The following is a 135,592-nucleotide window of genomic DNA, read 5'->3' on the forward strand; positions in this document are numbered from 1 at the left end:
AGGCTTTCTCAACAGCACTATTTTTCACTGTATAAAAATTGCTTACTTACCCAATAAACTGTGACCCCCATAAAGCTCCGGTGAGGTGTAGACCAGATGTCAGCGGTCGTCGCGACATAATCTTGGTCAGACAGTTACAGGCGTACGTCGCCCAACATTTTTTCCCATTCTTCATCAATTCTTCGTACAAGCGTTCGTCGCGAAATCACGGTGCTTCCCGGGCGCAAACCTACGAGTAAGGAACAAAATTTTCTTGATAACTATCAAATCTCGATATTTAGAGGGGAGAGCGTACCTGTTATGAGCGCTACGAAACCTGGCTCCTCAACCGTCGATAGCGAATGGAGACCGTCCACCACAAACCTAACAATTAGGTTATCCACTTCGGGTACGGACCGTTTACTCCTGGTAGAACAAAATAGTTTTGTTCGGAGCATTTTCTCGTTGGCGGTGTCAGCTTTCCTCTTTGTGGTTGTTTTTTTCCAGCCTTCTTTGTACACTTCGAAACTTTGCAGCTCTAGGGGATGTACACGCCGAAATGAAACGATACCTCTTATTACTTGCTTGCTCGCAAAGGGCATATTGTCGAAAGGTCAACAGAAAACAGGTATATCTCATCCCAAAGAAACATTGTATCATTGAGAGGCACGAGAAAACACTGACATACTTAAACACGTATAATTTTATCTACGAATTGGAACGCTGCCTACAGATAGAAGACGGATAGGAGATAATGGTGGCTGGTCAGCAAGGGCGTATAAGATATTGGAGCAGTACCCCAAAACTCACAGCTGCGCCTTATCCAATAGACACCGTCGTATTATGCCCTGGGCGTCCTTGCTTAGTTAGTTTGGAACTGTGATCCCGTGCCAGGCTTGTTTACGGAATAGTCAGCTTTGATTAAAGTGCAACTCGTACTTAACTGCCAGCAAGTTGTATCTGCATGAAAAGAATAGCGAGCTCATGAGGCTAAAACAAAATTTCAAACAACGTAATCTGACGTAATTTTATCGTTTCTTTTTTCGCTTAGCCGAAATGTCCAGCGCCTATTTTCATCCCGTAAGTGACAGTTAAAATCTCAAATATTAAGGCGTTAAAAACAATAAAGCTATGAAAGTTTACGTACCTTCAGGTGAAGCTTGAAATTCGAAGTCGAGGAGTAGGCACCGCTGATTGCTGTTTTACAGAATGAGCACTTGGCCTTGACTTTGTCCTCATCAGATGACGTGACAGTGAAATATTTTCCATCCAAGATGGCACACCGAAGTTCGTGAGCCATAGCTGCTGCTTATCCGCGCGTAACGCGGCGAGGGCTACTGGCGTATACCGCAAACCAGGAACACGTGCGAGAAGTCGCACTGAAATGGGACGGCGGACAGTCGGACGGCGCAGAAGCGCCGATCCAGAAGTGGTAGCTTGGGAGTTGGCTAAAAAGCAGCGAAGGTGCTGCCGCCCGTCTTGTTCTACCGCCAGAGCGAGAGCTTTTACAGCTTTTTTTATTTTTTTGATGCGAAAAGCTTCACTCGGTTCGTCAACACCGAGTCTGGCGTGCGCCGTGATCAATTTTAGCCACAGCTGCGCATGCGCGAAACCGAGCGTGGTCACGCGGAGCGCAGCTGGCCGCTGCTGCCGCAGCCGTCGTCGCCGCCGCGCGCTGACTCCGTCGCGTCTGAGCGTCGCCGCTTCTCCTTCTCGCGACCGTTTTACCCTTCGCCGCTGCCGCGCTATCGCCGCCGCCGTCCCAGGTTCTTTCGCAAGGCGCTGCGAGAACGCGTGAGCGGCGGCGGCGGCGAAGACGCACCAGTCGGACGGCGCAGAAACACCGATCCAGAAGTGGTAGCTTATGAGTTGGCTTAACCTTGTCTAAGCCACAGCCAATTTTTTGTATCGAGTATCGTAAAATACACTATACACTAAAAATGTATTTTCGATACCGATACGCCGATACTCTAGTTTTCAGCACGCGATACCTAATACCGATACACAAAATGTATCGAAAGATAGTATCGAAGATTACATGTATCTTCGATACTGCCCATGACTGAGTGGGAGGGACTGTTGCTGGTCGGTCCAAAGAGGACTAGTGCAGCACGCATGCGAGGTGGCACGGCTCAGTGGGGCCCTGGAACAAGGGAACCAACCACCGGATCAACCGGGACTTCAGCCCAAGGGATGAAGACATCCGGAAGCCGCTAACACCTCTGCTTAATGGAGCAATAAATGTTTTTTCCTCCTCCTCCTCCTCCTGGCAGCGGTGAAACCTTGTTTCTCGTACACACAGACTCCAGCGTCCTTTAGTTCATAGCCGACTGCCAGGCGAAAACCTCAGAATCGAAAGAGTTAATCTCCTCTTGTCTATACGGTCGTTTAGTAGTGGCTGGACTCTCCTTCTCTGCATGCATGCCAAGCGTTGCCATACAGACGCCCACTACATTTCCGCCTTTTATACGCAATCCTGCGCATGCGACGCGGGGTTTGGGGGATATAGCGGCGTGCGGCGAGGCGGCGGCGAAGAACGCCGCGCAGCTGTGGGGTCTCTCTGGTATCAGCGCATGCGCACAACTGCTCATCCGCGTGACGTCACGCTCGGCTTTGACGGTGGAGCGGGCGCGCGGCAGCGGCGACCGTGAAGTGCACGCCGCACTTTGCTTTTTTCGGTTGCATGGCAACGGCGCATGCGCACAACTTACCTCTCTCATGTACCGCGAAATGCCCGACTGTTAGCCCAGCGTAGCTCTTGCTACAAAACACTTGCGAAGAAGAGCGCACGAAGACAAGCACACTCAAGCAGACACAAGCACAATAGAAAGTTTCGAAGAATCTGGGGTGTCACCGCGCAAAATACGGCTTCATGCGTATAATATGGACGATCTCTGGATGCGGTAGTCGACGCCTTGTCTGCTGTGGAAGTGCGGCGTCCGGGAGTACCTCGTAATTAACGTCACTTATGCGTCGAAAGACTTTATAAGGACCGAAATAACGACCAATTAGTTTTTCGGACAAGCCTCGCCATCGAACACGTATCCACAGCCAAACCTGGTCGCCGCGATTGTAGAAGACTTGTCCGGGCTGGAGTTGATATCGGCGCGAGTCTTTATCTTGTTGCTGTGAGATGTGAATTCATGCTACCTGACCAGCTTGCTCGGCTTCTTTGGCAAACTGATCAGCATCAGCAGAAATTTGGTCATCGGTTGCGCAAGAGAGTGTTGCGTCGACCATCTTCTGAACCTCCCTGCAGTAGATGAAGCGGAACGGTGGGAAACAGGTCGTCTCTTGAACTGCTGTGCTAGAGGCGAATGTCACGTAAGGTATGATCATGTACCAAGTCCTGTGTTGGACATCGACGCACATCGCGAGCATGTCCGCCATGGTGTTATTAAACCGTTCTCTCAGCCCGTTTGCCTGCGGGTGGTAAGCAGTAGTTTTACGGTTGGTGACACCGCTGAGAAAAAAAAATTCGGCCATCATCTGGGAAGTAAAGGCGGCCATCTACCGGTAACGACGTAGGTCGGGGCGCTGTGCCGAAGTACGATCTGATTCATGAAGAAATCCGCAACCTCGGACGCTGTGCAACGCAGTAAGGCTTTGGCCTCGGAACATCGAGTGAGGTAGTCTGGCAATGATGATGCAGCGGTTGCCACCCAAACGACAATGGGAAAAGGCAGAGAAGATTCATGCGGACCTGATCGAACGGGGCACGTGGTGGTGCTATAGGTTGGAGGAGCCCTGGAGTATTGGTGGCCGGAGCCTTACGGCGCTGACATTGCTGACAGTTCAGCACCTAGCGTTTAACGGTGGCGAGTGTTGGCCAGCGGAACAGCTGGTGCATTCGGGAAAGCGTGCGAGAATATCCCCAATGGCCAGAGATTGGTTTGTCGTGGCACGCAGAAAATATTTTCTCTCGAAGAGTTGTGGGGACGACGAGGAGGTAAGATCGCGAACTGGAACAGGGGTTCAACGTAATAGCACGGCTCGTTTTAGGGAAAACGATGGCAGGTGTCGAGAAAGACGTTTAGGAATGGCGGTTCGTTGACGTTCTACTTAAACGATGAGGGGTCGCAAAACTGGATCGGCGCGCTGCTGGGTTTACTAATTAGAAGAATGGATAGCCCCTAGGGAACTGATGCCGTCGTCCTTGTCAGGGTTTGCGAGTTCGACATGCGCACGAGAGAGGGTGTCGGCGTCTTCGAGCTTATGTCCGGACTTATAGATGATGGTGAGGTCAAACTCCTGCAGGCGAAGGCTCCATGGCGCCAGGTGCCCAGACGGGTCACGCAAGTTGGCCAACCAACACAAGGGGTGGTGGTCAGTGACCACTTTCAATGGGCGACCATAAAGATAAGGGCGAAATTTTGCAGCTGCCAAAGTAATTGCGAGGCATTCTTTTTCTGTCGCGGAATAGTTAATATCTGCGCGCGACTGAGTCTGGCTTGCATAAGCGCTGACTCATTCAGCACCATCCTGGCGTTGCACGAGAACCACGCCGAGGCCGATGTTGCTGGAGTCGATGTGCATATCAGTGTCACCCCGCTCATCAAAATGGACATGAACCGGCGGCGTTTGCAGACGCAGGCGGAGTTAGGCTAAAGCCACGTCTCACCCGTGGGTCCAAACAAAAGGTGTGGCGTCGCCTGTGAGGCGATTCAGCGGTTCTGCGAGGTCAGCGAAATTTTCTATAAAACGCCGATATTAACTGCAGAGCCCTGGAAAGCGGTGAAAAATTTCCTTGTCATGTTTGGGTGGAAACTCCGCACCCGCTGCAAGGTTGTCGGGTTGTCGGGCTCGGGCTTCACGCCAGTGGCGCTAAACACATGCCCGAGAAATATGAGCTCCTGGTAACCGAAGCTGCATTTTTGGGGCTTCAATGTCAGGTTATCTGAGCAAAGGGATTCGAGAACCGTCCGCAGGCTTTCAAGGTGTTGACTAAACATTTGAGTCGGCGAAAACCCCCACGTCATCGAGATAGACTAGGCAACACTGCCATTTAGAACAGTGTCCATCATCCTCTGAAATGTGGCAAGCGCGGAACGAAGGCCAAAAGCTAGAACTTTAAATTCATAAAGGCCGTCGGGAGTGAAAAAGCCGTCTTCTCAAGGTCCAGTTCATCGACCTCTATTTGCCAGTGGCGGCATCTTGCGTGGCCGATAAGTATACATCGAAAGCGCCGCCCCGCACCTGCCAGAAATATTTCTTCTTACGGATCTATTAGATGTTTTCTGAGTGCACTGACAGGTCGGCTGTCCGGCGATTGTTATCTGCTGAGAACGCAAGCGCTCCGAAATAAGGTAGAGAAGCGACTATGGGGATTTGCTTGAAGGTGGCATTCAGTATCATGTGCTCAGTTTCTATGCGAGATTGTTGTCATGAAGTGCAGCCATTCTAAATAACTAAAGTCTAGCGGCACTTGCCTGGCGTGCTTAGATGTCAAATTTGTTGCGAAAGCCAGTGGCACCTTAAGTTTAACTAGTGATTACTGTATTTAAAGTGTACTGGCAACAGGATTAGACGTCTTAAGATAGACAGTGCTTGGATACTACGTCCTTGCTCTTTGCTGAAGTGCACATAAGCCCTAAAGCACAAGAACCGTAGACACTTCCAATGTGCTCGGAGAGGATTACCGAAACGTTTAGGAACTGAAAGATCGCTTGGCGTGCTCATCCACGTATAAAACCTTCGAGCTCCTGCGTCGGCGAGTGCGACTTATGATCAGCTTGCAAGGTTGAGAAATTTTGATGGAACGAAACGCCCCGGTGCCTTTCAAACTTGCTTTCTTTAAAACCGCTCAGCTCACTCACATTCTTTGTCTTGAATAGCATCTTGTGGCATTCAGAAGAAGACAACCTTGACAAATTTAGAGCTCAGTTTTTAGACGCCCGTTCGTGGGTTGAGCCGCATCGCCGCCGTCAATGTAACCGATCCAAATCATAAAAAAATAATAAAATCTGCTGCGACTAGGATTCGAACACTTGGCACCTCGAACGATAAGCTTCGCTAGCCATTACAGGATGGCTGTAGGCTATTGTGCCAGTTATTTTTTTATTAATGAACGGAAGCAAACCCCGTTAGGCTACCAAGTGTTTTATGTACACGCGCGCAATTCGGCAACGCAGATATACATTTTCACATCTTCTTACACTGCACTCCGCCAGCACATCGAAATTGAGGGAGATATACGAATAAGTCAAGACGCGGCAACCATTCAGGCGGCCTGTCCCGTGAAGCATATACCTCCGCAACAAGGCGCAACGTTCAGTGAACAGAGCCTTAGGTGAACGACGTCGTTTGGAGTGGATGTGTGTGTAAACAGTGTAGAAATCTTAATGCGAGCATTCGATTCCCTGCTCATCTTACAGGAAGCGCACTGTGCCGTCGAAAGGAAGCATATAGTGAATACCGTTCTTACGAAGCGGACCGCACAGCGTGGACGAAACAGGGTGGTCTGTTTGGTTAGGTGGGAAGTAAGGATGTACAAACACATTATGGCGAGCTAGCAGGTCTCAGCACATATTCGTCTATATGCTGAAATGCTCACACTTACTGACATCCTCATAGCCCAGATTTTTACATCAGCGGAGAAGAAATTACATGAACGATTACGATTCTCCCATATGCGAAATTTGAGCGCAACTAAGCCGGTGCCTCAGGCTCGGTAGGCTGATTGTTTAGCTTTGCCGAATCGTCAGCACGTCAGGCGACTCTTTTAGTTCGATGGCAGTACTAGTTGAAGAAGAGGAGGATTTGCAACCCACACCGAGCGAGAAGGTGTATATTAATTACTTCAACAGCAATATTACTAGAAGAAGGCGACGATGTTGGATGCACAGCGCGAGACTGCGTTGCAGGTCAACGCGAGGCTTTATTTATGGTTTGGCTTGCTTACACCGAAGGTGGAGATGTTGCTTAATACACGAGTGGAGACTTATTAGTTGCGCCCCTAAAAATGCTCCAGAAACCACTACGCTGATTTTCAAAGAAGTTCGAGAGCATCCGGCATGATACTCGCGACGACGTCTGTTAGTCTCAATACGATGACGCATTTTCTTGAGTTTCAGATTTCTTTATTCATTTACGCGGGTAAATGAAGCAGTTACTTCGACCAAGTTCGGGTGTCTTCTCTTTCCCAAAACTTCACCTGCAGGTTCAGCAAAGCACGAAGGTACTCATATGTTCTATTGGGAACGCACTTGAGAGCATCTCGTGGCGTCCGTCTAGCACACGCATGACGTGTGGGATGAACCACAGTCTATCACACACGTTTCTCGACACTCCAAGCCCGTCTTGCATTAAGTGTTTTGCAAAGTAGGCATCAGCACCGGGAAGTAGGCGGTTGTTCTTGCACATGACGTCGTCTCGCGTCCTGTTGCAAGGCCGGTTCGCGGGCGTGGCTTTTGCCGCAGGGTCCAAAAAAATAACATTTTGAACAAACGCAATTTTCGATGAAAAATTTTTTAACGCGATTTTTTATATATCGTAAGATTGCACTGAATAAATCTATAATTGCATACATATTCTCACGGCAGGCTTTAATAGTTTTACTATTAATAACATTACTCTTGTCAAAAAGGTATTGATATTATGTGGCGAACTTTCGCAGAAAAATTTCGGAATGCATTGGAAGAATGGTTCATTAGCTTCAGGATTTTCGTAACAGTACTTTACAGCACTCCATAGTTGCCCCCACTTAAAATTGCTCTCCAAGAGTCTGGACTTGCACGCATCCTTGTCGCTGCGTTTTGGCGGCCGGCTGCATATCGTCCTTTTCTTTGATTGAGCTCATTTCCGTGGATGGGTGCCACTTGCGAGGCCCCATCTTGTCTTTTTCTTCCTAGGACTCCGATTTGGCGGACAAAGGTGTTTCTTTTTGTCCAGTTGAGGCGCAGCCACCTCCTTCTCGCTCGGTGGAGCTGCGGTTGGAAGGCGAATGTATAGCGACCTCAATGTAAAGTAGAAAAATAATTAATAAAAAAAGATGTGCACAAGCGCTCATGTTACAGTTCTATAGTCTTAGCAGGTAACGAGGCACTAATGATAGAGATAGCGCCGGCAATAGGCAAATAAGATGTGAAGTCAAATTTTTATAAGCTAATGGCAGGGTTAGCCCTGTGATTTTTCGGCCAGCAATAGCTCTATCCTAGCCACATTTAGTTACTGATTGCACGTTTGATCGTAGTCTGTCACTTGTCTATAGCATAGCGAAAGTTCCGTGAAAGTTTCTTAGACAGGAAATACCATACATTTAAGAAATAATGCCTCTTTCTTGTGTTTTGGAACCGCTTCCTCAGAAGGTCACACAAGACAATCCAACTGGTACCTGTTCCGTGGGCTCAGAAAGTCGCCTCCTCCTGTGGGCCACACCAAACCCACCTGCCCGAAATCCCGACATTGGATGGCAATATAGTAGGTTGCCTCTCTCTCTGCTGCCAGCAGGACAGAATATCCACTGAGCCAGCGCGGAAAGTCACGCCAGCTTTTACTCCACAGGTGACCGCACTTTAGAAGTAAAGGAAGAATGAAAATGTGACTATGCCGATCAGTTGTATTTTTTCCCGCCCACAGAGATGCTCTGGGGAGCATCTCACTAGGGTGGGCGTGTGGTAAGATTTCGCACACTAAAAATTACTTCGTGCAAACACAAATTCATTGCTTTCTTTTGGTTTCATTGGATTTAAAAACCCAAAGAGACGCAGGACATCAGGGAAGGACTCGGAATTGTTTCGACCACCTGGGGTTATTTAACGCGCACTAACACCATTGGGTACGCTGGCCTCTTGCATTTCGCCTCCACCGAAATGTGACAGCCGCGGTCGAGATTGAACTCTCTTCTTTGCGGTGAGCAGCCAAACACAGTAATCACGGAACCACCATGGTGGCTGAAGGAATTCGTGCGTTCTGCGTATTTACTTCCCTTATAGATAACAGAATGTGGTCCACAACCCCGCCGTAGAGGGCCTGCTGTTAATTTTTACTGCAGAAGTGCATACTTGGGGTACACTCCGCGCATTCGGTGCACGCGTCTGGCCAGCTCCACAGCTGAAAGAATCGTGGCTGCTCACTTCAGCCGCTAAAACTATATGTTCATTATGATATAAAAAATAGACGCGCGTCACAGCAACCACGTCCGCCGAAGCGATGACGCCGGCTGCTGCTGCAACAGATACCATCGGTACACTCCTGTCACCTGGCATGCATGTCTTAGAAGTGTCTTTATGGTGTCCTGCTCATGTAAAAATGTCCTTGCAATCAGTGCGATACGAAAAATGACAACATTGCTAATTGCTAGTGGTAATGTCATCTGCAGCGCAGCACAAGCCGGATATAAAATATACATGAGAGAAAAATTTTGCCTCCGTATGAGTGCACAATACTTTGACGAGATGTCTCAAACCGAGTGGAATCCTCATTAGGTGAGGGAGTATGAGCGTATGAAAGTTTCTGAAGAGGAGGGCACGGGAGGCAAGATAGTGCGAGGTAGGGTGGAAGGGGAGAGGATATGATGAGGTGACGATGAGGGAGGATGTCCGCTGGAAAATTTGTGAGGACAAGGGTAAGGGAAGAAAGACATGGTGACGGTGGGGGGGGGGGGGGGGGGGCGAGGGAGAGAATATGTGATGAGGAGAGGGTGAGGATAGGCAAGATCACTCCTCTCTCATTCTCAGTTAACCAAGTGAAATCATCATGAGGTGAGGGTGAGGGAGCATGAACGCATGAAAATTCTTCAGGACGAGGGTAAGGAAAGAAAGACATGGTGAGGTTGTAGTTGTGTTGTTGTTGCTAATGGAGAAAACCTGAAATTAAAGTGCACGGGCCTACCCAATGGTTCGAGCTAAGCCACAATTGCTGCCGCGTGCAGACAGTAGGAGAGTTAAAATAGATGTGAGCCGGTGTTCCCTGGTGCGAACCCGACCTCGGCGGCGGCGTTTCGATGGAGGCGAAACGCAAAGGCGCCCGTGTGCTGTGGGATGTCTGTGCACGTTAAAGATCGCCAGGTGGTCGAAATTATTCCGGAGCCCTCCACTATGGCACCTCCTCCTTCCTTTCTTCTCTGAGTCCCACCTTTTTCTCTTTCCTTACGGCGCGGTTCAGGTGTCCTCCGATATGTGAAAGATACTGCGCCATTTCTTTCTCCCAAAAGCAATTTTCATGTTCTTGCGAGAGGGCAGATTAAAAGAAAGGACGCGCATCGCAACAACCGCGTCATCAGAAACGGCCACGACGGGTAAGCAACAGAGACACCCGGTGACAAGGAGCCCTCGCCACACTTGAGAGAGCTCCTAGATCCCAGCCCCGTAGGGCCAGGAAGCCACTCATGCCACCCTGGTGAGGTGAGGGTGAAGAAGGAAAGATATAATGAAGTGACTGCAAGGGAGGGCAAGATCATTTTTTCGTCGCCCTCACCTCACTGAGTGAAACCCTCATGAGGTGAGGGTGAGGGAGGAGGAGCATATGAATATTAGCAAGGACGAAGGCAAGGGAGGAAAGAGATAGGGAGGTCAGGGTGGTGAAGGGACGATATGACGAGGTGACGGTGAGGACGTCGTCAGGAGGGCTTGGTCCCGTGAGGATGCCCACCCCTGGGTCTGGTTGCCGCAGGGTGTTTTAACGTGACACGACTAGAGTGCGTTGCATGACGCTGTGCTGACAACTTCAAGATGTGAATAACCAGGCCTTTAGCTTTTAAAAGCGTTAGCTCTTACTCATCAAGTTTCAAGATTTCGTGGGGTCTGCAACCACCCTTGATCACAGTGCCATCTGTGGCAGCAACTACTCATCACGTTTCGATATTTAGTGAAGTCTCCTACCACCCTGAGATCAAAGCGCCGTCTGTGGCTGCAACTATAAAACAGCGCACCTCGCATTGAGACTTGTAGCGCCATCTACAAAAGCATTGTAGATCCAACCACCTGCAGTGTGCAAATAATGACGTCACGATCTAATATGGTGAATAGGGGTGGAATTATGTGAGTATGCCGCCAGGGGACGACATGGCGGCCAATAAAATTGGGTTTTTTTTTCTTTATTGCCTGGCTTTGACCCATAACATTTACACAAAAAAAACACTCAACAAAAAACACACAAAATGCTATGTACGTACGACACTGTCGTGGTCAGCCATCATGAGTCTGGCTTCGTCATACTAAAATTCACGAAGCATACAGAGCGGCTCTAGCCTCCCGATCCACAGTATATGGCGCTCCAGAATGGCAGGCTATTATTGTGACAAAGACGCACGACCTGCCCGAATTTATTTTCGGGAAAGAATGGACTGCTTTCTGGCCATCCAGAAAGCAGCTGCGGAGCCGGCCAATAGAATTGGTTGTGCCCTGTTATTCCTTTCTCCTCCTCACCAAAAAAATATCCGAACACCGGTAACAAAACTGTCCCGTTCGGGGGCTCCTATGCATGTATACATTGGTTCCGCTATATATACTCAGGCTACAACGAACACCCATCCGGGGACAGTTGTATACAGAATTTTGTAGGCAAATAAAACCCTATGGGTTGTTGTATAGAAATAAACCCACAATTTAATAATAGGTAAACATTGTATGCGTGCAATTACTAATTGAATCGTTGCCATATCGCACCGCAAGCTGAATTCTACGCGTACCTTGACCCCCCAAACGAAGCAAATTCCGTTTGGGACGTATCCTGAGGGGGTGCAACTCGGCAATGGGTAGACGTGCATAGTAATTTCTCTGATAGATGGTGCTAGGCGGCGATCGTTCCGCTAGGTGGCGTACGTGCACTCGTAGCCATGCATGGTGGCAATCCACTCCGTTTCAAAGGGTATTACGTTCTGCTTCTCGACACGAGCGGCGTGTTCTTCTTCGCTTTCTTCATCTAGTAAACCTAACCACTAACACTCGTTACTTCAACGTCCTCCAGACGGTGGCGGCCTTTTTTTATTAGCCTCCCCTTCTGTATTTAAGTAGAATTTCCGATGTGCTAGGGGTCGCTTTTTCATGGAGGCGAAATGTTGGACATCCCTGTGGTCTAGGTTGGCATGTTACGATAAATACCTCGAAGTGCAAGAAATTAATCTGCAGTCCTCCGTTACTGTAGCTACTCCACCTTTCTTTTTCTCAATGCTAATTTTTATTTAATTTGCGGCCTAAAGTTTTCAGAAATTCAATTCCTATGTGCGTCGCTACAATGACCACAGTCGTAAAGGGAACACGTGATTGTTTTGATCAAGATCATACTGTTTGCGAAAAGGCAACTGTTACACACAGCAGCGTGTCGGAAGTTGGATTTCGCCATCACGAAATGTAGGTTTAAAACGCGTTTTAAATCACTTCTACTCCAAAAAAAGCCGAGATTTCATCCATTGCAAAGCTTGAACCGATTAAAACAGTTTGGTATCAGGCAGCTCTAGCTACTCAACTCTGCAAATGAGGCGAAGGCTCATTACGCCACCCAGGCGGTGCACGTTGTTATGAAATAGTACTGCTGACTCTAAAATGGTTCGGATTTTTAATACCGGGTCGCAGCAAGACGCGATACACGATCCGTTACCGTGACCTGTTTCAGCTGGGTGGCACAGCCTAAGCTCAGACCGCTTTGAAGGCGCCAGATTGCGCCATGTGTCTGGCCAGGTGCGCACACGCCATCCGCGTCAGGACCAATCAGCGCGTGTCCACTGCCGACTATTGTAAATGTATACTCTGTAGCTGTTGGGAGCAGAGCGAATTCGCGTCCTTTACTTACCGATGTGGGCTGTACTCAATCTACAGTTGCATGCAGCAGCGCATATTCTAAATAGATGCTATTTGTTTTTTTTTAAGTGCCCATTCATTTAGATTTACCAAACGAAGCATTCTGCCTTTTCTTCCAGGTATTAGGAACCTCACCACACTTTTCTTGCCTGCTAAACTATACCTTAGGAAGCTACTAAAACCATGCAGAGACAGCCCATATTCGGCGGAACGCATTTAAAGCAATTAGAAAAATTACTACGCCTTTCAACACAGCAGGAGTAACCAGCGGTGGCGGAATGAAAAATAATTACCACAAAGATCACGCCACGTATGTATGCCAGTGCCACAAAACAAATCTGTCACTGGCACTGGCACTGAATGCATCAACAGATAAAAGAAAACTAGCCTGAGTAGCCTATGAATAAATGGGCACATTTTTTAATAAGGAGAAGTTTACTCTGCAACATGGGTGAATGTACGGCATCTGTTACGAACGCAGTTGGACACGTTCGTATTCATTGTAGGTAGCGGAACAGATAGCATGCTGTTCTTGCGAGCCGGTAAATGAATAATTTGAAACAGAGACAAGCCTACAACACCCGGATGCTTATGCTAGGAGTAAATTTACTGTAGGTACTTTCTCTTCACAGATGCATCAAAGAGATGCCGGACTAAAGTAGCTGCGTGTCGTCATGTGTACAGGTGTGTTTGAGTACACTCCCTGAATTTCGAGCTGTTTAAAAAGGCCCAACATGAACCAATTAGCCCAAAAAAGAACCTTAATTACTTTAGTAGGTCTTGGAGCGGGGCTCGGGATTCATGCTGTTTAATCAGGCAGGCCAAACGCCTCCATAAATCGTGATAGATGTGGAGAGCATGCAGAAATTTTTCTCATAATGAAAAACAGCACGTCCACATGAAATGATTCATGCAGGACTTTGGCTCCGGCCTTTTTGTGGCTTTGTGCCGGGAAAGGTAAGGTTCACTCGACGACCCGTCTTCACGCCTGCTCCAAGTGAAATTCGAGCTTATCTCGTGTGAAGATTGTGTTTCAGATTACGCAGTGTTTTAACTTGGCCTTTATTATTGTTGGAAGATTGGAAATTGACAGCGAGCTTTGCTCGTGCTTTTCTGAGGGTTATGCTCGAGCACAATCCAATGCATTGCTGCAGGTATAAGATTCGTTTCTTGTAAACAAAGTGCAAAAAAGGCAACAGAGAACAGACCGTTCTCTTTTGCGCTATCTTTCGAAAAACTTTAGACCAACTAGCCCAGACAAAGGTGTTGCTGCAAGTTGTTTTTTGTTCACCGTTTCTGCGTACCAAACGTGGTTGAAGCGTCTAGCAGGTTGGGAGAAGGTAACTAATCGGCATCACACTTTATTGCTAAGAATGATGACGACCTTGGGGGTTTCTGCTAAGCTATCTCCAGCGTCTTTCAGGTTTAAAGAAGACAATTGAGCTTAAATGGTGAAAGTGTTTTCAGATAACTATTGAGCAGCTTTGAGTAATGTTGTCAGTATTAAAAAAACTGCGCTTCTCCAATCAGTACATGCGTGAGAAATCTACCACTTAGTGCAGGGTAACATCAGTGGAGCTTAACCTATTCATTAGCGGTGGATATATTCCTAATACATATTGCCAATGCTTGCAAATTTCTATGTAGTAGATCTTTAGGTTCGAAGAATTTCGAAAGGTACTGTGAAACAAATCAAAAGAACAGCGCTGCACCACTGCTCATGACGCGCATAATTTGTAACACGAATTCTTTTGAAATACTGATTTAGTCCTTGCTCAAAGAATACGCCTCTTTAAAATTTATTGCTTGGCTCTAGAATTGGTCTACTTTCATGCTAACGAATTTGGCAGAGAAAAAAAACTAAAACTAATTCTCCATGGCTGCAACAACTTCAGATTACTTGACTAAATAAGCAACGTTTCTGTGGGCTATAAGTACACAATTATATTAACTCATTCACGCAGTGATCAAGAACAGTATGTCTTGCCTTCACTTTTGATGGACAGTATCTAATAAACACTCGCATGTATGCATCTTCACCATCTCATCCTAAGCATCGTACTGGCAACGATACGTTGAGCTCCACCATTAAGCATAATTTTTTTGTTTAGCCCAAGTTTATGCGCCGTTCACGACTAGATACCACTGCAACCTCCGCCTTATGCTGCCCTGAGAATAAAGCAAAAAAAAAGTGCGCATGCCATCAAAATGTTGCTTCCATAATCCATCAAGCTCGCTCCTTCCTAAAATAAACGTCGTCCAGTAAGAGATCTGTTAACTTAATTGTTGAGGACCTACATTATTTCTCGCATGGGATTCGGAGAAGCAGAAAGAGCCGCACAATTCGCCTCCTGGTATAGTTACATACCCAGTGCTCCTGATAATATACGCATATGTCATAGTCACGGAAATAACTTATATATCGCTTTGACAACGAAGAAAACTTCAAGTGCCGATTCTCCTAATAAGACGGTGTGTCAGCCACCTTACACGGAATGCGCGGAGTTTACCCAAAGTAGGCATTTCAGCATTAAAAATCAACGGCAGACCCTCTTCGGTCTGGTTGTGGCTGATATTCTGTGGTCTATAAGGGAAGTTAATCCAAAGAGCGCATGAGTTTGTTCACCCACCGTGGTGGCTCAGTGCTTATGGTGTTTCGCTGCTGAACGCAAAGAAAAGAGTTCAATCTCGACCGCAGCGGTCACATTTCGGTGGAGGCGAAATGCAAAAGGCCAGGGTACCCAACGATGCCAGTGCGCATTAAACAACCCCATGTGGTTGAAGCAGTTAGGAGCCATTGACAACGGCTTTCCTGATAGCCTGCGTCTTTTTGAGATTTTAAACCCAATGAAACTAAAAGAAAGCAATGCATTTGTGTTTGCGCCGAATTATTTTCACTGTGCAGAGTCTTACTGCACGCCCACCCCACCAAGATGCTCCCCAGACCAACTCATCGGCTTAATCACATTTTCTTCCTTTCTTTACTTCTAAAGTGCGGTCACCTGTAGAGTAAAACCTTGCTTGATGTTTATTTTAACTGGCGTGACTTCTCGCGCTGGCTCAGTGGATTTCTGTCCCGCTGGCAGCAAAGAGAGAGAGAGAGAAAAACATTTTTGCCATCCAATGTCGGGATTTAGGGCAGGTGGTCTTGGTGTGGCTTCCAGGAGGAGGCAACTTCCTGAGCCCACGAAACAGGTACCAGTTGGATGGTCTTGTCAGACCTTCAAAGGAGTTAGTTCCACCCTTCTCGAAGGGAGCAGGCAGTAAGCCTCATTGGGGCCGGTTTCCCGCGCAACCCCATAGTATGTGCGCCTGGGTGGCGATTTCTTCCTGGTTACAATTTTTCAGGCAGAGTCGTATTCTCCGTCTGTGATGAGTGATAGTCTAGAATGGCTAAGGATCGAGTGTGTCTGCAACCTGCAAAGCATAGTGGCTTGCGCTCGATTTACGTCGTGGTGCGGAGGCGGGAATTGGCGTCTCGTCTCTCTTTAGACGTTGGTGATTTCGGCAAAGGTCTGGGGAGCCTCAGCAACAGCGTCTGGATCCATGGGGCCCTGCGCCCGTTTGGTTACAGGAACCTGTGAACAGCATTGTACGTTCAGCATACAAAGCGGAACTGGGGCTGCCCCAGTACGTCAGCACACGGCATCTCATCCAACTCGGCATCTACAACACGCTCGCAGAACTCATAGAGGCATACAAATCAGCTCAAATCGAACGCTTGTCCCACACCAAAAAAGGCCGGCTCATGCTTGACCGTCTCAAGATCAACCCCATAGGTGACGTCCACCCCACGCCTCCCCCCTTCACCTTCCGATGAGGGTTTATAGCCGCCTTGTCGTCATACCAATCCCCAAAACATGCTACCTGGCCACCATGACACCAGCCGCAAGATCAAAGAACAAGCACTGGATGCAACATACCTTGCCGACGAGCACGCAATTTACGTGGACCCTGCGCGGCAAAATGCAACCACATACGTGGCTTCTGCAACCCGCCACAATCCACTCTCGTCACCACAGCCATAGTGCGAGTCCACTCCCCCACAGCGGCGGAAAAACCAGCCATGGCGCTCGCCATCGCTGAACATGTACGCGCATAGTAGTAAGCGACTCTAAAATAGCATAGGGATATGCTACACGGAACCGGCCGCCTGAATGGTTGTCGCTTCTTGACTCATTTATTTGTCTCCCGCAGTTTTGATGTGCTGGCGGAGTGATGTGTAAGAAGACGTGAAAATGTGTATCTGAGTTGTGGAATTGCGTGTGTCCCAATAAATCACTTTGTATCCTAGAGGCTTTTGTTTCCAGTCAGTAAAGAGGAAATGAGAAGAAGTAAGAAGAAGTAAAAACAAATAACTTATCTCGTGCAATGGCTAGCGAAGCTTATTGTTCGAGGCATCAAGTGTTCGAATCCCAGCCGCATCAGATTTTGTTTTTTGTTTATTTATGATTTGGCTCGGTCACATTGACGGCGGCGACGCGGCTCAAACCACGAAGCGGCGTGTAAAAGCTGCGCTCTAAAATTGTCAAGGTTGTCTTCTGAATGCCTCAAGATGCTGTTCAAGACAAAGAAAGTGAGCCAGCTGAGTGGTTTTAAAGAAAGGTAGTTTGAAAGGAACCGGGCGTTTCGTTACATCAAGACTTCTCAACCCTGCACGCTGATCATAAGTCCTACTCGCCCACGCAGCAGTTTGAAGGTTTTATACATAGATGAGCACCCCATACGATCTTTCAGTTCCTAAACGTTCCGAGAATCCGCTCCGAGCACATTGAAAATGTCTGCGGCTCTTCTGGTTTAGGGGTTAGGTGCACTTCAGCAAAAAGCAAGGACGTAATATCCAGGCACTGTATCTTAAGACGTCTAATCCTGTTGGCAGTACACTTTAAATACAATAATCACTAATTAAATTTAAGGTACTGTTGGTTTTTGCAACAAATTAGGCATCTAAGCACGCGTGGCAAGTGCGCCCAGACTTTAGTTATTTAGGATGGCTGACTGCATGACCGCAATCTGGCATAGAAAGTAAGAACATGGCACTAAAGGACAGATTCAAGCACACCGCAGAATCGCTTCGCCACCTTATTTCAGGGCGCTTGCGTTTTCAGCAGATAGCCAACGCCGGACAGCCAACCTGTCTGCGCACTAAAAAAAAATTCAGGGGGTCACTTTGTTGACCTAAAGTGCAACGAGGCGTAACCCTTTAGCGCGATGTTGCTGATTGTGTCACTGATGTGTTCAAGATGTTATAGCCGCCTTGTCATCTTACCAATCCCCAAAACATCCAGGTTCCAGGTGCATAGTGAAATGTGTAGATGCGATGAAAAGGTGTGGGGGTGGGAAAAAGAGCAACCGTTGCCTGAAGCCTTTGGTAGATTTTTTGACATCCAGTGAGCAGCGGGTAGTTGTGTCCGATAAAGAGGGGTACTTCGTTGTGTTACCCGAACACTTGTTTAAGAAAAAGGCTTATTCGGCAATGGAAGCACAGTTTAGACCTGTTAAAGTCAAAGCTACAAAGGTCAAGGAAAATGCTCTTTAACTCTTGTCGCGTTTAAACCTAGAGAATTTGCGCTCTAGCGTTAAAAAGGCTGAAGGCCTAAGGCTCGAAGTCTTCTTTTCGGCCAAAACGCATAAGGACGACATACCCTTCCGTGCTATTGTCACTGAGCGGTCGACTTGGCAACATGTCGTGTCATGCTTCCTGCAAAAGCACCTAAAAGGTCTTACCTTAGCGGACCCATATCAGACGCCTATCAGACTACCTTAAGAATCATAATCCTAAAGGAGCGTCTGAATTTAGTATTGATGTTAAGGACCTTTTCTACTCGCTGCCACATGACACACTGATGAAACTTGTTAGTGATAGCATTACCGAGGATAATGATGAACAATGCTTTGTCAATGCCTGTGCTATTTCCGTTCCTTCATTTTTAGAAGTGCTGTCGTTTTATCTGGCTTCTACTTTTGTTGACTGGAATGGGCATTTGTTTATTCAAAAGACCGGTGTTTGTATCGGATCCAAATTAGCGCCCATCCTCAGTGATATCTTCCTGTCTCGAGTTGACTCTTATATTGAAAAGAAACAGAGTGGCCTTGCAAAAAATATTTTCAGGTATGTCGATGATTATCTGGTGTTTGTTGACCGACATGAATTTACAAGGAGGGCGGTGCACATTATTAAGATTTTTAAAGAATATGGGTGTGGATTACAGTTCACCTTTGAAACTCCAACAAACGATTGCCTGCAGTTCTTTGACAGAAAACTTCACTTCAAGCAGGATCATGTGTGCTGGAGGTATTCTCCGAGGTCTCATAAATCACTCTTAAATTATAAATCAAGTCACTCAAAAATTGTGAAGTGCGGCATTGCTGTCTCCTGCCTAGGATCGTCTTTGCTCAAGTCGTGCCCTCAGGAAATGAAGGAAAGTTTCTGCGAGCAAGTGAACAGAGTAAGATTGGCTGGATTTCCAGAGGACGTGTTGCTTCTAGCTTCTAACAAGGTGCTCAAAAAAGTAAAAGAGTTCAATAGGTCACTTCTTAAGGGTTCTGAGGAGAAAAAGAAAAATATTGCAGTCATACGTTATGTTCATCGGTTTTCTCATCAACAAAAAAACGTGGGTAACAAATATGGTGTTAATGTTCTCTTCTCTGCCCCTCAGAAAGTTAGTAGTGTTTGTGCGAAGGTTGCTGCGCGCTCTAGCAGCGGTGTATGTGATAAAAGAAAGCGGTGCACTGTGAATCACGGGAACCGCTATGTGAGATGTTCAAAAGGAGTGGTGTATCACATTCCCTTTTCATGTGGCTGCACCTATATCGGTCAAACGGGCCGCTGCCTTAATGTGCGCTTGCAAGAGCATTTTTTGTCATTGAATAAGTCGCCTTCATCTAATCTCGCTAAGCACTGTTCGAAATGCCGCGGCTGCAAGCGTTTGCTTGACCAAACAAAAATCTTGTTCCGGCACCCTAATCAGCTAACCAGAGAGATTTCAGAGGGCTATCACATCCGTAAGAATCAGCACACGTGTGTTGCCGACCCTATGGTGGTTTTGCATGAAAAAGAGTTTTCTTATCTTGACGCACCTGCATGAGCACTTTTCCTCTTACGCCTGCGCGATGGCTTTTGTTTTGTTTTTGATTGTACTTCCTTTTGTGTGTTTCTCGAATAAACGCCCAGTTACGAGTAAGTGCTTGTGTTGTTTGGTCTCCCTTGTCTGCTGTCCTAAATGCGCTTTATAAATTTTTGAAAATGGAAAACCAACAAGCTCAGATGTCAATTCTGCTTCGTTAATTAAGTACACAATTGTTTGTGAATCTTAAATGCTGCAGACACTTGAGGGCGCTTGGGAGGCATCCGTCTAGTTCGACGCCTTTCTGCAAACACCTTCCACCGTCCTAGACAAGGAAGGACGGTTGTTCGAATCCCGTCATGCAAAAATTTATTTGTTTTCTTATCGTGTAGAAGAGTGTAGCGGGCGGGCGGACACGAGCATGACTCATTAAAGGTTTTCGCCTTAAACACATCTAATGGATCCGTAAGAAGAAATAGTACTAGCAGGTGCAGGGCGCACCTTTATATACCAATCGGCCACCGAAAAAGTTGCTACTGGCAAATTGAGGTCGATGAACGCGACCGTGAGAATACGGCCTTTATCACTCCCGACGGCCTTTATGAATTTAAAGTTTTACCGTTCGGTCTTTGTTCGGCGCCTGCCACATTTCTTTACATGATGGACACTGTCCTAAATGGCAGTGTTGCCTAGTCTGTGGTTGTTGCCGACTTGTTTAGTAAACATATTGAACGCCTGCGGACGGTTCTGGAAGCCCTTCGTTCACCTAACTTTACATTGGAGCCCCAAATGTGTCTGTTCGGTTAGCAGGAGCTGAAATTTCTCGGCAATCTCATTAGCGCCGCCGGCGTGAAGTCCGAGCCCCACAAGCTTGCAGCGGTTGTCGAATTTCGACCCCCACGTGAAAAGGAAGCTTTGCGCCGCTTGCTAGGGCTCTGCAGTTACTGTCGGAGTTTTATCGAAAATTTCTCTGACCTCCCAGAACCGCTAATTTGCCTCACACGCGACACCACTTTTGTTTGGACCCTCGAGCAAGACGTGGCTTTAGCCGAACTCCGCCTGCGTCTTCAAACGCCATCCGTTCTCGTCGATGTTGTTGAGCGGGTGACACTGAAATGCATGCCGACGCTAGCAACATCGGCCTCGGCACAGTTCTCGCGCAACGCCTGGATGGCGTTGAACGAGTCATCGCGTATGCAAGCAGGACTCAGTCGCGCCTAGATATTAACTGTTGCACGACAGAAAAACTGTGCCTCACCATTATTTTGGCCGCTGCGAAATTTCACCCCTATCTTTATGGTCGCCGTTTCAAAGTGGTCACTCACCACCACTCCTTGTGTTGGTTGGCCAACCAGCGTGACCCGTCTGGACACCTGGCGCGATGTAGCCTTCGCCTGCAGGTGTTTGACCTCAATAAGTCCGGGCATAAGCATGAAGACGCCGACACCCTCTCTCGTGCGCCTGTCGAACTCGCAAAACCCACAAGGACGACGACATCAGTTCCTAGGGCCTGTTCATTCTTCTGATTTGTCAACCCAGCAGCGCGCAGATCCAGTGTTGCACCCTCTATAGATTATTTTGAAGGTCAAGGAGCCACCATTCCTAAATGTTTTTCTCGACACCTGTCGTCGTTTTCCCTGAAATGAGGCGTGCTATATAAGAAGGATCCTGGCTCCAGTTCGCGAGCTTAACTCCTCGTCGTCCCCACAACCCTTCGAGAGGAAATACTTTCTACGTTCCACGACGAACTAACCTCTGGCCATTCGGGATATTCTCGCACGCTTTACAGAATATACAAGATGTTCTCCTGACCAAGAAGAAGAAGAAGAAAGGGAATTTTAATGAAAGAAAGACGGAGAGGTCGGCCGGTGGTAACAGGGCCCTGGCCTGCTACTCCACACAGGGGAAAGGGAAGAGGAGGAAAAGGAAAGTGTGAATGAAGGCTGATGATGGCATAATACAATGAGTTTCACGGGTGATGTCTATGCACACGCACACACACACACACACACACACACACAACACTGGCTGGCGCTCGCATCACGGTTACTGGACACACATAAAACTCAAAACTGGTGTCTGCAACACAACACCGACACATGTCAGTAACCATGTAGGTTGTGCACAGGCGGTCACAAACGAGTATCCAGGCCTGTTTCACACAAAAAGTTGAGCAGGGCTTTTGTCACACGCCACCAATCAGAACGTCTCGTCCTTGCGCCCAGAAGAGTTTCCTCAGAGAGAGGGCGAGAGTCCAGGTTTTTCACGGTCGCCTCCAATGTTGTTCTTTCAGAAGTATACTTCGGGCACGCGCAAAGAAGGTGTCCAATAGTCTCTGGTGTGTTGCACTGTGCGCAATTTGGGTTACTTTCGATGCCGATCTTGTGAAGATAGTGTTTGGTGTAGGCAACGCCAAGCCGTAGCCGGTGGAGTAAAGTCCCATGACGTCGCACCACCACAGATGGGAAATGTAATCGTGAGCCAGCGTCAAGCTTACACACGCGGTCCTGTTGATGACTCGGATCATGCCAGTGCGACTGCATTGCCGCCTGCATTAAATGCGCCAACAGGGCTCCAATGTCCGATCTTGAAAAGGCTATCTCAATGAAAGCACCATCACTATGTGCCATCCGAGCCTCGGCGTCAGCACGCTCGTTTCCCGCTATGCCGCAATGGCTCGGTATCCATTGAAACTTTATGATATGGCCGCGGTGGAAAGCCTCGGCTAACAAAAGCACAATCTGTTGAACCAGCTGCTCGCATGCTCTTGGTTTTAGATAAGTTTGTACGACCTGTAATGCCGATCTCGAGTCGCAGAATATAGTCCATTGCTGCGCTGGCTGGTGACCAATATAAAGGACGGCTTCTCGTATGGCTGCCAATTCGGTTGCCGTAGAGGACGTTTTGTGCATGAGCCTGAAACGGTGACATGAGGCATTTCCTGGCACTATCACCGCTGCAGCTGAAGAAGTGGTCGTAACGGATCCGTCCACGAAAACATGCTGGGTGTTAGTATACATAGATGTAATGTATGACAGCGCCAGCTGTTTCAGTCTGACTGTTGGAATGTGCGTTTTCTTTGTTATCCCTGGGATTGTTGTCCGTATAGATGGTTTTGGTACTGCCCAAAGTGGCACCTCCGCAATCTGGTGTGGCGCGTAGTTCGAAGGCAGCGCATTGCGCTGCATCCAAAGGGCTCTGGAAAAGGCTACATCTGGACGCACCGCACTAATGTTAGTCAGGGGGTGATGACGATGCCTGGTCAGATGCCGCAAATGCACACGAAGTGGCTCCTGTTGAAAATAAATTCGTGCTGGGCAGGCGCGGGCCTCATAAAATGTGCCCCATGTAGAAGTTTTACATGGCAAACCCAAGCAGACTCTTAAAGCACGAGCCTGCGCGCTTTCAAGCACACGCAAGCCTGATAGTCTGACCCCCGAGAGAACGGGTGCACTGTATCTGAGAAGGCCGACTACCAGCGCCTGGTACACGTGTAGTAAAGATCGCTCAGAGGGACCCCAACATTTTCCTGCCATACACCGCACAATGCTTGCAAAGCTTTCGAGCTTTTTCTTGAGCACAGAAATGTGCTTCGTCCAGGACAGGTCACGGTCTATCGTAACACCTAAGAATTTGTGATGTGTTACGTATGGAACAATTTGCCCGTCGATTGTGACCGGATACCACGCCATTATCTTGCGTGTGAAAGCCAATGTTACGCTTTTAGTTGGCGAAAGTTCAAGCCCCTGACGGCGCAAGTACGCAGACGTAATGGACACCGAACGCTGCAATCTTGCTTGCACTTGGGGACGCGTGACACTTGATGTCCAGATGCAAATATCGTCTGCGTAGGCGGATATTGAAACAGTCTTCGGTAGTTGTTTGAAAAGGCCAATGAGCACGAGATTGAACAACGTTGGACTGAGCACTCCTCCCTGAGGAACACCACAAGCAACATGATGATCTGCTGTGTCACCTTCAAGAGTCTCCATGTAGACTGTCCGGTTTGTCAAATAGCTTGCAATCCAATTGTGTAGACGTCCGCCTATACCACATTCTTCGAGTGCATTTAGTACTGCATCATGCTGAACATTATCGAATGCGCCCTTTATGTCGAGGAAAAGAGCAGCAGTCAACCTGTGACGGCGTTTGTCATGTTCTACCGTTGACACGAGATCAATTACACTGTCGATGGCAGACCGGCCTTTGCGGAAACCCGTCATTGTGGAAGGGTATAGCCCATGTTTTTCAAGGAACCATTCTAGACGGGTTAGCACCATACGCTCCATCGTCTTGCCAATACAACTTGCCAGAGCTACTGGTCTGTAGGATGTTAATGTGAGTGGCGATTTCCCTGGTTTGAGCAAGGCCACAATGCGGCTTCTTTTCCACTGCTGTGGTACAGTGGCAGAGGCCCAAGAGTGGTTGAACAATGTTAAGAGGGCTTCCATTACCTGTGGGCCTAGATGACGAAGCGCATTGTATGTTATTCCATCAGGTCCTGGGGATGAAGGATGCGTGCAAGCAGAAAGAGCTGCTTTCAGTTGTTGAATTGTGAAGGGGATGTCCAGTCGATCGTCCATCGTGGGGGGAGCACATCGATGCTGCCGAGGTAAAGAAGCGCTTCCGGCAATTCTCGAGCAGAAATCCTCCGCCACCTCTAGTTCTTGCCGTCTATCATGAAGTGCCAATGCACGGAAAGGGTGTTTCTGCTGGGGAAATGTCGGCAGTGCTCGAACAACGTGCCAGATTGTGGAGAGTGGTTTGCGGGGATTCAATCTGCTGCAAAATGACCGCCACCGTTGTTTGCCTAGGTTCTCCAAATAGCGCTGTATTTGCTTCTGGGCACGTCGAGAGGCCCGGAGATCCGAGACATCCTTTGTCCTCCGGTATTTTCTTTCTGCGCGCCGACGTATCGCCCGAAGCTGCGCGTAGATCACATCCACTGGTGCTGTGGAATTTGGCGCTGAGATATTGCGTGTTGCATCGTGCATGGCCGAAATAATACGCTGTTCCACATCTGTTGGATCAGCGAGGTTCCCACAGGTTTTTTCTAGAACAATGCGGAAAGCACTCCAGTCGGTGCAACGTATTTTGGCATTTGGAAGACGGTGAAACCACCGTAGCTGCACATACGTCGGTATGTGTTCACTTCCATAGTTTTCAATATCAGCACACCACGTTGCGAACGATGACAGGCGCCTGGATACAAATGCAAGGTCCAGGCAGCTGCTGTAGGTAGTCCCGCGTAGAAATGTCGGCGTGCCATCATTGAGCAAAACGAGACCTGCATTGTTCATGAACGTGGCGATATCCCGTCCTCGAACGTTCGTAACGGCGCTTCCCCAGCCGTGGTGATGCGCATTGAAATCTCCTACTATTATATGGGGTTCCAAAACGCTGTCAAGTAGCGATTGTAGTCGTAGGGCATCAAATCGACCCCTTGGTGGTATGTAGCCACCTATAATAGAGATTGTGCGCCCATTCAAAGTCACAGTGATTGCTACATACTCGTTGCTACTGCCCCCAGGAATTTGATGCCGAACGTAAGTGAGGTCACGACGGACGCATAGTAGTACCTTGCTCAAATGCCCAGCCGCTTCAGAGAGGAAACTTTCATAACCGGACAGTCGAAAAGGAGATGTCATATTAGGCTCACATATTACAAGCACCGGAAATCGGTATTTGAAGATCCTCTGCCTGAGATCTGCTAGGCGGCCTCGCAGACCTCGAGCATTCCATTGTAATACTGCCGATCGAGAGATTCTCTCCTGCAGTGAGGGTGCTGACGACGGTAGAGCCATAATTTTGACTGCTATTAAAGGGTGGCAAGCACCGGTTCAATAGCGTCTAAAATTTGGACAGCAGCCTTAGCAATTGGCGTGTCCACTCCAGCAATTATCAGCCGTAAGGTGCCTATGAGCTGTTTCAGCATCGCCCTGATTTGATCATCTGTTGTCGACACAGCCAACGGACGCACAGGCGGACGTGTCACAGAGCTTACAGTACGCGATGGTAGAAGTGGCCACTCTGCGGGGTCCTCCTGGGGGGTTGTCAGTCTTGGCTCTTGCGGAGCTGGAGGCAGTGGCTTTTGCGCGGCAGAGCGGTCTCGGTCCTCCTGATGTGTTGACACGTCATTTACTGAGCTCAATTTCTTCTGCCGACTTCGTGTCCTCCTCCTGGAGCGACGTACTGCGATTGCTGCTTCTCGGTGAGTAGAATGGTCTCTCACCATTTTCTTCAAGATCTTCATCTCTGTTTTCACCTTCGGACATTCCCTAGATGTTGCCTCATGAGGACCTTTGCAGTTGGCACAAACTGGAGACTCAATCGTACATGTAGGTCCATCGTGCACGCCACCACAACGCGGACATGTTTTCGTGCTCGTACACGCAGCACTTACATGTCCAATCTTCTGGCATTTTCGGCACTGCACCGGTCGGGGCACATAAGGACGCACTGGGTGCCTCACAAAACCCACTTTCACATGCGATGGTAAAGTAGTACTCGCAAACACTAGTTTGACACACCGTGATTTGCCGAAACGATGGATGTCAGTTATGCGAACAGAACTTGATAGCAGTTGCACCAAGTCCATATCCGTGATCTCTATGTCCACGTCAGAAATCACACCAGCAGTAGTGTTAAGTCCATGAGCGAAGAACGAGCGGACTCGTATGTTGCCAAGGACAGACACGGTCTTCAACTTATCCAGGGTTGCCCGGCTAGAGACATCAACACAGAGGATATTCCTTCTTGCGTTAATACGCACTTCTTTGACTTGGCCCGGAACCAGTCGTTCAAGAAGAAGAGTCAAAGTCTGCCTGTTGATGGAGTTGAGATTCTCTTCCTCAACAGGCATGTATGAAATTGTGTAAGTGAGAGATTGCTCACTTACATTGGCCTCGTTGGTTTGGTGAGGCATCTTCGCTGGCACAATGGACTTGTTAGCCCGCTCCGTACACACACTGGGCCCACACTCAGTCGGGGTTTTGGAAAGTTTCCTCTTCAGGCGCTGACTCACAATCTCGGTGTAGCCTCCGTCGAACTCCATGTCATCCGAGTCAGAGAAACTGGACGATCCCGGGAGCTCTGAGGGGAGATCCATACTGCATCCAGGCTGATCTGTGCAGTTCACACGGCTAGCCACAGAAGGCAGCAGAGGCGGCGGTTCTCCTGACCAAAACTTGCCACTGGTGTTAAACGTCAAGTGCAGGGCTGTAGGGAATGTCAGCACCGCAAAGCCCCGGCCACCAAGCCTCCGGGGCTACTCCAACCTATTGCACTACCACATGCCCCGTTCGGTCAAGTCAACATGGACCTTCTCGGCCTTTTCCCTTTGTCTTCGGGTGACAACCGGTGCATCATCTTTGCCACAAACTAGCTCACTCGATGCGCCGAGACCAAAGCCTTACCTCATGGCGCAGCGTCAAGGTTGCGGATTTCTTCATGAATCAGATCGTACTATGGCACAGCGCCCGCACCAACGACATTACCGACACAGGGAGCGCCTTTACTTCACAGATGATGGCCGAAATTTTTCAACTCAGAGGTACGACCCACAGTACAAGATCTCCTTACCCCCCGCAGGCAAGAGGGACCATGGCGGACATGGTGGCGATGTACGTCGATGTCCAACACAGGACTTGGGATATGATCATACGATACGTGACTTTCCCCTTTAACACAGCAGTTTAAGAAACAACCCGTTTCCCACTGTTCCGCCTCATCTACGGCAGAGAGGTTCAGACGATGCTCGACGCAATGCTCCCTTGCGCACCCGATGATCAACTTTCTGGTAACGCTGAGCAGTTTGCCCAAGAAGCCGAGCAGGCTAGTCAGGTCGCATGAATTCACATCGCACAGCAACAAGATAGACTCGCGCCGATATAACCTCCAGCACGGACACAGAAGTGGTGGTGCCGAACGTTCTTTGTTTGAGCTCTTCCACTTTTCTGCAGTTTTTTGCTTTTGTGCGTTAACTGTGTCCTCGTCATCCTTCGGGATGGCGGGAGTACAACCCCTGCGTCCTCCTGTGGTCGCCGTTGACGGGACTGCGGCTCTACAAGGTGGCAATTCTAGTGCTGATGTGGAGCTTCCAGATTCGTCTGATGAATCCACGGTGACAGCGATGGATTCTGACAGCAGCAGCTTCACGCTTGTTGAGTCGCGCCGCCTGAAAAGGAAGTTGCGCCGGACATCGACAGCGGGTGAGTTGCCTACGAGGAATGTTGACCAGCCAGGTGTCTTCTCAGTGGCCTTCGTTCCTACAACGCAGACGGCTAATCAGAACACCATTAACAGACAGCGGCTAACCCAGTTTTTCGACCGGGGTGTTCCGGGACCAGTCTGTGAAGTCAATTAATGCATGGAAAAATGTCCTGACAGGAGATGTTACATCTCAGGAATCAGTAGACAAGCTGAAAGAAACTAGCGTCCTCGGTGGCATGGCGGTCCGCTCCTACGTTGCTTACGGGAAGCGGACAACCACTGGAGTTATCACTGATGTTGACCCGGAGATAGCTGACAAGGACCTCTGGGCGCTGATTAAATCTACGGCCCGGATTGTTGACATTCATCGTTTCGGTCGCTCCAAGTGTGTCAAACTAGTTTTTGAAACTGACGGTCTGCCATCCCACGTCAAGGTGGGCTATGTGAGGCATCCTGTCCACCTGTATGTTCCCAAACCTGTTCAGTGCCACAAGTGCAACAAGATAGGTCATGTGAGTGCTGTTTGCACGAATGAGGTATCCTGCCGTCGATGCGGCGGGATGCACCAGCATGACACCTGCACGACGGAGACTATAAAGTGCGCCAACTGCTCGGGTGCCCATTAAGCCACAGCTAAGGACTGCCCTGACTCATCTTGAAAAAGATGGTGAAGGACAATTCGACCCACCAAGAAGCGGCGGCGCGTATTCGTCGCCGCAAACATCGTTACCGGCGGCGTCGTCTGGTTCCACACAATTCTAGTCCACCTGCACCACAGTCGCAGGAAGTATCAGCTCAGCCGGCACAGCAGCATGAGCCTAACAACGATAACAAGACGTCTGCGGCCGTGTCCCATGTTACCGCAGTAGCTCAGTCTAATGCGTTTGTGTTACCTTCTTCCTCTGATGCTGAACGGCCTGCTCTGCCATCCAAGGAGATCGCCATGGCAAGACCAAGACCGGTTGCCACTCCAGCTGACGCTGTTCGCAAGCCCGAAGGTCAGGATGGGAGCATAATGTTAAAAAAGCTTGTGTGTTCAATGCGCGTGCTGCTTTCAGGCATTAACACGCCAACAGCAAAGATTGCTGTGCAGTTTTTGGATGCACTTGAGCCGCTCTTGGCGGCGTTGCAGTAATTCATTACGGCACACCCAAAACCCACCTCATCTGTGCCAATGCACGCGCGCCGTAGTGTAGTGGTGCAATGGAATTCCCGAGGCCTACGAGGTCGTCTGAGTGACTTCCGGCAACGCGTCCACAAGTACCGCTTCCCTGTGCTCGTTATATGTGAGCCCAACATGCTTCACCTTTCCGCCTTTCAGGATACGTGCTGCTGTGGTCTCGCACAGAAGACGAAACTAGCAAAATGTTAGTTTGCATACGCCAAGACATTGCGCACGTCCGCCAAGTTCTACAGCCACACAACACAAACCATTACATCTGTTTGACAGTCACGCTAAAAGGACGGGTCTTTTCGATTATCGGTGCCTACATTCCACCTAGAGATGCCATTGATACTTCGTACCTATATTCAGCCATCCAGAGTTGTCCAGCTCCTCATATCATTGTGGGCGATTTTAATGCTCATCACCCTCAGTGGGGCAGTGCTGTTATGAATAAGCGAGGCAGAAACCTGTTTGACTTTATGCACTCCCAGAACTTCATCAATATCGACGATGGTTCACCTACGTTTCTGCGTGGCACGTCGTACAGCAGCTGCTTGGATCTGGCGTTTGTTTCAGCAAGTCTCCACTTTTACGTCAGCTGGTGCAGTGACGTGGAAACACATGGGAGTAACCACATTCCAACGTATGTTTGCGTCAAGTGGTACGCACCTACTACTCCGTCTCGCGTGCGATATACAGACTGGCCTGCCTTTAGGTCGTCCGTGGAGATTTCCTGTGTGGACCTCTCAACACCATCTAAAATAGAAGGCCTGATTACGTCCTCTCTCAGTGAGACCACGCGGTATATATGTGCGCCTAAGCCAGGGTCTACTATTGACGTGGAATTCGAAAGACTACGCGCAGTCCGTCGGCGCGCCGAAAGGAAATACAGAAGAACCAAATCCACGTATGATGTTGCCCTTTGTCGCCAAGCTCAACGACAAATAAACGCCACCTAGCGAGACTAGGGAGACAGCGTTGGAGGCAGTTCTGGACCCTCGCAAACCACTGTCGCGTATTTGGCATGTAGCCAGGAGCTTGCGTTCACCCCCGCAAGAACGCTATCCTTTCCATGCCCTGTCTATTTACCAACGCCGTAATGATGTAGAGGTAGCAGAAGAATTCTGCCGAATGTTTGTGGGCACAACTATGGTGCCATCAACCAGTTTGGGGGCTTTTGTACCACCTTCACCAGATGACCACTACGACATGCTATTCACGATGCCTGAACTAGAAGCTGCTCTTTCCTCGTGTAGGCGTCCATCTGCACCTGGTCCTGACGGGATTTCGTACGCGTCCCTCTCTCACCTTGGCATGGAAGGCCGAACTGTGCTGCTCAGTTACTACAATGATACATGGGCTTCCGGAATCGTTCCAGAACACTGGAAGATCAGCCGCCTGGTTGCACTTTTGAAGCCTGGCAAACCTCCTTATGAGCTTACCTCATACCGGCCAGTTGCACTAGCAAGCTGCGTCGGCAAAGTTATGGAGCGAACGGTGCTGGCGCGGCTCGAATGGTTTTTAGAGCAGAATGCTCTCTATCCGGATACTATGACCGGGTTCCGGAGGGGACGTTCTTCGATTGACAGCGTAATCGACCTCATATCGACGGTGGAACATAAAAAACGTAGTCGCCGAATCGTCGCTGCTGTCTTCTTGGACATCAAAAGGGCCTACGATAATGTACTTCATGACGCCATCCTTGATGCCCTTGACGACATTGGCGTTGGCGGCCGGATGTATTCGTGGATTGGGAGCTACCTCAACGGCCGGTCTGTTTACATGTCTACGCCTGATGGGGAGACTACCCGTCATCAGGTTTGCCGTGGAGTTCCTCAGGGAGGAGTTCGTAGCCTAACCCTATTTAACGTGGCATTGATTGGACTGGTGAATGAACTTCCCACTAACATTCACATCAGTGCTTATGCTGATGATATCTGCATCTGGGCGTCAGGTTCGACACGTGCGCAAATGCGTGCGAGATTACAACGTGCCGTGTCATCTACTTCAAGGTACCTACGGTGTCAGGGTTTGCACTTGGCAGCTGAAAGATGTGCTGTGGTCGCATTCACGCGCAAGTCTGTCTGCCACTACCCGGTAACTCTTCAAGGGGTTGCAATACCATACGTCTCCCACCATAGATTTTTGGGCATTATCATTGACCGCGATCTGTCATGGTCGAGGCATATAAACATGCTAAAGAAAAGACTCACTCTTTTTTGCCATGTGCTTCGCTTTGTGGCAAGGAATAAATGGGGCCCAACGGAGCGCTCCTTGCTTCGACTTTACTATACCCTCTTTATTGGCTACATTCGTTACAGCCTTCCTGTACTCTCTAAAATGAGTATTTTCTGCTTGCGGACATTAGAGAGTGTCCAAGCAAAGGCGCTCAAGATATGTCTCGGATTACCACGTTGTGCCTCGAACAAAAGCACGATTGAGGAATCTCGTGCGTGCCCAATATCGGTCTACCTGTCACACGAACCACTTCGTGTATATTTACGTGCGCTTCACGGCACCGCTGTCACCCGCTGACGAATATTTTTGATGAGCGACCGGACAGCAGTTTTGCACGCGCACTGCGCTTCCATCGCTCCGAATTGCCATCAGACTATGCCCTGCCGCATCATTCCTTGCAGCCTCCATGGGTAATGGCTCAGCCTTCAGTCTGCCCGCATGTCCCTGGCATAATCAAGAAGTCTGCGATGCCGGTTAGCGGACTGAAGCAACTCGCACTTGCCTACATCTGGTCAGAATACCACAAATGTGTGCACGTCTACACGGATGGATCTGCGTCTCCAAATGCATCAACAACAGCTTTCGCAATCCGTGCACAACCGACAACCCGTAGATTCATTTTGGCACACAAGTCTACTTCAACCGCTGCAGAGCTTGTGGGCCTTCGGGAATCGATTCGCCACATCTGCGGAGAACCGCCTCAGGAGTGGTGCATTTTCACCGACTGTAAACCTGCGCTACACATTTTAGGATGCTTCCTACGCCACACAGCCTACCAAGCTCTGGCTCTTGATATCATTAGTCTCGTATCATTTGCTCAGGGAAACGGCCACCGTATAGTGTTTCAGTGGATCCCCGGACACTGAGGACTCGATGGAAATGAGACCGCCGACGCTGAAGCAAGGAGCGCCTTCAGCAGTGGCCTGCGTACAGCTGTACCGTTCTCTATAGTGGACACAACTTGTCTCCTTTAGGAATTGATGAGGAGGGCGACGGCTAGGTACTGGGCCCTGACAGACACCCGCCACATCCGCCTTAAATGGCTAGATCCGACGATGACCTTTTCAGTACCTCGCGGAATACCTCGCCCTATTGCATGCGTTATCCGTAGACTACGTTTAAACGTGGCATTCACGCGCAAATACTTGCACTTAATAGGACAAGCGGACTCCCCGGAATGTACCACATGTGGCGTGCTAGAGACCATAGAACATGTTTTAGTGGCGTGTCCAGCGTATGCACGTGAAAGACTCATACTCGCATCTGCTCTGAAGCCTATGGACACATCGCTCCTGTCTGAGGATTTGATCCCCGGCGCTTGGCCAGATAGTTTTAGAACTGTAAAGGCAATGCGAGCGCTCTCACGCTTTTTGAGCGACACGGACCTTGTCTCGAGTTTGTGATGTCAGAGAGTGTGCCTTGTTTTTTTTTAAGTAGTTTTCATCTGCCTCCTCCCATCATCATCGTCCCCCATCGTGACCTTCTTTAATCTCCTCTTCCCGTCCCCCAGAGCAGAGTAGCAGGCCAGATATTTATTTTTCAGGCCAACCTCTCTGCATTTCCTATCAATAAGACCACTCTCTCTCTCTCTCCAGCACGGACAAGTCTTCTACAATACCGGCAACCAGGTTTGAGTCTGGATACCTGTTTGATGGCGAGGCTTGTCCGAAAAAATTATTTGTCGCTATTCCAGCGACATTAATTAGGAGGTAATCCCGGACGTGGAACTTCCACAGCAAAGAAGACGTCGACTACCCCATCCAGAGATCGTCCATTGTGTACTCATGAAGGAACGTTTTTCGCGGTGACCCCCATTTCCTTCGAACATTTCTAGCGAGCTTGTATGTGCTTGTGTCTGCTTGAGTGTGCTTGTGTTTGTGCGCTCTTCTGCGCGCGTTTTTTTAAAGAGGGGAGGAATGCCAGGTGGTGCTCAGGTGAAAGACGTTGAGGCTGGTGGCACTCGGATTGGAGGACGTTGAAGTTCGCCGCCTCCCCTCCTGAAGGACCCGCTGCAAAGCTACCTGTCTTGTCCCTCAACACCGTGACAATATGCCACTCCCCATTCCTTTCCTGTTACAATTCATTTTCAAGGGTGTAGTCTATGTGTGCGATAAAGCCAATAATTCGGAACATCCGAATTTTATACATCCGGTCTCGACTATGTATAAAAACCACACTGATTACAACCAATTTGCGAAGAAGCACAGGTGATCGGCCCAATATTTGAAATGTATTGGAAAAGGCTTTTCCTTCAAAGGAGCAATGTCTAACCATTCATTCCATTATTGCACCGATTACCTGTGCTGTTTGGGTTGTGACTATTTTCGTGTGGGCACGAAGAGCGTTGGGCTATAGACTAGTGATTCTACTGTTACCGTGTCGTTTTTGCCGCTTTATTTGATGTCTCTTTCGGTCACCAGTCTTCATCCAGCGGCGGAAAATTTATCACATTCTCTCCCACCCCGCACACTTTTTTGTGCACATCGCAGAACACAAGAAGTGAATCGTAGCGTACTTTCTAGTGCACAATACTTGTAATGCTTTGCTCTACGTGCTACCCAACCCCATTAGAGTTAGCTACTGGGCTAGTTGGTAATGTTTTGATTTTGGGTAATGTATCGGTACTGTAGCGTTATGTTTGTGCTTCTTGGAGTCTTTAGCCCTGTGTAGTTGCGCTGAAAAAACATGAACTTAAATTTATGCATCACAGTGGTTGTTTGGGGTGTCTTGGCGTCTCAAAACAACTGCGACTTGCGGATATTCTTATTCTCTCATCTAGCAGCGTCATGTCCAGGACCCTAATTTCGTAGGCTAACTTCAACATAATTCTTGTTATGAATTGAAGGACGAGTTTGTCCACAGAAATACTGAAAAAATAGCGCAGAAGCAATCGGCATTGAGTCAAGAAATAAGTCTACAGAAATCCCACTTGTGGTGTACCTGCAGAAATAAACTCGATATAAACACGTTAACCTTATGTCAATAAATGCGAATTAAAAGCATTGTTTACAATCCGAAATAACATAAATGTTCAAACAGCTCAGCGAGAAGGAAGTGGGCTTGGACAGACAGCTCTTTTGTGGCGGAAGAACGTTAATGTCTCTGTAGGTATTTTGCGTGTTCCTGTAGTTTTAGGGCCCTTCCCATCGTTTCGCGCCGAATGTTGAGAATTAATATGAGGGATCAATGGAACACGGTGGTAGACTCTACATGTAGTTCCGGGGCAGGAACCGGAAGCGGACATCCTTCAGCTTGCGCAGTGGCAGCTCTGGATCGTCGAAGTCATGTTGCAGTGGTTGGTCCAACACCACGTGGTACTTTTGCAGGACAATCGTGATGAGCAGGAAAATCTGCGTGATAGCGAACTTCCCGGCGGGACACGCTCTTCGGCCTGTACAAAATGACAAAAATTAGTACCAGGAGTCGACAGGAATAATGATCACTAATAAGGCACAGGACACGATGCTTTATTACAAACCTCAAGACAACTGGCATATTAAATAGAATAAGCAGGTGAATTGATAATGGTCTCTCCCAGTCATCTATTAGTACCCAAGCTTATTTACATATAATTCTCGTCTCTACTAGCTGGCTGTTCAGAAGCTTACCAGCGACGCTCAAGCAATAATTTTACTGTAATATACAAGCAGCTGAACATGAATTTTTTTCTTGTGGAGTTGGAGCAGAAATGTTAGCGGTACTTACCTATCGAGAAAGGAATGAAGTGCAGAGGTTTTTTGGGTACCATAGATTCATCGTTGTTGAAATATCGACTCGGGTTGAACCGATGCGGCTCTTTCCAGTGTGCTGGATTATTGAGCACGGCCCACAGGTTGAAAAAAATGGCTGTCCCTTTCGGAATAAAGAAGTTGTCTACAATGAGATCCTTGCTGGCTCTGTGAAAAATAAGATAGAAAGGATAACGAAGTTGAAGATTTAATTTCCGAAACTAAAATTAAAAAAATGTGACGAATCTTTTTTGAATGAAACCAGTGTGGCGGATCTAGAATAATGCAAGTGTTCTGAAGTAGAACTTTTTAAAATAGAATCTGACGAAACCAACAAGAAGCCACAAAGCAACAGACCGCTGTACCAAGATCGACATGAGCAGACTTTGCCTTAAGTTAATTTTATTTTTGCAGTCAATACCGTTTTACATACTGGTTAGAAAATGAGTGAGTCTTGAATTTTCCTTCACGCTCTCTGACATAAACTTGGACGTGTCGGTCACAAACAGCTAATTACAGAGCGAAACTTCTTGTAAATTCAATCTCTATATATTGCTGCCAATATTTGTAATGTTTGTTCAATCTTCAATGCTGCCGGCACACCGTTTTATTGCTTTGTTTGCGATGCAAGACGCGACCATATTTACCTCGATTGATCGCATCCAGGCAGAGCTGATTCTGCATTTTTCCAGAATGTTCTAGTAACTTTGCACACTTTCTCCCAAAATTTCGCTGTGAGTTTTAAATTACGCACGGCCGACAGCGGTGGGCATTCTGTTCGACGACCGCCGAGCACGCTTGTTGCTACGCCTCCGCCGAGTGATTCAGTCCATTGTGGACGCAAGTCAGCAAAAATAAAGAGTTTTGTTTAGACAACATTTTCGCAGCCTTTCTACTCTCCGGAATACAGTCACTACTTCGTGACATCTGGTGGAGGTGCGGGGTAACCTTCCATATACCGGACACCTCTTCAATTCGCGACACCAGCACTCTGCGCTTCGCACCGGAGGACGAGCCTGCAGTTAACCGAGTGAGCAGACGCCTTCAGGGAGAGAAGCCTCAATTCGGGACCCCGCTGGACCCCATCCGACAGCAAAACGACGCTGCTACGAGCACCACATCCTCGCCAAAGATGTCGACACCGATCATAATGAAACAGCCGCGGCTGCTGCCAACTTTCAGTGGATCCCCAGTCGAAGATTCCGAAGTATGGTTGGACCAATCGCAGCGCGTGGCATCATTCAACAAGTTGGATGATGCGGTAAATTTGGAGACGTATTTTTCTCACTTGAGGGTTTAGCACGTACGTGTTACGAAAACCATGAGTCGTCCATAACGACCTGGTAACTTTTCAAGAAGGAACTTTTGAAGGTATTTACAGTGTCGTGAGAAAAAAACTCCTCGAGTCCTTCAGAGGACTCCTCCAGAGGACTCCTCGTGTCCAGAATCCAGCTTCCAAACGAGCCCTTCTGTGGTTGCGTTGAAGAGATGAAGCGCCTCTTTCGCCACGCCGACCCCGAGATGACCGAGGAAAAGAAAGTTCAGTTTTTAACGCGCGGTGGAAAAGAACAACCCTTTAGCAGCCTCGTCCGCTAGACGCCAGAAACAGTCAACGAATTTATGCAAGAATCCTCCACAATCGAGGAGACCCTCGACGTCCGACATCGGCAGCAGAATCGACCTTCCTCTGTCTGTGGAATCTGTCCGGAAAAGACGACCACAACAAGCGACAACTTGCGGGAAGTGATCCGTGAAATTGTCCACGAGGAGCTACGCCGATTACTGCCATCCTCTCCAGCATCGGCTGTCATGGACCTGGTACAGGAAGAAGTGCAACAGACTTTGGCACCCTGACGCCCACACAACCTAAGGCCATTACCTACGCCGCAGCTGTACGCACTCCACAGTCCCAACGACGACCCCTATGTCCTCTTTGACATGAATAACCTGCTTCTGAACGCCGCCTCTATGCTGCCGCCCACCCAGCCTATGGGCCACGCTCAAGCCCCAGGAAAGGCGACGCCTGGAGGACTTCCGTCAACCGGCTGTTGTGCTTCCATTGTGAATCACCCGGCCATATCCTTCGCCACTGCCCGTACCGACGCATCGGTCTTCGAGGATTTGTCGGTGATGCCCCACGGCCACGCTTCAGCCAACGTCCGCAGGAAATTGACGAGTACCTGCGTCGAGAGTAGTACACGCCGAACCGACTTTCGCGTTCACTGCCACCGTCAACCTCGCGCTTTGCGTCGCCACAGTGCAGCTACGCAGCCGCTGTACGAGGAAGGCCTCCCAGCGCACGTAGGGAGAACTAAAGACAGCAACCTCTGGAGGCGAGGTTGCTCACGAGCGAAACGCCGAAGAGCCTGCACTGACTACGCTTTTTGAAGACGCTGCACCTGCAATGCCGCATGGAGAGGCTACACTCGCTGCACCGAAGCTGGAAAAAATGAGAACCCCGACCACGACGCGAACTGCCTTCAAAATGACGCAGCTTCGACGACACGCCCGTCCCGCGATTCATATACGCGACAAAGCCGTGACCCGACGCCGAGGGCGACGTGCAATGCAAGAGCCAGAACATGCGACTTAGAAGTGACTCTCCACGGCCGGAAAGTTACTGTTCTACGCGACACAGGAGCCGATTACTCAGCGATGAATGGAACATTCGCTGCGCAGCGGAGTAAAGTCCCGACGTCTTGGAACGGTCCACAAATAGGCATCGCAGGGGACCAACTCATTACGCCATCACTACGATGCACAACGCGAGTGACTGTCAAAAGACATACCTATCCTGCGACTTTCGTTGAGTAAGGCAATGTTCCCGCGAAGTGATCTTAGGCATGGATTTCCTTAATGAGCGTCAGGCGATCATGAACCTGCGATACAAGCTGATCACGCTTTCGACAGACGAGGCTATTCCTTCGATGAGAAGTCTGGAAAACCACGCTGCCCTGAGTGTCCTGGAGGAAGAAGTGAGCGCCCCACTCCGTTCAAGGGTTATCTGGAAGGTAGGCACTACGAAAGCCATTAACACTGAAGCCATCATCGAGGAGAACATGCAGTTGCTTATAGACTGAAGAATCAGTATCGCAAGAGGCATTCCACATTTTCGCAATGGGCAGGTCAAAGTACTGCTGACAAACTTCAGCGAAGAATACCGCCACATTAACAGAGGAATGACAATCGCTTTCTTCGACAAGATATCCGACGTACGAGAGTGCATCGCCCTCTCAGACCCATTCGCAGAAGATTCGCTTTTCCAAGAGAACTCGCCCACTTTGAACGTCAACCGAGCCCTGCCTCGAAACAGGCAAGAACAGATCCGCAATCTGCTTCGAAGCTACAGTGAGTGTTTTTCAACATCGCCGAAGGTCCGACAAACCCAAATTGCCAAGCATCGCATTTTAACGGACAAACACGTCTGACCACTTCATCAAAGCCCCAACCGTGTGTCACCGCGAGAACGACAAGCCATCCGGGACCAACTGGAAGAAATGCTTCGCGACGACGTCATCCAGCCTTCAAACAGCCCATGGGCGGCAGCGGTTGTTCTAGTGAGAAAGAAAGACGGCACACTTCGATTCTGTGTTGATTACCACCGTTTGAACAATATTACAAAGAACGTCGTCTGCCCCCTCCCCCGCATCCACGACACACTGGACTGGCTGTGCAACACCAAGTATTTTTCATCGATGGACCTGAAGAGCGGCTACTGGCAAACTTAAGTCGATGAAAGAGATCGAGAGAAGACGTCATTGATTCCTCCGGATGGTCTCTTATTGTTGAAGGTGATGCCACTTTGTCTTTGTTCCGTGCCAGCGACGTTTTAGCGAGTAACCGATACAGTGCTGGAAAGCATGAAGTGGCAGATTTGTCTGATATATTTAGATTATGTCGTTGTCTTCGCCCCGATCTTTGCAGAGCACCTCAAGAGACTTCGAACAGTAGCAGAGGCCATCAAGTCGCCTGGCATAACCCTGGAAGCAGAGATGCCGCTTTGCCTATGAATAGCTGCTGTTTCTAGGCCACAACATTAGCAAGGAGGGAGTACACCCACACCCGCAGAAGACAGCTGCTATTGAACAGCTTCCACAGCCTGCCGACAAGAAAGCAGTGGCAGCTTCCTCGGACTGTGCTCATATTACCGACGATTTATGAAACACTTTTCGCCCATCGCCGAGCCCATGACCCAACTGACGAAGGCAGACGTTTCATTTAAATGTGTTTGTTGCCTTTGTGACATGACACATAGGGGAAGCGCCGCAAGAAGAAGCCTTCAAAGAAGTTCAGCTTCGTTTACAGTCACCACCGATTCTCGCGCATTTCAATGAAAACGCCGATACTGAAGTTCATACCGACGCAAGCAGTGTGGGTTGTTGTGATCGCGCTTCCTTCCTGCGGTGGAATTCGGCGAAGAGACGTGACTGCAGGACTGCCAGAAGGAAGGACAACAATAGCGTCCTCACGTGTACGAAAAGGAATCCCGGAAGCAGCGACGATAGCGTTCAACAGGAATGCCAGCAACGACCAAAAGCGTATTCGTTCCGGTCACCAGTGCAGGATCTTTCGACACCTGCGGGGAGACAGCCAGCATTCCTGTGCCATGCAGCTGCCCTCCGGACGCACGTGCGCGGCCACCTGGAAGCCGCGGCGACGACAACGTGAGCGGGTCCTGTTCCCTTTCCCTCGACCGAGCTGAGAAGAAGCATCAGGACCACACTGCCGTGGGTGGTACCATCAGTGCCATCGTGTGATTGGACATCATTCTTCGAACTGTATTCCCCGGCTAGGGATCTGGGGAATACGAAGAGTATTTAAGGAGCTGCTGTATTGATGCCAAAAGAGCCCCCTTCTTGAGAGGTATCAGAGACTCCCGACTCCTAAGAATCTCTCTTTACTGAGAAGCCCTCTCAGTTGCCCGTACTAGTACATACTGTAAATAGTCATTGTACAAGTTTTTCCCAGTTTTCTTCCTCCGATCGTCCTCGTCTCTTCTCCGGCCCAGTCACGCTACCTAATTCGAACAACTGGTGGCAGCGGTGGGATGTCCGCGTAAAGTTACCGGCTCCAACGGACCTCGGCACCTACGGGACTGACAGGCGTCAGCTATACCTTGGCAGGGTGAGTTTCGCCTTTCGTTTCGCCAGACCGTACTAGCACTGGCAGATGCTAGGTGCGGATTCCTGTTGTCTGGGAAATTTATTTAGGGAAACTGCTTTGTCCACTTCAAGCTAGGGCTTTTGGTTTAGTGGGCTTGCTAACGCATGGTGGAACTCATTATGGAGAAGTTCAAAGTGCAGGACCTGCTCGAAATTTGCCAGGAGCTGGGGATTTTGCTACGTTCTGCGAAAAGAAAAAAGAAATTCTCGAGGTTATGCGGCAAGAGGAGGTGACTACTGAGGAAATCGACGACGCTTGGGAAACGATTGTTGGACGCAAAGAAGAGCAGAAAAGACGGCAGCTGTGCGAGAAGAAACAGAAGAGCTTCGGTTGTCTCAGGAGAGACGGGAGGTCTGTGAGGCAGAGGCAAAAGCGAGAACATGCTCGAAAAATGAAGGAGCTCGAAATCGCGTCGAGCGGAGGGAATATGGCGCGTCTTAGCCTGTAGCTTCGGTAGAGGCGCAAGGGAGGCAGAGATTGCAGGATCTCGTCTCACCATACCGCGTGGGAGGCGATATTGCACTCTTTTTTGTAAATTTTGAACGCGCATGCGGGAAGGTGCACATCGACAAGAGCGCTTGGTCTGAGAAGGTACTTCCTCTCCTTCCGTGCGAGGCGGCCGAAGTGGTGGCTCACCTCTCACGGGAAGAGTGTGATGACTACGAGAAGGTAAAGACCGCACTGTATAGAAAGTACCGGCTTTCTGCTGAAGCCTTTAGGCAGCGATTCAGGCAGGCAAAGAAAGGCGCAAAGTCGCATACTGACTTCGCGTACCGGCTTAAAGTCAACTTAAACGAGTGGCTTAAGACCGCTGAGGTGCACGGAAGTCATCACAAGGTACTGGAGTGCATCGCACTAGAGCAGTACTATAGCGCGATTCCAGAAGACCTGAGAATATGGCTGCAAGATAGGCTAACAGATATAGACCTAGACAAAGCGGCACTGCTCGCAGACGAGTGTTACGTTCGCCGAAACATCGAAAGCAAGGCAGGGTACGATAACAGGTTAGGAAAGGGAGAAACCTATTTAAAGAGAATTCCCGACCGAAAGGTGCCCCCAGCACGCCGAGATCGCCGAACAGAGGAAGCGGGATCAAAAGGAGGAGGTAGCGAAAACAAGATGGAGTCACCCAAACGTGCCGATTCGCCGAAACAGCAGGCACCTGGAGCTCGCGCGTTTGAAGCGCGAAAGACCATTGTCTGCTATAATTGCAACAAGGAGGGTCACATCTCAGTGAACTGCAAGCAGCAAAAGATGGCGTTCGCGTGCATGCGAGAGTCGGAGGAAAACCTTAAATTGCTGGAGCCATACATGCGGGACGTGGTTATAAATGGCAAGAAATTCAGGGCACTGCGGGATTCAGCGGCTACCATGGATGTTGCTCACCCGTCCTGTGTTTCCTCCACGGACTACACCGGCGAATGCGCCTGGATTAAGCAGGTCGCCGAAGAACAGAGTGCATGCTTGCCTATAGCGAAGGTGACCCTAGAGGGGACTTTTGGCAGGCTAGACAGAGAAGCGGCAGTTAGCGCAAGCTTGCCGACACAGTTGCCCTACCTGTTTTCGAACAAATCCGAGCAGCTGCTGAAAGAGAAATGTCTCTCTTTCACCTCGGGCTTGGCTTGAATGGCGCTAACACGATCTCGAGCGCGAAAGCTCGCAAGGAAACTCGACTGCGCTCCGATAAATGAGCAGGCACCGAACCACTCTCCCGACCAGTCCGGGGATCCTTGAAGAAAAACTGATCCGTCTAAACCGCATGAGCATGACCATGAAGGTGTTCCCGAACAAGCGGTAGCTCAGAAAATCCAAGAAACTGCTGATTCTGTAGAGAATGGGGCAACAGGAACCAACGCGAAGGGTTCGACATTAACACCTGCTTCGACTTGTTGGGAGGAGTTGACTAAGGTTGATAGGAAAGCACTTGTTGCAGAGCAGAAAAACGACCCATCGTTAAGAGCTCTAAGCAATAAGGTGAGCGCGGGAGTCGCCAGAAAGAACATCAGCTATCATGAGAAATCAGGCCTTGATTACCGGAAATACTGCGACTGAAAGGGACGCGCATATGAGCAACTCCTAGTGCCTGAGAAGTACCGGCGGCAGCTTCTAGAGCTCGCACACGGAAATGCATGGGCGGGCCACCTGGGCATAAAAAAACAAAAGCTAGATTAGCCCTCGAATATTACAGGCGTCGCTGCTGGAAAGATGTGGAACAGCTTGTTAGATCTTGCGACACCTGCCAGCGGGTCGGCAAGTCGACGGATAATTGGAAAGCACCCATGACACTAGTTCCCATAATTACAGAGCCCTTTCGGTGTCTTGTAATAGATACTGTCGGCCCACTGCGAGCGTCCAAATCTGGCTGTCGCTACACTTTGACCTCACTGTGCGTGGCAACCAAATTTCCCGAGGGCATTCCATTGAAGGAGCTGAGTTCCGCATGTGTTGTAGACGTCCTTTTGTCAATTTTCTCTCGCGTGGGGTTCCCTGCAGAGATACAAAGCGATAACGGGAGCGTGTTCACAAGCTGCTTGACCACAACGTTCTTTGAACGATGTGGGATTAAAATAATCCGCATTTCCATTCACCACCCTCAGTCAAATCCAGTCGGGCGTATGCACTCAGTGCTAAAGCGGACACTTAGGTCTCTGTGTTTTGAGCACAAGGGAGATTAGGAAGGCTGCATTCCAGCAGCACTCTTTGCAATGAGATCCGTCCCGCACGAAAGCACAGGATTTAGCCCCGTTGAACTAGTCTACGGGCGTGACTTGAGGACCCCATTGCTAAGGGAGTCATGGGAGGGTTACGGAGAGGACCCTGTGTAGTGGAATACGTCCTGAAACTACTGGAAAGACTTGCGAAAACCAGAGACCTCGTGGAAGCAAATGTCAGAGCAGTGCAGTCACTGTCTAAAGTGTACTAAGGCAAAATCGGCACGCAAGCGCAACTTTCAACCTGGTGACCAGGTAATGTTGCTGCGTCCGTCAAAAAGGAACAAGCTTGAGGTGCAATGGGAAGTGCCAGCTAAGGTGGTGTCTAAGCTTTCGGACACCAACTATGAGGTCAAATTTAAGAACAAAAGCAATCGGATAATCCACAGTAATTTGATGAAGCCTTATGTGCAGCGTCAGGCCATGGTTAACATGGCGCTGAACATGCCAGAGGAAGAGATCTCAGACATACCTTATGTCACACATGAGGACGAGCAGGCAGCGAATGAGCTGCTAAATTCAATCGACAAAGAGCCACGTTTGTCGGAAAATCAACGAGGAGACATGAAAAACGTCGTCCGCGACATTGAGGTGGTGTTTTCAAACAAGCCAGGAAAAACAGCCCTCGTCGAACACGACATTCAGCTGTCCAGCGAACAGCCAATCAGGAACAAACCGTACCGTGTCTCTCCAAGACAAAAAGAAATCATTGAGACAGAGATCCACCGTATGTGCGAACTTGGCGTCATAGTGCCCTGTGAAAGTGACTATACGTCAACAATCATTATTGGGCACGTGGTTGAACGAGGCCAACGCAGACCTGCAGAACATAGTGGCTGCCGTGGTGGAGTACCATCGCCAAACCACAAAATCGGAACTCAGGGCTTTTCTTGGCCTAGCAGGCTATTATCAGCATTACGTAAAGGGCTACTCTGATTTAGCCAGCCCCCTGACCGACGCACTGAGAAAAAGTGAGCCTGCCAATCTTCCTTGATACCAAAAGAAAGAGAAGCCATTTCAGAGTCTGAAAACGGCCCTAAGCGAGCGCCCAATACTGGCTGCACCAGATTTTTCGAAACCCTTTATCATACAATGTGGTGCCAGCGACCGCGGGTTAGGCGCTATTCTTTGTCAGGAAAGAGATGGCGGGCACACATGGCCTGTACTTTACTTGAGCCGCAAGCTCAGCACGCGGGAAGAGGCGTATAGCACGTCTGAAAAAGAATGCGCATGCCTCGTTTGGCCGATAGACAAACTGGCATGCTACGTCTCCGGGTCCCGTTTCACAGTAGAAACGGACCATTGCCCTTTGACTTGGCTGCACAATATGTCGCCCAAAAATGATCGTCTACTGAGGTGGAGCCTGGCACTCCAGCACCACAGCTTCGAGGTTCGCTACAAGAAAGGCACGCTCCACACAAATGCCGACGGGATAAGCCGAGCCTTTTAGCTAGTAAAGATTTTACAAAAGTGGATGTCCCCCAAATTTGTAGTTTGGAGGTTTATTTCATATTCTCTTCCTAATGGTGAGCGCATATCTCCCACTTTCTTCGCAGTAATTTTGTTCATACTCAGGTAACATACCTAGGAGTACGTTTCCTTATTTCGGCCAAGGATAAGTAAGAGCGAGTGGTGTAACGTACCTTGAATCTAGGTATTGGTGCGGGCAAAATTGAACGCCCCGCGGCCAAATCAAGTCACCTATTCCCGTACCGTGTGCCCTCTAAACACCAACCTGATTTCATTTAGCGAATTTTTTTTCCTATCCAAGTGCGCATCGGGCGGGAGCACACGCCTTGGACAGGTGCCCTGTCAATATTACTCGTCGGGAGACACCATGTGTTCATTAAGGCAAAACATTTGATGTTTTCAAGTTTTAGTTGAAGCCTTTTTGCAGTTTGGGCCCTGAGTTTTGATCTGGCGGTATGAGTGGGTTCTGAAGGCACGTGCTTTGTCAGGTGTGGTTTGGCGTCTGTGATCCCTTTTGGCCAGCATTGCAGAGAATTTCCAAAAACGGCCACTCAGCCGAGCTACGTGCGAGCAGTTCATCTTCCGGGCACAATATCTTGCGGCGGGGGTGCTGTTGTGATCGCGCTTCCTTCCTGCTGTGGAATTCGGCGAAGAGACGTGACTGCAGGACTGCCAGAGGGAACGACAACAATAGCGTCCTCACGTGTTCGAACAGGAAAGCCGGAAGCAGCGACGATTGGGTCCCCATAGCAAAGATAGTGCTCAACAGGAATGCCAGCGATGACCATAAGCGTATTCGTTCCGGTCACCAGTGCAGGATCTTTGGACACCTGCGGGTAGACAGCCAGCATTCCTGTGTCATGCAGCTGCCCTCCGGACGCACGTGCGCGGCCACCTCGAAGCCGCGGGGGCGACAACGTGACCGGGTCCTGATCCCTTTCCCTCGACCGAGCTGCGAAGAAGCATCAGGACCACCCTGCCGTGGGTGGTACCATCAGTGCCATCGTGTAATTGGACATCATTCTTCGAACTGTAATCCTCAGCTAGGCATCTGGGGAATAAGAAGAGTATTTAAGGAGCTGCTGGTTTGATGCCAAGAGAGCCCCCTTCTTGAGAGGTATCAGAGACTCCCGACTCCTAAGAATCTCTCTTTACTAAGAAGCCCTCTCAGTTGCCCGTACTTGTACATACTGTAAATAGTCATTGTATAAAGTTTTCCGTTTTCCCAGTTTTCTTCCTCCGATCGTCCTCGTCTCTTCTCCGGCCCAGTCACGCTACCTGAATCTTAACAACTGGTGGCAGCGGTGGGATGCTGCTACCTGAGATCTAACAGGGCGTAGGCGCCATCCCCGTAAAGAAACGCGATGGGCTAGAGAACGTCATCGCATACGCTAGCCGTTCTCTTTCCAAGGCCGGGGCTAACTACTCGACAACTGAGAAGGAGTGCCTTGCCATCATCTAGGCTACGTCGAAATTCCGCCCGACCTGTACGGAGGACCGTTCAAGGTGGTCAGCAATCACGACGTACTGTGATGGCTTGCCAATTTGGAGGACCCTTCTGGCTGCTTCGCTCGATGAAGTCTGCGCCTCGAGGAGTTAGACGTTACCGTCGCTTTCAAGTCCGGAGGCAAGCAGTCTGGCGCTGATTGTTCCTCACGAGCCCCTGTAGATGCGCTGCCGCTGGAGTACGATGAGGACACCTTCCTGTGACCCATCAGCCCCAGCTCTTTTGCACAGTAGGAACGCTCGGACCCCGACCTAAAATGCCTCATCCAGTACATGGAAGGCAAAGTTTCTTCACACCCCGCCTCATTTAAGCGATGACTCTTCCCTCTGTGTACAGAATGTTGTCATCTTTAAGAAGAAGTTTCCAGAGAACAAAACAGCCTACTTCCTTGTTTTTTCAAGCGATCTTTATTGATTAAGGGCATAAAGGTTTTGAAATGACAGATGAGTAAGATGCTTAAATAAATGAAAAATGTTAGCTGATCTAATGAAATCAAGTAGTCAACGATTATATGTACCCTGCGTCCAGGCAATATAGGAATCCGGATTGTCCTCTGAGATACGCACCGCCGCCATGTGCCGAATTCACGTCGGCTTCAGCGCCGCTCAAACCCACAATAGGTGGTGGATATCCATCTCACTGTCTCTGATCTTGCACACTGGACACCTGGGGCGGGGATATAAATCTTTGAAATGCGGCCACTTGCGTGTCACAGCTGGAGTTAGGGCCATCCAGACCCGTATCCTCCGAAGCGCAACCTCCTCTGTACGGGTAAGACCACGGGGGAGGGTTACCGCACACGGAGGGATTAGAGCACGTGTGCAGTGCTAAAGTTGTTCCTTTCTTTTTAAAAGGAGGGTGGTGTCATCCAGAGTAAGGATTCGAGGCAACGAAGAGGCTGGGGTCGAAAAGCGGGTCGCATAATATGCGCGACGTCGTGCGCTCAGGAGGTCACGAGGATTCCACTCAGTACGGATTTGCTGCGGGAGGCGTGCCGCTAGACGATGGATGTCTTGGCAGATTTATGGGGTGCGACTGACTCGCCGGAGTAGGCGTGTGACGTGTAGGGTGTCGGTGCGAATGACAATGCGGGCCGTAGGTAGCATGGGAACGGCGGTCACAGAGGAAAGTTCCTCTTGATCCGCAAGCATCTCGGCACAGAAGGAGGAAGGAGGTTCTGAGAGGCGAAACCTTGACGTTTTGTTCAGCGCAGGCTTGCAAGGACAGTATACTGCCGTTGTTGTTTCGCAGGCATGGATGCTTGCGTCAACGTACATAACGATGGAGCCATGCCGCAGATTGGCGTCTTGCTCTGTAATCCGGTCGCGAAACGACGATGCCGCGCGGGTAGGTGATGGCCGACGACGATCAGTTGGTTTGTTGTCGTTTAGCTGCACAGAACGCCAAGGAGGAAGAACTGGCAGGGGCGGCTGTAGAAGGGAGTGCGATGAAACATATGCCCTGAGTGCACACATTGGGTGTAAGACTTGACTTTAGGCGACGAGCATCGCGTCGGTGCTGCACCAGCTCCTCTAGTGTATTCAGCTACGCATGCTCTTGGAGCGCCACGATCGGGGTAATGCGGGGAAGGCAAGTGATGACCCTCATTGACTCTCGATTAACAGCTTCTAGACGATTCCATTGAGCCCTCGTCAAAGGCTGGAATTGGGCTTGGTAAACGAGGCGCGGTTGCACAGCCGCCCGCACCAACTGCCGTGAAACATGAGAATGGGCTCCGCTTGTTTTAAAAGCAATGCGTCTAATCAGACACAACGCCTGAATTGCTTGCTTTTTATCCGGAGAAAGCCAAGCAGTACCGGTTCCTGACTCGTGTATTGTCGAGCCCAAGAATTTTACGGTCGAACTTTCTTGAATTGGAGTTCCGGATAGATTGAGACGAATTGGTGTTGCAGCAATTTTATGGCGCGCCCAGCGGTTGACGACTGACACGTATGTGTTTTTTCTCACTGAAAGCTGCAGACCAATTGAAGAAGCAAAGAAGCAAAAGTCGACGTAATATCTATGGCTGATTGTATGCCTGCTGCTTGAGTCATCACGTCGTTGTCAGTGCTCCACACCGTTATGTCATCAGCATACAATAAGAACTTAATCTCAGAGACATCGTGTAAGCACCAAGCGAGGGAGATAAAAGCAATGTTAAATAATGTTGGCGATAACACTAATCCCTGGGGAACGACGCGAAGAGGCACAAATCATCCGACGGCATCACCAATGAGGCCTATGGCAAAGTGTCGGCCTTCAAGGAAGGACTTAACAAAATTGCTCGCTCTAACGGGGAAATGCAGCATGTCAAGCGATTCCAGGATGGCAGCATGGCTTATATTATTGTATGCCGTTACCACGTCCATGGCCAATACAGTACGTACATTGTAGCTGCGTGTTGAGGCCAGAACTGCTGACGCCAAAACAGCCTGTGCATTTTCTGTACCTATGAACGTATGAAAGCCACTTTGGGCGGGATGAGAGAAACGATGGTGCTCAAGCCACCACGACAGTCGTGTGGCAAACATTTTTCGGTAAGCTTGCTGAAAGTTGGCGTAAGCGATATAGGCCGGAATATTCCGAGGTGTGTCGGCGGCTTCCCCGGCTTTTGTAATGGGATCAATATAGCCGATTTCCAGGTTTCTGGTACGACACCTTCTATCCATACCTTGTTAATGGTGGCGAGGAGTTGAGGCAGTACAGCGGAACCTAAGTTCTTGTAGACCTCGTACGGAATGGAGTCCGGACCGGGCACAGTCTTCCGACGGGCCTCGTCTATTGCTGCAAGCAACTCGGGCATTGAAAATGGGCTTGCAATTCCCTCGGCGTCGGCTATGGATGGGAGCTTATCGACATATGCTGGAATGGCAGCCAAAGGGGCTTCTATGACCCTTATAGGCAACACATCATACTTGGGGAAGAGCTTCCGCGCTGCCTTTCTGGTGAAATCATCCGGAGCTAAGTTAGCTGCGAAGCATGCTGTGGCCGCTGCGTCAGGACGACGGGAACCATGTTCCATTGCACGGAACGTTCGCCAGAGAGCAGCATTCGATGACTGTCGAGAACTGCTCACACCGCGCATGCCACTGCCGTCGCGAGAGATCGCGTTCATATCTGCGAGCCTTGGCAGTAAAGTAATTCAGCCTTGTCAGTGCTTGCGCAGAAGTAGGGACTCGGGATGTTGCCATCTCCGCTTGTCGGCGAGCAGTCAACAAGTAAAGCAGACCCACATCCGGCGCCGGGCGATTCACTTCCCTCCAGGTGACAGTAGTAGCCTTATTAAACGCAGTTTGTATGCAGTTCACAAGTAGCGCAGATGATTGCAGAGAGATCTTCGATGGTGGTGCGAAACGTGTGCCAGTTAACCATAGAACACCTACGGCGTAATCGGCGGGCCCTTGATGGATGGAGACCGATGATGACAGGATGGTGGTCAATACCCCAGCAGTCTGGCTCCAGGTGCCACGAGGGAATCCCGGGTCTTGACCACCGCGTAAGGTCCGGAGCATATGTTGGACTGTGAGCATGTCGCACAGTCCGCGTTGCTTAATCTGGATAGTTGAGTAAAACAAACAGCGCGTCCACGAATGCGTCCCGCACACGCCTACCAAGGGCGCTTGACGTGGGATACCTCTAGTCCGGATAAGGGGCGTTAAAGTCACCATCGACTAAAATAGGCCACCCTGAGTGTTATCGTCGTAGAGTTAATAACCACCCCAGATTAATGCGAAGGGGGCTCCACCGTCGGGTCTTATATAGTAAGACACGGCCACAACAGTTGCCTTGGGAAGCTTCACAGCCACTGCGACTACCTCTTTATATGAGGTGCCCCGTTTTCTAGAGAGAGGCGAACTTGAAGAAAACGCGCATCAACGTACACCGCCGCCTTTCCTAGAGGGGCAGCAGTGTGCACACGACGTTCGTTCATTGAAGGAGACATGTATCCATTAAAGCCCGGAATGGATGGCAACGCATTGGTTTCCTGCAGTAGCAGGGCCCACACCTGGAGCTTGTTCATGCGAAGTTGAGATTTGAGCTCTCCCAGCTTTGTGGAGAGGCTTCTGCAGTTCCATTGAAGCACAGCACTACAACGTGTACTCGCCATTTTCGATTTGGCTTCCAGGCGTTGTAATAGAACTGATGTCAGGTTAGATAACTAGTTTACCATAAATCCGAGGAGGGATATTGTTGATTTATCCTGCAGTGCGGCAGAAGACCTGGTTGAGTCTGCGAAAAACGCATGAGGGCTGGACGTATTCGAAGGCGCTGGAGCGTTGATTGTCGTGGAGTGGGATCCCGCTGGTTGTCTACGGTGAGCAAGCAGTTCACGGCGTTGCCGTACCTTAGAGTCATCGGCTAAAAGCCGCGCAATTTGGTCGCCAACTGCTGCCATGTCCTCACGCAGAGGTTCCAGTATGCTCTGCTTTTGTGTAGCTTGAAGGCGACGGTGATCCTTGCGCACTTTATCACTGTACGACAGTTGAACAGGGGCTGCAGGTGGATTGGGCTCAGAAAGCTCCGGCCAGTCGTCTTCATCCCACTGGAGAGCCGCAAACCTTTGGATGTCGGCATCGGGGCTCTGTTTTCATTCGGAGGCACTTGCTTACGGATCCCACGCCAAACCTTCACAGTTGCTTTCTCTTTTGTTGGGCAAGTTGGAGAGGTGATCTCGTGGTCGTCAGTCTTGCAAAGTCCGCATCTGTAAGAGGGTGTGCCTTGTGGCCGAGCATCATCTTGCGTTGTAAAAGGGCATGATCGGCGCATGTGGCCAGGTCTGAAACAGCTGTGGCAATAAACAGCACTCGGTATGTAAGGGCGAGGCCGCTGAATACAGCCATAGTAGTAAAGTCGTTCTGGAAGAGCAGGTGAGCCTTGTAGTGTGACGATGGACGATTGCCCCTTTCCCATATACCGCGTGTGGATGACATGGTGGGTTGGACACTACAACTCACGCTAGAGGGTCGTCTGGTCTTCTGCAACGTCGACGTTGTAAACAACACGGTTGTAAACAACACGGCCTTGTAGGTCCAAAACTTCTACTAGGTACACCTGGACCGGCACCAAGACCTCGCTTGTATTCGATATTCACTTGAGCGTTTGCAGACGCTCGACAGCAGCCAAAGTCGGGAGCCACACAGCGATTGTATTAGATTTCACTCTAGACGTGAAGTCACGAAAACATTTGGTCCCAAGATACTCGTCCAGGTTCACCTGAAGAATCCTGTTCGAAATGTGTGTCAGGCTTTTGGCTGCCAGAGCTTTAATGGCCACTTTATACGATACCGATCTCGATGTTGGCACAGCCACCTGGTTGGCATACGCTGTGCAGGAACGCTTGCCTTGTGAGCTGCAGATGGCAGCAGACGAATCCTGTGCAGTGCCCCTGATGGGCGCTTTTGAGAACAGCGGGAAGCTGGTGGCACGGATGGAGGTGCTGAAGACAGGTTCATTGGAGAGCTCTCCTCCTCACGCTGCACGGTTGAAGCCCCATCCAGCAATGGAGGCTGGGCAGCCTTTGCCGAGTTCCGCCCAGAGGGCAGATGGCTCACGGGCGGAGTGCATTTGGAGAAGTCGGGATGTGCGCTGCTGCTGATGGACCGGGAGCAGGAACCAAGAGCTGGGACCCAGGCTCAGTGGTCAAAAGAGGTGCTGCTGAAAGAGCTGGGTCCGGCGCCAGCGAAGCCACCTCTGCCAGCGCGTCACCGGTGGCCCTAGGCCTAGCCTCGGTGCCAAGTCCTGCTGCCGGGATGACTTAAGGACATTTGATTATGGCCACTAAGTGAGACGGCGCATGAGCTTCGGGAGCTTCCTCAGATGGCGTGGTCAATTGTCTTGATATTAAGAACGTATTTACGCAGATGGCGAGATTTTTCACTGGAGCGATGTGCAGCCACCTTAGCAGGGACACTTTATCTTCTTCCCAAGACCTACCCGAGATGTCCAGCTGTCGGCTCGTCGTGTGAAGCATGTAGAACGTCTTCGCGGAGACAAGCAGGTACAGTAGGTACAGTACCTCCTTGTTGTACCTGCTTGTCTCCGCGAAGAAGTTCTACATGCTTCCCACGACGAGCCGACAGCTGGACATCTCGGGTTTACTCGCACCCTCCGCGAATTCAAGACAAGTATTACCGGCCTCGACCGTCTGCCGATGTCGCACATTATGTGAAAACCTGCCGAGATTGTCAGAGACGAAAGACCCCTGCAACCCTACCAGCAGGATTTCTGAACCCCATTGAATCCCCCTCAAGGCCCTTTCAGCAGGTCAACATGGACTTGCTTGGCTCTTTCCCAATTTCAACGTCTGTAAAAAGGTCGATCATCATAGTGACAACTACCTTACTCGCTACGCCGAGGCAAAAGCCCTACCGAAAGGAACAGCAGCAGAAGTGGCCAAATTTTTTCGTGGAGTGCATTCTTGTTTGACACGGCGCCCTCGATGTGCTCATCATGGACAGAGGAACAGAATCACGGCGGAACAAAATCAGATTATCCTGCGTTACAGCCAAACGAGCCACCGGAGGACAACTGCATAGCATCCGCAGACCAACGGACTGACCGAGCTCCTGACAAAATCATTGCCGATATGCTCGCCATGTATATCGATGCCGAACACAAGACCTGGTCCGTCATCCTGCTTTACATCGTCTTCGCCTACAACACCGCAGCGCAGGAGACCTCTGAGATGACGCCTTTTAGGCTCGTCCATGGCAGCGACGTCACGACCACGCTAGACGCCATGCTTCCCAACATTACCGAAGAAAATAACGTCGACGCCGCCTACCTTCAACGCGCAGAAGGAGGCGGAAGACTTGCCCGATGAAGAATCAAAAAGCAGCAGCGGACCGACGCCAGACGCTACAACCTAGAAAGACGCATCACGGAATAGAAGCCAGGAAACCACGTTTTGGTTTGGACGGCCATTCGCATCCGTGGATTGCATGAAAAGCTTTTGCGCCGCTATTTCGGCCCGTACAAGGTTTCTCGTCGGCTAGGTGAACTGGATTATGAAGTCGTCCCGTTCGAAATGACTGCATTCCAGCGACGCCGCGTACGAACAGAAGTTGGCCATGTCGTCCGTCTAAAGCCCTAATATGCGCGCTAAAGGACGCTGTGTTTCCACACTCTGTGTTTATTTTCGCACGATCTATTTTTTTTGTTGCTAGTCGCATTACTTGTTATAATGCATCGTGTTGATGCTTCTTTGAGAGGGAAAGTAATGTCGCCAATCTTTGCAATGTTTGTTTTTAAATCTTCAAAGCTTCAGCCACGCAGCTTTATCGCTTTGCTTGCGATGAAAGACGCGACCGGATTTTTATCGATTGAAACATCCAAGTAGATTTGATTCTACGTTGCTCCAGAAGGTTGTAGCAACATTGCACGCTTTATCTTGAAAGTTCGCTATCAGCTTTAAATTGAACACGGCCGACAGCGGTGGGCATTCTGTTCGACGACCGCCGAGCACTCTTGTTACTATGCCGCCGCCGATCGATTCAGTCCATTGTGGGCGCAAGTCAGCCTAAATAAAGTGTTTTGTTTAGACACCATTTTCGTAGCATTTCTGCTCTCCGGACTACAGTCAACACTTCGTGACAAAAAATAATAAAGCGAGAACAGTCACCAGCTATTGACAAAATAACCACTACAATCAATAATTTGTATATGCAGTACACTATACTATGCGTTATTACCGTATTCTTTGAAGTGCGTCAAAACGCGTCAAGAACATCTTGTCGAGAACGCATTTTCGATCGCTCTCACTGAGGTATTTTTCACCAAACATTTCTTATGAACTATTTGTAGTAAAGTAAAAATTAATATCTTACTAAGTGACAGCGCCGGCCTTCAAAAACTATCACCAATTTGCGTTCAGCCTTTTTTGAATCTTGAGCGTTTTGATCCGAACAAGCGGAATTTCTCATAAATGTATCAATATTCATTAGCAAAATTCATCTGTATATAATTATTGATTTGCTCGTAGGCCCATCTGCTATTCTAAACTAACAAGTCGTTAACACCAACGCTGTTAGTTATGTGCTCTCGACTATTTGCCCACATCATTATAGGACAGCTGAAAATGCGCAGTAAGAAAAGCTTTCTGGAAAGCTTAATTGACATGGATATTTCTTTGCCCGAAATAAGTTCACATCTAAAACTTACCCTGAATTCTGTTGTTTGTTCATTTATTCACCGTACTTAACGGCGCTCGGTTTTCTGGTAATTTTTATCGGGAGGAGCAATCACAGTACAAAGTTAGAAACAACAAGCAAAAGGCAGAATCCAGCAGATTAAATGTAAAATGAACGTTTCAATTCCATAAATGAGCCGGAAAGCATATACATACTTTAGGAAAATTCAACCAATCTTCCCGGACCTACAACCAACAAGGGGCAGATCGGCGGTACCCTTCTCAATCGCTGCTGCGGTCGACTGCAAGCCATTATGATTGCCAAGCCGTGCCGAGAAAATAGGCCGCTTTTTTGTTCACTGAAGAGGCGGCACTTAAACAACTTACGGTATGTATGCATCTAGTGTACCAAATTTTGAGCAGACATGCAACTTTTTATGCCGTTTCGGTCTTACATTTCTTTTTAAAGTAGTTTTTGTATTACGTAACTGACTGCAAGTAACGCCCTTGTAAAATTATGATCGGGGCGCTAAATATTTCAGGAGAAATGCGCAAGTTTTCGTTCGCAAAGCCTTGCTTTGTGCATTCACAACAGCATTCCTTTTCTGAATGCCCGGCACTGATGCAAATAAATATTATAACCAACCATGAACAGGGTTGGGAATGTGTTTGTTAAAAAAATTTCGAAAAGAGTTGCGAGTATAAAGACCAAAGATTTTGTTATGATGCACCAGGCATAAACGAGAACCATTCTGCGGTTATTCGTTAAGAAATGTGAAAGGGACGAGGGGTAGCAAAGCAGAAAATATTCAAAGCCTATAAAATCAACGTTGAAGTTTATTCTCTCGCTTTCATTGCCTAACGCCTCATTTTCTTTCGGTTTTGACGAAAACGGTAAGCATTGCGACCAGCAGAAGCTCTATTCTGTTGTCTTCACAGTGAAATATAGCGATACCAAATGGCGGTGGTCCCCGGTCGGAATGCTGCGGACTCCGCAACACGCCCAGACCACCGGAAGCATGATTCGCTGACAACATCGACCATCACTCATAAAAAAAAAATTCACTTTCTCCTGCATATTTCTCTGTAATAATTTGCAGCGAAACCGATGAAAACCCAACTATCATAAAAACAATCCACTGAAAAATTGAAGGTTATCACATAATGCCTAAATTTATTTTGCCGCAAAACACGTCATGAAAAATTTCTACATTCGCTAAAAGGGCACCGCTATTCTGAAGATACATGCAAACAATGCTCGCTTCTACTTATTTTGAGTCACGAAAATGCGACAGGCTGGAAGGTACTGGGCACCTGACGTCGTTTTCTTAGCAGTTTGATGAAGACTTACTGTCTCGGGACTACAAGAGCCCCTGAAGTCTTCCAGCGTTCCATTTCCCATACGCACGCCAGAGTGAATGGCATTTTCTTTCGGTCCTCCCAGGTCGGTGTTCTATGCTGACCGACTGCAGCATCGATTTCTCTCTGAACGCGAGTCTGTATGGTGTCCTGGTGAACAGCGAAGTTCAGGAAGTGCAGTTGTGCCCTGGTTGCTGTTGTGAACGTGCCACCCACAATGAGGTTTTGTGCTGTGCCGACGAGAAAGCGGTCTGCAGAGAAAAAATAACCAAGAGGGTAGGTCAGTGCACGCTCCAGAAAGTTGGCTGCTCGTGCAATCAACCGCTTGTTTGGTTAGTTAATCAGGCAACTGAGATTCTGAACTAGATCTTAAAGCAGTGCTAGAGCCGATCACCTCTAACACGCTGGACAGAGTTAATGTTCTAGAGCAAGAATGTCTCCAAACTCACGTTGGAACATTGAATGCTTCTCGTTATTTGCCTTCTCAGTCATCCTCATGTAGGATCGAATGAAGTTCTTGTCTGTTTCTTCCTTCTGTATCCACGCAGGATCATCCATATGTCGACTTGCGAGAAAGAGGTATGTAAAAGTTTGCGTTGCTGCACAAAGTGACACTCGGTATCACTAAACGAATGCACGACTTTGGAATTCTCGCGTTCAACAAATTCATTGCTTCTTGCAGACGCCGGACATGGGGCCAGGAACTGTACCTAATGAAAATTCTGCTGACTGCGGCATGAGTAGGTGGTTCAAGAATTCTGAAAATTTGTTATTTTTTGAAAAATATTGTCGTTCACGAAAAAATGGTAGCCTCACTTTAGAGAGAATTTCCCAATAACCAAAGTATTGCAAAATGAGAAGTAAAGATTACGAGACATTTTGGCAACAAAAGTGTTCAGATGCGAAAGCCGAGCATTCTGTGACAATTTTCACTATGCCGTGACGACTTCCGGTGAATGCTACGTCACACCGTTCCTATGGCTACATCGATACGCAAATTATACATCTGAAGGGGATATGAAGTATTAATTATGCTTAATTACACACTTTCTTATCCTAATTTGACACAAATCCGACTTTTTTCCTACCATTCTGTGACAGTTTTCACTAGGCCGTGATGGCTCCCGGTGATGTTACGTCACACCGTTTCCCTTTTCTATATCGACGTCCGCGTTATCTCGACAAAATTTCGACATTTTTGCCTATATAATCAACTAATTACTCTGTAGTCATAAAACTTGCCTTCAGAGTTAACCGTGTTACACCCTCTGCGAACGGACGACAGTATGAGCCATTAACGGCTTTCGCCTTAAGAGTGCTTAACTGTATTCTGCAATGAAAAGTTCGCACTAACGCTTTCATTTCTGAGTGGTGGCGCCATATTCCGAACAGAAAACCGTTTTTTTTTTCGTCGAATGTTGTAAATGGACGAAATAACGACAAATTAAGAAGGACGCTCTACTTTTATTCAGAGCTGATTATATCCTAAATGCATTAAAAAATTATTTTATGTACTTCGACCTGAAGTATGCCTGGAATGCTTAAAGTGAACCATTTTGTGCGCTTACGTAAAAATGTTTTTCTTTCTTCCGATCTCATTTGAATGGCTTAAGTAATATTTATAAGTTTATTTATATTGCCGCGAATGTGTGTACTGTTTGTTCATTTGTCAAAGCTACCGGTGCGCGCGCGGCTGTATCCCTTTGTTTGAGAGACACATCCAGATTTATCCAGATTGATCGTATCCAGGCGGAGCTTATTCTGCCTTGTTTCAGAATGTTGTAGTAACTTTGGACTCCGTATCTCGAAAGTTCGCAATCAGCTTTGAATCGAGCACGGCCGAGATCGGCTGGCATTCTGTTGGACTACCGCCAAACATGCATGTTGATACGCCGCCGCCGCGTGATTCAGTCCATTGTGGGCGCGTCAGCCAAAATAAAGTTTTTTTCGACCTCACTTTCGCTCTCTTTGTGCTTTCCCGATTCCAGCCACCACAACGTGACAATATTTCCTTTCTCTGGTGCATCTTTTCCCAAAAGTGGCGGAGTCAGATGAGGAGGCAGTTTTATTCAAATTCTCAGTGAAATCACAATAAGACTACTGATACCTATATGCAACCACATAAATTGCGTTTGAGCATCACAGAATATTTAAAAACGAAGAAAAAATATTCAAAAAGGCTGTCGTTCAATTGAGAACAGTAACTATTCGAAAAGCAACCTCAGAAGATGATTGACATGAAGAGAAAACTAAAATATGACCTATTCAACTTTTCTCCTTATTCGCAAATCACAGGAAAAGAAGAATATTTCGGGCTGTTCTTTTGAAAGTTCTAAGAAATAATCTCAACGACAGTAGATGTTGCACGGCTGTCAGATTAGTAAAGGGAATAGAACTTCTAGAAGAACTGCCCATGGGCAATCATGCGATCATTTGCCGGGTACGAGACACTGGTTACGGCCGGAAGGTGTGGGTCAGTGATAATGAGGTGTTAAAGCAGCAAAAGTCCACAGGAATATATCGCGATGCGTATGACGTGGATGAAAAAAAAATTAGCACAATGCACCAGGGCTTCTCTGATCATCACTGAAAATACTGAGGGGGCGGGGGGAGGGGCAGGATCGTAAGGGTTGTCTTCCCATAAGTGGGGAGTATTTTTCGTATTACCTACGCGATACAACCAAGGCATGAGCTTTCCATATGTCGGTTTTCATCAGGGGTTAAAATTTAAAGCTTGACTCTTTATGCAGATGGCAGTGAGCAGAAAGTGCTCTCGGGACGTGATATAATTATTTTCAAACTCCAAAAAAAAAATTACGTAGTTTGAGCGACGCACGCATTCTGCTCTCGGGACGTGATATAATTATTTTCAAACTCCGAAAAAAAATTGTGTAGTTAGAGCGACGCACGCATTCTGCCGTGATATCACAACCAAATTCACTGAAGAACAGTCCTCAAATAAAATTCGTTTGATTCAAACCATAGCCTGTTTGCACTCGCGGCTACAATATTCCTTTAACAGTGCTTTTTTTACTTTTATGCGTTGCATATTGCAATCACTCAGTTCAGCCCTTGGGCGCGGCCGGGCAGCCACCAAACCACGTGACGTGACGTCACGACAGCCGGAGGAAAAGCTGGGCCCCAACTCGCGCGGTCGCGCGCGGCCGCAGCCACCACCTGACTCCCGCTCCTCCCGCTAGGGGCGCTGCGCCGGCGCGTGACGTCACGGAGGAAAAGCTGGGCCCCAACTCGCGCGGTCGCGCGCGGCCGCAGCCACCACCTGACTCCCGCTCCTCCCGCTAGGGGCGCTGCGCCGGCACGTGACGTCACGGAGGAAAAGCTGGGCCCCAACTGGCGCGGTCGCGCGCGGCCGCAGCCACCACCTGGCTCCCGCTCCTCCCGCTAGGGGCGCTGCGCTATGATTGACGTCACGGCATATGTATAAAAGAGCTGCGCTCCTTCGCCGGGACAGTCACACGGGCATTTCAGCTACCGACTCAAAGGCGATCGAGCGCTGCTACACGGGCAATTTCAATGGCGATCGAGTCAATAGCCTATCGAGTCAACGGAGCAGCACGGAACTCCATCGAGATATGCAACGCATTCTTGGCTTAACAAAGCTAAGCCTGGCAATTTTTTTTATGATTTCGAACAAAAAGTTTCGTTTCAAAATCTTTATTGTTCGGTGCACTGAAACCGAATAAACAATTTCCCAATCCGAGGTTTGCAGCATTGCGACCTATTGTTGAAAGGGATGATTTTATACTAAAACGTTTGATTCCGTGCTCAGGGTCCGGCAGAAACTGATTGCAAGAGGCATAAAGCACGCTGAGTAAATGCAAGACATTCATATCTGCCAGTCACAACCCCTTTCTGTCGAGACCTCGCATTTCTCAGTTATTCCACTGGCGCTTTTTCCGATTTCATGCTGGGAGCTGGAGAAGAGACATTCCGCTGTCGTACGGCTGCACGTTAAGAAACAACCTGGTAACTCTGGCGGCGTTTATCCGCTGTAGCCGTTCGCTGCAAGTCTTAGGTCTCGTCCATGTTGGCAAAAGGTGGTGAAAATGCGCTTCCCAGAGCATTATCTAATAAGCAAACGATTTTTAATCTTCTAATATGTAGCCGAAAGCTGCATACTCACATAGTAAACATATCGAAGTCATGTATAGCTTTGCGCAACCTCCCGTATCTAGTGAATGGGAAGCGCTCAAAAATATGCCGCACACATAGCGGGACAAAACTGAAGGGTGGTCCTTCGAACAGCGCAATGCGCAGCTTCTCGATCAGGTCGGTCATCTGGCGCAGAGCTAAAGTGTCCTCGGGGAGTCCAGAGCCGTACAAAAGAGCCGCTGCGATGTGGGCAGCACAGTCTTGAAGTGGCCGCTGCAGTGACATCGGCTGGCCCTCAGCCTCGGCAATCCAGTTTTCCAGCCGGTGGAACTGTTTCTGGAGAAATAGTGAGCGAAGGATTCAGTGCGTATAAGTGCTGTCACATACGAATCTTTTACAGATGCATTGCGATATCTGGCCTCGAAATCATATTGACTGCTAAGAGCCTCATAAAATTTTGACATCTCGCTGCGAGCGTGACCCGCAGGTGGACGTTGTTCTCGCCTTGTACATAAAACTCCATGTGGCAACGGTGTTAATTGGTGTCTGAACAACGCACACGATAATTGCAGGCGTCAGGAGTCAAAGAACTCGATGAATGGAGTCGAAGCAAAAGTTTCGTTATCGGCTTCCATATACTCTGAGAATCAGTTGCGATTTCTTCGTTATCGGCTTCCATATACTCTGAGAATCAGTTGCGATTTCTAACGATATTTCCAATTCACATATTATAAAATTTATGTTTCATGCTAGTGCCCTAAGAATTAACGATGTCACTAGTGCTGCCGTCATAATGTACCTGAAGTTCTGTGCTACAGAAAGAAATCCAGGATAGGGAGGATCCAAGCAAACTGAGTTCGATCACGCTATTCCGTTGGCAGCGTTGCATTTTTTTAAATGTGCCGAATGTTTTATAACAGCAAAACTGCCAGTCTCGGGGAGAAAATACAACTCGAGGAAATTTTTACACTTAAAGAAGGCAGATTCTCTTTAGTTTGCGGAATGAGCGTGTCAATGCATAAGCTTTTTCTTAGTCCGCGTTTTTAGTATGCATGCTTCCATAGCTGGCTTTTTTCGCGTTCGTTTATGCTGCCGATTCTGGCTGTGGAGGATAATTTGTCATACTTTCCGCCTGCTATAGACAGTGACCTTAAACGCCTAACAAATATCTGTATGACAAACAAAACCAGTTGATTCAAAGTACTTCACAGGTGTCTCCCACGACGTTCGTCGTTGCTCTCAGTGTTGCATCACAGCGATTAAATATAGCTAAGACTACCAACAACCATCTTTCTTTGTGCGGGAGAGGTCCAGAGTTCATTTTTTTTTCTCCAAGTGCTAATAAGAGCAGTCGCAATACATTTTTTTCTTACCAGTTGTAGCCGTTACGCGCTCTACTCTTCCATGCCCACTTCCTGTTCTCTCGTTTTCTGAAGAAGGTATTCATGATCCGAAAATTATTTCCAGCTGCGAAATCTACTAATAACTCTCCCCTGCTATTCCTAGAACTATTCCATATTCACTATCCACATGGTCGCCAGCCTGTTTCTTGCCTACCTTCGCACTGAAGTCGCCCATCAGTGCAGTGTACTGTGATTTTGCGTTGTTCATTGCCGATTCCACGTCTTCATAGAAACTTTCAATAGTCTGGTCATCATGGCTCGATGTAGGCTCGTAGGCATGCACCACCTTCAGCTTGTACATAATAATGAGCCTAATTATGATAGCTGCTACACTGGTGTTAATGCTATAGAATCCCTCTAAGTTGCCAGCCCTTATTAATGATGAATCCCAGACCTTGTACTTGTCTATCCCCTAATCCGCGATAGCACAGTATGTGCCCGTCCTTTAGAACTTTATACGCCTCACCTGTCCTCCTAACTTCACTGAGCCATATGACATCCCATTTAAGGCCGGCTAGTTCCTCAAACAGCCCTGCTAGGCTAGCCTCCCTAGATAAGGTTCTAGCGTTGAACGTTGCCAGGTTCAGATTCCAGTGGCGGCCTGTCCGGAGCCAGAGATTGTTAGCACCCTCCGCTGCGTCACAGGTCTGACCGCCGCCTTGGCCAGTTGCTCCGCAGCCGCTGGGGAATGAGGGCCGAGGGTTAATTGGTTTGATCATAAAAGGTTCTTGAATAAACAGCGCGAACAAAGACGAGCACAAAAGACAAGAAAGCGAACGACACGGCGCTGTCGTGTCGTTCGCTTTCTTGTCTTTTGTGCTCGTCTTTGTTCGCTCTGTTTATTCAAGATGCTTAACCAACTAGCCCGCCAAAGCGTGTTAACATAAAAGGTTGTCGCCAAGTACTACACCAGGGAGGCGAATTCCTGTTCTGGTGAGGGAGTCCGTTTTCGATTCTTGTGACCGAGCTCAGGCCGCGCCCCAGGCCTGGGTGTGCAATTCCTTCTACGTAAATTATACAGTAATCAATGTAATCAAAGCGTTAATCAGAGAGATAGTAGTGTGCAGCAATGTGTCATCCCACCAGAAACGAAAGAGGAAGTAAAGAAAGCCTTAGAAGCAGAGCAGACATGAAAAGCAGCTGGTGAAGATCAGCTAACAAAAGATCTGTTGAAGGATGCAGAGGAAATTGTGCTAAAAAAACTAGCCGCCCTGTATACGCAATGCCTTAAGGCCTCGGCCGTACCAGAACTTTGGATTAACGCAAATATCTGAATTCATAAGAAAGGAGACGCCAAGCACTTGAAAAATTACAGACCAATCAGCTTACTCCCGTCGCCTAGAAAGTATTTACTAAGGTAACCGATAATAGAATCAGGGCAACCTTGGACTTCAATCAACCAAATCACAGGCAGGCATCCGTAAAAGATATTCAAAAATAGATGATATTCACACTATCAATCAAAGGATAGAGAAATGCGCAGAATACAGCCAACCCCTATATATAGCGTTCATTGATTACGAGAAAGAATTCTCAGTGGAAGCCTAACCTGTCATACAGGTATTGCGGAATCAGATTGTAGAAGAAGCTTATGTGAAAATACTGGAAGATATATACGCAACTGCAGAGCTGCCAGAGTCCTTCATAAAGTCAGCAATAAAATTCCTATAAGGAAAGTCGTCAGGCAAGGGGACACGACCTCGACGATGCTGTTCACCGCCTGTTTACCGGAGGTATTCCGAGGCCTGAATTGGGAACAGCTGGGGATAAGAGTTAATAGAGAATTGCTAAATAATCTGCGATTCGCTGACGACATTGCCTTGCTGAGTCACTCATGAGATTGCCTTGCTGAGTCACTGCAAAGCATGATTAAAGATTGAGAAAGGCAGAGCAAAACGGAGGGTCTAAAATTTACGTGCAGAAAACCAAAGTAATGCCCAACAGCCTAACAAGGGAACAGCAGTTCACAGTTGGAAGCGAGGCGCAGGAAGTGGTAAACGTCTACTTAGAGCAGGTAGTGGCAGCTGATCCGGACCATAAGCGGGAAATAACTAGAAAGATAAGAATGGGGTGGAGCGCATATGGAAGGTTCTCTCAGATCATGAATAGCAGGTTACGAATATCCCTCAAGAGAGAAGTGTACAACAGATGTATCTTCCCGGTACTCACGTACGGGACCGAATGCGGAGACTAACGAAAAGGGTTCACCTTAAGTGAAGGACAACGCAGCGAGCCACGGAAAGAAAAGTGATAGATGTAACGTTAAGAGACCGAAAGCGGGCAGGCTGGGTGAGGAAACAAACGCGGGTTAATGACATCCTAGTCGAAATCAAGAGGAAGAAATGGGCTTGGACAGTGCATGTAATGCGAAGGCACGACAACCGCTGGTCCTTAAGGGTAACGGAATTTATTCCATGGGAAGGCAAACGTAGCACGGGCCGAAGAACGTTAGGTGGGTGGATGAGATTAAGAAGTTTGCAGGCATAATGTGGGCGCAGCTATCAAAGGAGTGGGTTAATTTGAGAGACATGGGCGAGGTCTTTTCCCTGCAGTGGGTGCAGTCAGGCTGACGATGATGATGGGGATGATGACGCGTTCCAACTGAATCTCATAGAAGGCTCCTTGCAAGCTTTGTCGTCCACCATGTACCACCCAAATGTCTGGTGGAGATTAAACATGGCGGAATTGTCATCGAAGCCGTCCAAACAGACATGCTTTTGAGTACGAAAGGACGCGCGTGCGCACATGAGTCCTGATAAAAGGAGGGCTTCGCGAGAAGCTGTGGCCACTGGACTTCGGTCGCCGCTCGCATGGGCAGCCTTCTCTAGCGATAGTTACATTATGCTATCTTTTCGAGCCTTCAGTGTGGCGGCGCCGTGGCTGGTCACGAGGTCGGTGACGTGGTTGGTCAAGTGGTGCGGAGAAGCTGCCGGCGGCGCGGCGCGCCGGCGAAACCGAGTGAGGGTGGCCGGGGGGGGGGGGGGGGGGTAGTGGAGAGGTAAGAGAGTGATTCCACGTCCAGGGAAGAAGATGAAGAAGCAACGCCTGAAGGTACAGAGCGACTAAAAACTGACTTTGCAATTCGACTGAGCGAGATCCACTCAGCCAGCTGTAGCTGTCGCGTCACCCCAGGTTTAACGAGAGCTAAACAACAGTCAATTTTTTTATCAACCAATATCCACTAGTGCAATTCGCGAATATTGATGGACGCGTTGTTAAGCGCTGGGACCTCGTAAGTTTTACCATCACGCCACATCTGCAAATAAATCTTTGCTATTCTTCTCTGTGCTTGTTTCCAGACTTCAGGTGTAACAATTCCGGGACAATAATGATAAAATGCACAGCTCCAAATTAAAAAGGTGAGAACAACTCCAGTGCGCGCTCTGTCAACTGCAAAAAAGCTACCCAAGAATGAAAATAAACAATTACAAATGCACGAAAACGCTTACGAAGGCGTCCTGCGGTAATCAGAATTGCCTAGATGCCAAGAATACAGTGCACATATTACGATGGGGACATCCAAGTTCCTTTCTTGCAATTTCAGCAGCCTTCAGAAAGGCGTCGATCCTGTTGTCCGATCAGGCAGAGCACTGGCCGCCAACATGCCGTAAGCAAATTTATATTTTAAGTACACAGTTTCTTCAGGCGAAGGGCTCATTGTGCGGAAGGCCGACCACGGCAGATTGGTTCCTCCCGCAACGGCATACACAATTGACTTTTCCATACTTCTACATTAGAGTGGTACATTTATAAAGTTGCCGGTCGGAAGATGGGCAGCCCTTCACATTTTCTAAAGGCTAGGTGGATTATGGGAACGTTCATTTATTAATTTTTTATTCGTCGTTTCGTTTTAAGTATAAAATTGCCAGCGGAAGCCAAACGAAGATGATTGAATGAAGGCCGCAGGCTAACCACGGTCACACAGATAGTTAACGGATTTCGAAACACGGGATAAAATGTAGGAGCAAAATAGGCAACGGAACTCTAATGTCCAAAAATGAAGCGAAAATTTCTTTTTGTTGCACAAAATGTGCATTCAAGTTATGTTTTCCAAGTTGGGAGCGCGCTCGTTTTTTACACGGAAAAATATTGAGTAGAGGGATCAAAATCAGAATAATATTCCTCGAGTTCTCGTAACGCTAACATAGGAAGCGCCTTACCACCATGAGGTCTTCTGCTGGGGTGTCCAGAATTGTGAGAGCATGCAGCTCTTGCAAGCAGAATTTTCTGTTTGCGTCCCAGATTTCGCCGTTTAAGGTAGCTATTCCTGCGCAAAGTCAAAAGATATTTCGTTCACAAGAGCATAGGGACTTCGAAAATAAAAACTGAAAATTCCGATTAAGATAACAAGCTCAATCAGGGCTACTTTTCGGGGCAACCGTCAAGAGCATAAATCTTAATGGACTGCTGGCGTTATTAATCGGAAATGGGTGCACAACTGGGTATGCCCATTTATTGAAAACCTTCTTTTTATAAGGGCTTCTAAGCTATTTAAAAGTCCTTGAAAATATAGGATTCTTTGAAGGTAGCGTGAAAGGTAATTTTATTAATAGTTTAGGGAAGAGCAATGACGGGGCACTGATTACCAAAAAAGCTGACTAAAGCACCCCACCCCCCTCTCTCCAAAACATAGCCTCTCATATTATGCAGAGAAATTATATAGTCCTCGCTTTCCTGCAACTAGTTTTCTCCTTAACCATCGTATATTGTCTATAGTCTTTTCTAATTCATAGTTTTACTGAAATTTAAAAACATTTAGAAACTAACAAAAATAGTTTTATTTTTAAAAATAATTCGCTAGGCGTGTCTTGTTGCAGAGAGCCTCTGTAGATGGAGGAAGCTACACAAGCTTTATGCGCTGTGGCGCCCTTTCGTGCGGAGGAGATACTTGGCAGATGTAGTTCCGAGCGCTCCGCCTTGGCAGGCGTTCTTTTATTGCCAACAAATGTTGTCGCGTACTATAGTTCGTGCCATTGCGCACAGAGGACGAATTGAGTGCCACTCGGAGCTACTCATCTTTTCACTTCTCCGTGATATTGGTCACCCTCCTTCGTTTTACGATACCGGCGCAAACGGCAGCACTGACCCCGCGAAACCAAGAAACGTGTCCTCAACTGCCGTTGCAGAAGAACAAAACACCGGGACATGACCGGCCGGCGTCTCAGTGACAGAGACTAGAGGCTAGCAGCAGTCAAAATTGCCGACTCCTAAAACGAATCGCTAACAAACATGCAGGTATGAAAGAAGCTAACCTCCTTAGGCTAGTGCAATCTTTTATAAACAGCAGGATAGTCTACGTGGTACCTTATTTGCGGCTTTACCAGGCGGAAAAGGACAAACTGGATGTTTTAATCCGTAAAGGAATAAAAACAGCACTAGGTTTACCACCCTGTGCGCGAACAAACAACATTTGGGTCTAGGGGTTTCGAATACCCTCGAAGAGCTCATTGAGGCTGCAAGGTCCTCGCAGTATCAGCGACTTTTACGCAGTCGTACTGGTCGCAGCATTCTGGAGAAGCTGGGGCAAGACCTTCGAGGGCACTCTAGACGTACTGACCCGGTTCTTAGACAAGTTAGAGACAAATTAAAGATGCCCCCACTCCCCAAGAACATGCATAACATCTACCATGAGATCCGGAGGAAGGAAAGAGCGGTAGCGTTGCAAGCCCGCTTTCAGGGCAGACAGGATGTCTTGTATACGGATGCCGCACAATGCACGAACAGTACGGGGCACATTTCGGTAGCCACTAGGGAAAACGGAGGCCCGGTAGCGTGCTGCAGCACCAGACACTCGACAGTAACGGAGGCGGAAGAGTTGGACATTGCGCTGGCTCTAACTCAACAACAGGTTAAAATTATCGTGAGTGGCTCAAACTCAGCGATTAGAAACTTTGACGCGGGCTGCACTTCAGCTACAGCAGCACGAGTGTTGGCCGTCAGTCCACCACCGGTAGAACTGGTAGCGCTCATTTGTACACCCGCGCACCAAGGGTTGAGGGGAAACGAGAAAGCGCACGCACTGGCCCGAGGATTAGCTACTTTCCGGGATCCCAGTGGCGTCTTGTGCATAACCCCGTCCCCTCGCGCGATGAGGAGCTTCTACAATTCGATGATGACCTTAACACGTATCAGGAAATCCTAAACCATTACAATTTAGGCCGAGCGGTACTTCCAAAAGCAAGTAAGCAGCTAACCAAAAACGAAGAGGTTGTGTGGCGCAAGCTCCAAACCGGAGTATTCCCTAACCCTCAGCTTTAAAGCAAGTGGCACCCTGAGATTTTCAGCCCCAGGTGCAAACGTTGCGACGGCATAGCGGACATGATCCATATGGTATGGACATGTCCGAGCTATGGACAACTTGACTGAACAGATGAGTCCTGGGAGGCACTGCTTCACAACGAGGACGAAACTAAACAACCTGAAGTCATCCGTCTCGCCCTTGCCTCTGCTGAGATCCAAGAGATCCCGGTGGACAGCTGAGGGGGAGGACATGACTGGGACCTAGCGGCGCCTCGGATACCCATCATCCTTTTGATGGGTGCTAATAAATGTTATTACTCTCTCTCTCTCTCAGTGACTTTGGAATTTTGCTCCCGTTCCGAATGTCACCGGCTTGAAACCGTCTGGGGCAACCCTATTTCCCTGGAGGCTGAATGCAAAAACGCCAATTTGCTATCCGTGCAGTTTGGTCTCCCTCAGGTGGGTTTAATTAATCCCGATTTCACCACAACGGCGCCCTGATAGGTCGTTTGTCGCAACGTGATATTTAACTCCAGAATTCGCACTTCACAAACACTATACCTAACATGTACACGCTAGACCTCTCCAGGAACTCAGAAGGAAAATCTAAATACGTAGCCGTTTTATCAAACATTACGCTCATAATCTCAACTAAAAAGTGTCCCATCATATATTTTACCGCTGTGGTTAAAATAACTTTCTATTCCCGCACGTTGTCACAAGTTACCGTACGCCATATTGTTTAGTGGTCTTTTAACAGCTATGCAAAAATCGATTTTTCTTGTACAATGGGAATCACTGCCTTCAGGTTGGACTCCACGGTAGAATCTGCATGTGCATAGCTACTGTACTCACCTTCGTAAAAGTCGGTTTTGGTGATAGTAGCATCTCCACGGTGCAGTACTTCGGTTTTGCTTGCAAACTTTCTGACGCTGTCTATATCGTTAAGCACAACCACGTCCGTGAAATAGAGCTTCAGTCTGCAAGTAAGTGTATTAATCTGTTCGAATAAAACAGTGGTGAGATTAAAAATGGGCCTGTTGCTAAAACATTCGCGGTTTTCGGTTCACAGCGGCAATCGCCGCGTCTCTTGGACTATACTGAATACCTCCACCGTATCATACGCGGCACCTCCAACGTCGTTCCAACGAGGCTCTATCCATAGCTAAGATTTAACTTTCTAATTCATACAAGCATTGAAAAATTTCCCTACTATCCCCATGTGCAAGAAAACGAGTCAGCAGCCTTCACTTATTCCTAGTAACTTAGAGCACTAACCACATTGAGTTCACCAAATACTCACGTTTTCTTAGGTGCACTGATCTCTGATAAGCGCCAACGGTGCGCCAAATTGGCGAACAAAGCCGGAAACTACAGGAGAGGACGAGACATTTTTCTACACTTTTTGCCGTTTCATAGGCTGACTTTTCCTCCTTCTGAGTATACCGCTTGTGTAAAATGATTGCCAATGCCTATTAGGTCGATAGCTTTTGCAAGGCACCTATATCGGAGGTGGAAAATATGACGCTGCGCAAAATACCATGAAGTGAATGGTTCACAAGTTAACTCTCGTCTTGTAGTTGTGCGTAGTGCTCATGAAATTAGTGGCAAGTCAGAGTTGTGATTTGCAGTAGCTATTTTGCGCAGCCAAACACTTCCACACACATAGCACTATTTTTAATAATCCATCCAAGTTTTGTGAAATACGTAGCATAATGCCGCCAGACGTAAGTAACGCACCACATGGAATCGGAGTATTTTGGCATTGTCTAGCATGAAGGCTAATTCAGTTTTCCTCGTTTGGCTGTCCGCGGGCAGCCGCGCTTGTTTTCCACGGGTTTACTGGCCCACTGACCTAGTCTGTGAGTAGCTGCCGAAACGCGCCTATTTTTCCCGGGTTCCCTTGATTTGTGCTGTAACTTGCAGCAAGACTCATTGGAATCATTTTGAGCTGTAAGGGATCTAGCAGTAAGGAAACGATATAAAAGTGCGGAATGTGTGCCGTCATTCTAGGCTGACTCTAAAGCATTGCAGCTGTGAAGCGCGTACGCCGTTAGGTTGTGACAATGCGCATATCACAGGGCCGCAGATACAACCTCCGAGTACGCTCTCATGAAGGCGTGCATTGAACTCTTGATCCAGTGAAATACAATGCATGCCTGTATATAATGTAAGACGGGGTTTATATAAAGGAACTGGGACGACGGGAGCAGCGGCGAATACAGTTCGCGGGGAGCCTGGTCGAGCAAAGACTCAAGCGGCGTTGGCAATGCCACTGAAGAGTACGTTCGTCTTCAACTTTCGCACAAATGTGCGTATTTTTTTTTTGCAATCGCCGCCTGCTAGAAGAGGAGCCATCCTGGCGAATTACGGTAAAGGTAAAGTTGCGGGGTCATAAGAAGGCTTTAGGCACTCGACAGAAACCGTCTGGCATCCACCCTGGCGGAGATCGGAACACGATGTGAGGGGTTCTGTGCACGACGTAGTTAGCAGATGCCTACTTCAAGACGCAGTAAAAGCCATGGTATTTGGCAATAAATTTTGAGGTTAGTCCACGGGTATTCGGAGGCATCCAGAGCCACAATAGGGTACCAGTAGGGAAGTGTGGGGTGTTGGGAGAGTTGTCAAGGCGGGATTTCTGCCGATACTAGGTGTCAGTCGTGAGCGATCGGGCGGGTTGGTGACTGTCTCCGGCGTGTTGCGCGGCATCAGAAACAGGATTCGGAGACGTCAGGTTGGTAAGAGAGGATGGTATCTACTGAAGCAGGCGGTCGATGGTCGTAACGGAGAAACAAAAGGAGAGAAGCCGGTAGTAGAGTGTGTAGCGGTTTTGTATGCGTAAGTTACGGAAGGAAGAACGAGATCCAAATTGGAGTGGATATAAGCGACGTACAAAGAGGGCATTTCCCCGAGGGTGCGGCTAAATTGCTCGGTGATGCCGCTGGTCCGCGGGCGAAAGCGGACATGGTTCGATGAATTATATTGCAGAGGATGAGCAGGGCTTTGACAACATCGGACTAGAATACACGGCCGCGGTCACTAAGTAGTTTGCGAGGGGTACCGTGACGAAGGACGATGCACTGCAAACCGAACCAGGTGACGTCTGCCGCTGTGGCGGCCTGAGGGGCTGCGGTTTCGGCAAGCCGCGTCAAATGGTCAACCGCAACTACAGCCCAATTGTTGATGGTCGCAGTGTACGGAAGCGGGCCGTAAAATGAACGCCAATGCAGTCGAAAGGACGTAGTAGGCCGGGAGCGGCAGCGACTCTCATGTAGAACGATGAGATGTCTTGCGACTCTGAGAGGCGAGGCATGTGCGGACGTGTTTGAGAACGAAGGTGTACATGGCGCGCCAGCAGTAGCGCAGCCGCATTAAGGTGTAAGTCGCGTGATTGGATTCTTGGACGGCGTGTAAGTAGGCGCACATTTACGTGCGCAAATGTCGGGGGTTAACGAGCAATCACTTGCGGCCATCTAAGCTGTAGTAGAGGCAATAAAGGAGATGGTCATATATCACGAAGTGGGAAGCATGGCGGCGGAGCGTAAGTGACAGAGAAGCAGCCGCGGTGTTTTAGAGAAAGGTGAGAAGAGAACCGATCCAGGGGTCAGTAAGTTGCACGGAGGGCATGTCACTGAAGGGAAGCGACGCCGGTGAGGGTTCACCGGTGCAAAGGCTGGCGATGTCGGCGCAAAGTGGCCATCCGGACAGATCATCAGCGTTTTGATGCTTGCGGCCGAAGCGATAGAGGTCATGGATATTATATTCCTTTAGACAAAGAGCCCCACTGGGGAGAGGGCCGAATCGGTTTTTAAAGGAGAACAGCCAACAAAGCGCATGATGGTCCGTCAAAGTTGCAAATGAGCGACCGTAGAGGTAAGAGCTTAATTTGGCAAGGGTTGAGACAATGGCCAAACACTCTTTTTCAGTTACAGAATAATTGGACTCAGCCATGGTGAGTGCGGCTGGCATAAGCACGGATGTAGTCATCGAAGCCAGATATGCGCTTGGCAAGCACGGCGACGATGCCAACACCACTGCCGTCCGTGTGGACCTCGGTAGGAGCGGTTTAGGAGAAATAGCGGAGCATGGGCGGCGCGGTGAGGCGGCGCAACGTGTTGTAGGCGTCTTCGCACGCTGGAGGCCATATAATACAAACAAAACGGTACTTCCGGGCAGAACTGGTGTTATAGGCTAACCCCTGGACACGAAGTTACGAATAAACCGCGAAATTACTAGCAGAGACCTTGGAAGCTCCGTAGATCTTTGATGGAGCTAGGTTTTGGAAAGTCATCCACAGAACGAAGTTTGGCTGGGTCGGGACGAACCCCACCCTTAAAGACAACGTGGCCTAAAAGGGTTAATTGACGTGCAGCAGACCGGCATTTTTGTCTTAAAGTTGACCTGCAGGCTGGCGTCAGAGAGGCAGGGCAAGAATTGGTTCAGGATGGTAAGATGAGTGTCAAAGAAGGGGGAAAAGACGGCGATTCGTCGAAGTAGCAGTTGCAGACCTTCCATTTCAGTCCATGGAGAATAGTATCCATCGCCAATTGGAAAGTAGGAGGAGCGTTATAAAGGCGTAAAGGCAGCACGTTCAATTCATACGAAAAGTTGCTGGCCGAAAACGCTGTTTTGGGGGGATCGGCTTCTTCGATGGGGACTTGGCCGAACCCGGGGCGTAAACAGAGGGATGAAAACAGGTCGGCCCCCTGCAAACAGCCCAGAGCATTGCCTAAGCACGGGAGTGTATAGACTTCCTTGCGCGTAATCTTGCTAAGGCGGTGGTACGCTACAGAGAAGCGTATGGAGCCACCTTTCTTTTTCACAAGCACCACAGGCTACGCCCAAGGGCTGCTTGAGTTCCGAATGACGTCGTTCTGAAGCATTTGGTTAACTTGCTCTGGCGCTTGTTTGCAGACACGCGATAGAGGCGCTGGCGCAGCGGCACGTGAGCCCCAGTGTCGCTGCGATTGGTTACATTTCAAGTTCGCCCCAAGAAACTGTGGGGAGAGTCGAAGGCACAACGAAAGTAATGAAGGAGAGCGAGGAGTAGCGTTCGTTGCGCCGAAAGAAGGTCGGCGTCGATGGAGCGAAAACAACTTCGGCTGAAGACGGATCGGGCGTCCAAGAAGGTGAGCTGAACGGGTTAACGGCGAAGTGTAGAGACACGATGGGTTCGATACTGCCGAGGCATTCTCCGAGGCGCAAAACGATACCGGAGGAAAATAGGTTAAAGACCAAAAGTAAGGAGAGGCTAGCTAATACAGTCAGTACGACATCATCATCATCATCATCATTTATTGATCTATTAAGGACACTTCACACGGCATTACATAAGAGGGGGGGGGGGGCGACGTACATAGGACAATTCAAGAACAAAGCCAAAAGGGTTGAAAAAAAAGAAAAACAAATCTAGTAAAAGATATAAACATACAATCAGGGCAATCAGGACAACGAACACAATCAGTAACATCAAATCAGAACACAATTAAAACTTACAAAAAATCAGTCGAGTAGAGAAAGGGATTTACAAACGAGTTGCTCAAGCAAATCAATCTAGGGGCGAGAAAAAAATTAGACAAATTTAATCTTCAAAGAGAGACAGTAACCGGTTTTTGAATTTGACAGGGTCACTTTCTATGAAAGCATAATCTGGCAATTCATTCTATTCCTGTATTGCAATTGGTAGAAATGATTGATTAAAAGCAGTTGTTCATCCAATCAGGCGCTGTATACTTAAGCTATTGAATAAGCGTCGAGATGAACGTGCTGGTTGGTGAAGAAAAGATTGGCGCAAATGCGTCAAATGATAAAATATCTTGTGAAAGAGGCCTAGTCGTGATATCTTGCGGCGAAAGACCAATGAGGGGAGATCCACTGATGATTTCATACTGCTGATAATGATTTTGTAGTCGTATTTTGAAGATATAAAGCGAGTGGCGCGGTTCTGCACAGATTCTAAAGATTTGATGAGGTAAGTCTGATGTGGACACCAGATTAATTTGATGAGGTAAGTCTGATGTGGACACCAGATTCCGCATGCGTATTCAAGTTTGGATCGTACGAAGGTTTCATATGCCAGTTTACGGACGGCTGGGCGCGACAACGATAATGTTCTTCGAATAAAGCCCAGTGTTTTGGAGCACTCCGCGACCAGTTTATTTATATGCTGGGACCAATTTAGATTGCTTAAGATTAGGACAGCGAGCTAACAATACGTTAGTACTTGTGAAATATTGACTGAGTTTGAAGAGTACACGTGGGCGATGTTAAAGCGTTTGCGCGAAACTTGCATAAACTTGCATTTTGAAATATTAAGCAGCATAAGCCACTTATTGCACCAGTCATCTATTAAAATTAAGCCATCCTAAGGCATGGTCTGGTTGGTTTGAGATGAAATCGGCGGTAGAGGACACAGCTATCTGCGAAGAGACGTATTGATAATGAAATGCCACAAGGGATGTCGTTAATATAGGTGAGAAAAAGAAGTGGGCCAAGGACTGAGCCCTGTGGAACCCCAGAAAGAACCTTGGTTGAGGCTGAAGGATGCCCTCCTATGACGGTAACTGAAAGCGGTCGGTGAGGAACCATTTAATCCATGATAAGGTTAATGAGTCCAGGCTGAGAGAAAAAAGTTTTCAGATGAGTCGCAAGTGAGGAACACGATAAAAAGCCTTAGAAAAGTCTAATAAAATAACATCAGTTTGAAAAACTGAATCAAGGATTAAATGAAGATCAGTGGTGAATTCAAAAAGCTGCGACTCACAAGAAAGACCAGAGCAGAAACCGTGCTGATTAGCGAAGAAGTATGCGTTGTTTTCAAGGTGTACGGCGACTTCAAAATAAATGATGTGTTTCATTAGTTTGCAGGCGATGCATGTTGAAGATATTGGGCGATAATTTGATGAATCAGACCGGTGGGGATCAGACATATGGCAATGGCAGAAGCATGCTGTTGAGAAAGTAGGGGCCGACGTGAAGAGCACAGTGTCACCGCAAATAGGGTCGCAAGAGAGGTGAACAAGAACAGCAGATTGCCGAGGAAGACTGATATCTTCGGCGGGGGGGGGGGGGGGGGGGCTTTAACACAAGAAACAGGAGTAGCATACTGCAAAAGACTAGGCAGAGAAGAGAACTTGATTTCTGCTCGAGCGCATTCGATCATAGCTTCATGGCGCGAAGGAACGAAACACGACGAAAACTTCCCGCGGTGGCTCAGTGGTTAGGGCGCTCGTCTACTGAGCAGGAGTACCCGGGTTCGAAACCGACCTTGCCGCCGCGTTTCAATGGAGGCGAAACGAAAACGCGCCCATGTGCTGTGCGAAGTCAGTGCACGTTAAAAATCTCTAGGTGGTCGAAATAACTCCAGAGTTTCAACTCCATCGAAACACAGCCTCCGCAGTCGGGTTCGAACCCACATATCGGCGCACAGATGAACCGCGTAAGGGAAGGGATAAAGTAGGGAGTTTAAGAAGGAAGGAATAAAGAGGTGCCGTAGTGTAGGGCGCCGGAATAATTATTTTGGACAACCTAGGGATCTTTAACGTGCACTGACATCGCACAGTACACGGGCGCCTTATCGCTTCGCCTCCATCGAAACGTAGCCGCCGCGGTCGGGTTCGAACCCGGAAACTCAGGGTCGGCTACCGATCCGGAGTTCCCGGGTTAGGAGTTCGATCGGCTACCGATCCGGGGTTCACGGGTTTGGAGTTCGAACCCAACCACGGCGGCTGCGTTTCGATAGAGGCGAAGGGATAAGGCGCCCTTGTACTGTGCGATGTCAGTGCACGTTAAAGAACCCCAGCTTTTCCAAAATTATTCAGGTGTCCTCCAACTACGGCACCTCTTTCTTCCTTTCTTGTTTCACTACCTCCTTTATCCCTTCCCTTACGGCGCGGTTCAGCTGTGCGCCGATATATTTGACAGACCATTGCACCATTTTCGTTCCCCAAACGCCAATTTTTAATTTTGCGTCCACTACAGCACCTCTTTCTTCTTTCACTCTCTCCTTCACCCGTTCTCTTATGGCGCGGTTCGGGTGTCTGCCGAGATATGTGGGAAAGTTGTTGCGCCAATTCCTTTCCTGAAAACGTATTTAAATTTTGATTTTTTTCACGACGAACTCTATAATGTAGAGTTCTGAATCCCAACTCCAGCGTTACACGCTGCTGACAGCTTGAATTGCTGATTGCTAGCCGTGCGCAGAGATACTCCTGAAACTGACGTCTTCACCTTCCTTAACGAGCGAGTTTTTTGTCCATTACGGAAATCGCAACAGCGACGTCCACAAGCGCTATGACAAAAACTCCCTCCAAAATAATTTCCATAAGACTGGCAGGTGATATGCGAGGGCAAAGAAAGGTCGACGGAGCCACAGTTCTTGCCTCAGGAAATGCGGCACACAGTTTTCGGCCTCTGTAGTGTTTAGGCGACGTCCCGTAGGTGAGATGGAGCGGCGTCTCCGTGAAGGTGATCGGTGTCTTGAGAGGGCCGAACGGTCCGTGGTAAAAGGACGTCTAGACGTCAGCTCAGCCGATCTGGTGTACTGACTCGTGGAAGGCCAGTACACTGGAGATTGAGGAGGTGGTGTTGATAATGGGAAGCGATGATGGCAAAGCCATGGCACATGACCTGGCAAGCCTCTATTATAGCATAGGCCGGTTGTCGGCGGTACGCAGGAAATTCCTGACTCGCGGAGCCGGTGGAATATAAGGAGCCGCTGCTCGCACAGGTATTCGAGGCAAAAGATAGGCAGGCTTCCGTGGTCTGGCGACGACGTCGGCATACTTCGATGGAGCGACAAGTGGTGGCGGACGAGCAACGACGTCGGCGTAGCTCAGCGGAGCCACAATAGCCGGTGGCGGATTGGCGGTCGGAAGAGCCTCGGCAACTTGCTCTTCAATGGCATGTCGGAGAACTGGAGCCGAATATGTTCGTGGCATTGAGCAGCTCGGTAGAAGGGAAAGCTGACGCGCCAGTTCTTCGCGAATAAGGTCTTATTTCTCGCAGTAGAGAAGAGGCGTCCGCTGAAAGCGTCAGCCCAGCAAGCGACTCAACCTGCCCGGGGTGTAGACGATTCAAAATCCGCTGCTTGTGCAGCTCCTCGAAACTGGCAAAGAGTGACGACTTCAGCAGAGGTGTGCAAAACGCGCGCTAACAGCATCTGAAAGGCATCATCATCAATGCCTTTGAAGATGTGTTTTAACTTGTCAGCTTTGCGACATGTAGAGGTTTACACGTTTGCATAAGTGGATGACCATATCATGGTTGCGATACCTGAGGTTATCAACGCTGGTAACATAAAAGATAACGTTATTCAGTTTGGTCGCATCATACCATTTGCGAAAGATCACCCGTTCTTAAGATGCTAACCAATCAACCACATCATGCTCATAAAGGCGCGCTCAAGATACCCGGGTCCCGTTGGCGAATGGAGCCTGCACAGAAAACAGCAGGGCCCATTTGAGCGGCTTGATGCTGAACGTCCTCAAGCATTGGAGGTGTCAGGGGAGTGTGGGTGCTGAATTCGAGGGCTGTTACTCAGCCCGTCCACCAAATGTTAGACGGCGAGTTATTTAAAAGCCTCGCCGCGGTGGCTCAGTGGTTAGTGCGCTCGACTACTGATCCGGAGTTCCCGGGTTCGAACCCGACCGCGGCGGCTGCGTTTTTATGGAGGAAAAACGCTAAGGCGCCCGTGTGCTGTGCGATGTCAGTGCACGTTAAAGATCCCCAGGTGGTCGAAATTATTCCGGAGCCCTCCACTACGGCACCTCTCTCTTCCTTTCTTCTTTCACTCCCTCCTTTGCCCTTCCCTTACGGCGCGGTTCAGGTGTCCTACGATATATGAGACAGATACTGCGCCATTTCCTTTCCCCCCCAAAAACCAATATTATTTTAATATTATTAGTTATTTAAAGGAACACGGAAAGCTGGGCAAGTTGGTTACTACTATCCATGGTAAAACAGCGCGGAAAAACACGAGGGCGGAACAAACACGACGACAAAAGCGCTGACTTTCAGCTGGTGATTTATTACGCATATGTGCATAATAAATCAGCAGTTGAAAATCAGCGCTCGTGTCGTCGTGTCTGTTCCGTCCTCGTGTTTTTCCGCGCAGTTTTACCATGGTTATTTAAAAGAACTGGAACGATGAAAGCAGCAGTGAAAATAGTCCGCGGTAAGCCTCGTCGAGTACATACGGACGCGGCGATGGCAATGCGGATGGAGCACAGATTCATCTTCGCCTTTCTCACAAATGTGCGTCGTCTTCTTTACAGCATTATGGGCTGCAGAAAAGCCGATAACCTTTGAGAAAAGATCGAGGATTTGCGAGCAGCGAATGGATTTTATGTTGTGCTTAAGGTTCAGAGCCTCTCAGAGTGCGTAATTAGGCGCCGACAGATAAATCGAATATTGCCGCCCGCCCTCCCGCGCCCTTTTTTTGTACTCTTGCTCGGCTGTCATTGCGAGAGATATGAATGTGCTCTTTCTGAAAACTAAATGCGAAAGTTTGCATTTAACTTGCACATTCCGAAATATTGAATTGAAATAAGCTTTATAATCTGCTTTCTGAAACTTCCTGAGAAAAAAAATTTCTTGAGTTTGAGAGCTTATGTGGCAACGTAATCTAGTGGCGTCTTGAGCAAGTGGGAGCCTGTTCGTAAACATGGATGAATGTTTCTAGTAGCGCAGGCAAAATCTTTCTTCTGAGGCGCGAAGGCTGGTAACACGCCGGTTAATTTTTACGCCATGCACTCATTCGTATATACAGGCTCTGACCGGAAAGTAATGAGAGAAGCCGCGGCGTGGCGCGCGCATGCGTTTGACTGAGAAAACGGTTTTTTAGGAAGAAGGGGGAAGCTTCAGAATGCGATGAGTTTAGTTGGCTTCGACCAAATCAATTGGCTTCGAGCAATAAAATCGTGTGGACGTGTTCGAGCGTGCACCCTCGTTTCGTCGCCGCGTTGTGGAAACGATGGAGCGAACGTTGGAACAGCGCAATGTGGTGAATGTTTACGTTAAACGGAGTTAGTCACCTGCCGAGAAGTTCGACATAATCAAGACAGCATGCTGGAAATATCCAATTTCCAGATAGAAAGTGTTCCAATGGCGCAAAGAATTTGCAAATGAAAACGGTCAGGACGACACACTCAATATTACCGTCCGTCGATGGGCACCCGGACTGTTGTTCATCGTGAACGCTTTCACGGCCACTTGTAAATGATTTGTGCCATTGCAATACTTGCGCTTTGGACATTGCATCGTACCCACATGCGGCCTTGATCATCTCGAATGTCTCTGTAGGTGACATATACATGTGCTGCACGGTTACGTTCGAATGACATCTAAGTCGAATGCCATTGGAATTCGATGGGCTTCCGCAGTGCTACATGACACTTTCCAAACGCATTCCAAAGGTTCAGCTCGTTTTCAGTGTGCAATGAAGACGACGGTGGCGGTCACTGCGGTCACGCTAGTCCCACAACGACACTATCATTGTTAACAGCAGCATATTGCCGCGAATCTTTGTAGCGGTTGTTTGTTCATTCTTGAAAGATTCCGGCACGCCGCTTTATCTCTTTGTTTGTGATCTTCAGCGTCCTAGACAAGGAGAACGACACATGCGTTGGCAGGAAGTAGCGCAGTCATTAGCATGCTCGGCTGCTGAACAGAAAGATGGTTGGTCGAATTCAGTCTTGCGCAAAGATTTTTTTCTTATCGAGTACAAGAGCGTAACGGACGGACGGACGGTATGACATCACTTCCGATGTCGTGCCTTCCGGTTGACGATGTAACGGACGCGGAGGATCTCGACCGGAAGTTTGAGCAATTAAAGGCTTTCACTTTAAAAGCTTCGACGGCACGCCCTGCCCTAGGTTCACATACGCGATGAAGCTGCGACCCGACGCCGAAGACCACGAGCAGCAGCGCAAGAGCCAGGACATCCGATTTAAAAGTGACTATCGACTGCCGGAAAGCCACCGCTGTAGCCGACAGAAGCACCAATAATTAAATAATGAATTGAACATTGTCTAAGAAAGGATATAAATTGCGCCAAATGTGGCACAGAGGACACAGAAAGTCGGACAGAACGGGCCCTGAATCCAACTGTGTTATTTGAAAGCCACATGTCGGATATGTATAGCCCGAAGTAGGTGAACACATGCCCATTTCTTATATGGTGAAGAACCAAAAACACCACCAAAAAAACTGATCATTAATGCGTATTCTTTGGCAATCTATGTTCACTTGCTTGGAGGGACATCTTAGTGCTGCTGACGCACCTGCCGCCTCTCTCTTTGACAAAGAATGCTTCTGCCAGTACACGAAATAAACTTTCTTTACTTCTAGCTAGAATTTTGATCTCCCCAGTCGTGGTACACGATTTTATTTTACATTTTTTTCGAGGCAAGAGCGGCGACAAGCGGTTAGGTTTTCGAATGAACCTGATGCGTTCGCTAACGAACTTTTATGTTCCCTAGCAAGCTCGTTGGCGCAGCCTCCAGTCCTACCGACGTACACATCGGCACATGTAAGGGGAATCTCGTAGACAACTCCCGCGGCACACCTTACGTAGGGCTTCGGGTGTTTCTTTCCACACCCGGATGTTGCATTAGCACCGGTGCTAACCTTGAAGAACATCTTTTCAACTTTCCAGGGAGTGGGGTAGACCATGGGAACTCCGTACTGGTTGCCAACTGGTTTTAGATTGTGGGACGCCTTGTGAATATACGATATCACCACTGGTCTGGCTTCGCCAGAATCTTGTTTCCGTCGTTGCCCCTTTGGATAACCCCTAAGTTTCTGCTGCAATGCCTCGGATAGAGCGTCTAAGACGTGGCCTGGGAACCCTGCTTTACACAGTCTAGTTGCGTCACACTGGATGGTCACCCGCATCATGTGAGAGCACGACATAAGGAGTGCTGATTCTATCGAAAGGGTGGCAATAGTCCTCTTGACAGTTATTACTGAGCCGAATCAAACGGTTATAAACCTTCTTTGCACTATGAAGGCAACGCCGGCAAACACTTCTCTCCCCCAGCTTAATATTAAGACCCCAAAACTGGACGCAAAATGTTCAGGAAGCTCATATGTGAATGTGAGCCGCTACATGTCGTGCGAACATTTCTAAAATTTTCATGGCAATCTCCTCATAGAGGTCTGTGTCATGTCTGTTTAAAATTTCAAAAATCTTCAACATATCTAAAATTTTTAGGACAGTTAGGACAGTTCCGTGGTCAGTTAGTGATGCCAAAATGTTGTCAATTGATGCGAGAAAAATGTTACGTAAAACTGGCGCGACACACGAACCGATGCAAATGCCCTGGCGTTGTAGGAACTGCCGGTTGTCAAACTGAATTTATTTACATTTTTATACACACTGCAGCCTCAATAAGGCTATAGAAGTAGAGAACAGAGTCGTGTAGAAAAATACAAAGGTGTAACAAGAAAGAAAAATAAAAATGTCACTAACAAGTGATGGCCCCCAAATACTCGTCAATGGGCTGCGAGCGGAAGTTGTGTAGCGAAGGTGGACAAATATAAAACTCTAAAATTTACATGAAATTGTCAACGCTCACCAATTGCCTTGTATTTAAAGGCAATAGTGCCGTTTTCATCTATACAATGTCGAACGGCAATACACATGTTGCTATGGGGCACAGAGTAAAAAAGATCTACATTTATAGAGAATGTGTAACCGATCTCCGTTTCCTTCTCCAACAAACCGGCTACATTGAAAGAGTTTTTCATGGAAAAGGGGTCAGAAACGTGCAAATCCTTCAGGTGTTTAAGCAAAAAGCACCAGATGTGTTGCTGGCAGGTACCTTTCGCGCTAACAATGGCCCTAAACGGTGCATCTGGTTTGTGGGTCTTAACGGCAAAGAGGATTCACAAGGTATTCACAAACGAGTTCAAAGCAGCTGTTGCCAGGCTCTGCAGCTCCACGGATTTGCACAGGGCAACAGCCTTGCCCTTTATACTGGTGGCGGACAGCTTGATTTAAGAAAAGTTCTTCGAAATTGCTTGAAAAGCTTTTCCCCTGGAAAGGCCCGAAGGCACGAGAACGAAGTTCCCTTCTTTCAAAACCTTGGTGTGGGCTAGTCGGTGGCTCGCCAGAAATAAAAGCGCCAGACCTGTTGTTTGTATCTTCCTCTCCTGTCGCTGTACTTGCGCTGCACTAATTTTACTTTTTTTCTTTGTCCGCTGGCAGCAGGGACGTCAGACCGTTATCCTTTCATTATGCGATCACCTTGTCAGTCAAGGCTTTTCCTCTCGGAGCGGGTTTCTTCTCAAGTGTGGCCCTTGCTAAGCTTTCTACGCCATCGAGAACGCACCTGTCTTAATTTTCTTTCCCCGCTTTTCTTGCAGCGCGCCGGATAAAATGCAACAGCTCGTGTGCCGGTATGGTAGGTTGTAAGCGGTATTTTGGTCTTTTTGCCAAGACGTGCTCAATGCCTTTTGGCACTTTGGCGTTGCCTAGAACCACCGGTCCGCTCTTGGTCTGTTCCTTCCTAAGAAGCTTTACACCGGTGTGGAAGGTCTTATTCAGTATATGCGCCTCCATAATTCCTCCCTAGTGTGAGCCGCTTGTCTTCTCAGGGATTGCATCTACTTCTTAGCTAGCTATTGCACGTCTACACTTAACCGCACCAAGTTTCACCAATCATGCAACAATCGCACTAGCCTTCTTATTTCCGCCCTTAAAACTTCGTGAACTCGCCCTGTGTGTCCTAAGGAAGGTTGAACGCTTCCAAAAATGGCACTCACTTCGGCTGGTAGAAGTATATTTTTGAGGCAAAAGGCGGTGAACCTTGCACTCTAAAATTTATGGCTGTTTTTTTCTTTGTTAGACAATGTTCCACCATCTAGCCCAGGAAGAGCTACTGTTAAATAGAACATTCGCCGGGCAATTGAGGAAAGTCACGACCGCCTGGGACGGCCCACAAATACACACCGCCGGAGGCTACCTCATTACGCCATCGCAACGATGCACAGCGCGAGTGACCGTCAAGGGACATACCAATCCTACGACCTTCGTAGTACTACAGCAATACTAACTGAAGGCACAGCGCGCGAAGGACGGGACAAAGAAAGAGGCAAACACAGCGCTGTGTTTGTCTCTTTCTTTGTCCCTTCCTTCGTGCGCTGTGCCTTCAGTTAGTACCATGTACCGACTAGCCCAGACAAACACCTTATTGCACTGCAGCAATGTTCCCGCAGAGTGATACACGGCATCGATTTCTTTAACGAGCATCAAGCGATCATATCCCTGCGTTCCAAGCTCATCATACTTTCGGCGGACGACGCCATCCTTTCAATGACGCCATACAGCAGCATGTTGCCTTGGTTGTCCTAAATGAACAAGTGAGCATCCCACCTCGATCAAGCGTCATGGATCCCGAAGGTGCCACGGATACCAAGAACATGGAAGCTCTCATGGAGGGGAACACGACGTTGCTTCTTGAGCGATGAATTGTCATCGCAAGAGTCATTACACATCGTCTAAATGAACTTGCGGAAGTACTGCTCACGAACTTCAGCGAAGAATACCGGCACGGTAACAAAGCAACGACCATTGGTTCTCTCAATGAACTATTTGACTTTCACGACTGCTTCCCTCTGTCCGCTTGAGTCCCAGAATATTCACCTAAGGGAGATTGCAAGCACGTTTTCGACATAACCCAGCCCTGCCCCGCAAAAGACAAGCCCAGATTTGCAATCAATATCGAAGCTACAACGAGTGCTTCTTGTCATCATCGAAGGCCCGACAAACACCGATTGCCAAGCATCGCATTATAACCATCCACCGCGCCCAACCTCTCCGCCGTTTTGCCACATGATCGACAGGTCATCCGGGACAAAGTGGAAGAAATGTTTCGCGACGACTTCATTCAGCCTGCATAGAGGCCCTGGGTGGCCCCGGTTGTTCCAATGAGGAAGAAAGACGGCTCACTTAGATTCTGCGTTGATTACCACCGCTTAAACAACACAACGAAAAAAGACGTCTACCTCCTCTCCCACGTTACACTGACACACTGAACAGACTGCAACGGCAAGTATTTCTCATCGATGGACCTCAAGAGCGGCTACTGGCAAATTGAGGTCGACGGAAGTGATCGCGAGAAGACAGTATTCTTCACTCCGGATGGCCTCCTCGAGTTCAAATTGATGCCATTTGGTCTCCGTTCCTCACCAGCGACGTTTCAGCGAGTAATGGATACGGTGCTTGTAGGTTTCAAGTGGAAAATTTGTCTTCTATATTTAGATGACGTCAATGCCTTCGCCTCGAACTTTGAATACCATCTAATTTAATTGAATTTTGATATTGTTTGATTTATTTTTCTTGTGCTTTGTTAGAATCTATGGCCTTTCACTCTTGCTTGTTTTATCCCTTTTGTCCTCTAAAAAGGGGAGCAATTGTTCCCAATTGTGGTTTTGTATGTTTCTGATGCCTGTCTGCTGAACTGCATACCGAGCACAGGCCTTTCTAAGGCTACTGGAATTTTGCCTTAGCTGCGGTTTTTGTAAATCAGAATGAAACAAATAAACTGAAATGAAATAAAAAACAACTGAAATGAAATGAGAGGCTTCGAACAGTACTAGAGGCAATCAAGTCGTTTAGCCCAACCTTGAAAGGAGATAAGAGCTACTTTGCCCATCAAAAGCTGCTGGCTCTAGACCACACATTTAGCTAAGAGGGAGTAAGCCCAGGCTCACAGATAACAGCTGCTATTACACTGTCTCCAACGCCGGCCTACAAGAAAGCTCTGCATAGATTCCTACGACTGTGCGCACAGTAGCGATGATTTCTCAAGAACTTCTCGCGCATCGCCGAGCCTCTGACCCAACAGAGAGAGGCAGACGTGCCATTTAAATGGGAAGCACCGCAAGCAGAAGCCGTCGAGGGACTTCAGCTTCGTATACAGTCCCCACCGAATCTCGCGCATTTTGTCTTCCTCACTGTTTCGACTACCGTCACCACTAGGTGACAATATGATATCAGTGTGACATGTTCTTTAGGCCAAGGATACCGACGAATTCGTTCGGAGGACGGTCAGCATTGAAGTCCTCGGCAGATCGGCCGCTGAGCGAAAGCGCGTTATTGAGGCGACAGTGTGAATATATTCGTGTTTCTACCTTTTCCGGATTGAAAATAAGCGAAACGAATGGCTATATTTCACATGTGTACACCAGAACACTCCCCAACGAGAAGCGCTTGCCAAATTATAATCTACGAGGACTTCCTTCCGTTCTGCGACGACTAGGCCTAGCGAGTCCGCGGCGTTCGGGCTCAAATTTCGGCGGTTGCAAATAGCGTATTCATAAGTTTTTCCGAATGAAAATGATCAACGAATGTAGTTTTGGCGACAGTTATCTGAAATCGGCTACTGCATGCTTACATCGCAAGAACCGCAGGTGCGGCCCAGACTGCCGAGCAGTGCTTTAAGGCCAGGAGCTGTCATCGCCGTTCCTGGCTTGTGGATTACAAGTTAGGCCAATTCAGTTAACGCGAACGGCCACCCAACATACTTCTGGGTTGTAAGCACGGATGCATTTTTTTTAGCGGTTGAACTTCTGAGTTACAAACAAAGGGCTCGAAAAACGGTTGGCTGACGCTTTGCTCGCGGCGGCCGAAGGCTCTCCTCTCGCCCCGTGCTCCCGCCAAAAGAAAGCGCGGAGCAAGTCAGGGTTGCCGGACTGCTTCGGAGTCTGGCTCTTCCTGACGGTGAGTGGCTGGCATCTCACAGGATAAAGTAGTTTAAAATCGTGCACTGGTCATGTTGGAGGAAGCAGGGACAATAAGCGAGAAGCGCCGATCCTACTTGATGTCAACAGCTCGGCTATCAGTGTCAAGTGTTTCGCAAGCAATCGATCGCATCGGCGCTTCCCACAGTTTGCCGCGCTGCGTAAACAAGCACGGGTACAAGGCCAAAAAAGAATTTTTTTAATAGAAATAAATCGAAGTTTGCGTTTTATGTCATTTTAACGGGCACTAGGTGTTCGTACCCAGTGATGTAAAAAGAGTATGAGACCAGACGTCCTCATCGGCGTTCTCCTAGGCGGAATTCATCATGCTCACGCGGTAAATTTTCAGTGGTGTACTTTTATATACAAGCAACCACTTAGCACACGAGCTCAAAAAAAAACACAAGGAAAAAGCCAGCAACGGGTATCCAAATGAACAGCCGCACAGCCGAATGAAGTAGCGCGGCTGTGGGCGACAGCTATTGGTCGGCACGGACTGTGTTCGCGTTTCTAAGGCATTCCAAAATCTGGAATGCCGCCATAGAGCTTCGTCAACTCGAATGTCATCTGAACTTAATGCCGTTGAAAACCTTCGTTTCGCAGTGTAATTTCGGCAGTCAAGTCGAAGCACATTCGGTTGGAAGACTTTCGTAACGCCCGTAGAGCAGGGGTACTACTCAGTTTAATGCCGAGCTTCACCACATAGCGCTGTTACAACGTTCGTTCGCTGGTTTCCTCCACACAGCACCGAAACCACGCTCAAACATGTCCCCTAGCTGCGCCTTCTCGAAGCCAACTGAGCTCGTCGCATTCTGAAGATGAAGGTTTCCCCTCCTTCCACCTAAACCGGTCTCCCAATCAAGCGTAGGTGCACGCCACGCCGCGACTTGCCTCATTACTTTGAGTACAGACCCTGTAATACACTCGACCGTAGAAAGAAAGCTAGCATAATCAATGGATGAATGATATCAGGCTCGTTGCGGGATCAGTCGAACAAACTATCTTGAACACAAGCATTGGCAACAGCGACTGCGCATTCTCGTCAGCAAGAAAACTTCCCTACGCTTATATGCGCTCAAAGAAATACCTGAACACAGGGCCGTACAGTCTGCTCCACTCTATAGCTTTTTTGCGGGCAAAGTCTTCACGGTAAAGCTCCAAGTGACCGAGGACGGACTGCGCCGGTGGCATAGGTGGGAGCCTCGTTCCGGGCGGGGGATGTGGCTCGCGCAACCACCACCGTGACACCAGCCAGAGGAGAGCGGCAGTGGCGCATGAAACGAAAATGATGGCCCACATTGTTGCACAGACGTTTCCGGCTTCTCTTCTGGCGCTAACTGATGAGAGATGGAAGCAAAAGACAATTTGAAAACTATAAACCATGGAATTCAGGAACCTGAAGACAATTTTTGTGCGGAGAAAATAATAACAAAAAGCTTTAAGGTAACTGCAATTTAGACAAGAAGTGGTGCTGTAAGAAGTGCTGTGCGAGTGGTAAGATGTCTGTTGCGTTAACGCCACCACTCTCGCTCTGGCACCACGGTAACGTCTTTTGAATGCCTTCCGCTGCGAGTGTTCGATTACACTGGCCCAGTAACCAACCAGTAAGTGTGCTGAGCAGAGTAGGGTTGGACTACACACGGGAGCTTATCCTTTCATATTAGGCATGCGTCCAACATGACAGGCCCCGCAAGAAGTGTGTGAGGGGTGTGTTCAATGGTATAGTGTTCACCTCTTCGAAGAACCGGGTGGAGTTTGTTTGTCTGTTTGGCTGTTTGTTTGTTGCGCTTCAAACATTACAAAAGCAGTGTCATGGGGCAGAAGCCAATGATAACAACACTGATCGCTTGACTATGCCCTTGTATCAGCTAAAACTTAAACGTTCAGTTAATTGCGGGCCTGAATACAACAAAAATTGCATATAAAACAAAATGTAGCATGAATTTGAGAATGAGTATCGTGTACAGGAGAAAAAAAAAGGATCGTCGTAAGCAGCATTGTTGATTAACATTATGCAATGATAAAAAAGCATATATTCATTAAATATTATCAGTATGACCATGAAGATAACAAAGAGATCACTGGGAACATTTCACCCAGTAGAAAGGAAAGATGTATAAATTAATTGCAGAGGCGACATTCACTTAAACATAGGCTATGTGATGTGGGCCGCCATCGAAAAAAATCTGTAGAATTGTTGCAGGTTATGCAGCTAATGTACTTTTGCCTTTTTCCTGAGCAGAGAGGGATAACAATGAATGATTTCAGTTAAACCAGGGAACATTCTTAGACTATTGGGAATTTGCCAGTTAAGTTGTCGCGCACCGTAATTCGTTCTAAATGAAGGAAGGAAATATGCCTAATCTGCAATACAGTATATCCTTAGCAAAGGTAGAAATGAACAATTCAGGCTCTGTCTTGCATTCTAGGTAAATATATTAGAAAAGGCGTTCGTAATACACAGATTCAGTATTCAATATACCATTCCTTTCAATGTACATGTTCGTGATTGGATAAGCCGTTGGCGAACATTAACCCTCTCTTTTGCATAACGTGCAAGAGAGAGAGAGAAGTGGCAGAGGAAAGGCAGGGAGGTTAACCAGTAGAATGTCCTGGTTGACTACCCTGCACTGGAGGAGAGTGATGAGGGGGCGTAAAAGAATAAGAAGAAGAGCAATGTGATCTGTATCTAGCACAATGGCAAACGCACTGAAAGCCTCAGGTCGCCGCAGCTGAAGCCTGCACATCTTGAGGGCTGCCGAATGAATCGACCTGATTAGAAAACATGGTCAGTCTTCCGTCACTAATACGAGGCAGACAGGCAGCACAGATGTTCCAGTCTGTAGAAAGGCTGCTTGCCGTTGGGGCTGATAATGTTGATGGCAACGGAAGCATCGGAATTCTTATGGAAGGATCAGGCTAGAGGATGCGTTGTGCCAGCTATTCCAGAGCTGAAAGCACTGGATTGAACAAATCCAGCATCTACAGTGCATTCTGTGAAGCTGGCATGACAGCACACGCATGGCATTCACGATTGGCTTCAGCATTGCAATTGCATAACGTGCAAGTTTTTCAAGTTGTGTTTTGAGGTAACACCTTATACAAGTCGAGAGTAAAGTAACCGTGATTGAATTAGAGCAAAATATAAGTGACGTTGGAGGTCCTTTCGGAGGTAAGCGCGTATTCTATTCAGCAAGCCTAACAATTTTTTTCCGTTTTTTTATTAATATTCAAAACCAGTACACACAAAGTTGGTGGGACCCATAGCCTTCAGGGCTAGTAATGGGTCCAAATGCTAAACAAGCACTACATACTGGCAGATCTTATTGTGAGAGGTCACAATAACAGGACACTTTAGTAAAGCACAAAATAAGTTGGAGAGCTGAACTACAAAACTATGGGGTATGATCGATTAGATCACAATAGTCAGCTGTAAGATAAATTTCCCGGTCAAATCAAAGATCTTCTGTCCTACATTTCGATCTAAATTAAGAAAAATATTCAACGAAGCCTGCAAATTATTTTTATCGCTTCATTTCGACTTAACTGCGCACACGGGCTCTGTTATATTCTAGTAGTCTCTGGTCGCACGTATTATTTCAAGGTGGTGAGTTAAATAGATTGTTAGTTGCAGATGTTGTTTGTTTTATTGTTAATCTAAATAAACCTAGGGGCAGAGAATTGATAGATTTTAATATAGTGTTTACTATTAGAGCTAACTTCACATTATATGCCATTGATACTGGCAGTATACGAAGCTGCTGGAAAAGTGGCCTACTCGGGAAGGTATATGAATAAGTCATTATGGGAATAGCACGCTTGTAAAGGGAAGAAACGATGTCTAGATTTGTTTTAAATGTGTTGCCCCGTGTTTCCAGGCAATATGATAACTGGCAGTGCACCAACGCGAAACACAGAATGTGTAAAATTGCAAGACCAAACCAGTCTCTGGCCCTTGGTCAAACATGAAAACCATAGGACAATTTGGAACAGACATTATTAATTTGTTCTTTCCAGTGCATGTCAGACGCGAGCAGGACACCAAGATGCTTGCATTTGAAACCGTCAGCAGATTCGTATTTTTGATAGTCAGTGCTAAGCGTTGGCAATTTATGTTTTTTCTGCTCGAGTGAAACAAGGTGTACTTTATTTGCTGAGTATTGAGAGTTAGCTGGTCGCCTTTAAACGAGTGTGAAACTTCGTTAAGTTCTTCATTGGTTTTACTTTGTGGTTCCTCCAAAATGTCCTGTGTAAAAAATAATACAAAGTCAATAGCTTACGTTATAGCTTTAGAATATATTAGAGTTGATGAAAGGTTCTTAATACAGAGCGATAAAACAGTGGCCCAAGCACGGAACCATGCGGCATATTAAGATTAATGCTTTCCGGTGGTGAGCATAAATTGCTTACCACAACGTATTGTTTCCGTCCTGAAAAATATCTCTGAAGTAGATCACAAATCTTTCCGCAAATTTTTCCTTGAGCAATGCTACTCTCTATTGAAATCATACGACCTGTTCAGCGGAGGTATCCGTGAAATTTTACCATTATAAATTTAGGCTCGGAAACTCGTTCTAGAGTCGGCAGGTTAAAATTAAGCGTGCATGGATGGTTGACCTCCTTATAGATGGGACCAAATCATCGTCATCAGCCTGACTACGCCCACTGCAGGGCACATGTTTGCTGGATTTTACAAAGAAGAGCGTAAAATGAGGCGGCCAGAAAGTCTTGTTGCGGTGCATGGCACAAATACAAGCTTGTCGAGTGCAAGGTTAGCATTGTGTACATCATTCCGTTCGCTTGCACCATGGGGTACGTGAGCCAAATGTGCTTGAATGTGCGTTTACGAGAACACGAGAGGTGCATATGAAATCTGTAAGGGGCAAAACTGTTAGAACATTTTCGAGGATATGAAATGAAGTGTGACTTCTCACCAGGATTGCAAGACACGCGTACTATTTTTAAGCACCGCGATAAGGCGTCTCGTGAAATTTTGCAAGTTTTTCACATTCGCGAAGTTAGAACGATCAGTGTATGAGTAAGCTTTCTGTTTTGCTGCATGGGAAGGAAATATCTTATCTCTGTCGGCATATCACTTGAGTTGTGCCATTTCCGTTTGTGAGTGTGTGTTCTCGTGTCTATGGAAGTGCATGACGCCTGCTTATGCGCAGAAAAAAGGTTGTTGTTTCTGTGACCCCTTTCCTCCTAATAAACTTTAGCTTGCGGGTCAGCGCTTGTCCTGTTGTGTCTCTCTTGACCCTGTCATTCGCGCTCTTCACCACCGATAGCATTTCCCCTGTCTCTCCAATTAACTCTGTCCTTTGCCAGTGGCGCCGAACATATCTCCGCCAATTTCGTAATCTCATTCGCCCATCTAACTTACTGCCGCCTCCTGTTACGCTTTCCTTCTCTTGGAATCCATTTCGTTACCCTTAAGGACGAGCGCTTTCTTGCCTTCGTATTACATGACTTGTCCAAGCCCATTTCTTCCTCATGATTTTGACTAGGATGTCATTAAGCCGCGTTTGTTTCCTCATCCACTCTGCCCGCTTTCCGTCTGCTAACGTTACACCTATAACTTTTTTCCATAGCTCGCTGCGTTTTCCTTAACTTAATTTGAACCCTTTTGTTAGCCTTCATATTTCTGCTCCATATGTGAGTACCGGTAAGATACAGTGGTTGCACACTTTTTTCTTGAGAGATATTGGCAAATCGCCATTCACGATCTGAGAGAACATGCCGTACGCGCTCCACCGCATTCCTATTCTTTTATTATTTTCCCTCTCATCAATCAAAATCACCCCACCAGTCACCCATAACTACAATGGGAGTGATCAGCGTTATCAAATGGCCCATCATCGGATCGACAGACGGCAAGTGTCATCAAACTTGCAGTATGAAGCACGATAAATAGTACCAAATATCAAAGCATAGCATTTGATGAGAAGGGGCTCAAAGCATGAGTTCGCAAAACTGTGTTCAGCATGATCTCTTACCACAGGTTAATTTTACTAAAAAGGGCAACACCGTCTGCTATTTTCTTTGTTCTGGAGACTGTTTCACACTTATAGCCGTCAAAATCTAATGCGCTTTATTGCTGCGCCTGAACCACGTATTATTGAAAGCTAGGGTGTCAAATTCGTGTATTAGGGAAGCCAGTTGTATGTCAAGTTAATCCTAATTGTTACCCAAGTCGTACACATTCTGATAATAAAATGAATAAAAACAAGACCGATACTTTTTTAACTGCCATGTTGAATGAAATGGCATCGTTAAAAGAGCTTTGCCCAGAGGAGTCTTCCATCTCGAAGTAGTGGCCGCTAAGGGCGATTAGAGTTTTACTGATACTTATTCTTCGTGGTCGCGTTAAGCGCGAATCCTAATAATGACTCTGTCATCTTCGAATTTTCGCAAAAGCACGTGCCCATGTCTCTGCCGAGTGAAACTTTACCCTTTTTCTTCGTTTATCACGCTCGATAGCCACAGAAGGCGTTTATTCTTTGCAGTAAGGTTATCTAGAAGCCATATGTATGAAGATATTATCTGAAGGTTAGAGCGACTGCTCATCCACTCGTCTTTCAGACAGTTTAATGAAAATTGGGCAATCAAATAGATTCTTTACCGGGCCTTGCCTGTAAGTAGTGGACACAATCCAAATTTGAATATCTTAGATTCATAAGTTCCAGTCTACTTGCCAAGTCACTCAGTTTTCATGCAGACCTTTGTTCTCTTTCTTTATCATACCATGAACATAAAAGTTGTTGCGGCTACTGTATTGCTCCAGCTAATTTACCTGACAGTTCATTTCTTCAACAAAAAAAAAGTTGCCCGATTCGACTCCTTCAACTTTTTTTTTTGAACCAGACACTTTCCTTGTGCTGAGTATCTGTTTTTTCGAGCACTTCATAACACTCTAGCCACCATCATCATCGCGGCAACATGCCTCTCGCGATATCGAGCGTGAGCTGGGAACGCTTGGCTTTGCCGAGCGCGAGCGTTGAACTCTAGATAACTCTCGAGGAAGGCAAACAGTTCGGACGCTTCGCTATTCAGCTGGCTAGGCCTATGCCGTGCCAGTGTCTGCCGTCCGCCAAAATAAATGTGGCCGCCGCGCCCGCAATACTTATCGGAAACAAGCTGTATTGATTCCTCGACTCCATCTACTGTTGTTACCAGGTCGGAACGGGCCTCAACCTTTGCCACAAGTGGAAGGAGCAATTAACGCTTTTCATCTATGTCACTAAGTGTGGATTCAAAATACAGTCGATCCTCTCCTGTTCTTAGCGCGTTCGCAGGTGTCACATTCCTAGTTAGCGTTTGAAGAGTCCGAATATTTGCGACACGTGCTAGAAATGACGCCATTCATTCGGTGTGGAGGAGAAGTGCGCCCAGTGCGGACGAGAACTACCAGGGGATTTCACCGGAAGTTCCCCGTACAGCTCCCCTGTAAAAGTTTATTACCCACAAGCCCTTCATGCATTGGCATTGGCGAGCAAAATAAGAAACATAAGAGAACTATTGTGTAGGCGTGGAGAGCGGGCTGCTGAAGAGGGGCTGACGTGCCGAGCGGCAAACAAGACACTGACATGGGGAAATTCTATGCATCTCGTGATAACAGCGTCGGAGGTTTTCCAAAACATCTATGGCACTCCGTAACGAATCAGCGTCGTGTGCTATTAAATTATGGAGTCCATGGTTTCCTCCAGGGAAGGAAACCTTTTGGATTACAAAAACTTCTCAGTGGTTGATGATCGCTTTCTTTATGCTGCGCACAGGTCTCAAAAATGTCGAATATACATACATACGTTTCCTTACACCGATGTCAAACTTGCGGCTTCAACAATAGCGTCGGCGGCCCCAGGTGCTGGAGACTCGGGCGGAGACTAGGCAACACGGTGTTCTGGAGCAAGCGATACTCGATATCAGTTATGGGCGACGTCCGCCGGAAACTTTCAGGAATATTTGTCCACGCACGGCGGGGGAGGGTGAACACTAAGTAAGCTGCGGAATTAGGAAAGTGAAGGCCACCAACGCCGTAGACGCGCAGACTCGATGGGTTCAGGGTTAAGCGCAGCGCAGGCTACAAATAGTCGACAACACAGCGAAGCCTTGACCTCGAGACCCGCTGTGTGCGCGCGGATATTGATTAAAACACAACGTGGCGGTCGAGGCCCAAGCCCTGTGGAAGCAACGAAGGAAGCGAAGCCTAGTGACCCCACTGAGGCCCAGGTGCGCACATAATATTTTTATACTCGGCGCCGGTTAAGGCAACGCCGTGTAACCTTGGTCGCACCAGCTTTGCTGCACGCGCGCGCTGTTTTTGACGCAGATGCTACGCGAAGCCGCAGAAACGTTACAGAGCCTGCGCATAGAGCACTGCCCTCCCCGAGCTTATCGCTATGCACGACGTAGCGTTAGCGTTCCGTACATTTTTTCTGCCACGTAGGCCGCGCTTGACTGGCCGTTCAGTTTCTTTCATGCAAAGGAACCCTCCAGTTTGTATGACAAGGACCAGCAGCGCGCGCCCTGTTGTTAGACAAGGAGTCTGCCACGAACGAAGCATTCCTCCACAGGTTGAGAACCAACGGTCGTCAGAAATAAAACTCATGTGATAAAGAAAGCCCTATCACATCCCATTTAATTCCCGCTAGTTCCTCGAACAGCACTGCTAGGCTGGCCTCACTGGATAATGTTCTAGCGTTAAACGTTCCCAGGTTCAGACTCCAATGGCGGCCTGTTCGGAGCCAGAGATTCTTAGCACCCTCCGCTGCGTCACAGGTCTTACCGCCGCCTTGGTCAGTTGCTCCGCAGCCGCTGGGGACTGAGGGTTAATTGGTTTTGATCATTAATGGTTGTGGCCAAGTACTACACCAGGGTGGCCAAATCCTGCTCTGGTGAGAGAGTGCGTTGTCGGTTCTGGTCACCGAGATCAGGCCGCACTCCAGGCCTGATTATGCAATTCCATCGACACGCGGATAGTGTTTTTTTTAAAACCCGGTGGAAAATTGCGCGGCACCAGGATTCGAACCCCGGTCCTCTTGCACGCGAGGCGGATGTTCTACCTCAACGCCATCGCTGCATTCTAACCAACCTCTATATATAGCTTTCATTGATTACGAGAAAGCATTCGACTCAGTGGAAACCTCCGCAGTGATACAGACACTGCGTAATCAGAGGGTACAAGAGCCTTATGTGAAAATACTGGAAGATATATATATAGCAACTGCACAGCTACTATAGTCCTCCATAAAGTAAGCAATAAAATTCCAATAAGGAAGGGCGTCAGGCAAGGAGACACGATCTCGCCAATGCTGTTCACCGCATGTTTACAGGAGGTATTTCGAGGCCTGAATTGGGAACAGTTGGGGATAAGAATAAATGAAGAATACCTAAATGATCTGCGATTCGCTGATGACATTGCCTTGCTGAGTCACTCAGGAGGTGAACTGCAAATCATGATCAATGAGTTAGACAGGCAGAGCAGATCGTTGGGTCTAAAAATTAACATGCAGAAAACCAATGTAATGTTGAACTGCCTAGCAAGGGAACAACAGTTCACAATTGGCAGCGAGAGCCTAGAAGTTGTGACGGAATACGTGTACTTAGGGCAGGTAGTGACAGCTGATCCCGATCATGAGAGGGAGATAACTAGAAGGATAAGAATGGGGTGGAGCGGATATTGCAAATTCTCGCAGATCATGAGTGGCAGTTCAGCAATTTCCCTCAAGAGGAAAGTGTACAGCAGCTTTATCTTACCGGTACTCACCTACGGGCAGAAACGTGGAGGCTAACGAAAAGAGTTCAGCTTAAGTTAAGGACAACGCAGCGAGCCATGGAAAGAAAAATGATAGGTGTAACGTTAAGAGACCGGAAGCGGGCAGAGTGGGTGAGGGAACAAACGCAAGTTAATGACATCCTAGTCGAAATCAAGAGAAAGAAATGGGCTTAGGCAGGGCATGTAATGCGAAGGCAAGATAACCACTGGTCCTTAAGGGTAACGGAGTGGGTTCCAAGAGAAAGTAAGCGTAGCAGGGGGCGGTAGAAGGTTAGGTGGGCGGATGATATTCAGAAGTTTGCAGGAAAAGGGTGGATGCAGCTGGCAAAGGATAGGGTTAATTGGAGAGACATGGGAGAGGCTTTTGTCCTGCAGTGGGTGCAGTCAGGCTGATGACGATGATGATGATGATGATGACGACGATGATGATGATATAGAAAGAGAACTCAACGGTAATGGATATGGCCGGGAAAAAGTGACAACTGGTTAATCATGCAAGATGTGGGAGTTGAAGCGGCCCACGGAGTACCCCTGCCTCAAGTCAGCGTCCCCCGAAAAACTGAGCGTCTGTACGGTCGCGTGGACTCTTATAATTATTCCTGCGGGCAGCCTTCTTTGTAAGATCTTCAGGTCAGCGTGGGCGGAATCAACCCCGTCAAAACTGCTATTGTCGATGTGCAATGCTGCTCGCCAACCGAAATATATATTTGGCGCCCCTTACAAGGATATAATTGAAACTACACATCGGTGTAGGTGTTCACGCGTAAAATTTTCTTTACCTTCCTCGTTGCGTGGCAAGGAGTAATTTTCTGCGGTCGCTGAGCCACAGGAAAACGCTCTTCTTCAAAGCGATGAAGCAAGGATTACATTCATCAGCTACGTTTTGTACACTACTGGTGTGCCCATTGCCGCTACTGTGATTATTAAAGATGCTCCAGGGGCTTGTGCTCGCAATCCGCAGAGATAGATTGGTCGGTTGTGCAACGTGTACAGCGAGCCACCGCCCGTAAATTACGTGGGCATGACCACGCGGTCGAAGACACGAGCGGCGAGGGAATCATGACGCATTACATCTTAATCAGTATACGACAGCATATGCCCCAATCTCTAGTAAAAAGTTCCCGAAACACAGTGGTGGCCCGAGTAAACCGGCAGCGATGGCTACCGTTATTGAGCCGGACAGCGCAGAACAAATCCGCAGACGTCACACGACGCACACAAAATTTGTAAATTACGCGTGAATGTCTACACTGCACACACGTAGCACGATAAAAAATTCCTTACCTCATCATTGTTTTCCTTCGTTCAAAGTATATTTACTGCAGAACAATGCAGGTGCGATAACTGTCGATACCAGCCTTATCATTCATAAGGTTGTTAGAGAGCACAATATCATTGCTTTACAGGAGAGGGCTAACTTCAATAATTCATCAGTATAAATAGATTACGTGTAATATTGTAACGAAGCGTACGTCGGGACGGAACGGTGGCTCCGCCGCCTCGAATAAGTTGACCAGCAGGTTTCGATGGGTAGCATGAATTAACTTGATTTATTTAAAATGGGTCCAAAACATTATATAAACTGAAGAAACGGACACAAAAGGTCTAAGAGTTAATAATAACGCAGTCAGTCATACCAAGGGGCGCGCAACATCTTCCGAGCATGGGTCCCGAGCAGCAGGACCGCAGCCGTTCCGCTCCCTTATTCGCGCCAAAAATCCTCTTAAATACGTTTGCCCAGGATCCTGGGGACACTTTCATTAACCAATTGGGAATGCTGTTGTCGAAGCCAACGAGAACGATTTATTTAAAACGAAAACAGCCGATAGCCCGCCGGTGCACACGAGGTTGTTTACTCGAGAGCACCGCGTAAATTCCACGAAGACGCGCGCATTTCCGCTTGGCACACAGATACAAACACACAAAACGACATCCGAAACATAGGGAATGGAAACCTCTCAGTCTGTGCACCACGCGACCCGCCTTCCGCGCTCCCAGCCCTCGCGGCTCGTCTGCGGCGCATCTGGTCGGCCGGGCAGTGTGCTGCCCGAAGCAATCACTTCGCGCGACTCTCCTGAAAACCACGGGGGGTACGCGCCCGCTCTGGTGTCTCGGACACGGCATTGGAAGACACTGTCCCTCTGCAGGCAGCTAACCGTGCGTCTCAGTGCGTTTTACTGTAACTAGACATTCGAACAAAGCCGGGGAGGGGGCCGCACAGCGCCTGCCTACAAAGAGCCCGAGAGAAAACGGCTCTGCCAAATGTCGGGGTGTGAGCCCCTATAATGGCTCCCCGCACAGCAGCGACCACAAAGACAGCAACAGTTGCACCGCGGGGAGAACACATTCGGCCCGCTCGAAAAACTGGCGCACGAAACCCGCGAAGCTCGCTACGCGACAATATATCCTTTTCTTAACTGTCAGCTTCCAGCATTTGCGTAGAAAAGGGAGTGTGAGCTAAAGGTAACCAAGGGTTTGAAGAAATGAACGCCCAACGTGAGTTAAACTAACCGACTGCAGTTGGGAACTGCTAGGCATATTTGAAGTCCTTGATTTACCTGAATGCTTGGGTTCAGGAACACATTGTGAAGAGTCTAGACACATGTTCCTTTGAAAGAGAGTAGTTTTAAATGTTTGAAACAAGTTGCACTTTGCGCACGTCTCAGCACTCCTTCCACAATAAAGCCTAGGAAATACTAAACTACGGCGTGGCAGCTTCCAGTTTAACCGCTTGCAGACGCGCGGTGGTAAATTAGTTTTCTATTGGAATCGCGGCACACGATCGATGGCCCCCTGCTCTTTCCACGGCCGTAATGTGAGCGCTATCAACTGCTAACGTGTAGTCGAAAGCGAGCACGCGGCTCTTACGTAGACAGCAAGCTCTGGACATGAATTAACCTGATACACGACATATACGTTATGTGCGTTAATAAAACATTTTGATTTAAAATTTCCTGAGCTCCCAGATTTTGCAGACTTTTGCACTCCTTGGTGCTATTCTTCATTTTCCTTCATCTTCCTCCGTTTGTAACGTGCGTGTATGTCACAGTCTCACATCATAACCTGCTTCATGGCGGCTCGCGGTTGTCAATATAGATGAATCCGATGTAGAAATTTTAGAAAGGAACAGGAGAAAAACAGAGGCTGTTCTTTCCAACTGCTGGAACTATGCGCGAAAAGCGCCGATGCCCTGGCGTCTGAGCCGCTGCGTTACCTGAACGCTGCTGAGCAGTGCAGGCGAGGCGAGGTAATGAAATGTGTTCCGTTCCCCGCGTGTCTCGCACAGGCCCAGGCATCCTCATGAAGGCGAGCCCTCATGAGGGGTCTCAGGACTTGCTCTGAGAGCTCAGGGTGAGAAAAGATGGGTGCATAAAAATTCGTGTGGACGAGGGTAAGGGAGGGAAGGGATCTTGAAATGAGGGCGAGTGAGGGGAAGGGGCGCGGTCTAAGTGTGAGGGCAGGATCCCGAACTGCACCCCAGGCTAAAGTTTGTGGTCTCTGGAGACCTTTAAGCATTTCCGCTAGTGCTTAGGCGGAACGTTCCCGGGGAACAGTTATAGTTTGTGCAGTGAGGAGGTTCATGTGGCGAACATTAAAGACGAAGATCCCCATGCCTTTGCCGTCGCCGCGCCCGTGTTGTATATGAAACAAACAAAGGTAACACGGGCGAACAGCCGCAGCTAGGCTTCGAGAAGACAGGTTAAACGCAATAAACGGCGAAGAATCGGGAACGAAAGCCATGAAATAATTGGCGCTCTTGGTGCACGAGGGCTTACGATAGCGGACCTTCTTAATGACCACCAACCCAGTAGCGATCTGCGGGGCTTTGAAATGTTCCGTTCTTCGAACCGGCAGCCAAGCAAATGCCGAAGTGAGTGTCAGTGCCTATCACTTTGGACCGCTTTGAAGTGTAGCAGCACCCATGCTCAGGTACCTTCATGGGTTATTCAGGAGGGCAGGGTCGCAAGGAGAATTTCGCAGCTTCTCCATGAAGTGGCGACGAGGCTGACGGCGACATCTTGGTGTTATGACGAAAGTACGCATTAGAAATCACTCTTCTGTTTAAATAACTCTGTTATCTAACTACAGGCACCGCCTCGGTTATATTCGGCGTCGAAGGAAATTTTCCATGAATACAACGTTTTTCTTTAACCACCCATTTGTAGTTTCTACAGCAGAGACGGGGTCTCATTTTCCCAGAGGAAAAAAAATGTCGCAAAATTCTCTTTGCTTGACGAAATTTCTTTTCATCCACGGTAACGTGACAGGAAATAGTTTTATGATTTGTATTCTTTCTTTACAGAGGCATATTGTTCATACGTGCGTGAGCATTCCAGCGAGAAGCGTCCTGAGAGGGAGCGGCTGAAGGCACTGAACTAACATCTCGCATCGATGCTGCGGGATGGGTAATAAATAAAAGAGGATGACAACGCGTGAACTGGAATCGTCCGAGCTACATTTTCTTGAAGCAACCCCTTTACGCATTAGTGGTGAAACATTGTTAGGATGCAGATCTGCAAAACATTATTGATTCAACTACGAAAAGTGTGAACTGCATTCAAAATACAGAGCATTATCTGTGCACAGGGCCAGGTTAAAGTGACGTCAACTTCCGCTCCATGAGGTTCGCACCTGCACCGTGATGTTGGTGAACCTTGGGCAGCGTAAGACATGCACATGTCTAATGCGCTTACTGCAGCCAGCAAAGGTGAACTAAGGAACAGGCGGCGATAAGGGAACTAATATACATGCGGGCGGCCTTTCTCCATGCGCCGGACCGACTTCGTAATTACGAAGCAGAAATAAGCAGGACGTTTCATTACACCCGGTACATAAGGGCCGAACGTAGGTCATGTGTATCCACCCTTAATATCCATTCTAGGATTACGTCACTAGTGGAAAAGTCTAAAACAGCTCATAACCCATTGCTCAGTAACATTAACTTGATTGTGTTTTTGTGACGCGCGATTATGAAATCATGCAGACAATTTATGAGAAGTTGAGAGCTCAGGGAGTCCGCTTCCGAACCACACCGTGTATACTTTAAAGGGGCTCGGAAATACCTTCCGAGGTAAGCACATCAACTCGCTCAATCACTGCATTGTGTTTTCATGAAAACCTGAGCCAAATAATACACTTCTACATGCAGCAGAGGACCCACAATCATGCGGGAAAGTTGGCGAGCCCTGCCCGGCGACTCTTTTATGCTCGCCGGGCAGGGCGAATATCCTTCGTGGCGTATGCGTTGCGTGGGCGCCTGGCACGCATTGGGCTTGTTTCGAGCAACAGTTCTGGCTAGTTTCCTTTTTGAGGCTGTGACTTCAGGAATTGTTGCATTTTTCCGAAGGACGCCAGACGACGGGCAACGCCGAGTTTTAGCAGAACGCGCTCCTTACTCTATCGCAGGTAATACCTCCTGATGATAATAAATTTTGATGGCGCAAGGGCATCTGTGCCGAAGAGCGCTATTCCACAAGGTATTTTTGTTTGCTCAAGGTGGGGTCAAAGACCCATTTCTGAAGCATTTTACCCTGAATAAACCGAGCACCAGGCCAGGGGAACCTTTTATCATTGTACCAGCACCAAGCCAGGGGAACCTTTTATCATTGTACCACACGTACAATGTCCCGGCGGCACTGGGGAGCGAACCCCGCGACTCCCGCATGCAAGGCGGATCCACAACCACTAGGCCACCGCTGCAATATATCCCGCGGTAGGGTGTTACCTGCATTATGCAGATAACACCGCACCGCGCACCGAAGGTCTATAATCGGGAACGATTGGATCCGACGCGTTGCGATTGGTGTATCTATTTGAGAGAAGAAAAGGGGCGTGGGAGCGATCGTCCCAAGCAGAACCAGTTCAGGAGAGGAAGGCACCTGTTTTGCCACGCCGGCCTCGGGCTCAGCATGTTCGGGACACTGCGATGCCCGCTGCAGTGCTATCTTAGGCCCCCTGCCGGTCCCATCTTAGAAGCCAATTACTGCCCACCTGTGCCGCACAAGGGGCCGAGGAAAGCAACCTTTTATCGTTTTTATGCATGCAGACCATAGTGGTCCTCAGCTGGTGCTATGTAGGAAGCTAACAGGGCTGCCCTTCTGTGTCCCGCCTGATGCCGAGCTGAAAATAGCACACATATGCCACATCGATATCCCATAGCCAGCCCACGCCACGCCCACAAAATTCCGTAATTCAGTCCCTCTGGAAGAAAATTGGTATGAATCATTTGAAATGCAAAATTAGGTACCAAATATGAGATCATAAACAATTACTTTTTCTAGTCGCAGTGACCGACATTTTTTAAAATCTTTCTTGAATACAAGCCGATGAAATGATTACTCCACGAACGATGGTGAAGCATTATTTTAATGGCTGCGAGCCTGACGCGAGCGCTCCGTGCCATGCCACTGCCACTTCATCGCGTTCTAGTCCGTGACACGACCCGGGGAAAGCCAGCGATAGCACCGGCCGCCTGAACAGTTACGTAATATTTTAGCGGGTCAGTTGTATTTTCCCAATTTGTTTTGCATAACAGAGACTTAGTAGTTTTGGTAACGTATGTTTAGCCTTATACCGTAATTAGATCGTGACGGTGTGGTAAGGCAGGCTAACTGTTAACTAAAACAGCATTTTCTTAAAGCTATTTTTAGTCTAACGAACTACAAAAGTATGTCTGGAGAAGCTTTAAAGCACTCATAAGTGCAAGTTGTTGAAGCGCATATTTTTGCGCTTTATTAATATTTTATGAAACAACGGCTTTGTATGCCCCGACAATGCTGTTCTTGTTTTTTTCTTCAATTTTTTCAAGTTTTGATGCTTTGGGGATCTCTGAATTCTGGTATCACAAAAGCCAGTACAGACGGCGAAAACATTCGTACTTAAACCACAAGGCAAGCGTTATACGTAAGCACAGGGCCCTTGTTGCCAAAAGATGCTGATAATAAACAGAACCGCTCGGTATTTTTCATAGCAGCGGAATCAATGCATTGGCTAGTGACGAGCGCCTAAATTGTTTCCAGTTTTATCCTGTCGTATCTAAATAACGGCAGAATTTAAAATAAAGGCATTTAATAATTTATTTTCAGCATTGCAATGTCTTAAATTATGTTGAATGATGGCGCACAGAAGATAAAGGAGAGCCTTGTTTGCCATCATATTATCTGAGTCCTGTATCACGAAATTGTGACTCAAGTTTTGTGGCTGATGATATTGTGACTCATAATTTCTCTTATGAAAATATTCACCCACAAGGGTGCAACGATGACTACTAAGACAAGCACTGCAGCTAATCAGCACAGGCTGTGGGGCAAGTTCGGGAATTACCAGTGCAAAGAAAACTGAGCCTTTCTGTGATTTTTGGCGACTTTTTCAAATCTGTTTTGCGCTAAGTTTTCTTTACAACTAGAACCGTAAACGTACATCAGAAAAAAAAAAAACAATCCCCACGTAATCTTTAAAATTAGCTGTGCCTTTATCACATTTTTCATCGGGGCGCCGAGAATAAACGCGCATTAGCTAACTAAATTATGAAACGGCAATCGCATGCTGCCTTCGGACCTCTGTGTTGTTTGATTCTACCTTTTGATTAACTCAGCTAAATTTAATAAAATGTCTGTAACAGATAATATGCTTGTATCAGAAAAACAATAGCTGCACTGGAAGCGCTTGGAACCTGTGGGTTCTCACAGGACCTATGAAAAAAAGATGTTCCTTTTTTTTAGTATACCGTATATACAATGCCACATTTTTTTTGCTCCCATGCAAGGTTGTAAGCAAGTAGGCATACCGGCAGAAAAACACTGTTACCCTCAAAAAAATCCTCCAAAAGGCCGTTATCCCTTTCCTCTTGAACAGGCATGACACCACAATGACCAAAATAAAAACAGTTCACGAAATTAACAACTGAGGTCCTTACCTCAACCTTTTATTTACCGGCATTGCTTACTCATGTGAGGTACATACACGAAATTTATTATCTCTCAGTGGCGCATTTATGGCGTTGATTCTTCGGGATTACAATCACCATACGATGAGGCAATAAAATGGGTTATGGTGTTTATATCCAGGTTGCAATCAATATAGGTTTACCGCCTGTTTCCATTTGTTTCCGGTAACGAAGCTGCTCGTCATGAAGGTGCGCCGAGGCCCTGGAAAACTCACTATTTTCGTATATGTAAAAGGCGCTTACAGGAATATGGAGTAAGATATGAGCCGACAAAGACCAAAACTTCGCTGTTCAAACTGATTAACGTACCTTCAAACAGTCTCCTCAATCGCCGGATAAGAAGCGTACATTTCTGTAGCAAAAAATATATAAGGGCTTCATAAAAGTTGTAAACGTGCCTGCGCCAAAAAACGGTAAAGCCAGCAAAACACGGGGCAACACTGATAGCCGTCAAGTTCAATCACTGAAAAGCGCTGAAGGCATTCCGGCATGAGTAAGATACCATTTTTTTACCCGCAGGCATTGGGGTTGTGCGTGGATGGTGGATAACTTCTTTTTTACGGAGGAGGAAGTCTTTCGTAGCGAACGCCATACTCTTTCTAGAAGTGGGCTAAAAATGCAGAGGCCACTTGACACCACTTCGCGCACTTTTGCGTGCGCTCCCAGACACCCTTAGAGCGTGTGGGGTTAGCGGTCTCGGTCACAAGGGAGATGCCCTCGACTCAGCGTGGCAAGCTCAGCCGGAGACCAGCAACAAAGTGACAAGGGGGTTGGTCGTTTGGTGCCCAGCTTTCGCCGGTCGCAAGCCAGAGAATGGGTCGGAGCCAAAGGTTCACAAAACAAAACAAAGTTTATACAAACTGACAGACGATACAGAGGCTTTCACAATCACACGTACGAGAAGATGCAAAGTGATTCACAAATACAATGCAACTCGTGCAAAGTAACAATCGAGAGAGATTACAATTTAACAGAACCTTTGCACCTAAAGTGCACTAACACATAGAGAGACAAATAATGAAGACACAATTTGGTCATCGGGCACTGTGACAGTCCGACGACTTGAGGAGCACGACGGGGCCGATCCGCAGACTGGCGCACGTTGCCTCGCTGGTCGGTCCTTGGCTGGTCGAGTAGTGTTCTCCCGGGATGCTAGCGGGCGCGCTTCTCAGAAGCTTGAACGGCGGCTCGGGCTAACAGACAGGGGTTGAATCCCCTCATTTATAGGCGCAGTCCGCGTCTGTTTCTTCTTCGCGCCAGGGCAGGCGCGCACATACACGCAGCTTCAACTGCACAACCACCTCCTTCTTGCGCCGCGGGCACAACCCCATTGGTCGAGCCCGGAAACCACCTTCTAGAACAATCTAGGTCATTCGCGGCACGCTGAGTCATCGGTGCAGGAGCGAAGGGGAGAGGGCATCACTTTGGCGCGGTCAAGGTTACCCCTTTTCCGTCGACAACGAGCAAAAACTTCTCCGACATTCGAGAAAAATCGACGCCGCGCGTGTCTATGTTTAATTTGGCGCTCCGCCGGCGAGCTGAGTGAAAAGCCCACGCACTGTTTACGCGCTCTCCGGGGGTTCTCCCCGCTGTTTTTTTTTTGTTTTACTTTACCGCGCGCGGGCGCGATTGCTTAGGCGCAGCGCCGGTTTTTTTTTTTCGAAAATGCGCCGAATTTTGTGACACCACTTTAAGGCAGTGAATCTTGAAGTCCAGAGGCAGACGTAAGTGGGAACAATTTAACTCCCTTCAGAAGAGAGAAAACGCAGCACTTATGAACGCAACGCATCGTGGTACCATGTGCATAAGCTAAATACGCGCCTAACAACTTTAAAGTCCCGCCTTCTTGGCCAAAAGTTGTCAGAGTGAGTTTCAGACTGGGACTGATCATGTACCACAAGAATATTATAAACGCAATTGAGGATTTTCTATGTTGAAGCTGCTGTCCTAGGTACTAAAGGTCACATTGCACTAGAGGTCTCTCGATTGATTTGGATAACCGAGCATTTAACTTCCATCTTACACCGAAATGTTGGTGCTTGGGTATGTTCACACCGCCCTTAATGATGTTTTTGAAGTGGCTCATTTGTGCCAGTACAGAAATATTGGTGAGTTAGTACTAGTTAATTGTTGGTACAAGCAGCTTAATTAGAAAAGAGAACAGCAGAATGCACAAAAAAGAGGAATCAACGCCCCTGCTAAGTTGGGTCTGATGTTTATGCATATTTAAGCTGTAATTTTTTTTCTTAGTTGGTCCAGTCTGACTATATGCATAAAAAGGAGAAGTTGGCGGGGAAGTGGCTCAATCTCAACAACGCGTTCTGTTAAACCTAAATGTTAACTACACAGGCGGCTCGGAAAACGTTGTTTATTTAATACTGTGACTACCCGCATCCTGCAGACAATGTTTTCTCCGAATCCTTAGCGGAGAACTGCTCACTAGATTCCGCACAGTGTAAAACCATATGCAAGCTGTTACATTACCCATTACGCTGCGACATCGGCTGAAGGGAAGTGACGTTACCGAACTGGAGTTGGCATCACTTCCGGTAAAAATATGAACAGATTCTAATGCTATATTAAAGGCAACACATAAAAGAATAAGTTATAATTCTGTATTTCTGTCAACCATTTCGGCATCTTATTTTGAAAATAATTTTGATTTCATGCCCTTCCTTGTGAGTAGTTTTTCTTTTCCTTGAAAAGGGATGAACAAAGTAATCACCCCTATTGATCACCGTCGGAAGCCCGCCTCGTACTAGTTTATAGAAACAGACTTTATTAGCACTTGCTTAAAATTGTTACACTATCATGTTCAGTCGCACATTAGTATCAGCAGGGGGCAAAATTTTATTTTTATATTTTATATTAGGCGCTTGCCGAGATAAAGCAAAATTTTTCATCCTGCCAGATGCCTAGTTATGCATTTTGTGCAGAGATCTTTCATCGATATAAAAATGATTTATTCTAGATTTCACAAAGGCTATTGATAGCTTAAATGACCCACCGCTATTAGTGATATTAGAATAATATGGATTCATGGCATTGCATTGGCATTCATAAAATCCTATCTGACTAACAGAAAACAAGGCGCTGCGATAAAAACAAATTTTTCTTCCTTCTTGAATTTCAGCGCAACTGTTCCTCAGAGAAGCATATTCGGGGCCAGAGCTATTCAACTTATATACTAATGACACAGTGGACATAACCAGCTAATCACAATTTATTGTTTATGCTGATGACATAAGTATTTTTGTACGGTGTGATAATGCCAGTGACCTGTGCCATGTAGCAAACTCAACACTACGGAAGTTATATGAATGGAGTAATAGAAATTCCGTGCAGATAAACAGCGCAAAAACCAAAGCTGCGGCATTTACGCCATGTAGAAAGAAAAACAATTACATCTAATATATTCATATTGGAAAGGATGCAATTGAAGCAGTTTCGAAGCAAAAACGCTAGCTGTCGTATTTAAACAGGACTTATCATGGAACTAGAACGTGCTGGGTACTCTAACGGCTCCGCTACGTTTTTCCACGCTACGTTTTGGTAATATATAACGCGCTGTTTCACGCCAAACTGAGTTACCGCCCGCTCGTATTGAGTTAACTTCAAAACAAAAAGTAAATAAGATTTTTTCTTTGCAGAAGAAAGCACTGCATAATGTAACAAAGGTTCCTAATGAAAGCCTATTACATGAAATGTATTAGGCAAAAATTATTATACCCTTTTCGAAGTTATACGATTTCAACTGTTCCATGAGATACAAGCATAACTTAAAAAACAATAATAGCGCATTCTTATTCCTATGTAAATTCAAAAGCCTCCCTGACAGGGGGTGCGCAATGAGAAATGACGGGTCATGGCACTTGACATTCTCCAGAAAAAAACGGTGGTTCGAGAGCGTCGAAAATCGCCTTCCGAGATTACTAAATGAACTAACGCAAATAGAAATAGACACACAAAAAGCGACGAAATCTAATATAAGCTCCACTTCTCAACCAGTCTCATGGCGCTCAATATTGTCAACCTTATCCATAACTATACTAAGCAGTATGTAACAAGACATTAACTAGGACTATGCTTATGTTCTTCATTAGTGCTCGTTTTCTCAAATCCGGGATAGAACTGTTACGCAGTATTATCGAGGGATGCCGGAAACGCAGCCTTCGAAGAGAGATCGCACCCCTCGGCAGTCATCCCGAGCAGAGGCAGCTCGTGTGCAGAGCGGGAACTCTGCGCAACAGCCGCGCATTTCCAAGAACTGGCAGAGCCCGTTGGCTCCCTGGTGCGAAGGAAGCGTCTGCGCATGCGGCGGCCATGAAGAACTCGCTGGGAAAGGAAGTGTGCCAATGGAGAGAACAAAAAGACTCCGCTGGCAAGGAGGACCCCGAGGGGTGAAGAAAGCCTCGAGAGGACGCGGCCGGCAGGGGAGAGCGAGCAGAGAGACCGCACCCTGACAGGAAAGTTGTGTTACCGCCATTATATATAATGAAAGTAAATTCTGGTGGAATCTGAAATATTCATGTGGTGTGATGAATAGGGAGGAGATGAATAGAAAGGAGTGAAGGGAGGAAAGGAACCTGCCTGACTCACATGTTAAAAAAAAACTAGAAAACAAAATCTACAAAAACTGGAGCGCGCCAGACCTACCATAAAATATGCCAACTCGCCTAACTTATAGCGGCTGTACATGTTTTTTTTCGCATGTCTATTTTGAAATGATGCCGCGGACGATTTTGCGTAAGCAACCCTTTTATTATAGTTTCAGAATTTCTACCCATTGCACCTTCCATAGGAGGACTTAAGGGCATTCTGGACGCGTCCACAAATTGATAGGCATTGCCAGAAGGTGCAATATATATAAATGTAGGGAAAATCTTGAAAGTAAAAGCCTGAAGTAAAAATATAGAACTGGTTGTTGAATTTTAATTAAACAACCATTTTGTTTACTGATACAGCGCCCTAAAACGTATTTGAAACTCCAGGAAGTTATTGGTTTGTGGGGCTGTAAAGGGCTTCAGAAAGGGGTGTTTGAGCTTGTCTTTAAAATGCTTGCATTATGTAGAGTACAGGCCACGGAACGTCCATGCCGCGTACGAGACCTCAAAAGCGAGCGGGAAATTTACAATACAATTTTAAAAACTCCCGCTTTCCCACCTCGCGGCGACGCGCGGTACAGGGCTTTCGCACGAAAACCTTGCGGACGACGTCACGTCTTGCAAATGACGTCAGCAGCCGGGGGTTATTGGTTCAAAGCACAAAATTCTTTCAGACGTCACGCGCTACCCCGGCCGCGGCCGCTCCGCGCGCGCCGCAGCCGGCGGAGGTAGGGGAGTTGCCGAGCGAGTGGGGCCGGCGGAGGAGCGCCGCCGTTTTTGCGTGCGAAAGGAGAGGGACAGGCGCAAAGACGTGGAAGTTCAAATTTCGTCTACATATAACTCATCTTCTACAACACGCATTAAAATTATTCTTGCTAGGGGATAATTATGAACCGCCGTCATTTAACGTCCCAGACATATCGCACCTTTACAGAAGATCCCCCTTTCTGGGTCTCTTTAACGTCCCAAAGTGACTCAGGGTGTGAGGGACGCCGTAGTGAAGGGCTCCGAAAATTTCGACCACCTTGGGTTCTTTAACGTGCATTGGCATCGCACAGTACACGGGCCTCTACAATTTCGCCTGCATCGAAATTTGAGCACCGCGGCCGGGATCGAACCCGCGCTTTTCGGGTCAGCAGCCGAGTGCCATAACTACTGAGCCACCGCGGCGGCTTAATGAGAATGGTCGAGTCGGGTCGCGAGCTGGGTGGGCTACCTCTCGACTACTGAGGAACTAAGTAAGTCATCGTGTACTCGAAGCCGCATATTGTTGTGGGGGTGTCGCGTCTAACCCGGCACCACGCAACAGCAGCAAGCACAACTGCCAAGTTTGAGGAATGATATGCTGCCTTCGCCTGGCGTAAGTTCTGAGTCGCGTTCCAGAATAATATATTCCATCACATTAGGTGAGAGCCAGGGCTACTGTTGGGTCTGAAGTGGACCAGCCGTTCATGCCTCCATTTGTAGTGTACTGGCATCCTAAACGTTTCCTATGCTATCTGGAGTGACGGTTCTAAACAGCCTGCATGCAGCGGCGGCGGGGTCATGTGAACTGTGTCAAGCCAAGAAGTCAGGTCCTTTTTATGGTGTGGTTTATTTATCGCTCTTGATTCACCAGCCTAGAGTGAGAGGCGAATATTTGAGTTTGTGAACAAACGTTTCCGCGGCTGTAACTTCTCTTTCTTTTTAATAAACTGCGCCGAAGGATGGGGCTACAACTCAGTGGCTAGGTTTAGTTTCAGTGAGTATTTGTGATCTGTCCACGCCTATAATATTCATAGGCACGGTATAGTCACTGTATAATTCCAAATAGAGCGGAGATTCACCAGGGAGCCCATTGAGCAGACGTTTGATGAGAGCAAAACAGAACGAACCGCAGTAGTCACACGCACCCTGAGAAACAAATCTAATCTTAGATAGTATATCTGCACGTGTGAATAATGCATTTTATTGAGTACAAGTTTAAGACATAAGATCTTATTTGACATAAAACATATTCTTTTTGCCCAGCCTGTTTCAATCTTCTTTTCTAGCATGCATAACACGTTAAGAAATTTTATATTTCCATATTATACATTATCGTGCCCCCAACATTCTTGGTCGCGACAATATGCTGGCGATGAACAGTCAAGCGCACTGATCTGCAACTCACCTGAGTAAAATCACCTAATAGCCAAGCGCATCTTTTGTCAGCATGTGAATCGCCAGTCTTGGACATCAATTGCCCGCGCCACCGTTTATCTCTCTCGCTGCAAAGTTTACCGTAGTTCATATTAATGTGCGTTGTAAAAATATGGTGAATGGTGTGAATGGTGAAAGTGGTATCCGTGTAGTCGTCAATTTTCTTCGACGCGCGTTACTGAGATGACTATGAAAGGGAAATAGTACGCTCGCATGAGCTGCCAGAAATCGGGGAGTTTCTAGCGTAAACCGCGTGCGTTTCACTGTAAAATTGTGCATGTGCGAAACACGGTGCCGATGTTCAGCTGTGGTGACGCTGTTGTTGAAGTCGTGATTACTGATGTGTGGTATCCCGCCCCTGCGGAGCGCAGGAGGCCGACAACAACGGCTTCATTTCAAGGGCAGCTTCTACTGCGACAGCTCACGATGACAGTTTTGCTGCCTTTCGCTGATCGTCCTGTCGGGTTGCGCCGCCTTAGGCTTAGAGCGAGAGCAGCCGTTTATCTTGGTTTATGTCGAATACTCCGACAGCGTTCAAGTAGGCAGTGTAACGGCGTGCTTGCTACGTTTTTTTTTTTTTTGCTGCTGTTGCTGCATATATGTTTCCGGCTCTCTTAATTTGTTGCGCTTATACATGCTGGTTAAGGTCTGGCGTGTTCGTCAAAACCACCTAAGGGTTAGGCGAAGGTTCATATCGCTTGGGCAGTTTACCTTCAACTTGCTTCACAGTGCGTACAAGTGTAGCGGCTTTCTTTTTATGCGCCCCCCCCCCCCCCTTTATGAAGCAGGGTGTGGGCCATTGCAGCTCGCGCAATTAGGCTGCGATCGCGATGTGCCTTCCTTGTGCGAATGGGGGCCAGCACAGACTTTGCAACGAACAGGGACTGTGCAATGTCTCGACATATGGCCATGCCTCCGACATTTGTAGCCTCTAGTGCGGCCCGAACATGTTCAATTACAGAGTAACTGCAGAACCCAAGTGTTACCCTTTTAGGCAGTGGTGGATCTGCGGCGCACTTGAATATAACTGAACTACTACGTTCCTCTCTTGCCACCGTCTCGAGGAACGTGAGCGGTGAGCCTCCTTGCTAATACGACGACCTGGTCTCGAAGGCACTCTTGTAGGTGTTGATTTGAGTACGTGACTGGGAAATCTTAAATTTTTCATAATTAGCCTTGTATGAGTGAAGAACGCGCCTCCACAATTACTCCAGCCAGTTTAGTGACGGCGAGCAGGCGGTTGGCAGTGTGTAGTGTTGACACTGTAACCATGAGGCTTCCATCCTTGCTAATTCGATGGCTCAGAACTTTTCTTGAGCCGACGTTAGAACTGACGACGCTACGACATTCCGGTTCACTTTTCCCAAGCTTGCTTCTTCCATGGCAGGCCTGGAGACTTGTAGGATACAATCATGAAAGATCCCTGGTCCCTCTCCTCTGTACTATCGCCCAAGAGCTCGCAGGTGGCTTAATCTTCCCACAGTATCTTGTTTGCAGCGTCTTGGTCTCTGGCCGGAGCTACAGTGGCCACTGGAGCAGTGGTTGCCACTGCTTCCATGAGTGCAGCACGGAGCGTAGCAAGCGGAGGTGTTCCACGTCGGGGCGGGTTCGGCGCCGAGCGCCCAGAGGATTGCTTGACATGTTTCTCTCGGTGGGCGGGGAGCCCCAGGTTGTAGAACGGAGAACACATACCCCAGAAAATATCTAATAGTACTCCGACTGAGAAGAAACGCGGAAAATTAGGGATTGGGCTCAAATAGCCGGTCCTCAAACAGTCGCCTTCCTCTTCCGGCCTTTAGGGAAGAGGTGGCCAATGTAATCACCTGAGCGATGTATACCAAGATATTTGTTAAATCCAGCTGACTCCGAGAAGGCCCCGATAATGATCTCGATAAATGCTTGTCGTCAGCGTCGGCGCCTGTGTGAGGCCTTTCACTGTTGCTTGGTGTTAAGCGGATTTTACTCTCTCCATGTAACCCCATTCTCCTCCTGCCCCACTCTCCCTCTCATTCTCCACTTGCACAGCAGAGGAGGGCGACGCCCGAAGATTAATCACGCAGAAAAAATTAAAACGGCTAAGAAATTGGTTCAAACAACAGCAGGCCTACGTGCAAAACATAAAACATTCAAAAGAACTATTAGGGCGAAAGCATTTAATGGCTCATACTTGCGGCCATGATCTTGTCCGGTCTCAGGTCATGTCCGGTCTCAAGTCATGGCACACCGATGACTCGATAAGAAAAAATCCTTGTGCACGGCGGGATTCGAACCACCATCCTGGTGGTTTTGCGCCCACTTCTTTTATATCATGCAAAGCCAACTAGCCCGACAACACGCTCCTCGGAACAATCCCCATCAGTAACTGTGTTTTAAACAACTACCTGCCAGTTCAGTGCAGTGCAGTGGAGTGTCGCTTAACCACTGCTCCTCTGGTCCGGCGCCTAGGCCCACGCTGCTTACGTCGGTATGAACTTCAGTATCGGCGTTTTCACCAAAATGCGCGAGGATCGGTGGGGACTGTAAATGACGCTGAAGTTCCTTGAAGGCTTCTGCTTGCGGCACTTCCCATTTAAACAGCACGTCTGCCTTCGTCAGTTGGGTCAGGGGCTCGGCGTTGAGCGAAACGTTTTTCACAAGTCGTCGGTGATATGCGCACAGTCCGAGAAATCTGCGCACTGCTTTCTTATCGGCCGGCGGTGGAAACTGCTCAATAGCAGCTGTTTTCTGCGGGTCTGGGCGTACTCCCTCCTTGCTAACGATGTGGCCTAGAAACAGCAGCTCATCGTAGGCAAAGGGGAATTTCTCTGCTTTCAAGGTTAGGCCAGACGACTTGATGGCGTCTAGTACGGTTCGAAGTCTTTTGAGGCGCTCTTCAAAGTTCGAGGCGAAGACAACGACGTCATCTAAATATACCAGACAAATTTGCCACTTGAGGCCTACCAGCACTGTATCCAGTACTCGCTGAAATGTCGTTGGTGCAGAACAGAGACCAAATGGCATCACCTTGAACTCAAACAGCCCATCCGGAGTGATGAATGGTGTGTTCTCGCGATCTCTTTTGTCGACCTCAATTTGCCAGTAGCCGCTCTTGAGGTCTATCGATGAGAAATATTTGGCGTTGCAGAGAAATATTTGGCAAAATGCAAAGTTGTGAAACGCTTCATTTAGCGATAGATTTATTTTGAGTCGACGTTTCGGAGAGAGCCTGCCCTTTCTTGTCTTGAGAAAGGACAGACTCTGTCTGGACGGCCGGAAGGACAGGACGGCCGTCGCCGTAGCTCAGTTGGTAGAGCACCAGACGCGATATTCGGAAGTTGTGGGTTCGGACCCCACCGGCAGCATGGTTGTTTTTCCTGCTCCTTTATAAGTAATTTTTTTAGGCGATAGATTAATGAAGTAATATTATCCAACTGATCAGCACTACACATTAAAAAAATAATTAAAACATTCCCCTATGCACCTTGCTTTCGGTGACTGTTGGCTCCCTTCATAAGATTATAAAACGAGCCCCTCATATCCTTAAATTTTTCTGCTAATTGCTTAACGAGGGTCTCTATTCTGGCCGTCTTGATGCCACAGGTTGCTTAAGAGGGCTCTCGCACAGTTTCCGCCCTCGCCGTCAGATAACGTTCCACGCCACACTCCCGGTAATACAGGACGTAGCTCGGTTGGTAGAGCACCGGACGCGATATTCGGAGGTCGTAGGTTCAGATCCCACCGGCGGCATGGTTGTTCTTTCTGCTGCTTTATAAGTAATTTTCTTTAATTGATAGAATAATCTAAGTATTATTATCGTACTACACATTAAAAAATAAGCATTCCCCTATGCACCTTGGTTTAGGTGACTGTTGGCTCCCTGAATAAGTTTGTCAAACGAGCCCCGCATTTCCTTTACCTTGTCTGCTAATAGCTAAACGAGGGTCTTGGTTCTGGCAGTCTTGATGTCATAGGTAGCATAAGAGGGCTCTCGCACAGTTTCCGCCCTCGCCTTTAGATGACGTTCCACGTCACACCCGCGGTAATACCGGACGTGCTACGTCCACCGCTATGGACGAGGGTGGCGCTGGTGAACACTCTCAAGGTTCGCTTACACCCAATAAACATAAATACCCACGAGAGCAGCAGATTGGACAGCCATTGCCGTAGCTCAGTTGCTAGAGCACCGGAGCGCAAACAAGTGGATGGGGGAGAGTGAAAGACGAGGAAGAGAGAAAAAATAAAAAATCGATCACTTCTTAGAAAGGCGATCCCCTAACGTGGTTGCAGGCGTTTAGAAGGGGGCAAACGACAGAGAATCAAATAATAATAAAAATAAAAATAAACAGGGCAGGCAAATTTCTTTCCTTACCAACTCAGGGCTGCCTTAGAAAGGCAGGGGAGTGACCGTCGAGGTGTCGCACATCACTGCATTTTGGTGACAAGCCTAAAGACCTTGACCGATGCGCAACGAGGAAGCAATATTCAGGAGAAACTGGAGGGGGTGGGGGTAAACAGGGATACTAACGAGACCTCTAAATAAGTGGCGATATAGAGAGAAAAAGAAAAGAAAAGCCATTGTGGAAGAGTTTGCGAAGTGCTACTCAGAGAAGGGTTGTGGCAACACAAAAAAAAAATAGGACATCATCAAAAATAACAAGTTTCTAATCCGTCCTTACATAAGCACTCCGCACGCGCAAACACACAGAACAAAGAGACAAGGCTAACAACAAATTGAAGACCAGAAACGAAGTGCAGTGAGTCACAAGTGCAATGTACCTCAAGACAAATAAAACTGCAAGATTATTCACGGTACAAAAATTTAATGGTCACTGCGCTTGACCACGCGCAGAACACCGTTGCAGTTCATCAATCAGAGAAGAGGTACATATCAGCCAAAATGACAACAGAGGGGCAAAAATGCGAAAAACAAAACTAACAGTAAATGCGTGACAATGCGTATGACAGAAAGAAGGAAGGATGAAGGAAGCTATGTTTCTATGCATTCTGTCACCCGTTGTGCCAGTCTCTACTTCCAACATGTCTTGAATAATTATTTGTTACTCTATTAAGTGTGCAAGCATGATAGCCGGCCTACTGTTTAGTTGACCGCTCGGGACTGTTAAATTTGTGAATCAGGTACGATTCACAACTCTCGCTGTCAAAACGTGCTTTGAACCCTGATTAGAGTACAATGGCTGTAAAGTTATAGAATGGATGCCCAAGGTTGTGGATGTGTTTTGAAAGTGAGAGATATGGCTTAGTCTGCACATGCGATCCGTGGTTATTCATGCGACTTATGAACTCTGTATCTGTTTGCCCCACGCGCAGAGCTTTACAGGCTCCAAATTCCAGGAGGTAGCAACATTAGCGCTGGCGCACGAGAAGTTACCTTTCATCTGAAATGAGAAGGTTGTCGCTCTGCTTTTGGCAATAGTAGTTGTCATCATCGTACAGTGGTTGCACCTATGCTTATTGTATGGCTCTGATGCTCTGAAACTGCGCTTGCCGATTGTAGACGATGCTATCATATCACGGATGTTCCTTGAACGCTTATACACAACACGTGCGGGAGCAGGGATAACTACTTTCATCCTTTCGCTCTGTAGAAGGATGTTATGTTGTTTCTTAAGAACTACGTTAACATTGGGTATTCATGCCGAATGTGTAAGGACCAGATTGACTTAATAGTCCGGCCGTGTCTGCTTTTCGCCATTTATTAGTTCGCGCCGGTCATGGAAGCTTTGAAGCATTTTTGATTGAATCGTCGCTGACTGACAATGGGTGCCTCTGCCGTGCTAGGTCCACACAGAGGTGCTCGCAGTTTCATTCAAAGTCGCCTTGTTTAGAAGAAATCCTACGGAAAAGTAGGCACTCACTTTTAACCATGGAGGTTTTACAATCACGAGTGTGACTGCTCAGGTAGTGCAAGTACTACTGTCGGTCTGATGGTTTTCTGTAGCCTTTTGTCGCAAGTCGGTTTTTCATGATGATCAATTGGACATTTAAGAAAATTCATTGTCGAGGCTGTATGTGACGAGGAAATCGAGGTGTTAGGGTGAGCGCTGTTGAAGTCGGAAACACACTTAGTGAGCCTCTCCTCACCATTTCTCCAGACCATAAATAATTTAGTGATCTTTGTGGTATTTGTTCATTCTTCAAATTCTTGTCACGCCGCTCAATCGCTTTGTTTGTGATGCACGATGCGACCAGATTTATCTCGATTGATCGCGTCCAGGCAGAGCAGATTATACGTTGTTCCACAATGTGCTAGTAACTTGGCAGGCTTGATCTCGAAAGTTCGCTATCAGCATTAAGTTGACCACGGCCGACAGCGGCGGGGATTTCCTTTCGGCGACCGCCGAGCACGCTTGTTGCTACTCCGCCGGCAATCACCATTTCGTGACACCTGGTGGAGGTGCCTTCCATGTTCCGGACACAACCTTCAAGTCGTGACGCCAGCCCTCTGCGCTTCGCACCCGAGGACGAGCCAGCAGCTCACGCAGCCAGCCGAATCTAGAGGGAGAGTAGGCTGAGTTCGGGAACCTGCCGGACCGCACCAGATAGCGAAAAGGCTCTGCTACGAGCACCACTACTTCGCCAAAGATGTCGACACCGATCATACTGCAGCAGCCGTGGATGCCGCAAGCTATCAATGGATCCCTGGACTAAGACCGCGAAGAATGGTTGGACCAATTTGAGCGTATGTTATCATTCAACATGTGGGATGATGCGGCAAAAATTGGACACGTATTTTTCTAAGTGGGGGCTCAGCACGTACGTGGTACGAAAACCACGAGTCGTCCTTAACAGCATGGGAGCTACTCAGAAAAATAACTTTTGAAGGTCTTCACCAGAGTAGTGAAGAAAGAAAGAGCCTAACGACTCCTCGAGTATAGTATCCCGCTTCCGAAGGAGCCTGTCAGCGGTTACGTCGAAGAGACGAAGCGCCTCTTTCGCCGCGCCGACCCCGAGATGACCGACGAAAACAAAGTTCAGCTTTTAATGCGCGGCGGAAAAGAACAACTCTGGCAGCCTCGTCCGCCAGCCGCCAAAAACAGTCCACGAATTCATTCAAGAAGTCTGCACGTTCGAGAAGACCCTCGACGTCCGGGCTCGGCAATACAACCTCTCTTCCTCCGTCTGGGCAAACCGTCTGGACACGACGACCACCGCCAGCGACAACTTGCGGGAAGTTATGCGCGAAATCGTCCGCGAGGAGCTACGACGACTGCTGCCATCCTCTGCACAGCCACAAGCAGCGACTCTCATGGTTGTGGTGCGGGAAGAATTGCAACAGGCACTTGGTACCCCGACGGCCACAGAACCCGAGGGCATGATCTACGCCGCTGCGATATGCACTCCGCATCCCCAACGACATCCCCTACGTCCTCTCCGAGATCAGCCTCTTGTTCCAGAATGCCGCCTCCCTTCCCCCGCCCACCCAGCCAATGAACGACGCTCGAGCCCAGGAAATGCGACGCCTGGAGATGTTTCGACAATCGACCGTTGTGCTTCCTTTGCAGTGAGGCCGGCCATATTCTTCGTCACTGCCCGCACCGATGTGTCGGTCTTCGTGGATTTACGGTTTAAGGAACACTACCACGCTTCGAACAGCGTCCGCAAACAATCGACGAGTACCTGCGTCGAGATTAGTACTCGCCGAACCGCCTTTCGCGCTCACCATCACACTTAGCCTCGCGCTTTGCGTCTCTACACCACCTTTACGCTGCCGCGGTACGAGGAAGGTCGCCCAGCACGCATAGGGGAAACAAAAGACAGCAGCCTCTGGAGGTGAGGTTGCTCCCGATCGAAACACCGAAAATCCTCCACCGACCATACCGCACAAAAATGACGCCCCCGACACGCCTAAACCGTATACGATGACAACCTCTACCACGACTCGAACGGCCTTCAAAACGGCGCCGCTATCGAGAAAAGCTTCGACGACAGAGTCTACCCGACGAAGCCTTGAACAGGCGCCCCGGACGACGTGCAACGCAAGAGCCAGAACATTAAACTTAGAAGTGACCATCCATTGCCGGAAAGTTACCGCTCTAGTCGACACAAGAGATGATTACTCGGTGATGAATGGAATAGTCACTGCGCAACTGAGGAAAGTCGGGACGGTTTTTGACGGAGCACAAATTCGCACCACAGGGGGCCACCTCAATAGGCCATCAGGATGATGCACCGCGCCAGTGACTGTCAAACGAGATATCTACCTTGCGACCTTCGTTCAGCTACGGAAATGTTCCCGCGAAGTGATCTTGGGCAAGGATTTGCATAATAAACATCAAGAAATCATCGACTTGCATTTAAAGCAGATCACGCTTTCGACGTACGAGACCATCCATTCGATGATAACTCTAGAAAATCACGTTTCCCTGAGTGTCCTCGACGGAGAGGTGAACATCCAACACTGTTCAAGCATTAGCGTGACCGTCGGCGCCACGAAAGCCATTCACGCTGAAGCCATCATTGAGGGAACATGCGGATGCTTCTAGATCGAGGAATCAACATCGTAAGAGGCATCACATATTTCCGCAATGGCGAGGCTGAAGTACTGCTGACTAATTTCAGCGAAGAATACCGGCACATTAACACAGGAACGACGATTCCTTTCTTCGACGAAATATCCGACGTATGAGACTCCTTCGCCCTCTCCGACCTTTCCGCAGAAGATTCGCCTGACCAAGAGAACTTGTCCACTTTAGACATCAACCAAGCCCTGCACTGGAACAGACAAGACCAGATCCGCAATCTGCTTCGAAGCTACAGCGAGTATTTTTCGTCATCGCCGAAGGTCCGACAAGCGTAAATTGCCAAGCATCGCATTGTAACCGACCAGCACGCACGACCTCTCCGTCAAAGTCTCCACCGTGTGTCGCTGCGAAAACGACAAGCCATCCGGGACCAAGTTGAAGAAATGCTGCGCGACGACGTCATCCAGCCTTCAAACAGCCCATAGTCGGCACCGGTTATTCTCGTGAGAAACAAAGACGCCGCACTACGATTCTGCTTTAATTGCCCCCACTTGAAAAAACATGACAAAGAAGGACGTCTACCTCCTCCCCGCGTGGACGACACACTGGACCGGCTCTGAAACGCCAGGTGTTTCTCATCGATGAACATCGAGAGCGGTTACTGGCAAATTGAGGTCGATGAGAGATATCGCCAGAAGACCGCATTCATCACTCCGGTTGGTCTTTTCGAGCTCAAGGTGTTGCCATTTGGTCTATGTTCCGCAAAAGGGACTTTTCAACTAGTAGCAGACGAAGTGCTGCCATGCCCAAAGGGGCAGATTTGTCTTGTATATTTAGATGACGTCGTTATCTACGCCTCGAGTTTGAAGAGCACCTCAAAAGACTTCGAACAGTACTAGACGCCATCAAGTCGTCTGGTCTAACCTTGAAAGCAGAGAAGTGCCACTTCGCCTATGAAGAGCTGCTCTTTCTATGCCACATCGTTTCTATGCCCTGGCCCGCAGAACACAGCTGCTGTTCAACAGTTTCCACCGCCGGTCGATGAAAAAGCACTGCACAGGATGCTGGGACTGTGCGCATATTACCGACGTTTAGTTAAAAACTTTTAGCCCTTCGCCGTGCCCCTTATCCAACAAACGTTCAAAAAAAACGATGGGATGGAGAAAGTCATCGCATACTCCAGCCGTTCTCCTACAAAGGCCAAGACTAACTATTCGACAACTGAGTAGGAGTGCCTTGCCATCATCTGGGCTACGTCGATATTTCGTCCCTACTTGCGGACGACCATTCAAGGTGGTCCGCGACCACCACGCACTGTGCTGACTTGCCAATTTGAAGGACCCGTCTGGCCGCCTCGACCGATGGAGTCTGCGCCTCCAGGAGTTTGACGTCACCGTCGTTTGCAAGTCCGGACGCAAGCACTTTGACGCCAATTGCATCTCACGAGCCCCTCTAGATGCACCACCGCCGGACGACGATGAGGACGCCTTTCTGGGAACCATCAACCATCTGCTCTTTTGCACAGCAGCAACGCTCAGACCCCGACCTTAAACGCCTCATCGAGTTCTTGGAAGCAAGGTTTCTTCACCCCCCGCCTCATGCGAGCTAAGACTGTCTTCCTTCTGTGTGCAGAATGAGGTCCTCAAAAAGAAGAACTTCGGAGCGATAAAAACAGCATATTTCCTTGTTGTACCGGCTTGTCTACGCGAAGAAATTCCACGGGCATCACACGACAAGCCGACAGCTGGACACCTCGGGTTTACTCGCAACTTCCGGCGCATTCAAGACAAGTATTACTAGCCCCGACTGTCGGCCGATGTCGCACATTATGTGAAAAAGTGCTGAGATGGTCAGCGACGAAAGACCCCTCCCACCCGACCAGCACAATTTCTGAACCCCCCTAAAGGCCCTTTCAGCAGATCGGCATGGACTTGCTTGGCCCTTTCCCAGAATCAACGTACGTCAGAAAATAAGTTTCTCATCATAGCGACCGACTTTCTGACCCGCTACGCCGAGGCAAAAGTCCTACCGAACGCAATAGCAAAAGAAGTCCCCAAATTTTTCTTGGTGTGCATTCTTCTGCGACACGGCGCTCCGAATGTGCGGACAGAGGAACAGCATTCACGGCGGAACTAACGCAAGCCATCCTGCGTTATAGCCAAACCAGCCACCGGAGGACAACTGCATACCATCCGCAGACCAACGGACTGAGCGAACGCCTCAAAAAGACCATCGCCGATATGCTCGCCGTGTATGTCGATGCGAAACACCAGACCTGGCACGTCATCCGGCCTTCCGTCGTCTTCGCCTACAACGCAGTGTAGGAGACCGCACAGATGACGCCTTTTAGGCTCGTTAATGGTATGCAGGCCACGACCACGCTAGACGCCATGCTTCCCAACTTTTCCGAAGAATAGAACTTCGACGTTGCCGCTTATCTTCAACGCGCAGAAGCCCGAAGACTTGGCAGATAACAGATGAAACACCACCAGCGGACCTACGCCAGGCGCCATTACCCACAAAGACGCAACGCGGAATACAAGCCCGTAGATAGAGTTCGAGTTTGGAGGCCCATTCGCCGCCGCGGATTGAGTGAAAAGCTTTTGCACTCATATTTCGGCCCGTACAAGGTTTTTCGTCGGCTGGGTAAATTAGATTATGATGTCACCCCTTACGCAATGCCTGCTTCCGAGCGACGCCGCATACGCCGAGAAGGTGTCCATGTCGTCCATCTAAATCCCTATTATGCGCGCGAAAAGACGCTGTGTTTCCACACTGTGTTTATTTTTCACGATCCGCTTTATTTGTTGCTAATCACGTTATTTGTTTCATAGCATCGGTTCGATGCTTGTTTGAGAGGAGAGCAATCCCGCGAATCTTTGCCGTGTTTGTTCATTCTTCAAAGGTGTTGGCACGCCGATTTATCACTTTGTTTGCGATGCATGACGCGACCAGATTTATCCTGTTTGATCGCATGCAGGCAGAGCTGATTCTACGTTGTTCTAAAATGTTCTAGTAACTTTGCACGCTTTATCTCAATAGTTCGCTATCAGCTTTATATTGAGCACGGCCGACAGCGGCGGGGATTCTGTTACGACGACCGCCGAGTACGTTTGTTGCTATGCCGCCGCCGAGTGATTCAGTCCATTGTGGGCGCAAATCAGCGCAAATAGGGTGTTTCGTTTACTCACCATTCTCCCAGCATTTCTGCTCTCCGGACTTCAGTCACCACTCTGTGACAATATGTAATGGATGAATTTTCTGTAAGAGATTGGTTTATATGGAAAGCTGTTGAGGAATTTAGTCTGAAGTACAGTCATGACTATAATAAAATAATTTGCTCCAAACTTCGTTCCCATTGACGTTCCGCTTATTTTCACGTAGTGCTGGCCATTAAGCTTAAAGTTGTTAGACTCAAGTATCAGTTTTAACGTCTCTGCAAGCGTGTTCGTGAACAGGTTGTGTGCATTTAAGCGCTCATAAGCATATACAACTGAATTGGTGTCATCAGCATGCCGCGTGTTTGTGTAAAGTTAAGCGACGTTCAGGGTCACTAGAAGGGAATCATGTGGAATGACTAAGCCGAGAATTTCCTTCAAAATTTGGTGGTGTCCTCTACATAGAAACAATATAAGGGAGGGATGTCTCTCATGAGGCTGTCGAGGTAACTCGAGATCTTTGGAGGAACGGTTCCAACTAAAGGGAGGATTGTTTTTCCCGGATTGTTTTCTTTATGAATATTTGGAAGAAGATTAAAAACATCCTGCACTTGAATGTAACGGAATTAGAGCTTGTGCGACCTTCTTCTTCTTCTTCTTCTTCTTCTTCTTCTTCTTCTCCTCAAGTAATATGGCACTTACCCACGTGGGGGGGGATTGGCCAAGGTATAGAGTAGAATGCCAATGAAGCATTTGCGCGGGGAAGGAAACGTCAGAAGACTGAATCAAGATAAAAAAATTGGAAAAATAAAATGAATTCAAGAGGTATGAGACATCCGGAATAGAATCAATCTAGCCTTTTTTGGACATGCGAAGGAATTTTGTATATAGCTAACAAGATAATCGATTAGTTGCACTTATGTAATCGTGAAGGTAGCCGCATACACTGCTTAACGGGAATCCCTTGGCGCTCGCACCGAACGATAGAAGAACTGTAAGAGACAGAGGCAGTCCTAGTCTCGAAAGAGGAACCTCCAGATATTGCTTTCTCTGAACCGCGAACCGCCGGCAAGAGAGGAGAAAATAATCGATTGATTCAACTTGCCCACATGATACACAAAGGTTTGTCGCAGCGAACCCGCACCTGCATAAGTACAAGTTTAAGTGAGGGATTCTACATCGCAGGAGCGTCATGGACACTTCACAAAGCCTTGACTTACACCAGCGGATATTCCATGGGTACTTTAGGTGTTGAAAGTCCACGGTATTGAGCAACGGATCACTCAAAGTGGCTGAAATATGTTGGAACCGCTGGAAACGTGAAGCTGCTAACAGAGTGAGGTGAGGGACGGGATATATTACAGGTGCGCTGAGAGCTGACCTTGCCAATAAATCAGCCACCACGTTAAAATAGACGCCTGAATGCCCAGGTACCCAGACCAAACGGATCTCGCGCACTGTGCTCGGAACAAAAAAACCTAAGTGAACGAGTCAAGAAAGATTTTTCCGAATTTTGGAGAGAGACAATAACTGAAAGGCAGTCTGTAAGAATAAGAACCCGTGCGACATGTCTGGGAATTTTGAGAAGAGCCAAACCAATAGCCAAAAACTCTGCGAAGAATATAGGAGTATAATCAGGGATACGAACAGAGTAGCTCCATACTAGATCCTGCGAATATATGCCAACCGCCGCCTTCTCACAGCTGCCGGAGGCATCAGTGGAGAGAACAGTATGATGTGGAAAATTCTGTAGGTGTTCAGAAAGAAGACCATTAAGGGTATGTGCGGGCATATGCTTCGCATGGGACGGGAAAATAAAGTCGTAATAGAAGACGGGATCAGCCTGCGTGTCAGCAACTCGTTGCAAGGAGATCAGATCAACCTGAAGCGGAGCTAACAGATTCTGCGTGAACCTAACTTGCGGAAGCTGATAACGGGGCCAGTGATTAGTCAAAAAAAGGTGTGGTTGGGATAAAAAAATTGGAATACTAACGCCTGGGGCCGGGTCAAAAGACTTGAGGAAAGTACGCACTGTTAGAAGTTGGAAGCGGGAATAGAGGTTGGGGATACGGGCTTCCAGATAAAGGACAGCGTTGGAAGCTGATTTTGGGAGCCCGAGGCATAGCCGTAGGGCACGCCTTTCCAGTAAGGCTAATGGCTGCAGCTTGTAGTTCGCGCTACCAGAGAACAAGGGGCAACCAAATTCCAGAATCGGTCTCATATAAGCCTTATAGAGCAACAGTAGCGTGTCACGACGCATGCCAATCTTTTTATTGCCAACTCGGGTCAAACGGCCCAGTGCACGTTCCGCTTTAATAACATTATTCTTAATATGATATCGCCAGTCCAAATTTTGGTCATAAGAAACACCTAGGTATTTAACCGACTCCACCTGCGGAATTGGAGTGGAGCGGTAGGCTAGCGAGATGTACATAGGAGCGTCGGGTGGAAATACCAGCACGCCACATTTGCTGACATTAAGTGATAAATTGATTTGATCCAACCAGACTTCAAGAGCATTCAGATATGCCTGCAAACACCCGTAGAGCACATGAATATCCTTTGCTGATGCGAAAAAAGCTATATCATCTCCGTATACATAAACTGTAACGTTAGGATGAATGGGGATGTCCCGAACTAATATGTTGAAAAGCAGCGGAGAAAGAACAGAGCCTTGCGGCACACCTCTTGATTGACCATAGGTATTAGAACAAAAAGATCCGTCTGTACAGAAGAAAAATCTATCTTTTAGAAATTCACAAATCCAGGCGTAGAGGTAATGCGGTGGTTGTAGTTGAGCAAGATTGTTAATGAGGACTGTGTGCTCCACGCTGTCATAGGCCTTCGCAACGTCAAGCGTCACCAAGGCCGAAACTTCTCTCTGGCGCACTGAGAGTCGTATTCGGCTCTCGAGATCCACATGCGCGGACCATATGGAACAACCGCGACGAAAGCCAATCTGTGCGGGGCTGAGGCCGTTAATATGATGAACATGCTTTGTGAGGCGACTGTGTACTACTCTTTCTATTAGCTTTACTGAATTTGAGGTTAAAGCAATCGGCCGAATATTGTCTAATTGAAATTCATTGTCTGCATTTTTTACAAGTAAAATTATTTTCGCAATTTTCCAACTGTGAGGAATCCATGAGGTTTCCAATGACGCATTTACAATATCTAGAATGTAAGTTGGAAAGTCGTGCGCTAAAATCTTTAACATGCCCACAGTAATCCCGTCAGATCCCGGAGCAGCAGAGTGCATCGAGGAAACAATTTGCAGGAGCTCCGACACGTCGACCTCAGGATAGTCCGAGCTGGGGGTGAGAGTGTGCGAAGGTTCTGCTTTCTGTACCTGGAAACGTAAGGCCAGCCCGTGCGCAATGCGTTCAAGGTTTTGCTTTGCCTCCTGCGGAGACATTACCATTGACCTTATGCGATTGGAGGCCGGAGAGCTGTTATTCTGCGCCATGAATCTATAGAGAGCCTTCTTATTCTGGGGTTTTGAGAGATACGTGTTTAAATTTTGATTATAATCCTCCTTTGCCTTTTTAACAGTTCTTTTGAAACATGCAGAGAAGAACTTATAATTTATCCAATTAGCTGGGCTCTGATTACAGGAAAGGCTTTTCCAGGCTGCTTTTCTACGACGATAAGCTTTCTCACACTCCTCCGTCCACCAAGGAGACGGCTGTCTGGCAGGAGCAGTAGTGCACACCGAGAATACAGAGCTCTCAGCAGCATCTTGCAGAAAGGTAATTGTCCGCTGAGCTCTTTGTGCTCGACCTGAGCTAACTATGGAGGGGAGTGGGGCAGATATCAATTTTTTGTACATAATGTGGTTTACAAATTTCATGGTTGCACCACCTTTTCTGATAGGCGAGGATATAATAGAAAAGGTTATTGGAAAGTGATCACTAGATGTACCTGAGTCTTCAGTTGACTATGCAGATACGCCAACCCCACGAGATGCTAATGTTAAATCTATGATTGAACGAGATCCTCCTCGCATAAAGGTTACTGCTCCGGAATTACAGCCGCGCACTGCATTCATTGACATCCAGGACCACAGAAGCTGGCCGCAGGAGTCAGAGCGACTATCCCAGACACTGTGGTGCGAATTAAAATCTTCTGCGATGACTGTGCTGTTTGCGCCGCTCAGTAAGGTATCCAAACAGTCTGTCCTGTGAACACCGATTGGGAAGTAGACGTTAGCAATAGTGACTTTGGCGCACTGTGGAAGGGAGATTTCAACCGCCAACAACTCACAGTCAGGGCGCATAACTGTCTGCGAGATTGATGCCCGGTGACATATTTTCGTAGAGATCATAGTTAACCCACCACCCCTGCCATTAACGCGATCTACCCTGAAAACACGAAATTTTTTAAATGTGAATGATTTAAGTGGAGAGAGCCACGTTTCTTGTAAAATCACAATATCTGGATTATGTTTATGAAGAAGTAATTCAAGATTCGGTAAAGAAGAAAGTACGGAGCGACAATTCCACTGCATAACTTTTAGACCCGCCATGATTATCGACTGGTTAAAGAGGCATCAACAGCCTCCTTCAGCACATCAGTTTGGGGAATTAATTTGGGGGGTCCTTTCTTTGCTTTGACTTGCGGAACAGCTGACTTCAAGGGTGAGGAAGAAGCTCGACGCTTCTGGGAAGTGGTGAGCATTTCAACGTCCATGCTACAAGTATCTACGTGAGCGACACTGTCAGGAGCGCTGTTGGCAGGCGGTACTTGGGGCACGGTAGGAGGCGACATGGAATGACTCTTACTAGCAGCACTTGGGAGTGATGCCGGCGTAGCCGCCGAAACATGTGATTCAGTAGGCAGAGATTGGCCAGCAACAAGTTGAGATAGAGCCTCGGTGAAACTGCCCAGCATTCGCTCAACGACCACAGAAAGAGCCTGTTCTACTGAGGACACTATTGAAGTAGTCAAACTTGACGGTATATCAGCAACAGAGCTTCGCGCACGGCTGGCATATGTAGTATCCCTCCGATCCAGAAGTGCATAAGCATCTGCTCTCGAACATCGTTTCGCTTGAATAATATCGAGCAGGCTTTTTTTGTCGGCTCGTTTCGAGCAGTTGACATCATCAGCTGAGTGGTTGCCCTTGCATAGGCAACACTGGGGCTGATCAGAGGCGCAGCTGTCATATGAATGCCCTTCTCCACAAACCCGGCAGCGGTTCGCCGACTTACACGCTTTACCACTGTGACCGAAACGCCAACAGTTGTTGCACTGAAGAGGACGGGGCTGCAGAGTGTCCACACGATACACTATCGGCCAAACCTTGAGTTCAGAAGGGCAGGAGGAACCAGCAAACGTAGTGATAACTGACTCTGTCGCAACACGCACACCATTTAATTCTCTACTACACCGGTAGACAGAAAGAACCCCCACACCTGCATCCTGAAACTCCTCCAGTATATCCTGCGGGGAAGATGCTGGGTCCACGCCACGAACAATACCTTTGGAACATGCGAGCTGTTCCGGGATGAAGGCTTTAACCGCTAATGACTGAAAAATTTTGCACTGGAGCAGGCCTGTGACACAATAAATGTCAGCGGACCTGCAAACAATGCCTCTCCGGCCGAACGGTCGCACCTCAGAGATCTGGAGGTAGTGGGTAGTGAGAGATCTTAGCTCCTGCTGAAGGACCTTGGAGCTTTTCATCTTGATCGTTCCCTCACCGATCGGCACGAGAGCCACAGGGATGATGTCAATTCCATTTTTACGAAACTTTTCTAGCGGCAAGCTTTGGGTAAGTCAGCGACATATCTGAGCCAAACGCACCCTCAAATGCACATTAACCTGACCTACAGACCTAACCTGAGACCTGGCCAAATCCCTCACGCAGAACGGGCTCAACAGAGATGACCACGTAGGCACCACCAGGACACCACAGTTGAGCTCGAAGCCAAGCACCAGCAAGAACACGTCAGCACCGTCCAACACCCGGCTGCTCCGGGTCACAGCTGTGCGCTCTTCTTCCTTGTGCGACCTTGTCTTCAATTTTCTTCTTTATTGCCAGATTCAAAATAGATTCTGAAACCTTCTAGTTATACTCCGGCATAGGACCAATAGGGAGAACCGTGTAAATTAAGGAATCGTTTAATTGCCTTTGCGTCTCACCAAGGTAGTTCTTTTCATCTATAATATTTAGTACATGTTTCGTCGTCATGATTCTTTTTTGTCTTTCAAGGTCGAAGTTTTGTACTCTAATGTTTTGTACTGTGCCTCTCCTGCTTGGACCGTATTTCGACCGCAGTTTGTGATAAATAAATAAATAATTACGGTGGGTCCAATTTTATCCGCTAGTTTTATCACAATGTCAGATTGTCTGCTTAATATGAACCGTTGCTGCAAACATCTCGAGTTATCTCGACAGCATCATGAGGGATATCCCTTCCTTATATCGCTCCTATGTTAAGGACACCACCCAATTGTTGAGGGAAATTTTCGGCTTATTCATTCTAGATGGTTCCCTTCTAGTGACTCTGAACGTCGCTTAACTTTACACCAACACGCCGCATGCTGATGGCATCAAAACAGCAGTCTATTCTTATGAGCGCTTAGAATCCAAACAACCGGTGGATGCAACACGCTTACAGAGCTGTTAAAATTGATACTAGAGTTAAGCAACTTTGAGTTTAATGGCTAGCACTACGTGCAAATAAGCGGAACGTCAATGGGAACAAAAATGATACCAAATTATGGTAATATGTTCATGGCTGTATTTGAGACGGAATTCTTCAACAGTTCTTCATATAAACAAATATTTTACAAAAGATTCACTGAAGACATATTTATGGTCTCGACAAATGGTGAGGAAAAACTCAATAAGTTTATTTCCGACTTTAACAGCGCTTACCCTAACATCTCGTTTTCCTCGTCGCATTCAGCCTCGACAATGAAGTTTCTTTATGTCCAGGTGACCATCATAAAAAACCGACTTGAGACAACAGGCTACAGAAAACCCACATACCGACACCAGCACTTAAACTTCCAGAGCAGTCACACTCGACATTGTAAAACTCAGTGTTGCAAGCCAGAGTAGCAGTAGGCAATTTATGATTACTATGAATCTGGCTGCATAAATTCGCACAATGCAGCATTGACGATGCCTTCTTTCACGTTTTCTATATACTGGTGGTCCGAAAGACAGCGCTTTCAGTGCAGTGACACAGGGACTCACAGCAGCTCACTCCTCGCAACATTTGTGGCATTTTGGAAGACGCCGCTCTGTAAAAATTTGTACATTATTGGGGAAAGCAATTTGATAGAGATAACATTAATTTATGTGAATTTTGCGGTGCATTATCATTGTTCCAGAGAGCAAACGGAAAGTATGTCTCTTACAACCGCGTTGTGGTTAAATCTGTCAGTTCTGCACCACTGCTCTGCTTGAGTAGCATGACATTCGGGTTGAGTCCCCAACCCCGCTGCGATATTTTTTATCACTTTCTACGGCAAGGCATGTACACGATATTACGCCCCGGCTTCAGAAGACGTAGGCTCATTGTTTCTCAAGCTGCTTAAGTCAGACCTTGCTTATTCTGAGTGGAATCCCAGAGCGCATAATGAAAGCTGCATGGCAACCTGCATGCGGATTTCGACTCACCTATACGTATCCAGAAACGCCACCTCTTTCTTTTTTTTTGCTAGCTGCAGATCTTAGAGACATGCCTGCACAAAGTTATGGCCGCTGCATAGGTCATACGCATAGTTAAAATACAGCAAACCTTTGCAAAATGAAGCCATAAAGCTAAGCAGTTCCAAAATGCGCGTTTTCATAGCGGTATGTGGGTCGTTGCTCCTGTTCTCGGGCCGTTGCCGCAGCCAGTTATCGCTGCATCATTTTGGTCAGTCCCTTGGAAGACCCATAATGAAGAAAACAAATAAGCCTCCGCGGAAATAACACGTTGAAAACAGTTCCTTGATTGGTGCCGGTGGTAGCGAAAAAAGCAAAGGAACTTGGGTTTAACACCATCAGTCTTTATTTGCCGGACACCAACAGCTCCTTCAAAGGTGTAAAGGCGCCCATTAGCGCTCTGCAGGAAGATAAAGGACAGCCAAGTGCGCGAGGAACAACGAGAATGACAAGACGTGCAGTGGGAAGAAAACATAACAGCGACGAACTAGAGAAACGGAGTGGAGCTCGAATCTTGAAACAGAACAGTCATTATTAGGGCACAGCAGTGTAAAGTAATGGTGACAGACCGCTGTGTACTTTTTATGACATTCGCCTTTTTATTTCTTTTTATCCCTCAAGAAAAAATTTGTCCCTTTAGAATGACGCGACGACTTGGCAAAATCTCCTACTGCTTGGATTAGAAGTAGCCGCTTTCAATGTGAAAGCACTCCTTTACTGGCAATCCTGAAAAGGCAGATGTTTTTCAGCAGTCTCTCAAATGCTTACAGAAATAAAAATATTTATTGCTGCGTTTAGGGTTTCGAACACGCGGCGGCGCGAACAAATTAACTTCGCTGACAACAGCATAAGAGCACTATGCTATCGCCGCAATTTTTTTTTCTTTATTCCATGAAAATGGTGGCGCAAAAAAAAAAAACATCTAAGCATGCTTACACTACAGAACACCTGTTGTTTTGATGCTATCGCCACAACTCATCACGCCTCATGTAAAACTACCACACTCTCGCGCAGGGCATTGCACCTCGCCGTATTAACAAACTTCCATCTGTGCGCGAAGTTCAAGAATTGAAAGGATCCGCACATAACAAGCTCCCAGAATTAGGGCACCTCAAACGTATCGAGCAAGGTGGCGCTATTGACAGAGAGATGTACGCTGCTTGTGTTTGCGTTGAAAAAGTTCAGGCAGAAACGCTGCACTGCAGCAATATACGCCGCCGGTATTCATTAGGTTCATTGGCGTTGGCGCTTACAACGTCGTAGTCGTCGTTCACGTTGAGGAAAGGAAAGGCGCAAAACTGGCTCCCTAGGTCAGTGGACATCTCAATCGCGCTTTCAGGCACACTGAGGTGGTGTCCACCTGCAAAAAACTGCTTTCACATAATATTCTGTGCTTAGCAGTGCTAAACCGCCAGCAGTTTTTTTTAAATAGCTTTATTTGCACTGATTTTGGTTTGCAGTGCTTTTTTTCTTAGTGTAAGGCCTGGAACCAGCCTGCAAAATTCTTTCTTTTTAACGAGCCCACCAATAGACAAGCAGTTGGTGGGAAATAACTAGATACGTTGCAATGTATTGATCACTGATTTATACGGTCGCAGCAGCGCAATGGAAAACAACGCAAAACATATTGCTACTCCTTAAATATCGTCTCTCCCCATAATAGGAAGGGCTAAATAAAACTTAGAGATTGCTAGCTGTTTACGGCGCTTTTATTTCGCATTTTTTTATCAGTCCTTAAAACGTGTTAGTCTCCTTCGACATTATTTATGCTTATATGTACACGAATATCAAAAAAAATTTATTCTAGCATTTTTGCAGCGTATTATCCATTTTCTGCCTTTATTTTTCACTTTGCAAGCAACACACATCAGGAAAATGGCGCCCTTGATATTAAATGTTTCGTTTCAACCATCAGACCTGAGATGATTTTGTCAATTCCTGCCTCATTTTGTAATTTAAAGTAATGAATTTTGTATGCAATACTACTGCAATAAATTTAACATTGGCGCACAGCCACACATGCTTTTCAGTCTTGATCACAACCAAAACGGACGATACCTAACACCAGCGGTCTGGCTGAGCCATACACTGTTAAATCCTGATAGTGCAGAGGCAAACACGCAGCGAAGGTTGTTGTGAAGTTAGATGCGATGAAGGCACGAACAGAGGTTTCCTATTTCAATACAGGTACTTCCAAACGTTAACCTGTGAAAACAGTTCCGTTCTTGGGCAGAGCTTGGCAAGGAAACAAGAACGTGCTTTAGCCAGTCAGGACACGCGCTGACAAAACACGTTTGAGAATATAGGGCAGCTGTTTTAAGATTTGAGGCTCTGCGAAACCGTTACCGTGTGTACACAGCACCTCTTGGCAAGCGAGCGACGGTGCGGTCGCAAGTCATAGCAGGCTGTCACATGACAGCCTCGGGGATAATAAATAATGGAGCTATGCTGCATGCTGAGTCGCCCATGCAACGAAAGAGGGAGGCGCTCACTTAGACCTCGTAATTAGTTCACTGTTTATCTAGACGGAACTCATAGCTACGTTATGTTCATGCAGGACGACGTGTCCTGCAGACCTCGCAAATGCTTACAGGAAATACGGCCACGTTGACCCCAATGGCTGGCCTACCTCAGTCACATCTGCTCCAAACCTGTAGGTTCACTGCATGCCGAGCATACACGCTCGTAGCCTACAGGCTCACGTACAGGCTTAACTTCTGTGTGACGTGCAGCATAACGTGCGGTGCCACCAGCCGACAGACAGCAGCAGGGCAGTACGTAGAGCGAACCGAGACAAACACGGAAATTCGCGCTTCAGTGGCCATGCTTCATCATCATCAGCCTGAATACGCCCAGGTGATGTGCACATGAAATCGTCGGGGGATTTCTGAACGCGCTGCTTCGACAGTGGTACGTCGGACAGCTGAGCGTCGCGCGTGCCAGCCCAGCGTTGCGCGTGCACACAGGCGAATTCTGTGTGCGAGGCGTCTACGACGAATAGCGCGGCGAGGACGAGGAGCGGAGAGCTGACGTGTCAGAAAACCGAAGTGTGAAGGGAGACATCGCAGCGGAGATCGTGTCGTTCAAGCGTGGAGGTGGCAGCCGTCGGACGTTAGGTTCGTGCTGCCGTGGACTTCCCTTGGATCCCCGAAGCAAACCTCCTGTGTTCCTCTCAAGCTTAGAGGTGGAAGCCGGTGGACTGAGGGTCCGTGCTGCCACGTTCCTCCCTTAGATAGGTTGCATTAAGCTTACGGCATTTCGGGACTCCGTCGACGGGTCCTAGCAACGCTTCTCCTGCTGCATCCAAGTTCGGGCTGTTGACGGGAGACCAGCGGCGTCTTCCTGTGTTCTCCGCTCCTTACCAGTTGGCTCCCTTCCACGGCTTTCTTCGACGCAACGCCAGGTACGCGTCGCACTACATCCAACCGCGTCCGCCCTGTCTGCAAAGAATCTCCGCTTCACCTGGGACGGTCAGTTCCTGGTGAACTCTTTCCTTTATTCTGTAGTGTAGTGCGCGTGTTGAGTGTGTTTTTATTCTTTCCATTTCGTATTGGCTCCTTTCTTTTAAATTATAAATACAGTTTCGTTTTCTTTTGTCTGACCTGTCTGTTGTCTCGTTCGAACCTGTACGCGATAGTGTTCCCCTTCGGCAGTCGGGGACGCGTTACGAATTACTCCAGGGTAAAGGCCGCTCCCATGTGTCTTCAAATAATCCGGTCCTTTGGCAGCTTCGGCCACCGTATTCCTGCAAACTCCTTAATCTCATCCTCCCACATAACTTTCTGCCGCCCCTGCTCCGCTTGTCTTCCCTTGAAATCCACTTCATTGCCCTTAAGAGCCAGCGGTTATCTTGACTTCGCATTACGTGCCCAGCCAAAGCCCAATTATTCCTTTATTTAGACTAGGATGCGATTAACCCACGCTTATTTCCTTACCCACTGTGCCCACTTCCCGTCTCAAAACTTCTAATCCCAGAATATATCCTTCCAAAGCTCACTGCATTGACCTTAAGTTGGGCCCTTTTCGTTAGCATCCATGTTTCTGCCCCGTAGGTGAGTGCCGGTAAGATGCAGTTGTATACGTTTTTCTTTAGGGATTTTGGTAAACTGCCATTGATGATCTGAGAGAACCTGCTATATGCGCCACACACAATTTTATTCTTCTAGTTCTTTCCCTCTCATGATCCCGATTAGAGGTCACTCCCTGCCCTATGTAGACGTATTCCCTTACCACTTTCAGCACCTCGCTAGCAATTGTGAGCAGCTGTTTCCTTGATAGCCTACTGATCATTACTTTGGTTTTCATCATGTTAATGTTTATGCCAACCGTTCTGCTTTGCCTAAATCATTGATCATGCTTTGCAGTTCGTCTTCTGAATTACTTAGCAAGGCAATGTCACATGCGAATCGCAGAGTACTTAGGAATTCTCCTTTAACTATTATTCCCAGGTATTCCTAATTCAGGCCTCCGAGTACCACCTGTAAACAGCCGGTGAATAGCGTTAGCGAGATCATGGCTCCCTGCCTGACGCTCTTCCTTTTTGGCACGTTACTGCTTACTTTATGCAGAACTATAGTAGTTGTGCTGCCGTTATAGATATCTTCCAGTATTTTCACTTAGGAGTCTTTTACACCCTGATTCCGCTATGCCTGCATGACTGCAGACGTTTCCGCTGAGTCAAATGCTTTCTCGTAATCAATGGCGGCTACATACAGTGATTGGTTACATTCCCGGCATTCCTCTGTCGCCTGTTTGATAGTGTGAAATTGGTGTATTGTCGAGTATCCTTTACTAAAGCCTCCCTGAAAAATTGGTTAACTGAAGTCTAAGGTTGTCCTGACTCTATACTCGATTACCTTTGCAAATGCCTTGTAGGCACGGACAGTAAGCTGATCGATCGGTAAGTTTTCAAATCCTTGGTGTGTCCTTTCTTTTTAATCAAGATAACGTTGCCGTTCTTCCAAGCTTCTGGTAGGCTCCAGGTCATAAGGCATTGTGTATACAGGGTGGCTAGTTTTTCTAGCACAATCTCTCCTCCGTCGTACAACAGACCTGCTCTTACCTGATCCTCACCAGCTGCTTTTCCCCTTTCCATTGCTCCTAAGGCTTTCCTTACTTCCTCTTTCGTTACCTGCGGGATGTCCGAATGCTAGGAACTACGGTCTCTCTCTTTATTGTTCTGGTTAATTGGCCGCTGGATATATTTGTGTAGAACTCTTCGGCTACATTAACTATTGTATCTATATTGCTAATTACATTGCTAGCACTCTTTGTCTCTGAAAGCATACCTCTGGTTTTTAAATGTGCATAGTTTCCACTTCACTGCTTTTAGGCTACCGCCGTTCTTTAGAGCATGCTCGATTCTCGCCATACTAAACTTCCTCATGTCGGGTACCTTGCGCTTATTTTTTAACTTTAATAGTTCTGCTAGTTCTATTCTCTGTCATTATGTTCTCTTCTGTGTGCAATGCTTAACGCGACGCTAAGTTTTTCTTTCATTTATGACGTCGCGCCCTTTTGATGAAAAGTTTGATGTATGTCGTACTGTCACATAAGTATGCGCCACACTCCCAGCTAATATTGAAGCAACGCGCCCGACTTGTTAGAAACATCAAGACATTCACCACTGCCCCTGCCTTTTGAAACACAAGCAGGAATTGCTCGTTTCGCTCGCAATTATGTTCATATGGGTGTGTTTCGCGTGAGAAAAAATAAACTCTCCTCCACCATCCGCTTGAGTGCATATGGTAGCCTCTCAAATTTTTTTTTTCCCTGCTGTTCAAGAATAACCAAGATACAAGCATAGATTGCACTTTCTTCAGAATAGAGAACAAGTTACGTTCCACGCATCGATCGGTGGAGGTGGGATATTGTGTTCTGATCTGTTGGTCTCACTTTCTAACTAACGTTTTGTAATGAATAAATGGCGGCATAAGTATTTCCAGGAAGAAGCGTCCATTGCAAAAAAACCTAATTTTTTCGGAAGTTACGCATGCGAGCTCGGGTAGCGATCGAGGAAATGCGATTGAGATGGTACCGAAGCTTACAATTAAGTGGAAAGTCGGGCAGCCTGCGACCGAAGGCTCCTTTGACCAACCTGCTTGTGTTCCACGTAGTGGTAATATTGACACGTAGTGGTGACGGGAGTCGAAGGAGCGATTAAGACGGACAAAAGTTCTTAAAGAAAACTGTTTACTGGGGTGACTTGCGCCCTCAATGGACTGAATCACTCGGCGGCGGCAAGCGACAAGCCTGCTCGGGGGGTCGTCCAACAGAATGCGCTTCGCTCTCGGCCGTGCTCAAGTTAAAGCTGATAGCAAACATTCGAGATAAAGAATGCAGAATTACTAGAACATGCTGGTCAACGTAGAATCAGCTTCGCCCGGATGCGATCAATCGAGACAAATCTGGTCGCGTCTTGCGTCGCAAAAAAAAAGCGATAAAGCGGCGTTGCGGAAGATTTGAAGAATGAAAAAACACTGCAACCATTTTCGGCAATATGGTGGTGAGCATTTGTATAGCGAGGTGAACGAAGTAGTGAATAAACTATTTTGCTTCATGCAATGTTCTCTATTTATTTTACGGCCCAAGGACGTTTCTTTCATACCTTTTTGTGTGGTGCCGAGGGCTCAAAGAAACTTAAAAAGCGTTTAGCGTGTCAGAGGTACTACTTTTTGTTGTTTCTCTGTGAACGGGAATTAAAGCTTTTATGCATAATTCCGAAATAAGCGGAACGCCATGCGTTCTGGTATGACGCCAGGAAACGTGGCCTAGTAAAAGGCTTGACAGAATACAAAATTAGTACAGCGGTTCAAGCTTTTAAGCTTTTTTTTCGGGTCG

The 135,592-nt window shown here is 47.9% G+C and overlaps 1 protein-coding gene across 1 annotated transcript; it reads right to left on the minus strand.

Annotated features, from left to right (window-relative positions):
- Positions 1–34,462: 34,462 nt before the first annotated feature.
- Positions 34,463–121,194, minus strand: LOC144119313 (cytochrome P450 2B11-like). The gene is made up of 8 exons (XM_077651974.1): positions 121,123–121,194; positions 68,075–68,199; positions 65,140–65,246; positions 59,608–59,912; positions 55,913–56,028; positions 55,456–55,714; positions 35,103–35,293; positions 34,463–34,788 (listed from the first exon to the last, which is right to left on the minus strand). Exons 3-8 carry the CDS (start codon positions 65,143–65,145, stop codon positions 34,604–34,606), a joined length of 1,062 nt encoding a protein of 353 aa, XP_077508100.1. The 5' UTR covers positions 65,146–65,246; positions 68,075–68,199; positions 121,123–121,194; the 3' UTR covers positions 34,463–34,603.
- Between the last annotated feature and the right edge of the window lie 14,398 nt (positions 121,195–135,592).

The sequence above is a fragment of the Amblyomma americanum genome, chromosome 2 (genome assembly GCF_052857255.1).
Source record: "Amblyomma americanum isolate KBUSLIRL-KWMA chromosome 2, ASM5285725v1, whole genome shotgun sequence".
NCBI classification, from domain to species: domain Eukaryota; kingdom Metazoa; phylum Arthropoda; class Arachnida; order Ixodida; family Ixodidae; genus Amblyomma; species Amblyomma americanum.

Excerpts from the sequence above, each read along its gene's own strand:
- LOC144119313 (XM_077651974.1), bottom strand. Across the intron at positions 55,715-55,912 it reads GAAGCATTCAATGTTCCAAC|ACCGCTTTCTCGTCGGCACA; the intron begins GTGAGTTTGGAG and ends TTTTCTCTGCAG. Across the intron at positions 34,789-35,102 it reads CTTCATTCCTTTCTCGATAG|GCCGAAGAGCGTGTCCCGCC; the intron begins GTAAGTACCGCT and ends CATTTTGTACAG.